This window comes from Rissa tridactyla, chromosome 2 (genome assembly GCF_028500815.1).
Source record: "Rissa tridactyla isolate bRisTri1 chromosome 2, bRisTri1.patW.cur.20221130, whole genome shotgun sequence".
Lineage (NCBI taxonomy): Eukaryota > Metazoa > Chordata > Aves > Charadriiformes > Laridae > Rissa > Rissa tridactyla.
The window spans coordinates 98,066,922-98,189,305 of NC_071467.1; the positions used below are offsets into that span (position 1 = coordinate 98,066,922).

A 122,384-nucleotide genomic window follows, 5' to 3' on the forward strand; every position below is an offset into this window, starting at 1 on the left:
ACTTAAAGAACAGTGCAGGCGAGAAAGGCTTCTATGCAAGCAGGACCTACCTCAAAAAACCCACAAAAAACTAGGCACCCAGAACTGTAATCTCTTTTCATATATTGCCAAAAATGCAATGTCTTTCACAGATAATTATGTCCCAAATGACCTTACTGATGTAGAATCTTTTATTGGACTGCTTTCTTCCATCTGGAAACCTCACGAAATGCTATAAGCTAGACAATTGTTCTTTAACAAAAGGAAACCTGTTACTTTCTTCTTCCAGACATGGTATTCATTTATAATAATTTGAGGATAGAAGGGGAGAAGTTGTGTTCTTTGGGCAATGTGCATTTTATTTAAAAAGGAATTACAGTCTACTGAAATCCTAAAGAAATGGAGGTTAGCTGTTAGTAATTTCTTTTCTCTTTCTGAATAGTTAGGCAGTTATCTATCACAACTTAAAGATGCTTTCTTTTGGCCTCACAGTATTTATTTTTTGAAAGCTGTAGGTGATGTTGACATGTTAATGCTTTTCCAATTAAATGGGCATTGCTTTTATGTCCTTTTTATGGTTATAAAGTTAATTGTATCTCAGTCCTCCTGTGAGTCACTCCAAGTGCACTCCAGCAGGGATCACTCTTCGTGTCAGCCGTAGAGGTGAAAGTCCCCTATTTTTAGATGAGTCTGCTGTGCTCCGTAGAGCAACCAGCCTCAGCCCAGACGCTCAGTCAGTTTCTGGCATTTATGTCACCTCCCTGGGGAGTCTATGACCAGGTTCTCATACTTAAGAAGAAATACAATAGAAGAAATGAAGCATTAGGCAACGTGCTTGTGTCTGTCTTGCCTGTGGGCCACCCCTTGGAAGGACTTCTCTGAGCCCTCATTAGGCCTGTGTGACTTCTTCGCAGGTAACTGGCATTTCAGAAGGTACAATCACAGACCTCATTGGATTTTTTCAGAGTTTGCAGAGTCACTGGTCATTTTTAGACAAATCTTATGTGTTGAGGCCTAGAGCATTGGTGGTCATTAGAAGACAGAAAGAGAAGCATCTCTGGCACTAACAGGGCCTCTGCAAGTTCAGGCAGAATCTGGCAATTTGCAAGGCTGGAGGTCAGGAGACCCTGGCCATCCCAATGGGGCCCAAATGCCAAATTGGGATGGCCAGGATCTCCTGATCTCCAGTCTTGCAAATTGCCATCCCATTGGGGCCCAGCTCTGCCTTAGCTGAGAAAGGAGGACATCTCTCAACCTCCTTCTCCTAAGCATGCCCATCTGAGGGGGACCTAGGCACTGACATGTGACCAAGTCACCAAGCATGCCCCTCTCAAAGCACATCTTAGCTAGCGCAGCTGCTTTCCCCTCAGTTGGAAGGCAACTGAAAAAAAAAAAAGAAAGAGGCCTTAAAAGGATGCAGGCACCTTGAAGAAAACCTAGAGACCTGATGAACCTGATGAAAATTATCTATGTGGGTGCAATGACCATCATGAAGTGCCTGTGTGAACATCCGAATAATATTGTTTCCAGATCTCCTGTCTCAGAGGGAAATAAAGAAGAGTACATGTTTAGTTATGGCTATCAGCTTTGCCCCAGCATATCTCTCCAAAATAAAAAAAAGTACAAGGTGCAAACTAATGCAGCCAAAATTGTATCTCTTGCCTTTATCATTTCCGGATATTTTCCGTATAGAAATGTTTAATATTCTTACGTGGATACTACATCTGCATAACTCCGAGTTGCACAGCTAGGTCCTCGTAAAAGCAGTGCTAACTTCAGCAGCCCTGAACCTCGACGTAAGGATCTTGTTACATTGCCTTAGTGATTACCTGGTGCAATTAATACCAATTGCATATGCTAGGTTTGATTCTGATGTGCTGCACTGAAATGATGACAGAAAGCCACAGACAGGAGCAAATATCAAGAGCTGAAGTTAACATTCGCTATTGTCAGATGAGAATAGTAGTTTATAGCATTTTTACCATGGCTGAACAGAAATAGGGTGCCATGGCATCCAACCACATCAACCTGCTTCTGCTCCAGCAGATCCTATTTTCCTTCAAACCTACTTTTATGTCACATTTTTCTAGTTCACGTATTTCTGTTCTAAATTTTTTAACAATATTGGCTAATGTATTAAAAAATTGCTGTTACTAGTTTCACAATTACTTTTCCTAAAAACATATGAATAGTTATTATCATGTTGTTGTTGTTGTTGTTGTTGTTGTTGTTATTATTGCTATTATTATTAAATCTTAACCTTGCACTTCATTGCTAACCAAAAACAATCCTAGGAACCCGAACATTCTAATGTAAGAACACACTATCTCACTGTTTTCCTCTCTAACCAACAGATACGACACTAAAACTTTTTTGGATAAGACAGTAATTTCTGCATTCGAACATACATCTTGACTCGTTTGTGTGAAACAAATGTTTTAGACCTAAATATTCTGTGCTTGCATTGCAGGGTAGGCCAAATGGGAGGCTACAGGTTTTGCTGAGGTAAGACAGACCTCTTCACAACTCTCTTCTGAGCTGTTGTGGGAAATAGCAACCTTAACCTTGGTGGGGAGGGGGAATGGGAGCAGCAGGAGTGATATTTCACCAGCCATCTCAAGAATCCAACCTATGTCCGGACTTGGAACAGGTAATAGTTGGAAGACATCTAGTTCAGCATTTATGCTGGCTTGGATCCAGCAGTCAAGCCAATCTATCATAGAATTAGGCAGATGTGTTGTCTAGGTAAGGGGTTTGAGCACTTAGCGCGTACAATGTGTTGTTCTCTCAAGGATGTTACAGATTCCTTTCTCTCTTGCAGGGTTTTTGTTTTATTTTATTCTGAGCGTGAAAAACACTGGCACAAAAAAATGATACAGCATTCTGTGGCCACTGTATAAATCAGTATACCTCATAGTTAATGCAGGAATGAAGACTTGGAAATTTGTTTTCCACCACCTTGTGGTCTGTCTTGCATTTCTATCTGTGTAAAATAAGGCAGCTTTCTCTTGAAGCAGAATGCTTACATTTCACACCATCAGAGTGTGGTGTCCAAAAAGGCTGGTTGGTTTTTGCTCCAGCTAGAATAGTAGAGAGGGATGACAAAATGGAGACATCTCTTTGCTGATGGTTGACACCTATTTTGTAGAGGTGGAAACAGATACAAGGCAGAGGAGAATCCAACTTTCAGGCTCCTAGGTAGAAAGCGTGCCAAGAAGGTTGACCCTGAGTAATCCTGGGGCCATGAAGAGCCCTGAGTCTCTCTGTGAAGGTTAGATGGCTCCAAAGACCATGGGCTCCTTCTACATCCCACTTGTCATAGACACAAAGTTACCTCTGAACTTCCTTTATGCCACCTCCATGTCCCCAGTGAAGGATGCACAGTGGAGAAACAGGCTTCCTCTCCTCTGCTTCTGCAATGGCTTCAGCATCTATTGCAACATGGATGAGTCTAGCCCAAAGAGACACAGGAGAGGATGTCACAGACAAAGTGATTGAGAACTAGTGCAGGGCTTGTATCTTCATTAGTTTTGAATCTATTTTTATGGTTTTGTTTTGGAATTTTTTTCCTGTGTGTGAAGCTCCCTTAGACATGCCCCTTATCACAAAGGAAGATTCTGCATAATTAATTCTCAACATAATGGTCCCACTTCATGATTAATTTATTCATTCTCTTGCTGTATAACTGTTTCTCTACTTAACCGACTGACTTTGGTAATAGTTCTCTCCATAATTGATTCATATTGCTGTTGATTCTCCCCATTTTTATTTAATACCAGAAATGATTTGCTGTATAACTGCTTCATTGCTTAACTCATTATCTACACAATTGCTTGGTATCATAATTGATTCACTGCTTAACTGTCTCACAGGATAATGAACAGCCAGTAACGGCCGTCCACTTTCTGCCTCCATTTCCCTTTCCTACATCAGCCTTTTCCTTTCTTTATATGACAACCCGAAGCTTTCCTGACACCTGTTTTACCCCCTCAGCCCATTTCAAAAATGTCACTGCTATCACCAGTCCCCTGACCCTTATTCTGATGCCTCCAGCCCCCTTTAGTGTCCTTCCCCATCCCTCTCCCAGCTGTATTGCACAGAATCTGCAGAGCTTCAGCTCCGTATCTCTTGTATATTCACAATGAGGTCTCACTCTGTTTTTCCAAACCTTTATGCTCATCCCTTCTGTCCTCCTTTTACCACTTATGTTCATGTCTGTCCCCTCCATGGACGTTTTTGCCTATCGACTCTTGTAAACTTTCTTTCGCACATTTATGCCTCGAAGACACCCCTGGACTACTCCAGAAAGCCTCTGCTCTGCCCCCTCCTTGACATCTTCTCTCAAACCCACACCTTCTGCACTGCATACAACGCCTGCTACGCCAGAGGCCATTACAGTATTACCATCCCTCATATGACAGTGGTGAAACTTTAAAACTGCCGGCAACACACCCAGACTGCTTATGCATCCTTGCACATATCATCACACTGCTCCCCATCCTAATTCTCTTCACAACATATTATGTCCTCCTTAAAAAGTACACGTAGGCTGGTGACTTTGTCTTGTAAATTTGCATTGCCCTGCCTGAGATATCTGGGAAAAAATGTAAATAATAAATGCATTTCCAGAAAGTTAAAAAGCCAACGCACAACCATCCTTAGCTTCTTTCCTTCCTGTAGGGATGACCCCAAAACTCCAACCTATTCCTCCCCTGTTCACTTGCTTGGAAATTATATTTCGTCCTGAATCTTCTGTCAGTATGAGCCAGATCTCCAAGGAGCAATTAAAAAGCAGCAAGGAAAAGTCCTGTCTGACAATCCTACTGCAGAACTCCTTTAGGAAAGAATTAAGACCAGGGTTGTGGGGACATGAAATTCTTATTTGCAACTTATATATTGCCTATGTGTAGAGATAAAGAGAAAATAAGTAACTCCTCCTATGGACAATCTCCTGCCTTACTTCTGTCTTGCTGCATACTGCAATCAGGAGCAGCTGGTGCTGCCCTTCTGTGCCATGAGAATGATTCCTCCTGCCTTTATTTAGTCCAAGGTGGTGAATACATCAATATTTTGTATACAAGGTAATGCCTGGGTTGTTGGGAAGGGGTATTGGTCCAAATTGTTCTCCATTGTGAGGCACTCAGTTTTGATAGCTTTAAACACAGGTGGTATTTATCTGTTCGTCTTACAGGTAAAACAGGTCTGTTGAGAACATAGCAAGATTTAATATTCTAATATAAATGCCATTTCTTATTGCTGCCAACCCTAGCACTTGAATAAATATTATACCTCCTTCCTTCAAGAAATCACAGTAGGGTTATTTCTGGCAATTGAACCAGCTTCCAGGGAGATGCATTCTGCCAGTGGTTTCTGCAAGGAGCTTGGTGCATGACCCCATTTTAAGATCCCTGAGATGGATGTTTAGCAATTTAGGGGATCGGGTCAATTCATTTAAACCTTTTCTGGGTCCTAAGACTTCGAATTGGAGCGGCACTGACAGCCAGCACTATTAGCAGTTACTGCCATCTATGGGTAGGATCATTTTAGCTTTACCCTTCAGTGATTTTCTTCGTTACAAATAATATATCTGTTCTCATACATAAACAAATATAATGAAAGAAATTACACAGCCATCATTGATTTCTCCACTAAAAAGAAAACAAAATAACAGATCCAGGACTTCACCTACGCATCCACCCAAAAAGAATGGGAGACGATTTTGAACACTTAAAATGATTATCTGCTGTAGATGAGGAAAACAATGACACGGCTTTATTTTCCATCTTCAGTATGTTGGGTGCCGCCCTTGCTTTCAAACCACTGAGGCACACTCATCCCTGATACAACAGCACTGAAGCGACTCCAAATGCACCTTATCATTTGCATATTCATTTGAATGCTGCTATAGCCTTCTTTTTTTTTTTTAATCCCTTCAAAGTGGGAAAGCATTCATGCACTGGTGACTCTCATTCTTTTCCAGCCTGGGAGGTTTTTAGCTTTTCCCATTTAGAATTAAGAGCAGTTTGGGGTATTCATCACACCTGACAGCTGTTAATCCCCCTCAACTCTATATAGTCACTGTGTTAAAACATTTGAAGTAAGTAACAGGACTATTCAATGATAGTTTGGATTGCACCTGTGGTCCTTTTAGCTCATTAGCCTTTCTCTGACAGTGGCTAGTCCCAGATGCTTGAGGGGGAAAGTGAAAAACCTCCACAGTGGAAAATTAATGCAAGAGGCACAGGAACTAGTCCCTTGCTATTATAGGTAACTGCACCATAAAATCCCTTTCACAAGCCAACCACATCCAACGAAAAACTGATTTCAGTTTTTGATCCCTCCTGATGCCTGTCGGGAAGCTTTTCACAAGGACCACTCTGTTCCATAAAAACCTTCTTATTTCCAATCTACATTTATTTATGGCCACTTTACACCACATGGTCCTTTATCAGTAATGTTCTGTTGCACAAACAGCAGTTTTTTCTTTCTCTCCCTATTTTTACACTCCTGTTTCGTTTACGGATGGAAATAAGATCCCCTCTGGAGTTTTGTTTTGCTAAGCTAAACACACCAATCTCTTTTTAATCACCTGTGACAGAAAAGACCCTTCACTCCCCTAAATTATCCTGTTGACATTAGGTTGCCAGTTTGAATATGAATTCATCTTTCCTGTGTTGGAGTGACCAGAACTGTTGTTGGTGTTTGAAATGGCATTACAATGAAGGGTCAATAAAACTTTTCCTGTGAACCGCTGAAAACACTCTGCTTGATACACTGTAGGGTTACATTTGCTTTCCTTGCAGCCATTGCGTATTGGTGGGTCAACAACACCTCTCAGAGCTCATCTCACCCCCCTCCTTTAGTTTTCACCTAAAAGTAGATCAGGTATTGTTATTAGTCCTTATTTCGCACTTTGCATTACTTTGCCATCTCTGTTACCCTGGTTTTTAAGTTCATCCACCACTTCTTAATCCTTCTCTACAGATTTCACCGTGACAGCCAAGGGGGCTGTAACTCTGTAGATCAGTGAACACTGTGTGCCTGCAGGGACAAAGTTTTCAGGATACTAACCATGTAACCTTCAGCACGTGTTTCATTTATAGTCTCTAAGCAGGACGTAACGACTTCCATGGGGCAGCGCATAGATGAAAGCCGAGCATTAAGCAACCTAGAATCATGAGCCAGCAGAAAGTTGTTCGTCGTGTCCCCTCCTGGCTTGTGACTACACTACTTATGCCTCTTCGTGCAGGAATTAGTCCCCAGCGCCCAGTTAACGAAACGGATAGCTCTGAAGCTACTGCAGCCTACAGAGCTCAGTGCATCTGCGTGCTGCTTAGTATATAACAATCTTCAACATGGAGAAGGTCGAAACAGGGTGTCTGGAAGATGACACTGGAAAGGGGAAAAAAATGAATGAGTTGATCTCTGACACAAAGATAGAAAGTCATTTGCACTAGGAGATCTCTGTAGCTAGCGGGAGTGACTTTGCTTCCCTTAGAGAAGATGAAAATGGGCACTCTGTGACAGCCAGAACATGAGGGTGTATTTGACCCTAAATGGGCTGACTCCAGTTGCTAACGCAGCCACTATCTGTACCACACTTCTTGCATACATTATCTGCCACCACATCCAAGTGCAGAAATCAACTGCAAAAAGCAAACCAGCAGGTGATGTAAAAGGAGATACTTACACTAGCCACAATTTTGCCTTTCAACTGCTGTAGGAAGCGCAGGGCTTAGAAAGGGATCACTGAAGAAAGGGTGTCAAAGGAAATACCCTGCACCAATTTCTGAATCATCTGTAGATGAAAAGGCAACTACCTGGAGACTCCCACACGTCAGCAATTACTGCCATGCTAATGCCAGGCAATGCACATACAACAGCCAAGCAGATGCAACGCACATTAGACAAGTTTCTGCTTTTACTTATAATGAAAACAAACACGGCTGTGAGGGTGAGCCCACCAACATCCCTGAATTTGTACAGGGCAAGTGGTTTGAGAAATGGCTATTCACGTGGGATTAGTCTGCGAATGTAATAATAACTTTCCGATGTACCGAAGTAAGATTTATAGTTTATTTCATAATAACAGCGATGGTTTCTACCGTTCTGCTTTATCACCACAGCAGCTGGAGGGAATTACTGCTACAGACGCTGGCCTGGTGTACATGCATTATCTCAGCTGCTGCGGCACTGCTATGTGCCACGGGGCTTCACCTACCTCTGCATTTACAGAGATATATCTGAACTATTCCATCTTCATACTGATTTACCGTAATTATTGATTCTGGTAAGAAGAAGAAAAGGTGCCGCATGCTTTTTGTGAACATGTACGCGGCAGGAAAAAAAACAGGCTTGCTCTGAAATAAGTGCTGCCTGGAGAAAAATCATATACATCATGGAACAGTTTAGGTTGGAAGGGCCCTTACAGATCATCTAGTTCCAACCCCAATGACAGTGAGCTGAACAGATTTCTTCTCATACTAATTCCCTACAAATATGAAGCTTTACAAACAGAGCAGGGAAAGAAAACGCACACCCATATTTTCAGCAGAATCGCAAGCATGTAAGACTTTACCCATCCTAATGGATGCAGCAATTATTTAATGATCAAAGCTTCAGATTCTTAGATCCACCAAGCTGCCAAATTCTGCAAATTACTCGGTTAGTAACTTTGAAACCTGAAATCTCAGCCTCATCACAGAATGACATAGTTTGTCGGAAATGTGCTTTTTCTCTACAAAATGCCGATCTTTGCCCAAAAGGCAGGCAGGCATTGCTCAGGATGGGGTCAGAGGTCGGACAGGGGTCAGAGGTCGTGCCCTTCCTACAGCTCTAGGACAAAACTCCCTCCCAAAACTCTCTACTCTTTCACTTTCACCCCTGCGCTAGGCCTGTCACAGCCTGGGCCGCTAACAGCTAACTCCTGGTACCCCAGGGCGGCCTACAGGGGGCGGGGGGTACGGTGCCATCTCTGAGAAGGCACCGGGGAGCGGGGGAGTCTCCGCCTCCACCGGCCCGGGCCCGGGCTCGCCCCCACAGGCGACTTCTCGCCGCCAGCCCGCCCGGACAGCTCTTCTCGCCGCGGTCGCCGCCTGAGCCATAAAACCAACCGCCGCCGGCCACGGCGTGTTTTGCCACGTGCCGGAGGCGGAAGTCAGACGCCGCCTGTAGCGGAAGTGAGACGCCTGCTCAGCGATGGCATTCCAGTAGCAGCGGCGGCAGCTCCTTTCTCTCCCCACCCCGCCTCATCCGTCGTCGGGACCGGGTGGCGCGGCCATGGCCAGGGGCCAGACGGCGGCGGTCACGGCCGTAAGCGGCGGGAGACAGGTGCTGCTGCTGCTGCGGCCGCGCGGGGCCGAGGGCTCCCTCTCGCCCGCTGCCGCCGGCTCCTCACGTGACCGTCGCGCGCCCCTCGCCCCCGCCCGCCGCTGCCTCGGCGACTGGCAGCGCCCGGCCGCGCCGCCGGGCCCCCGGGCGGCCGTTACGGCCGTTAACGGCAGGGCGGGGTGGTGGAGAAGGCGGGTCGGCGGGACCGGCCGGGAGAACCGGCGGCGCTGCGGGGAGCGGGGTGAGAACTGTCAGGGGGAGGGTGGCGCCGAGGGAAGCGGCGGGGGGATGAGGGGGGAGAGCGGGGGTGGTGTCACCTCACCCGGCCCGGTCACCTCAGCCGTCACCTCACCTGCCCCCGGGAGTCCCGTGGCGTGGGGAGACAGGGGCCTGCAAGGGGTGCGCTGCTCTCCGCAGCCGGCTTGGGAACTGTCCGTAGGGGCAAGTATTACGACTGGGTTCCCCCTCCCCGAAGACTTAAATTGGTTAGTCTTTATTGATCTTTAAGTAAGACAGCTAAGGTGTAGTCATATTTTCTGCCTACCCAAGTGTTTTAAAATACAACGTCTTTGAGGACAGATAGTTCTGCCTTCTGACAACTTACTTCATGTTCCATCTTGCGTTCATTCTGTCAACTAGTTTATGCACTGGTGTTAAATTTCCCTGAATGCATGATTTCTGTAATACTGATATTTGGGGAATGTGTTAGTAATTCTTAGACACTAAACAGTTCAGTGTCTACAGGGCAACCAATGAAGATTTACTTCTTTAACAAAGAATGGAAAGAGTCTGTGGATTTAGTCCTCAAAGCTATGAAGTGCTCGCAGCTTCCACATTTTACACTGGTAACAGTAGAGGAACAATGTTAAGACCCTGACATTTGGCGGGATTTTTCTAGGACAGGATATTCTTGGAGAGCGTCTCAGAAGTGCAGCAGTAGCATTGTATTCTATTTTAAAGCTCTTGCATGTAGAACTTGTTAGATACCTTTTTGGTTTCGAGCAAGCTGCAATAATCTCGATGCACCGTGTAATATTTTGTCATAAAGGAAAAATACTTGGGGTAGCAAGGAAACTTCTGGAAAGCAAACATGTTGATTAAATATTTTTTCTTAAAAATAAGTTACTTAAAAATAACTTAAACTTTTTTTATCTTTTTTTCAGATGTAAGCACCTCTGTGTCATCATCTTTACAAAGCAAAGAGAATATTTCCTTATTGGGAAATAGGAGACTTTTTTTTGACACTCATGCGCTGGTATGCCTCTTGGAAGAAAATGGTAAATTGTTAGAAATGGGTAGCTATTTTTAATGTCATTTCATGAGTGATTTTTTTAATTTATAAAGTTTGTTACTGCTTCTTGTGATGTGATGCGATGACATGTAATGATAGCTTCAGTTTTACAGTTTTTATTTTTTTTAATATACTGGGTAAGAACATGTAAGTTTTTTCTATTTCCAAAAGGAAATGGTAAGCTTATATAACTTTGATTAGAATAATCTATTATTTTATTGGTAATTAAAAATGGTAAAGAGAAATTAAATTCTAAGAATTGAAAGTAAAAATCAGTTTCAGGGTAGTGGTTTAAAATTTATTAATGGGCTTCCTACATATTTAGCATGTAGCACCTTGAGTATGCAACAATGTGTTATAATAGAACTGAATATGGACTGCTATGTAAAATGCAGGGGTTAGGTTATAACATAGAATACTATATAATATATGGCTGCTTTTATGCTGGAACATAGACAAGGGAATAGATTATTTTGGATTCATCCTGACTAATGTTGCTGAGGTGGGGAAGGTGCCTTAAGGTGAAGTTCAGTGCAGCTGACTTGATTTCTGACAGCTCTCCATCCCTGAAGAGGAGAGGTCCCAGTCCCTTTTCTGTGCCATGTGGCTTCATTTCTTTCCATGTGCCAACATAATTCTCAGAAAAAATTGCAGCTCTTTTGCTTGATTGGTATTCTGAGACACCAGTTTAATGATCTCACAGAGCAGTTGCATGAACACCAAGACACATACAAACTGGCTGGAGGAGTGGTAAGAGAGAGAGGGAAGGGCTATCTTTTCCTTTTGGTGGTGACACACTATGATATCAGCTCAGCTATTGAAAGCAGCTCACTCTCGGACCACATATGTGCTTTCTAACGCTTTATTACTAGTTAGTTTGAAACAATCATGCTTTTGCAAGTGTTTCTTTTCATAATGGTGAAGTCTTATTCATGACAACCTCCTGAAAGGAGGTTGTAGAGAGATGGGGGCTGACCTCTTCTCCCTGGTGACAAGTGATAGCACGAGAGGAAATGGGTTCAAGTTACGTCAGGGGAGATTTAGATTGGATATTAGGAAACATTTTTTCACTGAAAGGGTTATTAAAATTGGAATAGGCTGCCCAGGGAGGTGGTGGATTCACCATCCCTGGAGGTGTTTAAAAAAAGGGTGGATGGGGCACTTAGGGACATGGTTTAGAAGTGGCTTTTGTCAGGGTAGGTTAAAGGTTGGACTCGATGATCTTAAAGGTCCCTTCCAACCTCAGCAATTCTATGATTCTATGACATTTTTAATCCTACATTTTGAAAGTGGAAAAGTTAAGATTATTTCTTCTTAGGGACAATATTTTACAATAATTCTCAATATATTCAGTTAAAAAGGTTTCTAATGGGGACTCAGAGGCTGGTAGGCCTAAAATCAGAGCAGTTAGCTCTGTTCTCAGTTGCTGAATTTTGCACAGCCTCAGTGGTTCTGAAGATTTATAGTATACTGAAAGTGGGTATCTGCTTTTCAGGGTCAGAATTCTTGCTTCTAGAAATACCCACATGTGAGAGATGATATTCCATAATACTTCTAGAAAATTTCCAACATTTATGCCGCTGATTTTGTAATAGTGCTGTACTACAGAAGCAGCTATACTATGTCACAGACATGATTTTGTGGTGGAGGAACTTGAATGTATGGCTGGTTTTGTTCTTTTCTTAGTTCTGGGTGAAGAGGAGTATATTTTATTATCTTTAATAACTGACATTTGTTTTAACTTGGTGCTGAGTATTAGCAAGTGGCACTTCTGTGAACTGTCCAAATTTAGCACTCTCTCTAAATGGTGTTGCATTTTGTTTTCCGTAGGGTTCACTACTCAGCAGTCGGAGGTCATTGTATCTGCATTAGTGAAAATTATGAACACCAACCTGGATATGATTTACAAGGACATGGTCACCAAAGTACAGCAGGTTAGCTCAAAGACGATGGTGGGGTTGAAGTAAATCAAAACCTAGTATGCCTGCTAATGAAATATATATTGCTATTTATTACTGTTAGACACTGTATTTTAAGTTTGAAGGCGAAGAACAAACATCCCTGTGTATCTATTGGCTAGTGAATTTTGTCTTGAGCTGATTAAATATGTATCAAAGTGTTGCGGTGGACCTTGAGATTTAGGTACCATGAGCTAGTATGCAGACCACAGGTAAATTTTTTGGTTTCATCCTTATTTTAGCATGAAATAGAATTACTGAGAAGGCTTTTAGACAGACATAGGAGGTATTCAGTGCACGGATTTGAATAGCTACAGCTCCTACGTGTATTCCTTTGTAGTCTTGTAACAAGGAAGTACAGATTCCCTCAGTGATTTACCACCCTGTTATGTGATACTTTTTTATTTGTCTGTCTGTGTCACAATTACACTTAATTAGATTAGAGTTGAGCTGAATTTCTCTTTTTATATAATATTTTTAGGGCATGATTGGTGTAGTTGTATACACTGGTAACATACAGCAACATGTATAGTTTGGATGCTGATGTCTGTCTCCTTTTCCTTTGGTGCATACATTGTTCATGGTATCCTCTAAACCTATCCACTGTATAAATCCTGGTGCGAGGAAGTGAAGGAAACTGGCTTGGAAATAGACTGATAATGCTGAGTATCTACAGAGATCCTTCCTGACTACCAGGAAACTGCGTACAACTGAACTGAATTGTTAGCTTTGTCTTGTGAGGGAATGATTGTTTTAATGAATAATTGTGTCTGGAGGCAAGGCTTCTTGTTCTGATACTGACTGAATTTTTCGGGGCCCTTTGTCAGTTATACAAAAGTAGATCCGTGTAAGGAATTGGACGTGACAGTGTTGAATGTTGCCACATCGAGCTCTTAGGCATCTAGCTCCCGAAATTAAACTGAAATTCAGAGTAAGACATGATCCAGTGCATGTGGAGCTTAAGTGTCTTTGAATTGGATTCACAATACCTGGTATGCTGGAATTCCCTGACACATAAGCTAGTCAAGTAGACAATGCTGACAAGAAGCATAGCTGAAGTACAACCTCTTGGGCTGCTCAGTGAGGCTGGGTTTCACGGCTTCAAGTCACCTTCTGAACACAATAAAGCTTTGTTGTGGTTTTGGCCAGATTGGCCAATCAGAATGACAGATGGCCCCTCACCCCCCCACTCTCTCCAAAGAGAGGAGAGGAAGAGATAAAGGGATTTATGAGTTTAGAAAAAGAACTAAACTACCTTAACGAAAATAGCAATAAACAAGGAAATAAAAAATAATAATAATAGTATACAATATATACAAAACCATATCCAGCTCCCACAATGACAACTGTGTCACCAGCAGGCACAGGGAAAGTCCCAGACTGCAGTTAGTGACAGACAGGAGCAGGATTCCAGATCTGGAGTCAGGAATGCTCAGATTGGGATCAAAAGCAGACGAACAGACAGGGTCCTCCTCGGACGTTGGCCATTGAAGAAAAAGATTTGACCTCTTGATCACTTAGGTCTTACACTGAGCATGATGCATATGGGATGGAATTCCCTGTTGGTCAGTTCTGGGCCACCTGTCCTGTCCGCTCCTCCCTACAGGCGTGACCCCTCTACGCTTTTCTGTTTCCGACCCTCCAACGGGGTAAATAACAAAATTAGCTGACCTTGGTTGTTATAGCAATAAGTATAAGCAAGAGCCTCTCTGCATACCGTTCCTTGGTATGATCAGGTCTTATCACTCTGAGAGTGAACAGTTTCTGAACAATATGCTGTTAATTCCAGAGTTTAGTCAGTTAGAAGAGGCCCAGCTAAAAAGTAAAATTACAAAACAGAAAAATTGGTTCTGTTTTCCTCAAACCAGGACAGGCTTTAACTTATTTCATAGTAATAAGGCTGTTGTCTTAAGACATGAGAAGACATCGGCTGCTGTCTCCAAAGCAGAATACCTGGATTTTTGCACCACCTTCCATCTAGAGAGGCTTTAGCTCATCTGTCCTACCTCCTAGATTCCAGGCAAAGCAGACATGGGTGAGCTTCCTCCCCCTGTGCTGAACCTGTTTCCACAGTCAATCAGAGAATGCAATGTCAAAGGGACCTTTCTCCCATGGTTGGTTATATTTTAGAATAAGCAGTCATTGCACCTCTGCCTCCTTCTATGCCCAGCTTTTTTTGAATGAAAGTAGACAGGTCTTCCTTTGTTGCTTCTGATGGTAGATGTTTTCTGAGACTCTCTGGTAGCTTCCACCCTTGGGTGACTTTCTGTCATTAAGATTGAAACGTGCAGGTTTGCATGGCATGCTAAGATAGAAGCAGCTCAGGAGGCATGTATGCCGTGAACTCTGGGCAACATGATAGACCCTGTAGTTCCTTGTAGTCTTTGAATGCGTAAGAGCTTATGCAAAAAGAGAACAATGAGTTGGAAGACGATTTGGAAGGTTGTGGATGTAGCTATTACCATTAGGCCCCAGCTGGGTATGTAAAAGATGAAATATTACATTGGTTAGATAAAGCCTTAGGGGAGGGGGAAAAAATATGTGTATGTATAGAGATGAAGAAGAGAGAGAATATGGAAGAGTCTGTTCGCTGTTTTACTGAGCTCAGTGCAGACAAGAGAGAACAAAAGCAAGCTGGAGACATCAGGGAGTAAGAGAGGCAGTGTCCATGGCAATACTCTTTCTGTAGATTTTTTGTACCACGTCTAGTATGCTGAGCCATTTTTTTCAGTGTTGCGGTCAGGTAGCCTGATCCACAGGCATCTCCAGGTGCCACTTAAATGTGTAACACCAAGTTAGAGTAGCATTTCCTGACAAAAGTGAAGTTGGAGTTCTGTGTCAGATTTCTAGGGTTCTTAGTCCAGAATCAAATGCAAGGGACTACTTATTAGGGGGGATTGTCAGAGAAGAGAAGGCAGTGCCTGTTTGCGTGTGTAGATAATGTAGGATCTAGAACAATGTCTGCAGACTTTTCCATCCTCAAAAGTTGCGGAGAGTTCATGTATGTCTTCTGTCAGCTCAGTGTAACAGACTGAGAAGAGCAATTAAAAGTGTAAGTACAGTGCATGATCTCAGTAGTGAAGCAGAGCAAGCCCTCTTGCAAGGTGAGGTAAAAACCAAGATAATTACAAAAGAGTATGGTTGCAGTGAGGAGTTTTGGTCTGAAAGCCAGCTTTCTTCATTTAGCTCAGATACATACCTTCTCTCCCTAATGCCTGTGCTAGCTTAAGAATTTGAAGACTTGAAAGAAACTATATCTTAGGCTATTAATTGAATTATTCTGTTAACACTGCTAATTTTGTCAAACTTTACCAATGCTTCAGCTTAACTTGTTTATTCTCTCACTGTCACTTAATTTATCTTGATTTCTGAAACTCAGATAATCAATCTGAAATCGCTGAATTAAAAATTTCAGGGTACCAAAATAGCCTATCATTTTTTGGCAAGATGAGAAAAAGCATTATAGTTATGATATGTTCTGAGGTTTTTCTTCCCTCTTTTAAAGGAAATTGCACTTCAGCAAGTAATGTCCCATATTGGTGGTGTGAAAAAGGACATGATTATTTTGGAAAAAAGTGAATTTTCAGCACTTCGTTCAGAAAATGAGGTAAAAATCACTGTCTTGGAAAGTGCTATTCTAGGACTTCCTTATTATTTTTTTTCTAATGATGTAAAAAGGTGTCTTGTACCCAAGGGGTTGGCTCTGGGGCCAGTATGGTTTAACACCTTTATTAATGACTTGTTGATGGGGCAGAGTTCAGCCTCAGCAAGCCTGCAAATGATACAAAGCTGGGAGCAGTGGCTGATGCACCTGGCAGTTGAGCTGCCATTCAGAAGGACACGCTGCCATTCAGAAGCTGGGAAAATGAGATGACAGGAATCTCATGAAGTTGAACAAATGGAAGTGCCAAGTCCTGCCCCTGGGGAGGAATAACCCCATGCACCAGCACAGGCTGGGGCTGAACAGCTGGAAAGCAGCTTTGCAGAAGAGACCCTGAGGGTTCTGGTGGACCCCAAGTTGACCATGAGCCAGCAATGAGCCTATGTGGCAAAGAAGGCCGACAGCCTCATGGGCTGTGTTAGGAGGGCTTGCCAGTGCGTCAAGGGAGGTGATCCTTCCCCTCTGACTGGCACTGGTGATACTTCATCTGGCATGCTGAGTCCAGTTTTGGGCTCCCCAAGGGAGATGTGGACATGTTGGATGAGTAAGGGACTGGAGCATCTGATGTATGAGGAAAGACTGCAAGAGCTGGGACTGTTTAGCCTGGAGAAGAGAAGGCTCAGCGAGGATCTCATCAATATACAAATGTTTGAAGGGAGGGCGTGAAGAAGACAGAGACAAGCTCTTTCTGGTGTTGTCCTGTGACAGAACAATAGGTAATTGTCACGGACCACAATGTGGGAAATTCTATTTAAACATAAGAAAACCCTTTTTACTGTAAGAGTGGTAGAACACGGAAGTAGGATACCCAGAGAGGCTGGGGAATCCCTATCCTGGAAATATTCAAAACCCAACTGGAAATGGTCCTGAGCAACCCGTTCTAGTTGCCTGTGCTTTGAGCAGGGAATTTGACTGAATGGTCTCTAGAGGGAGTTAATAGAAGATGCTACAGCTATGCCTATTTCATGTATCTTTCGAAAGAGATAAAGTAATAGAATAATTTGAGTTAGAAAGGATCCCATGAGGACATTAGCTAGTTGCAGGCTGCAGTATGATTGCCATTTAGCCATCTCTTCTTGAAGCTGAACAAGCCCAGCTCTCTCTCCTCCTCACCCCAAACCTCCAACATAGTGTGCTCCTGCCCCCCATCATCTTCATGGTCCTCCACTGGACTCGCTCTAGTATGGCAATATCTGTCTTTCACCGGGGAGCCTAAAGCTGGACACAGCACTCACAAATGCTGAATATGGAGAAATAATCCCTTCCCTTGGTTTGCTGGGTTTACTGCTGCTCATACCATCCTGTGCATTTGGCCACCTTTACTGCTGTGGGACGTTGCGAGCTTTGGTCTTGTGCTGCTTGGAAATGCGCAGCACTGAGTAAATGTGCGTGTGTATACACATGCACATACTTGTACACACACTGAGGACATAGAGTTAAACCATCCTCATTTTGCCTTGCTTTTCACATTATGGATTGTAGTCATTTTTATTGATCGTGCAAATTCATTAGTATTTCCAAATTATGTGGGTTTTATATACAGTAATAAAATGTACAATTTTTTTCTGCTCTCCCAGAAAATAAAACTTGAACTCCAGCAGATAAAGAAGCAAGTCCTGGTAAGATACCATACTAATGTAATTAAGAATTAACACCTGTCTGCTTTAAGTAAAAAGTAATTGTTGCTTTCAAGATTTTATTTTAAAAGCTGTGCTTAATTACTGTGATATAGGATACTGAAATTGCAGTTGATGGTACAGTGTGGGCTGCAGCAAAAACAATTTCATGCATACTTTATGGTGACAGAGAACTGTGAACGGTACAAGAGGTGAAGAAAAATGTAACCGAAGTTTTGTGGTTTTTTTTTTTTACTTACTTGTCCTTAGATTCAGAAAGCGGCTAACTGCCATGTCATGGTTAAGGCTGGGTGAAGTTCTGCATTTGGGCCTGCCAGTTACATGTAAAAATGCAACATACATTTAAAATTACAGCACTTTCTAGTTGGTTTTGGAGTGTTTTTGTTGGGAGGTTTTTTGGTTGGGTTTGTGGGGGGGTTTTTTGTTTTGGTTGGGTTTTTTTGTGTCTAAAGACATATCTGTTAGCCGTCCAGAATTTAAAATAGCCTTTAAACAGCTTCTTTAGGCCACTACGTTTGGGACCATTATGTTTGGTCCCATTTGCTTGGAAGCAGATGACCTTTGCAAGAAAACAGACTTTGGAGAAAACTTACTCTGTTAATTATCATACAGAGTATTATTCTTATCAGGTTGACGCATCAGTGCTGTGTTTCTGTTCTTTATGGTTTGCCTGTCTTAAAAAGCAGTCCAAACACCCTTCTACCATCAAAAAGAAGATCGTTTCAAAATGAATTATTTCAATGGTGTGGAGTCATACACAGCCTTTACACAGAAACAAACATTCTTGCAAGATTGATTAAGATTGGAAACTGGAAAATGTTAGCTGTTCTTAGGGAGTATAGTCATCTGACTTGAGAGTAGTTAATGTTTCCTGCTGTGGTGTCCGTCTTAGCGGGAAGTATGGAACATTTTTCTTGCTCTAGGATTTGTCCATGAAACTGGCAGGCTATCAGACTTGTTGAACTAGCTGGCAACGTGGTCAAACTCAGCCTACTGCCTCCTTGCCATTTCTTTCCTATTCACTTCAATTTCTTCTTGCACTATCATTTCCAAAAGGAGAACATAAATTTCTAAAGGCTAATCCTGCATGTTTTATATTGTGTTATGAAATGCTTAGTGCATCTGGCTTTTCAGAATACCATTTTAAAATACATTCAGAATCTAATTTTTGAATTGTAACTTATTTTATGGTTTCAGTTGCATATAAATGAGTTAGTGTAATCCATTGGTAGAGCATCAAGGATCTGAATCATCTCTCATAAAAGCTGGATTTCTTTAAGTTTTACTTTTAACTGTAAATGTAAAATAACTTGCCCTTGTGAGAATTACATTTGCTCATACTTGTTCCTCTAAAAGACAAGACATGATGTTGTAAGAGTTGAAGAAAAAATTATTCCTAACTTTTTGATTCATTAAAGTTTAATGTATTGTGTTGTAATGACATCTAACTATAAAACAGTTAAAAAATTCAAACTTGAAAATTGAGTCTAATTATTAGTCATACTAACTTAATGGACTCTTGACTAGTTGACATTGGCCTGCTTACTTGTTTTTAATAGTAGAATCTCCCAGAACATCAGCAATCTTTTGCGTCTCCCACACATTCATCTGATCAGCAGTTTGCCTCGTGACAAACTGTCAGCTGGCTGGAATTCCTGCCAGGAGGTTGCATTAAAATGGCAGCCGTCACTGAGAAAAGCAGGAATTGCTTACAGCTATTGATGAAGTAAAATGCAAGTGTACAATTTATGGTAGCTTAAAAAAGTTAGATGTTTAAAAATATAATGAATGTTTCCTGACTGCTTCTGAAATGTCTGTAGCCTTTTCTGAAAGCCCTAGATGTAGTCTTTAGAAACAGATTTTCTTTTACATTGGAAGATGAGAAACTGCTTTTAAAGTTATGTTGAGCATCAAGATTGCTTCATGGAGGAACTCCAACTTAAATGCGTACCTAGGCATGGATTTCTAGAAATCAGAAAGAGTTAGGGCATATGTGAAACATTCCCAGCATTTATAGAAGGATGTGCTCTCAATTAACTGCTGTTCTAAGTGTTCTGGTTTTAAAATCAATGGTTAGTTTTTGATTCTAGGATCCAATTCATACTATAGAACATGAGTATTTCCCATGGGAAGAATAGGAATACTTATACTTTTGAAAATTATGTACATTAGTTGGAGAGAAGCTTGATTCCTGACATATGTAAAGACAGGTGCAATATATTTGTCTAATTTTTTCTGCTTATGATTAAACAGAAAATCTTGCTTGCTGCTTTATCAATTTTTTCCCATTAGGATGAAATTACCAAAGTTCGTGCAGATAACAAGTTAAACCTAAACCTAGAGAAGAGCAGAGTAAAAGAATTGGTAAGTTTTGGTTACTTTCTTCTAGAAACATCTAAACAGTGAGTAATCTCCAAATTTGATTAAGAGCATCTTACCCAAAGAGCATTTTTATACTAATCTGTAGTATCATTCAATTTCAAGGTGATATTAATCCAAATTACTCATCCTTATGCTGCTGTAGTATAAGGTGCCGTATTTGGTTTGGTATGTCGGTCTATGTTGATATTGTTTTAATATGAGGATTAACACATCACACTTAAAATATTAGATATTTAATCTAAATATGCTGACTAGCTGCCTAGAGGTTTCCTATGTTATTGGTATATCTCTTTCTCTGTTTTCACACTTAATTAAGTTTTACACATCTCATTAAATTTATCATCGCTGAAGATATTTCATTTCCCTATAGCTAGAGAATTTATAGCATGGATAGTTTATCAGGAAGTACCTATTGTGAAAATAGTTGTAACTTATGGTTGGCTTTTTTTATTGTAACCGATACTGGTTCACATTGTTTTGATCTTTGAAATATCTGGTAGAACTGAATTGATGTGATCTTAAATTAGAATAACGTAGATGAAGAATTAGAAGATCAAGTTTTTGCATTATATGTCATCTCTGTCAATGCTGTCTATTGTGCTGAACACTATGTTATTTTGACTGCCTCTGTGCTTGTCAGCTTTCTCTTAAAGTTGACTAACTTTCTAGTCTGTTGTGCAACTGTAATTTCGTTTCTATGAAAACTGCTCTTTTCTTTTTTATTCCCCCTATGTTGTGGTTTTGACCAAATTGGCCAATGGCCAGCAACAGATGCTCCCTCCCAACCTCTCGTACATGGAGAGGAGGAGGAGAGATAAAGAGATTTATGAGTTTAGAAGAAACTAAACTAATGAAATATTAATAATAAAATAAAAAGGAAATAATGAAATAGGTACAGTATATACAAAACCATATTAAGCTCCCAGGATGATGTCACAGGCATCCGGGGATGTCTGGGGAAGTCCCAGAGTGGACTCAGCGATGGGTGAGAGCCAGGTTTCAGAGTTGGAGTCAGGAACACACTGATGGGGATCAAAGGCAGATGAACAGACAGCGTCCTCCTTAGACATTAGCCACTGAAGGAAGAGAGCCGACCCTTTGATCCCTCAGCTTTTATACTGAGCAGGGGGCAGATGGGTTGGAATACCCCTGTTGGTCAGTTCTGGGTCACCTGTCCTGTCCGCTCCTCCCTGCAGGTGTGACCCCTCTACGCTTTTCCGTTTCCGACCCTCCAACAGGGCAAATAATGAAATTAGCTGACCTTGGTCGCTATAGCAACAAGTATAAGCAAGAGCCTCTCTGCATACCACTCCTTGGTAGTACAAACTGTCTTATCACTCTGAAAACGAACCATTTTAGACACAACATGCTGTTAATTTCAGAGAGTTAGAATACGCCTAGCTAAGAAATAAAATTACTGAACAGAAAGTTGGTTCTGTTTTACCTCAAACCAGGACACCTTACTCCCCTACTTTAAGTGTCATCTCTGCCATGCATGAACAGAAAAGGAAAAAGGCAGGTGAATGGGGAACAGGTTGTAGCATACATGCTGAGTTGGGGGTGAGGCGTAGTCCAGTATTTTCTATAGTAGGCAGAGCATCACTATTATATTTACTTCAGTTGTAATGTGACTTAGGACTGAATATCTAGCTTTCTGAGAATAAAACTCATGATAATTGAAGGTTATTGTGCCTTCTTACTGTTAGTATTCAGAAGAGAAATGTCCTAAGTTTAAATTGATTTAACTTGAAGCACCAAGTAAAATGTTCTTATTTTTCAGTTTTGCTTGGAGTAAGTACTGAAGGAGAATTTTTTAATTTGTCAACACTGTGGGCAGTCTTTAATTGTTCAACCTCTAAATGCTTTATCTTTGCATTAGTTCATTCTGCTTTACATTTCTTGGATAATTGTACGCTGCTTAATGCACATCTGTTTATGCCGTGATTTATATCTGCGATGATACAGATGTGATTTAAAAACTCAAAGTACAGTACAAAATTCCATATATATTCATGTGTTCATGCATCACAGTGCCTTTAAGCTTGCTGTTAAAAATGTCAAGATGCATATGGCAAAACTGAATTTTCTCTATACTGTAAAAAACATGGACTTAAGGGGAAATCTCCCTGTTGAATTTCAGTGCGGGGATTTAAACTGGTCTTTCCTTCTTTTTTTTTTTAATGCACTGGTTTTTATTACAGATATGTAGTGATGCCTTGCAGTAAGAGGGTATATTTCACTGTCTTAAACTGAAGTTTAAAATCCTTGAGTCCGACCTAGAAAGTCTAGCCATAAAGCAAAAATTTAACAAATACAAACATCAAGAAGCAAGCTTGTAAAATAGAATTTTTCAGAAAATGCGTACTTGGCTAACAGCATCTGTTTGAAGTAAAACAGATTAACTATTTCAGTCAGTTGTTTATTTTAAATGTCATGGTTCTTTTGGTAGTGATGATCAGTTTATTAATGCGAGGTCCAAATTCTTAAATGAAATTTCACCTTAAACATAATTTGAATTAGATTATTTTATAAATATTCTGCCATCTTGCCACTTTCAACAATGTATATTTATGTAAAACTTCTGAATTTCTGTTTTTGACCCTCTCCTCGTTTTGCAGAATCCAGTGACTGTTTCCTTAATTGTAGACACGCTGTAGTTTGTCTGTATGTTGTTTTCCACATTTGTAGCAGCCTGCTATCTCTTAACTTCATCTTTATATCAGTCAAAAGTCCAAATAGAGCTCTAGGTCTTTGAGGGTTTTTCAATGCTGAGGCATGTATGTAAATTAATTTGAGTTTAATATTAAAGGGGAGTAAGCTTCCAGAGTGGAGGAAAAATAAAGCAACTTTCCACATGGGAATGTCAAGAGATGAGGTTATTGCTGTGCAAGTGAGGATTCTGAGATGGGTGCCTGAAGACCTTAGTACTCTGCAGTATAGACTGGCAGTTTAGCAGCTGTCTATCAATAATTGAATTGCTCCAGTAGTGGGACAGGAACCATTATAGATGGCAAGGTAAATCATGCCTGTTCATGAGTCAGAAAGGTAACGTGCCTTAAAGTTACGCTACTTTGATTTGGATTTAAGTTTCCTTGAACCCAAATACTATAACTTAAAAATAAGCCACAACTTCTGATGTTCCACAACTACAAATGTTCTATATTTAGCAAATGCATCATGAAATGATGGTTGGAACAATACAAATGGTGAGCAACTGTTGCAGAGTTACTGTTTGGAATCATAGGTCTTTGTTTTTCAGAAGTGCAAATCTGCCAACCTTTCTTTCAGCGGCTTATTAATACATACAGTTTTTGCAGAAGATGAGTGGACTTGTGCTTTACAGTTGTGAGGTGTGCATGAATGCCTGTCTAAAATTGTGCTTTTCCTAAGGACAATTAACCTACAATACTGTCTCCGAAGTGTTGTCTTGTGATCTTGTCCAGATGCAGTATTCTACAGAATTGGAAACAAAGAAGTATGCTTTTAAGTGTAAGTTTAATGACAATATCATGTTTATCACTTTTTTCTTTCTTTTTTTTCCCCCCTTCTAGTACTCACTTAATGAAAGAAAACTACTTGAAATGAGGACAGAAATAGTGGAGTTGGTAAGAACTTGGTAGCTTATTACTACACAGTAAATCTTTTCGTACTTGTGTTATAGACCCGGTATTCTTTTTGGAGTTGTTCATGTCTTTAGGCACTTAATGTGCAAAATGTCATTGTGCTTTATTTCCCTGTGTATTTTCATATTGGTACAGATAACTGAAGTAAAAAAGCTTTCATATATATTATTAGACCCTCTGCGTGTATACATGAAATGGTCAGTTTTGAAACTTGATGCACATAGTATTTTCTCTAGATTGGAATTCTACTTTTAATGTTAGTTTGTGAAATTAATTTTTATTTCCCCCCACCCCGTGTTCAGTGAGACTGAAACACATCACTAGATTCATTTGGTTAATTTTAGAGGAGGTTTTTAACACGCACTTCCTCTTCCTTTTGTTTCCTTTCTGTAGTATAGGGAATTATCCCTATGAAAATGTGTAGCACTAAATCATCAACTGATTCACAATGTTTCAGTAGTGCTGATTTGAAAATATCAGCAGCTGTTATTCTCAGTTTACAATTTTGATCTTTCAGTCTTTTCTGAGTAATAATTCTATCCCCTTTTTTTACAGAAGTCCTGTCTTCTGTCATAATCAGATTCTGAATTTGTCTGTAGCTGGTTTGGTGGTAGAATTCGTTACAAGATGAAGACATGCTTTTTTTTTACATCAGAAGACCAATTGTCAGTTTTTCTAATGATCCATAAATCTTTATGCTCCGGTGTGTTTTTGTCACAAGAGGCTCTTCCTGGACTTCTCAATAGCTCTCATAATTGAGCAGTGACTGTAAAGTCAGGGGGCGAAACGACAGATTGAAGTTAATGTTTATGCTGCTAGATTGAGATAAGGCATCCAGTTCTGCTACTTCGTAGGTTATGTGTTAAAGAACATGTAAGCGTATAAATTTCCCGAGTTCGCCAAATTATCGAGTTCTTTGGATACCTGCTAGGAAGGAACTTGTTCACTTTGAATGCAAATTAACATACATTTAAGGAGGAACCAAAAATACAACTTGAAGGGACGGGTTAAATTTCTAAATAAACTAGAAACTGTTCAAATATCATAATTTTGTTGCATTCTTTTTTAGCATGCGCAACAAGATCGAGCTTTGACCCAAACAGACAGGAAAATAGACACAGAAGTTGCAGATCTGAAAACAATGCTCGAATCGCACAAGCTTGATAATATTAAGTACTTAGCAGGTAAGGAGTCTGATGGCTGCCTCTGTTGAAACTGTTAAATATTGTTAAGTGTTTGGCACTCTTGGTTGTCTGTATTCATAAAGGCCCTGATTAAAAAAAAAAAATAAAAATACTTGAAATAGTCTCAGTCAAGGGTAGCACTCGTATTTGTGTACTTAACCCAGACAGAGTTTCCTATGAGTCGCAACTTTATTTTGCATGAGCTATGGCTGTATGACTTCTTGTTTTTTTCCTCTGCTTTATACTGTAATAATAATGTGTATGAGAAATCTAAAAGACTGCCTGTTAACAAGGGCCACAAAGTTCTTCTATGGCTGATTTAATCAATAAAAGCAGTCTGCTACATGCATTTCTAGGATTTCTTCATCTGTCTCGTGGACATCTATATGCAAAATGGAACAGTTCAGTTTTTCTGAGTGTTCAGTGCCACATACTCCTCTTTAAACTTTCATTTTTCAGGCACGTGCATTAGAAAAATACTGTATGTGCGTGTGCCTGCATTATTGCCCTGGGTAACTTACATCTTGGCATTTTTCTACTGATTGTGCAGTGCTATTAAATGAGCAGGTTTGCAGTAGAAAATTATTCTTCCGAATTAGATTTTCTGATTATTCTTTCACAATGGATTTTGTCACAAGTACAATCACATCTATTCATAGTACTGTACTTCAGGCATATCCTTTAGAGAGAGCCATTACTGGAAAATAAAAGGCCATTTATTAAAATGAGAGGAAATTCTTTTCCCCACCATCCCTACTCAAAAACATGTTGAACTCTGCATAGGGAAAAAAAAATTAAAAATAATTTGCATTGTGTTTGAAGTGCTCCTGTTGCAAACAATGGCAAAAATCTTTTGTGTGTATCTAGGAACCAAAAGTTGATTTCATTTACATAGAGATTTAAAAAATTGCAAACTGATAAGCCTCATAAAAGATAGCTTTCATGTATTTGTTTGCTGAATACTTGACTGTGATTTAATAATGTTGTTATTCATTTCTTCACTTAACAACTGTAACTTGCCATATTGATCTTTCTTGGAATGGTAAGCATCTAAGGGTTTCTTTCAGCCTTGTGATAGTTTTCCAGCCCAGTCTCCCTGCATTCTTTTTTTCCTTCCTTCTTAGTTGTCATTTTTGTGCCCCTCCACCTTGAAATTGTTTGTTGTTAAATAAAAACTGAATTTTCTTACATGGGGAAGGGGTGGTGGTTATACTTCTAGTATTGTAGTAAGATGTGTACATAGCTTTCTGAAGAAATGTTCTGAGAGCTAATGATTTATTGTCTCCATTTTTCTCCCCACTTTTATTTTCTTTCAGGTTCAGTATTTACATGCCTTACTGTAGCGCTGGGATTTTACCGTTTATGGATATAAGAAAACATCAATTTAAAGGGACTTCCACTGTCTTGGTTTCTGAAAAAAAGAAGTTTTATCTTTGCCTGGACTCTAACCAAGTCTTGACTGTTTTATTTATTTTTTTTTTTTTGTAAAGCAGACTGGATTGAGAATGTAACCAAAGATGTGCCTAGAAACCAACTGTACACATACCGTGCATATTCTGAAATTTACCTCTGATGAAAGAATGGTATATGCATTTCTGCCTTTCCCTCCATTCTGAACTGCAGTACACCGTGCTGCTACAAAGTGTTGCATGAGCAAAGACTGGCATTCGTACCAATGGTATGGGGCTGCATGCTGTGGAGAAGAACCTATGGAATTATGTTCCGTTGCCTATTCAGGCACGTATGCCGGAGTCAGTTGCACATATCAGACTGAAGCCTTGATTATTAATGTAAAACTGAAACTACACATTTTTGTGGCTTGGAGGCACTCTTGTATAAGTAGAATTTGTGTTAACTGAATCATGCTTACTTCCCTCCTTCTAACACTTGTTCATACAGTTACTATGATCAAATATTTGTTTTGCTATTTTTATAACACTATAGGTATCAGCTTGTTTTCCAGATGGCCGTCCAATCAGTCATTTTTTGTGAAAGTACTGTGTAATGATAGCAGTGTTTGCTGCTAGTTTTGTTTGTAGTATATTTCTAGAGGTTTTTGTGACTAACTTGCCTTTGGTACACGTAAGTATCTGATACTCATTCCATATGCTAATTGTTAACTTTTACCACTGTAACTGGAAGTTTGAAATGCAGTAATATACACTAGTGTTAATTTACGCTAAGTGATATGAAGTGTCTCTGGTGCTGCCTTCTTGATGGAAGAGAATTGATGCTTCTAGAAAGGAAAGGGCTTTTAAATGGTGGTTATGAAGCAGCGTTGTAGGCGAGGGAACCACAGTACTGACAGTCTTCTGGGTTTTTTGTTGTTTTACTTTAAAAAAAAAAAAAATCCTGTTGATTCTTCAAATGTGGAACTTTGATGGTGGTTATAACAATGAAAGCAGTAATGGAGACCTGCAAGGATGTTTAACCCAGTTCTGAGCAAGCCTGTGTGAACTATAAGGGCAGCTGAAAGCAATGAAGGCAGGCATCCAGCATATCCACATATCGGTCATTCTTCCACTGATGAAATAACTGCTTTAGTAGCAAAGCTGCCACCTGTGTTCCTTCAGTTAAGGGAAATTTCTCTTTGTTGCTTGATCTTAGGAGGAGAGAACAATCTATGCACTGGTAATAAATGCTGTTAGAGCACAATTACGGCTTTCCTTAATGAAAGTAAAGCTGTTTGGCTACTTTGTGCCTGTACTGTAATAACCATTTAACTTTTGGTGGTTGGGAGTGCCAACTTTGATCATGTGCAAGTGCGGAGGAAGAAATGGACGCCTGTAACAATGCTATACTGGCCTGAAATAAAGGATTTTCAATATTTCGTAGAAAATGCTATTTTCTTTATAAATGCAACTTTTTAATTTGAATTTAATCTCTTTGAAGGCAAGTCACTGCTAATAGGACTTCTTTTAAGCTAAGAATTAGCAAAGTCAACAGCCCCCCTAACACAGTGAAGATGCAAGAACAGTCAGTAATGTAAATAAGACTGTTATTGCAGACTAACTTAACATTAATGAAGCTATATTCAAGATCTTAACTTTTTTGTTTGAAAAAAAATTATTATTTTTTTTATACTAACTTACAGGACTTGACACTTTCTCAAATTAGGCGAGAAATAATTTAATGTTTGGAACGACTTCAGTGTTGATTCCTACCCTCTTTCCAGAACAGCTGATTCTATATATGTCTGTGTAATCAGTGCATCTTTGCCTGTATGCAAAAAAGCATCACATAAACAGTTATTTTAGTGACTGTTTAGAACTAATTTTAAATATAAGGTCTATCGTTCTAAAAATAGATACTATGCAATTAAACTTCTTTTCAGGGCAGGTGGAAGGAGGAAATGAAAGATTAGAGAGCAGCATTGTCCTGGAATTAGTGAAGTGTCAGGCAAACCAGCACTTTAACTGGTGAGTGTTCTAAACGAGGAATAAAGTTAATGTGTCATTCAGGAGAAGGACACTATAAATGGAAAATAATTATTACTTCCTAGTCCGTGAAGTCTTCCAAGTGTGGTGTAAAAGCTTGTTACTCCTATGTGCATAGATGCAAAATCATCTCCAATTCCCTCTGATTTTAAAGATCAGATTAGCAATCTTTCTAACACAGTCTCATCGTATTGGCATTCCAAAAAGGTAGAAAATCCCTCCTTATATTTCCAAACACAAATTCTTTCAGAGGGAGATTTAAACTCAAAGAATGAGCCTTTGGGTAAGGTAAGAAGCAAATAAATTGGGATGTACTACTAAATATCTCTTGCAAAGCAACATTTGAGTGTCAAATGATCACTAAATTCATAAATAGGAGACCTAAATTGGCAATTCTCCAGATTTTTTTCCTGTATCGTGCTGTATATTGTCTCTAATTTGAATCAGTAGCAATTCTAAATGTACAGAAATAATTTTCATATTTTGATTTTTAATTTGTAGAGCTCTTTCAAAAGATGCAAGTGAAAAATAAATGGGACTGTTTTACCATAAAACCACTTCAGCTGTGAAAATCTGCAGCAGCTCCCCCTTGATTCAGAAATGTATCTGGTCACTTCCGGCCCGGCAGGAAAAAAAGTATAAAAGAAAAAACTTAATCTAGAAATGTTAGATCTCTCGGGCTCTCTCTTTAAGTTAGTTTGCAAGAATAGAGGATGCAGCTAAAGCTGAGCTCCATCCAGCTCTGATTTGCTTTTGGGAAGAGCCCATCTCTATTGAGCACAGGTAAGAGTCGCAGTCTGCCTATGCTAACGCTAGTTGTGAGTTTTCCCTGTGAACTTGCATGTTCACGCAGCAAAGACAGGAGGTTTTTTAATGGTTTGTTTCCTTTTGGGGAAGGAAATTGAGAATCCTTCCATTTGCTGGAAAACCTCAGTTGCTCCAAAAGCCTGTGTTTTGCAGCACGAATCGAGATCCGGAGTTCTTGCGAAACTGTATTTACTTGTAATGTTAGTGGGAGTATACTGAATTTAACTGCTTGTCTGTCTTGCTTTCCCCCTTATCTGTAAGGGAGCCGTCTTCTTTTCACTGGTATGTATTACCTAAATTGTTTGCTTCGAGCATTTTATTACTGTTAAATCACATGCTGTCTAGCCCTTTCTCTATTGGAAGCGTTGATTGCATCGTTCATTTCCCAGAATGTTGTACAGTTGTACTTAAAACCATGAGCTGAGGAATGGAAACATATTTTTAATTTAGGTGCGAAATCCGCTTCAATTTTTCTAACCGCACATGTTTTTGGTTTACTAGGATAAGTCTTATTCTAGTCGTGAATAGTCACTGACCTTTTCGTAAACGGTGAAATCCTAGCGCTGGGCAGCTGTTCACGGTTCCTATTGACTTTGGAGAAGGTGTGCTTTTACCTTCCAATGTCTGGAGTCGTACGGCTTCAGTGGACTTTTCCTACTCTTGCTACCGTCTGTAGGCCTCACGCAGGAAAACTGGTGAGAGTTTTTGTGGGGGTTTTGTGTTGTGTTGTTTGGGTTTTTTTAATCAGCAAAGTAACTAAATTGCTGTGACTAGTTCCTTTGAACTACGGGTTGCAAGGTGTGAGCAAGACTTAGTTTTGCATCTCCCACGGAGTTTTCAGGAATCAAGTAAGCTGCCTTTATTATGATTTCTAAAATGATCAAAACTCTGCAAGACTGATCAATGTTTAACAGAACTGCTACGTGAAGTCTCTTTTCAAGAAATAAGTACACTGTGACATTGATGAGTTTTTTAAATGTTTTAATATATTTGGAAAAGTCGTATCTGGAAATTATTAGTTTGGCAATGGTGTTTTCTTTTTAATTATTTTTCCTTTACTTATATGTATCTTGGAATTTATAGGGCTTTTTGTTTGTAGGGTGAGGTGTTTTGCTGTTTACGTTTTTGGGGGGTTTGGATTTTTTTTTTTGTTTGGTTTGGTTTTTTTGGGTTTTCTTTTAGAGTAAAGCTTTCTGTATAAGCAATTCATTTTCTTCAGCCACTAAATAGAAAGTTAATTTACAATCAAATTTGTGCCTGGAATATTGGGGATTGCTTTAATGAGAAATAAATATGTACACTTTTGGAGACAGGGCCCGCTAGGTCTTTGTTAGGAAAGCTTCCTTTGGTGTAAAACACATTTTTTTACCCTATTGCCAAACATTTTAAAGCAGTGTTGTTGATTCTTTATTTTACATTTAAATTCTGTGTGAGAGCAATTGCATTTCATCCTTAACATGCGGTTTTGTAACTAGATAAAGATCACCGAGGAAAGATATCAGTGTTTGCATAGTGTTCCTCTGAAATCTGCCCATTCCAAGAAAGAAGATTCCCGTTTTCTTGGGCGGATGCCCAGCTGGTATCAAAAAGAAAGTACTGGAAATTAGTAAGAAAGTATTGCAGCAAATATCAGTCTTGGGCCAATGTTTATCCCCGTAGTGAGGGATGTCAATGTGTTGTAATGTTTCGAATACCCTTCCGCCCTCCGCTGTTCCGATATGTGCCCTGTCAAACTCTCAGAAGTTCATTATGTTCCCCATTGTATTCTGAAATTATATCAGCTTGATTCCATGAATAGTACTTGTGAATAGTCTCTTCTTCTTGCATAAGTAAAAATGTAGTGAGGGGAAAAAAGAAGGGTGGCGTGGTGTGTTTTTTTCATGTTGGGTTTTTTTCCCCCGTGGGTAAGCGGCACATGTTCTGTGAGAATTTTAAACAGAACTAGATGGTACATTAATATAATAATGGCATCCTTATAGCAAAGTCATACTTGGTCAAATCAAGCTTGTATCCAGGGCTCTGGGGTTTGCTTCAGAACCGATAGGGTGAGTAATAGTTCTGTTGGCAGGCATTGGGACAGGAAGCAGGGCAGGTTTCTCAGCACGAAGGGAAAACTCAGAGTTTAAAATGCTTATACTTTAATCTCCAGGCATGCTTTGGTCTTCCTCCATTGTTTGAAATCTTGTGGTCCTCTTATGTAGGACTATCAGCAATGCACGTTCTTCCGTGAATAGGCAGCTTTTCATTGTGATTCTGTGCAGAATAATTGTGTCACTCCAAGGATCTCTTTTCTTGTGGCAAAGGTGTACTAAGCATTATATATTTACAAAGTTCTCCCAGTGATGCAAGAAACGAATAAATACAAAGGCCGCTTCAGAAGCTCCCTTTAAAGACTACTTACCACAACCAGATCCAGATAGTGGCTGGAGATTTTGGTAATCTTTTATATCACGGCTTTCAAAAAAAGTCAATTCTAACGCCTCGTGATTTACATGCAGAGTACCCCTGTGTTCCTGAGATGCCAGCAAGGCCGAGGCACTAACCGCCGCCTTGGCTGAGCTACTGAACTGGTCACTGAGCTTTTAAGTTAAGACCAAATAAAGCTACAGGCATGAGCCTACACTAAAAAAAATTAACCACTGGCGATGCACGGATGAGACTGAGCACGTCTAGTGGAGACGCTGAATGTGGGTTTTACATTTTTTCGTTCAGTATTTTTCTTTGATGTAGTTAGTTGCCTTGTGTCACGTGTTGTATTGCAGTGCCATTCATAAGTACTGGGTTCTGGCAAGCTTTAAGAAGCTGAAATTCTATGGAAGTTGAGGGGAGGGGAAGTGCAAAATAAAGCTTACAGTTCCAAAAGTACATAGGAAAAATATTGCAGAGATCTTAGTATTTTTGTTTCCTCTAAAAAGGAGCCTTGTTTAAAAATTCATCTTTTTTTAGAAACTTCGGAGTTGATTTTTTTTTTTTTCATCCTCCTATCCACCTTCCAGGCTATGTGTTGCAGCACGCTCCTCTACGTGACTTGTTTCATTTGTACTACTCTCATTTGGGGTTACCCATGACCACAGCTCTCAAAAAGATAAGATATTACTCTCTCTTTTTGTTATTCGGTAAAAATGCATCCGAGGCTTCAGAAAAGTTTAACAGCGTATTGTCTGCTCAGCTGTTAAGTAGTTAACTTGTCTTATTTGAAACAGGGTCCCAGTTTGCCTTAAGGTGTCAGACCACGCCTGGCAGGTTATAAATGTGATGATTCATAAAGTGCGGTTAACTGGGGGGTTGGGAATGTCTAAGGAAGCTAATCCTGTTTGATAGAGAAAACAGTGGTAGTCATCAGCTAACAAAGCAAAAATATGCTCACTCTGAAAGGTAAATGTTTAATAGAAACCTCGTCTCCATTTACATAAATGCCAGTGTTTTGAAAGGTGTTTTCTCTTTCTGCTGTTACCTAACAGGAAGAAAAAATAGTGCATGGCTCTGTACTTGGGCACTCCTCGCTCACTTTCCTTTGCAGTTCCTAACTTCAGCTATTCAATATGTCACTTGATAAAACATTTTGGATTCTCTTATATGCCATTTGTGGTTTCAACGGTATTTTCGATCTTTCTTCCCCTGCCCAAGGTTGTAGAGAGATTTGGAGGAGGGAAGGGTTGGTTTTCAGTTTGTTCTTAATGAGGCATTTAATGTATTTCTTAATGAAACAGTGTTTAATGCATTAAAATATGACCAAAGGTTCTCTTGCAAGCCTTTACACGTTCACTGAAGTTAAAGGCTTATTTATATGAAGGTTTCGTGATCGATCTTTGTACAGCTTTTGTACAAATTGTATTTCAAGTAGCAATTTAAATATTCCTGTACACTGTTAGTACATCACCACATGCAGCAAAACCACAAGACCCTGAGGTACTCAAATATCTCTGAGTAAAACAAGCCACAGGATCGTGTATAAACAGATACAAATTTGGAGGGGGGGGGGGAGAATTGCAAGGTGCTAGAAGTCTGTGTACCGTATAAATATCTAAGATGCCAAATAGATAAGACTGTAGCAACAGTGAAAGAAAACATAAGCAGAGCCAGTTACTTCGGTCCGTAAATGAAGGTTAAGGCATGCAGTTCCTCTTGGCTCTCGGACAAAACCCAGCGATAGAGACAGACGGCTGTTTAATAACTGCCTCTGCAGCATGTGTAGCTGCCTGTTCCTTTAACTGGGGGTAGCGGTGTATTCAGCCAAAAATGGAGGTTTCCTTCATGTGCTTTTCTGTTGTCCTGGAATGAAACACTTTATTGCAAATACATGAAGTTTTATATAAGCTGCATTAGGCTTGGTGTGAAAATTGTAACTTAAAATGTGTGCACTCAGGGTTGGCTGGGGTTTTTTTTTGGTTTGTTTTTTTTGGGTTTTTTAGTTGCGTGTTTTGTTTGTTTTTTGTTTTAGATTTCATCTATGTTGCTCTGATGTACTGCGTTTGAGTCCTGATTGCAAACTACCAAAGGATGATTGTTCCTTGCTAATTACCCTTCCTGAAGTAACAGGTGTGCTAGGTGATGCGGTGGTAAGCCTAAGTCAGAATGAGCTGTAGTGATGCTCGTGAGACAGACTTGCTGTAGAGAGATTAGACAAGGTGGCCAAAATCAAGAAAAGTGAGGTGCTTCTTGAAGCACTGCTTCAAGGGGGGAACACTTGAAATACGTACACGTAACGAAAGGGAAAAAGCGCAAGAGATGGTAATGTAGACGAAGGCCTAAGAGTGATAGCAGGTAGCAAGTTAGTTGCTAAGTTACGAGGCAATTTTGGACAGCAGCTATGCAGGCAAGGATGGTTTAACGGGTCTGTGCCGAAGTTCCCCTGTTCAGAGATTATGTGGAAGCATTATGTCAGCGTCAAACCATCGCACGCGGAGTACGGCAGTTCTGTTGCTGGGAAAGACATCCGTGCTGCCGGAGAAAGGAGCTGCCTTGCTTTCCGTTCCACGTAGGGCTGGGGGAGGGGGCCAGCGCCAGCCTTTGTACCTCACTCTGTCCCACACTCATCTGAGTCCTCCAAATTCCAGCTCCTACTGGGATAATTATACAGGGAAATCCAGCTTTTAAGAGCAGAGAGGTAGTTCCTGCCTATTTTTCGTGGCGCTTCCTACCAGGGCTGTGAGCACTTAAAAATTCTGCCCTCTCAGAAGAGATCCCAGCCTGCCTGAGGATAGGAAACAATGGCCCTTGGCATAATCTCTTCTGCAGTGGGGATGGAATAGGGCTGTTGAATGATAAAAAGAGACTCTAATCTTTTGCTGGGATCCTGAGGGCTGGAGGGCTTTTCTCCCGGAATGGATTCTAGCCTTTCCAAAGACAAAGAATGGTGAATTCAGTAATGAGTCCCTAGCTAGCCAGCATAATAGATTCGCTCTATTTAAACCTTGTCCCGAGAGACCTGTATGCCGGTTGCTTTTTTTTTTTTTTTTTTTTAAATTTGTGGTCTTTGCCACCGTAGAGCTCAGATCGATGAAACTGCTCATCAAATATGTAACTAGCATTTGTGACGGGGATTGATAAATATGGCGAAATACAGCTAGGTATGACACAGACCGTTTCTTGCACTGATGCAGTGGGCTGACATAGGCTGTTGCCAGAATCTTGATTTCATTCTATTTTGGTATGTGATAAATGTTTGTCGACTAGTCAGACTTAAGAAGCCACACTTGATCTGTATGACTACTATGATTCTCTGAGCTCTTTTTCTAATACATCGGATTTAATTTACCGTGGATTGCTACCCGCAGCAGTATCAAGGGGCTTTTCAAATAATATAAAGAAAAGAATACTTGCTGATGTAAAAGGAAAAATGCATGAAAAGTAGTGTAGTTTTACCAAGGGTAGATTGTGCCAGACTAATTTGGCAGCTTTCTTTGGTAATAACTGTGTAACGGACTTTGTAGGCACAAGAAACGCAATAGATCTATTAGATTTTGACGTCAGGTTCCACATAATCTAACCTGAAGATATAAAGGTAATGCTATTAAGTAACCTCATGATGGCGAGACAAAAAGAGTTCTGTTCGCTGGTGTTCAGGAAAGACCAATTCAAACTGTAAGTATTCTGGAGAAAGGCTACTAGATTGTTCAGAGACATGATTTATTTAGCCTAACAAATGAAAACTGAAGCGAAGCTGGCTGACTTGGTATGTTAGCAGCCAACACAGGAAAAAGAATTATTTAAGGTGAAGGACACAGACTTGCCGTAAGTAGGCTTAGGATAGAAATTATGGTTCCTGACCACCAGAGAATTTAGGATTTGGAATAGTGGTCCAGTAGAAGCAGCAAGAAGTCTGCCTGGAAGACTAGCATGGACTGACATGGTCATAATAATGCTGTGTGGTGCTTATGTTAGCACAGACACGACTCCATAGGGAACTTACCCCTGTTGTAGTTTTATATAAACACTGGAGGGAAATGCTTTTTATTTTTTGGCTAGCTGGAAACTTTTACCAGAGTTGTAACTACAACATAATATCCATTGGTTCAAGTGTCAGGACTATGTCAGCATTTTTTTACAGTAATTTCAGTAGATCAAAAAACACATGTCATGCCCTAGTGTTCAATGAGTTTGAAAAATGCGATTTTTAAAGGGTTTGGTTTTTCTTAGTCTTCTAATCTTCTGCCAATGCATCTGAGATAATTTACTGTAAAACTCAAAACAGCACTAATGGGGTACTCCCCTCAATATAGCATGAGTTTGAAAGAGGAAACATCCAGATTCTGAAGTGCACTAAGCATTATTTTCGTCTTGAAATCATCTTTTAAATTTCTTTAAAGATATTTTTAATATATGTGAACATCCAATTATAGCTAAAGATAGTTTGCACTTCAATTATCCTCCCTTCCTCCTAGGTCCTCGGCAGACGAACAATCCCAGAAGTCTTTAGCCTGAGCGCTCTCTACCTCACGACACCTTGACTTCTGCCCTGCTCCCTGAAGTCCAAAGGTGAAGAAGGGACGTGTATGTGTATATATGTGTGCGCACATACAGGGAGGGCAAGGAAGGACACGTCTGCCTTGATTTACATTTGCTGTGCCCAGCCCTAGTGTTTATGCACACAGTTACAGCTGTACACACAATCCTGGTGTGAACAAAGGAGTTCCTCACACTGCTGTGAAAGCCATTTCTTAGAGTGCCAAAATCCTAGGCCCGTAAACAATTTGGTTGTTTCACAGTCTTCTCGACCTCCCTCAACAATCTGCACCTTCCCTTCCCTACTCAGTCCCAAACTGCCAAAGCCAACTCATGTCACCGTAGCCCTTAGCGCCTTGCTCCCCTTCCGTCTGGGCACCTCCCAGGGGTACCTCTGCTGCTCCCCACTGACCTGGTCCTGCAAGACTTCTTGCTGGAGATTTGGAGCGGTTCTTCGACAGCTGGCCTCAGCCCAACTGAGACTGATAGGAAGCTGAAGCCATTTTGAGGAGAAATGGATAAAATGGAAGCCTTTCCTGGTATCTTGACAGCACGAGTAACCTCTGCTCCTTCTCTGTTCATGAAGTCCAACTGCCGGTCATCATCCAGTTCGCAGATGTTGCAACACTGCACTGCAAGCCTCGGTTTTCTCGTGCTTTTTGCCTTTGGTGGAGAAACACGTGTGCTGTTATCCTGCCCTCCTCAGCCAATAGAAGAGTTGCCATAACTGAGATGTTAAGGTGTGATAGGGAGAGGAAATTAAGCGATTTGGGAAGTGCAAGCTTCCAGCTTGCCTGTCTTCAGTTATTTGTTTCTTTGTTTAGGTTTCGTGGGGAGAAATAGATAAGGCCCTTTAAAGAAGATTCTTAATTGGCAGCTTGGTAAAGCGGCAGTGGGAGTGTGTGTTGAAGAATCTGGAATAAACAACAAAACCAAAACATAAGGTCGTGATTCAAGCAAAGATGCCAGAGGGAGCACTCGGAGCAGACAATGCTTATTGCCCAATGGAGTCTAAAGTCCAGGCAGTGCGCGGATGCAGTCCAAGGGAGCTCTCCCAAAGCTGGGAATGGAGAGGTGCACAGAGAGCAGGCCACCGAGGAGGCAGCGTGTTTTCCTTTGGAAAGGGGCAGTAATGATTGTGCAGTAGACTGGAAATGTTTAGCCATGTAAAAGGTCTCAGTGTTAGCAGCAGCAATAGAAGCTTTTGCACGTTTCTTTATTAAAAAAATAAATCAGTCATTAACTTTTAGTGTGAGATAGCAGGTCAGTCACCATTTCTTACACAAACTATTGCAGCTGAAAATAACTGCTGGAAAACTTCCTAATTAGCCCTGTTGTTTTTCTTGTTTTGTTTTTTAAGAAGAGAAAAGTAGCTGAACTTCAGAATCTAGTTTCCTGTGGAAACAAAGCTTACGCAATCAGTGTTTGTCCTGTACCTAATAATTTTTGTAACCCTCTGGCAAATCAGACTTCGACTGAAGTTGAAAGAGCAATAATGTTAGACATAATTTTTTTTTTTTTTAACATTTCATGAAATCTGGCAGCAGGATAAGGGACAGAGTCGGGTTGCTGCCTTGACTGAAGAAAAGGCAAGAGGATCTCTGTCATTGTATGTTGCTTGCCAGCCAGCTGGCCACTCAGCACACACGTGCCGATGGTGAGTGCTTTGATAGCTCCAGACTAGTCCCAGCGTTTGTTGTCTCTTGGTAGTGACAGTGTCATCAGAGGCGTGAGGAGAGCTGGGATTATTGTGGTGAAGGAGAAAGAGATGTGGGACAAAGGACACAAATCCGTAGGAAATCAGGCTTCGTTAGTTCTGCTGCTCAGGAACAACATGTCTGTCTAACAATAGCTTTCTGCCCGAGCACATACGTCAGAACCAGATTATATTTCTATTTGCATACCTCCTTACCTGTCTCGGGAATGCCTCCGGCATAAAACTCCTCAATTTCTTTGCCTTCCTTAAGGCATGGGTCTCTCCTGAAGCGTAACTGTAATAGTTGCCTCTTATTTCTTAATAGATTTATTACTTTAAGTAAACAAAGTCAGATGAGCTGGGTTTAATAACAACATCAAATGTTTGCTGCTTTTTTTAATCCTCTTGGCTCTTCAGAAACAAGAGAGAGAGCAAATGAGCTGGATGCAATTCTGTGTTGTGCGCACGCAGAGCAGGACCTCAAGACAGTATTGTTGTGCAATGTAAACGAGGCATAAATTTATCCTACAGAACCCTTGTAGCCGATGATCTGAGAGGGAAAGAATCCAATGGATTTCTGAAGCATAGGATGAGCCTGTAGCACTGACAGGAAGAACAGGATTTTTTTGTTTTCTCCTAACTGAGCACATTTTATATGTACTTGTTGAAATAATAAGCATGGAGGAAAACAGAAGACAAAAAAAAAAGAAAAAACCACAAGAAAACTTTTACAGCCGCTGTTCAAAGGAATGCTGTAGTATCCAAGGGAGTTTTTAATCTGGAGGGAGAAAGAATAGGAGCTGTGCTCTTCTTTCTGTTTTATGTAGTCTAAGGTCTGTGTTATGCTCATTATAATGCTATCAGTGCTTCTAAATTAAAGTAGCAATGCCCAGATTCCACAGGGATGTGTGTCACAGGAATGCATGTGCTAGTAATTAAAACAGAGTTTTCAAACATTGCTTCAGATTCAGACAAGAACCTTTTTATGCAGTTGTGTAACAAAAAAATGAAGCTAGAGCCAAACTGGGGGGGGTAGCATTAATACACGGCACAGCCACTGACACAACATGAGACGTTGTGCGCTATTGTTGCTGCTAGCCACACTGAAGAAAAGAAGGGTTTTCAAATACTAGGTAGCATTTCAGAAGCTCAGCTTTTATGGAAGTCCAGCCAAAGCCCAGCTGAATGTTCCCACTGCTAACCGCTTTGAAAATTCACTCCAAAGAATAACTAGTCACTTACAAAGAAAATGAGATAAAATTACAATGAAACAGATATTACTTTATTAGATGCTACCACTGGGCTACTCAGTATCCAGCCATTAGTATTGTGTCTTCTCAGGGGCCAGTATTTGATGCTTCGGGAGGCGGGGGGGGGGGGGGCTGGAAAAAAAGGCACAAAGAGCCAAGTAAACTGCGCTGCACTTCGTGGGGGTAGGGGATAGTCCTTCCTGATCCCCCCACGGACAACGGGTCTGTGAAAAGAAATACAGAGCGATTACCCTAATCACAGTCTTAGCAAATGCGATTAATGATCAAACAGTTTTCCAATGTTTTGGCAAATCCTGTCTTAGTGTTATTTGCCTTGAATTCCTCCTGCAGCAATAAGCTGTGGAAGTTGACGAAATGCAAATGCAAAAAAGCACCACCTTTTGTGTCTCAAGGGTGCTATAACTTGATTATATCCACCCCGCTCTTTAGTAGCTGACCTAATTTCTTCTGTTGTTATAATTTTAGAAGGAAGTTTTTACAGGCTCTTTGTACATGATACGGATTAGAACTCCAAAGTATCCTGGACAAAAAAAAAAAAGGAGATGAAAAATAGTCTTTTGTTCCTGGTACATTGTTGGTTTAATTTATTTGGGTGTGTCTGGTGGAGGAACAGAGGAGCCTAATTTTAAGACTTTCTGATTTTGTTCACCTTGCATTTATGTGTTCTGAGGCTAAAATAAAGCTCGTGTTGCGCATGTAGGGTGGATAATGAATTAGCTCCAGTCACCAGCTTAACTGCTAAGAAATTTTACACCAGGTCAAACCTAACGCGTTGGTACACTTTGTCTAGCACCTCAGATCTACTTTCAAAACAAACACCACCAGCGTGTCATTAAAAGGCTATGGTACACCCACTGGCAAGGCCTGCCTCCCAGTAATGTGGCTGCGTGAGTCCTAGGCTGAGTCGAGGGGATCCTGCTACAAGCAACACTTTGCCCAGCGCGGTGGCGAAGGGGATGGGATTTGGCTCATGCAATTTTTGCAGTAACTTGCTATAGTCTGTCGATGTTTGCTCAGTCGCACCTAGTCAAACTGGTTTGCGTTGTCTCCTTGCCTTTTGTAAGTAAACCTTTCTCTTTTCTTTTTTCTTTTTTTTATTTTTTTCTTAAACTTGCTGGTGCTCACAGTTGTGCTATAATTGTTATTAGAAAGTATCAAGGTGGAAAAAATAGAGTGGGGTTCGGAGGCCTTGTGTGGAGTTCAGATTTAACTGCTTGGAATCGCTTGCTTTTGGTATATGTTCATTTAAGCAATTAATACATATGAGTGAGTGTAGCGCAGTGCTTCAGAGTCTTCCCAGCCCTTCCCTATACGGTTCAAGTAGCTACGTTGTTCTGTCACGGCACATGTCTAGGGAGAAATCAGAAAGTGGTTTTTGAATGGCATGAGCTGAAACCTTTCCCCTTGCTCACAAGGGGAGAAAGGTTGACTTGCAGCAATTTTTAATTCGGGAATGCAAACTCTGGGGAGATGAAGTCTCTTGAATAGCTGTGACAGCAGTCCTAATTTAGAGTAGAGCATTCGGGGACTAAATAAGTGGCACACCAGAGAGAGAAGGAGGTCTGGAAGGAGCCAGCAGAAACTGTGGATGGGTAACCTAGGTTATTGTGCTAATGACATTGTGTTTTGCTTTGAGATCTCCTGTAAAGAGAGACCGAGTCACTTTGTCTTGGCCTGTGTCATGGGGAAGGGGAGGCTAGGATTTATTTTTAATGACCAAAATAGCCGTACAGCTGCCAGGGAGTACCTTGGTTCCCTGCTCCCCCCCCTCACCCCCTTCCCCCCCCCCTCATCCCCCTAGCTCTCTGGGAGAGTTACAGGAAACTTTTCCCTTTCTCCTCCTCTATGCCACCAGCCACTGTTCTCCAACCATATCTCTCCAGACCTCCCTTCCATCCAGGCAGTGCCCCGCACGCCCTCCAGGCTTTTTAGCTTCTCCACTGATGTTTGATGAGATCTCTTTTCCCCCTGGGGTTCAGCCTGGGAAGGGGCTGACAGCAGGGACACCCCTTGCCTCCCACCCCACTTTCTCTGGGCTGGGGCCTCCCGGAGCGCCCCCGGTACAAGGGAAACCTCTCTGCACTGCTGGGAGCCTCCTTCTCCGGGGAGGGTGGCTTTCTTCTCCCTGCAGGCATTGCAATGCTATCAGCCCCCTGCTGAGGCGGTGTTTGATTTCCCTGTTTTATCTTTGGGCACCAAGGAGAGCATTTCATATCTATAAAAATGTGTATATTATATACCCTGTTACAGTGATATAACATACACTGGGAATAGGCTGGTGTAAATCCCTTTTATACAGCTTATCAGCCTCCCTAATAGGGAATTCATGGTATTTCAATTATATTGGTGTAGTTGCAGCTATACGTAGTTGCCTGTGTAAAAATAGGATGAGAAAAATCCCCTAGGTAAAAGAAATTTTGCTGGCCCATTGTAGAAAACCCTTCACATGCATAACTTTTGTTGCAGGTGTCCTGCTATTCTCCGTACGGGAGAGAAGCTCTTGTTCGTAATGGGCTGATGAGTCCTTTGACAAGTAAGCATGTTTACTCAGAAAGCGACCTGTCTAGCTCCATGCGTGACTAAACTGCGTACCTACGTAACTATATTTCTGTAACTCAAGCCTTCTCTGCTGCGCCCCTTTCCTCACGTAGGTTTGTTTTATTCTCTCCTGTCTGCCATGTCCATCATCCAGACTATGTGCTCCGCTAGCAGAAAGCGCGGTGCCCAAGGCGGCGTTTGATCACAGACACGGTCTGTATTGATGCGTTTTACAGCTCACTTGTGGCGCTCAGAATTCAGAGATGACTTAAAAATTTGAAAGTGAGAAAACTCATCTTCAAGTGTACCCAAACTTGTATTCGGCCTTACTCATTGCTTTGAGTATTAGGCAGAAGCATCACTGGAGTTCTTATGGGACTGGTTATCCCCACAAATATGAGCATTCATACGGCTTTTAGTAGACGTGGCAGAGCTACATCTACAGAGTATCAGGCTCTAGGGCTCCAAGCTTGCAAAATTACTTTCTTTAGATTGACATTAACAGAACTACACACAACGGCACTGTTCAGAGGATGAAGCCCTAAATTGGAAAGCGCTAGGCAGAAATTCAAACAGACTATGGAATTGCTGGACTGGGCAAAAAAGCTGTTAGCCTGGTAAGTCCGTCTCATTCATTTTCTTCCTTTCTCAGCGCAGTGCAACCACAGTCTCTATCCCACATACTGCCCTTAAAAATAATTTCGTATTTGTTTCAGTGCACTCCAGGCAGTTAATAGATTCTTTCCTATGTTCGTGAGTGCTTGACTTTCATCAGCTTCTATTTATTTGTTCATTGTACTTTTTAATTCCTCAGTGGGGGGTGGGGGGGGGGGAACCCAACGACTGAAGCCATTTTTTTCAGTTTTATCAAATTGTTCTTTAATCACTGTTGTGCATTTTTTCTTTCTTTTTGGCTGCTAAATTAGGAGTTAACTCCAGTTTCATAGCTAGTTTCTTCAAGTTTACCTGAAAGGGGCAGGGTGGAGAGGGAAGATAGCTTGCCCAAGTTTTATGATTTGTATTATAGCTATTCAGACAGAATGAAAAGAAGTATGCAACAAGGAGTGTCAACAAATTTCACAAGGATTAATGTTTGCATCACTGATAAAGCAGAAGAAGAAACGCATGGCATGATAAAAAGTAAAAGTGATCAGAAGAGGGTGTGACTGTGAAGGAGGAAGAAATTAGAAGTTGAATGACGGTAAAAGAGGGAGTCGGGGAGGGATTTAAGAAGGTGAGAAAATGGGCAAGAATAATTGTATTGACTTTTGGTTTGTAATAGGGGGGGAAAGGGCAATTCTGGATATCCCCCATATGGATATAGGGGAGATGGAAGGGGAGGGAACACACAAGAGTGCTGTGACTTTGAGCGAAAAGGTTGCAAAGCTTGAATGTGGTCTGGCTGCCTTGGAGTAGGACTGGCTTTCATTAGTCCAAGCAACTGGGTAGGACAAAAGAAAGGACAACGCTTATAAGCAGAGTAGAGTGATTGGAGTAGCGCTTCAGGGGGCTCCTCATAAGCTCAGCAGCCGCCATGTGAAGGCTGAATTGGCAAAGACACTTCCCCAAAAAGACATAGTGGCTAAAATGTAGGACTGGATGGATGCAGAGACCAAGATAAATGCACACGTCACTGATGCAGAATGCTGCCAACGTGACTGGGTACTGATCTGCAGGGAGAGGCAGGAGAGAGGAAGCCTGCTGAGATTTCCATTTCCATGGCGAATGGGAATGGAAAAGGAAGCCTCAGCTGTCAGAAGGGAGAAGTGAGGATGGAGTTGTGAAAGCCAAGGAGAGAAAGTGTTGAGAGGGAAGATAAAGTTGTCAGAGAGATGACAAAAGTAAGAGACAGGGATCGGCGAAGATATAAATAAAGACAGCATCATTTAAGGAAGCAGAAGTCATGAAAGCAATTTCAGTGGTGCAATGAGAGCAGGTAGGAGAACATCAGAAATGCAAGACAGAGTAGGAAAGAGGCTTGGAAGTACTTGCTGTATGTGAGTTGTGGTATTAGTCTTGGTGAGAAATGAGCCAAGGAAGTGAGGAAATGTTGTGAATATTGAGAACAACAGTGTGCACGCTAGAGGGGAGTTAGTGGAGGCTCCGAAGGACAGAGGAAACAGAGAGAAGTGTTAAAGAGCATGTGAAAGAGAAGTGATGTGAGTCTTAATAGCTTTAGGAATTGGTCTCGCACGGTAAAAAGGAGAAGTCATAGGAGAAAGCTTGCCAGAATGGGTAGGGAAGAATTTTTCAGAGACTTTTCTTTCCACTGTCTGAAACCTGATGGATGTACATACATTCTTTAGCGTGGAAGCTGGTTTTCACACAAACGAGCAAGATGAAAGGGAAGAATCGAGCATAAGGAGAGAAAGTTAAGGGAAAGGAGGGAAAGATTTTGGTAGAGGAATATGGAACTATCTAATTAGCCTAACTGGCGTCCTCTGTTGTTTCCTACAGCATCACCAGTTCTCAGTATCCACTGTACTGAGTGTCTGTGTAATGAAAAGTCAGGATTGAGGTCACCTGCCAGACAGGCAGATGCACCTGCTGACTTCTAAGCTTATGCCTCCGTCTCTTTTGTCAAAGATGAGAAGCGAGGAAAGAAAAACCAGTTTTCAAAGTCAGGGTCAGCAGAGACAAGCACATCATTTGCATTTTGCTTTATTAATGTGGGTTAGCTCAGCAGGCAAAGTCTAGCATACTGATAAATGATTTCATAACGAGAAAAATAGGGTCAGTGACTGCAAATCATGTTTCCCCCTAAAGTAAATGAGGCACTGTTGGTGGGGGAACGTGGGGAGGGGTGCCATATTTCATTTCATTCAGGAAGTACAGATGTAGGCTGGACCAAAAGGGCTCTGAATATTTCACTAAGGAAAAATTATGATGAAAAAGAGGTGGAGCTAGGCCCTGTAGTTATCCTACAGTCTTGCTCCTTGGTGGTGATGGTTAGCTCCTGTTGTATTGGGTCCATGTCTTCTCCCACTGTGTTTAATCTGAGCAGCTCACAGAGCTGGCTCTATCCCTGGTTTCTTGTACAGAAACCCTCATTACCCCTCTGTGGAAATGAGACCTTTTGCAGCTTGGCCCCTATAATCTCCCAAACTGTAATTGCTTCTCCCTTTACCCCATGCTCCCCGTGAGCTCAAGCACAGGTTTTATCCCCCTCTTCCTATAAAGTAACACTGAGTTACTGAGTACAGAACATCTTTTTACGGACGTATGACTGTGGAAGCAACTGGGCACATGCGTTCGAGGAATGCTAGCGCTGATCATGGCCTACTGAGGCAGCTCAAGAAATACACACAAAATAATCATTATCTATGTGTTTTTCCTTGCCGGAATCTTCTGAGCTTTCTCTGGGGAAAGGTCAGAGACTTTGAAGTCTTCTGCTCTCCTCCAAGTCATAGGAAACTTCTTTAGTTGCGAGTTGGATCTCACACCTAAACCGTCATGCCATGAAAGGATCATCTCTTCTGTTCCTCTGCTCAAGCTTTCTGTGCCTCCGAGTGCACCCCCAGCCTGTCAGGCCCACGGTGGGATTAGACAGCTCATCTCACCTGATCCAATAATTACTCGCTGCCAAAAGGGGCGATCCCATCCCACTCCACCTCCTCCCCAGCCCGTGCACCACAGCAGCTTCCCTTCCTCTGGCACTGGAGCTCATCTTGTTTCCTGGTAAGGATTTAAAGGGACCTAAACTAGTAGAAAACTGCCTCCGCCAAAGAAGGTGAGCGGTGTTTTTGCTGGATTAGCTAGGTGAGCCATCCCACCGCAGGATCACACGAGCACAGCCTGGGGGTGGCAGGTCTGCCCCGTTTGGTGTTGGAGAGCTGTTGGAGAGGCTGCATCACCACGCCATACCCCACAGCACGGAAGAATCCATGCTCAGTGCTGGTCCATGCTCCACATCCGAGAAAATTCTTCTATTCCACACTCCTGGACATGAGGCAAACTCGGCGGGACTGATTCAGCCTCCAGGTATCTGACTTTCCAAAGATGCTCTCATTTTGAATGGGAGCACTTGAGTTTTAGTAACTCTCCGCTTTGTCATCTCTGGAAGGCGTGTGACACGGGCCTGGAGAGTTCAGCTCCGCATTCACTGAGACATGTGGTAACTCAGCAATTTCTTAGCTTAAATCAGAATGCAAAAATTACACACAGGCACGCTCCCCAAATTGTCACAGTTGGGCATGATGAAGCACCTACACGTCGATCCAGAGCACATGTTACTTTTTTCCTGATTATACTGGCTCTGGCACCAGAACCCCAGGACAGGGATAAGCAAGTACTGAATTGAGATGAATTTATGCCTATTTTGTATCGAGACTGACATTTGTTTCTGTTTCCAGCACTATTATTAAAATGAAAATATGTAAGCTATGCCATATTTTGTGTTCCCATTTATTGGTGTAAATGAAGTGAGGTTTTTTTATCCTTTGAAAAAAGTTCCCTCAGAAAACTTTTGGCACTCTCTTCTCTGGCTTGCAGTGACCTTACATTAATATATTTTTTTGTGTGTGTCTTCCTTTTTTCATTCATGCTTTATCTATTGGGGCAGAGCTAAATCCAAATTTCAGCAACCTGTTCCCAGGGCTAAACAGCCAACCTACTATCTTTTAATTGTTGTTATTTCATTTTGTGGATCCTGGCTCTATAATCTCAGACAAGAAAAGTTAAAAGCAGGGCAGCATTGCACCCCGTAGTCTTTTGCAATATGTTTATATCCTGCATGAACATAATCATTTTACTTAGATCCAACATACATCTAAGATAAAAAACCTGATAGAAATGAGAACAATTAATTTGTCTTCAAATCTGGTAATTAAAAACAAATTTGTCAAACTAAAGGCATTCTATTGTGTTGGCTTACATCATAGTGCTATAATACTTGTAACACACAATGCAACTACTTCTGTAATCCTTTGATTTTTTTTTTCTTGTCTAAACTTTAAATAATACAATAAAATCTTCTGGGTAAACAAATGTCCATATAGTAACCTTGCATTATTACAAAGGTTTCTAAACATAGCATTGTATATTCATTATGAAAGGGAAATAGACAACTATTCTTTAATTACCACCTTTTAGCTCAGTTTGCTTACTTAGAGATATTCATATCTTTAAAGAAAGGAGCCGCCTCCTCTTCAAGGAAGTTATGCCATCGCTGTCCCCCACAGGAACCCTTGGGCTGTGTGGCTTTGCAGCACGGCAAAGTGGACATATTTCAGGCCAACGCAGAAATTGGTTCAGTGACTAATTGCATGTGTCTAAATGTGGTTTTTCTTTTTCGTAGGATGACAGGAATGTTTAAATAGAGGTCTGCAGGGGAACTGCTGCACCCCTCACTGCCTGTGGCCACCTCAGTGGGTGCTACGCTGATGTGGTCAAGAGGCAAAAAATGAAAGGTGACTTAAAGTGACTTCTATTCTCTGGCTTGCAGGAGGACCCGCGCTCGCTGCAGCACCAGACAACTTTGAATGAATCACAGGGTTCCAAGAATTAGCGACAAACCTCGTCACGTGGGCAACCTGCAGCACAGGAGCTGCCAGAACAATGCGGTGACTAAGGAGGCTGATGTGATCCCTGGATGTAGAATACCTTCCGTAGGAGTAAAGAGGTGATATTACAGTAACATTAAGGGAATAGCGTGTCTTGCTCTGGTGCCCACGCTTGAGAAAAATGATGTTGACAACTTAGGCTTCACAAAGGAGCAATAAGAGTTGCATGATATCGAAGCAAAGCTTGGTTTATGGTAAGAGACTTACAATCAGTCTCTCTAGTTTACTGAAAAGAAGACTAAGAGGGAACCTGATAACAAATGCTGTGCTGGTTCTTAACTACAAGGGGCTCTGTCATCCTGCAGACAAAGGCATTGCCACATCCCGTGGCAGCAGGTGAAAGCTAGAAATAAGGTGGATAGAGTAGTTCAGGGTAAAGATATCAATTAACTTCATCACAGTACTGTGCCTGGATCATATTCTGGCTTAACAGCCACAGCTAGACAACAGCTTAACAGCCAACAGCCCTTTTAATTAATATGGCAAAGGTGTCATGAAATGTGTGCATGAATAATTGAGACGATATGCTATGTAAATAGGGCCAAATGCAACTACCTGGAGCTCGGAGAACTCAAAGGGCTGACTGGGACATCTGCATTTGAATAGCTCTTAAGGGAGGATTGTGCAAATGAAGGGCTCTCTTGCTGCTATGGGCAATTCCAGGAGATGCTGGTTATGGCCCTCCCAAAAGCATGATTGTCCTGTGCTCCTTCCTGTACCATCTCTGCCATGTTAGCCTGTAAAACAATATGTCGTTCATCTTCAAATTCCTCCTCGGGGCTGGATTCAGGGGTCACACATGTATTCAGGGGAAAATACTCCTATGCTTCTCTCCCCTTAAAATTGATGAGGTTTTAGGCTGTCTGAAGATAAACATAGAATTCGGTTTTCTCTGAATGCAGCCAAGCAGCCTACTGATCGTGTCTAGGTAAAGAGCCGTTAGGGATCTTTCATTTCTTTGACTTCACACCAGTTTATTTCACGTTGTCTATTTAGATGCTAAGTACTTTACAGCGCAAACTGTCATTTCTATGGATGTAGTGTTTAGCACAGCTGAAGCCTGTCTTGCTTGGGAGTTCTAGATGCAACTTGAATGCAGATAATAGAAATTTATAATAAAGCTTGAATTGATGCTTAGTCTCCCATGCTGTATAGTTTGACATCAGCGCTGCTTTATCACTGCAAGTGTTTACAAAAGCCACAGTCTTTCTGAGAGGACTCATCAAATACTGTTGTAGAAGGTTGTTGTGCTTTGTCTCATAGCAAATGCCTCCAGAACGGGACTTTCTTTTCCATGATCATCACAAACTGAGACCACTCACATTTCATGTGCTCAAAGAAGAGCAAAAGAAATCACCATTTGCTAAACAGAAATTAATCTGAATCTAGCTAAGGACTGAAATAAATAAAAAAGACTTTTAGCATACACGGGCAGTCACTAGGTCCTTGGTTATCTGCCTGCCCTCAGCTCTCTGTACATAGCTCTAGTTCTAACGGATCCTGGTTAAAATTCAAATCAGTTTCAGCATTGCTGCTGTCTCTTCTAATTGACTCTGTCGATACTCTCAGCTAGTGGGAGGGACAGAGGAGCGAAGCAGGCAGAAAGGACCAAACGATTTTTAACACATGCTAGGCTATTCAGCAAAATGTTACGGACACGGGGGGCCTGACACTGCACAAGCATCGGGATTCCCCGTGTCCCGCCAAGGAGCGCTCTGTCAGAAAACCAAGAGCAATTTTTTTTATTATTATTTTTTTAAATGTTAGAAGCATTAGGCCCAGACAGCGGTTGAAAACCACAGCTCAGTTGGCGATGAGTGCTGTGCAGCAGCGGAAGTGCGTGGAAAAATTCTGGCTGACTCATCCATAATTCATCTGGCGTCCTGAGGAACGTGCGCACTGGAGCGGGATCCCTGGCACTCCTGCAAGGGAGACAGGTCTGCTGTCCTGGTGAGACCTGGGCAGCCACCAGCCCCCTTCCACGCAGGTAACCTCACAGCCCCCAGCCCACTGCCTCTGAGAGGGACTGATCCCCGTGCCACAGCATGGGGCAGGGGAGCGCAGCCCTGGGAGACTTCATGACGATGCTGCTGTGGGGAAGGGTCAGCGAGGGAGCTGGCCCCATGCCCTGGGATAACACGTGCGATGATTTGAGGAATCCATCCCAGCCTGTTCAATATTCACATCTTCACACCTGTGTGAGGCAAACTCTGCTTTGAGTGACTCTACTCATGGTGTACAGCCTCCTGCTGGGCTGCCTTTCCAAGGGCTCCTGGCAAAGGGCTGGCTGGGTGTTATTAAACCTTAATGATCTGTTCACACAGAACCCAAAAGGTAGGCGGCTGCAACCCGGGCAAAGTAGATTTTTAAGCCTGACCTTCAGCTTGGAGGTAGCTAAGCAACATATTCCATGTTGAGGGATTTCAGTCACCTGACGAGGTTATTTTAAAGGTATGACTGGCCTGAAGAGACAAGTAGAAAGTCTTGCGGGCTGTTTGAAAGAAAAACAAAGGAAACAGGATGAACATCAGAGACTGTGATTTGCAGTTGTGTGCAGTAGCTAAAACTCGGAGGAGTTTGCAAGAGAATCTTATGGAAAAGCATGGTGACAAGTAGTGAGGAAAAAATTACAGACAAATGAAAGTACATGTTAATTACTTTATCTCCATCCGTGCATTTCTTCTACTGCCCAGGGCTGAAGGAGCTGACTCCTTCAGGACTGACTGCTTCCACTGATTTTCTGAAGGGGTGAATGAAGTTCAGAGTACTCAAAATACCAGAGCTGCAAAATAAGCTTGCGGGAAATGTGTCTTATCAGCCATTAGTCCTAGGCTTGTGTGGTCAGCCACACAGCCTAGGCAGAGCAAGGACCTGAAGAGCACATACACACGGTAGTGCCCAAACACAAGGGCCTAGGGATGTCCAGCTGGATTATGGATGCCCCAAGACACCTGTACACCATAATGCTTGCTGCAGTGGTTGACTTCCACCTGAATGCTCTATTGGTGAGAGCATAGAAGAACTTGACGAAACAAGATTCAGAACTCATTAGCTATCCCACACAAGTCAAAACCATCAGTTATATTCAGAGTCTGCAAATGTATATCTCTTCTACTTCCAGAAGCTGTATTTCAGGAAACTATCTTTTCAGGGCTGTAGTCATTGTCATTACCCTCAATCATTTAAAAAAAAAAAAAAAAGTCATGACATAGAGACATAATCTAGAGAATGTAGCATGTTTTAATAATAAAAAATTTGCCTTGCCAAAGCAAAGTTTCTTTACTGCATGGTGCTTAATCTTGCATATACTTCCATGGTTATTTTCTTGTCTTAAATCTAATTACTTCCCAGTATTTCAGTTTGTCATATCTATTTTCATCTCATGTTCTGCCACTGTTCCTGAGAGTACACTCCGTTGCACAATTCTCTGTATTATTTATGTTGAGGCAGCTTCTGGGATAAAGAATTAGTCCTGGGATTTATCCACGGTTTTGACACTGGCCAGCTGGGTGACTTCTGGCCAAGTCACTGCACCTCTTCACCACAGTTTTCCCAGCAGTAAGAGTGGGGTAATAACCCGTTTTGAAAGCTGAAGATAAAACGCTATATAGTTTATCGTCCCTGTTTACAGCAATGATTTCACTCCTGTAGTAGACTTACACACTGAATTTTCCTTTTTTTTTTTTTTTTTTACAGATGAAAACCTGAAGACCAGCACCTGTCAAAGTGCTTATTAACCCATAACAGAACTGGCAAAAGCAGACCACCACTGAATGTTTCTTTTTCTCAGCCTGTTTCTCAGCAGTAATAGAGACAAGCTTTTAAACTAGATGCTTGTGACCTATTTGGAACATGTACAATCAGTGCAGACTTTGCTCATTGGTTCTGATTCTTGTTTTCTTAAGGGGGCCTCTGAAGGAACAAATGCAACTTTTCTTATACCTTTGACTATATGCACCCTTGGCGCAGGCAGGCAGGGGTGCTGCTTGAACTGCAACGGCCCCAGGACGTGGTAGGGAAGAGCTGCCTGAATTTGAGAGGAGAGCCTCACTGTGACACTTGTTTTTCGGTCCTGCCTGAGAGTTCACTGAACTCCACACAGAAGGTCTGTCAAGTTAGGAAAGTTTCCTGTAGAGTCTGCCTCTTCAAAAAATACCCAACAGCCAGATTAAATCTATCTTGCAGTGACTTCCATGTCATCAGACAGAGGAGTCTCTAAAGAGGTGCAAGCGCAACGGCCAAGTAATTGTGCTAGAGATGCATGAGTTAGTTAATTTTAAAAGATGTTTCCTGTTTCACCCTTATGCATGATCTTCTCTTAAAAAAAAGGCAAATTCAAAGTAGAACTAAATACATTTTCTTAAGTAGCATCAACTATGGGAAAGGTCCTTTCAACTCCATACCATATATAATCATGATACTGTAATCTCGTAATCGGGGTATCTTATCTCTGAAGTTGACATTTGGAGTTCAGCCATATATCAAAAAAAATCCCTCTGAAAGGGCAGATTAGTCAGATTACTACTGGCTTGCCTTTTTGCTATTACCTTATGTTTATTTCCTCAGTTACGCACTGCATAGTTCTAACATTGCGTGCTCCTTAGTAGTGAACATCTCCATTCCTGTTCAGAAACGGGGCCCTGGCTTTGTATCTGAACGCTATGCACTATCTGGCACACTATGCACCAATGCAAAGCTTGATTTACCAATAAGAATCCAAGGGAGTTCAAAATCTAGCACAAGTGAGATTCGAGGACCAGGACTAGGACTTTTGTTTTGGAGCTGCTAGTCAGAGATTTTTGCAGTAGTAGAGTCGATGTCCATCATCTGAGCCCTTGTAAACAAAGGCAAAACTGTGCAGTGCCTAATATGTTGGTGTTTATTTTAAGAGTATCATCTTGCAATACCAAATTCAAGAATTTGTCTCACGCATCTGTTGATTTTGTAACTAAAGCACTGTTGGTCAAATTGTTTTCCTCACTGCTTGGTAATTGTGGGAGGAAAAGATGTAAGTGGATCGGAATTGTGCACCACAACAACGAATGTAACTCTCATTTAAGGCACAGGATATGAGATAGAAGAATCAAACTGGAGCCAGCTGAGGACAGCTCTTCTACCAGGCACTCAAGTTCCTCAAGGAGCATTTTATTCAACCCTTGAAACCTAGCTGGGATATTTCTTCCAGTAGAACTACACCTGTAGTGTAGGCAGAGTGCAGACATTTTACCACAGTCAAACCATATGAGCTTGGCTGCACGTTCCTGTGTTCTTGGCAGCACTGAGGCAGCATGAATTAGTGATTTTTTTTTTTCATGTATGTGTTTGTAAAAGGCACGATACTGGATGTTCAACACCACTGAGAAGCCAACATAAATATACTGTGGTAATGACCTTCAGGATGTGGAAGAGAATGTTATATCACTTAATGATAAGTAAATAGAATAACAATTCAGGCCTTGTTAACTTGACAGTGTCTTTAAATTCAATACAGCGGTAGATACCTGGCCACTTCCTACCACGCTTTTTAAGTTCTGCATTAAGCATTGGAGGCTAGATATTACACCTGTACAGTATGTCCTTTCTTCTCAGTTAAAAATTAAAGTAAGAGGTCATTCTTGAACAGGCTCAGAAACTATACAGGGTTTTGATAAAATACAGGGCTAACTGTAGTTGTATAGAGCCCCTCCTCCTCTTCCTATCTTCCCCTGCTTTTAGGACACATATTAACGGGAGTTGTCTTTCAGGCAGTGTTGATGTCCACCATTAGCACACCTCTTGAAAAGGTGTTGCTGGATATGTCATCGTTTGCATTCATTTCTTCAGGAACGTAGAGAACCCTTGGTTGCCAGAGACAGAAAACACAAGCTCCGATAACCATCACTTGGCACTCCTCGCTGGCCAATTTTTAACTACTGCTTTCACACGCATTTGTTACTAGCCGTTCATTAACAAGGAATGATTAGTTGCTTGTTACAGCGGGGGAGGTGTCCTAAACTTTTCCTGCACTGTTGCCCCAGCAACGTTTGCTGGCTTTGTCTTCCAGTTCACATCAATCCTGCTTGAACCAACACCAAGCTGTAAGCGCACACCTGACCAAGGAACATTTAAAAGATTTGCGTGGCTGCATTTATATTCTCTGTGGGTAGCAGACATGGTTATAATCCTTCCTTTTCCTGCATTTTTTACTGTGATTCAATATTCCTTCTGTACATAAGACTGCGACACTTTAATTATGGATCATGCTTCCATTTAAATTGATGGAGAATTTGTATTAGAAGTTTGGAAGAGAAGTTGCTGCCTTCCCTGCTATTAATAGTATGACTGCTTTATATAAGTACATGACTCCCATACAGTGGATAAATTATAACAGACAAATAAGCATCTCTGCCCACAAGGAACTTTTACTTCTGCATAAAAAGAGATGAAAGGATACAGAGCAGGAAAGTTCAATGCAGAAAACAGACTGGGCTTTGGAGGGTAGAGAGAAAATGCTGCAAAGAAGTAGCAAGTCTGCGAAGGTCAAATCTTATCCTACCGATGATGGGCAGACAACAGAATTACGGCCAGCATTAGTGTCTCATACTACGTACAGCAATTCCTCGATTAGTGGTGACAATTGAGATGTCAGTAACTGAGGTGAAGAGGCTATTTTTCCCATTAAGTGTTTAATTTTGCAACGGTATTTCCTCTTGCCCAGGCTCTGCCTCACCTCTTCCTATGAGCCAGGGATGACATGTCACTGAGTCGCACCTCACTTCAGCTGCACTGCAGCTTCAGCAGCTTTTGGTCCCACCTCTTCAGCATTTTGCCAGTGCTACCTCCTCTTCTCCTTGCTCAGACACAAAGCTCAGGCAGGGAAGTTATTTTTTAATATGCCAGCCTGCCCATACCCAGTGCCGCTCTTCCTGCTGGGCCACCTGCTTGCCAGTTTGAGCTGCACACCCCGCTTGGCTTTGTGCTGACCAGGTGGGGCAGGAGGCTGCTTGGTGGCACCTAACACTTCATATGGGACCCACAGGGGCCAGGTAAAGACCCTCGTGCTGAATTGCATCAAATAAAGGAATTCATGCTGCAGGCAGGGGCTTTGGAGAGCAAAAGCATGCTTTGACCAACATGCTATCTCTAGAAGCCAAATGTGTAGTAAAAGAAATCACTAAAAGCAAAGCCCCCCACAAATTATACTATCTAAAATGACATAGATTTAAATTTCCCATACAGTGAATTTAAAGTAAATATCTCATGCCTGTAAAAATATTGTAAGACATTATAAAGGCTTCAAAGTCAAGCACCCATAATAATAAGAAACATGTTAATTTGGATTAAGCTTTGCAGCTTTAATTCTTTCCCTCTGAGTGCACTTGGATCCTAGCAGTCTTGATTTGTATGATCACATATAACTTTTTCCAGAACACAGAATGCTTGATTAAGCAGGAACTGGTTCATCTGTTTTTGTCAAATATGCTAGAATGGGAGGGATGTCCTCCAGGTACCTGTCTTTCTCCATTAACTGCTGACAGAAGTGAGGTGAGAACTTAGGTGACATACCTAACGCGCTGCTCAGTGAAGTGATTCCTGCTTCTAGTACTGACGCAGAAAGCTCTTACTGGGCGTACTAGACTTGTTCCCAGTAAAGCTCACCACCAGCTCATCCACGACCAGTGCAAGCCTTCCACGGAGAGAAACTGTAGTGCTTGACGGCTTCTGGTACGCTTCCACAGTGTGTCACTCGCTGGCTAAAAGAGGCCTGTGTGGCCCAGGAACCTTATGTCAATCAGAACTGAAACACGTCTCTCTCTGCACCAGTTTGTACCTTTCTGCAGTCTGGCAACAACTTTTGGAAATGCATTTTCAGGTTCTTCAGAGTCTCAAATGAACTTTTTTTAGCATGGACCCTTATCTAAAAATCCCGGCTGGTCAGTGCAGCAAACAAGAAAAACCTAACCTAATTAAGCTAAGGATAGAATTTTCATATGTGATTTGTATTGCTCTCACTAATGAGCTGGTTCTCCAACACAACTTCATGCTATTGGATAGAGAGAATGACCTTCCCTACAACATATGGCCTCCTATAGACTGCGCTTTTGTAAGGGTTGGTTTGGAGCTGGGGATAAACGCTACCTGTCATATGAATTTAATATGACACTTCAGTAAACTTGCAAGTTGCTAAAACTGCGATCTCAACAAGTCCAGCTGCTAAGTGCAAGACACTATATAAAAGGAGGTGTTTGCATTCACAGAGTTTAGTCAAAGTTGCTTGGCACGTCAACAACATAACATATTCACTAGGAGAAACAAGGAGTCTCTAACAACATGACATAACATATTCACTAGAAGAAATAAGGGGTCTCTAACAAGCAAGTTTATCCTAGAACTCCTAACCACAGACAAATAAAATTAAGCAAACTACTTGTTTATCAAAACCTTCCTTTAATTACCAAGAACTAGCCAAGTGTGACAAATCCGTGACAACACAAAATTGTTAGTTTCCTGCAATCTTTATGTTTAAAAATAAATTCCTCTCTACCATGAGACTTAATCTACTAAGGCCTGGGAGTACAGACAGCACTTGCCTGTTAACAAGCATTATTATACATTAATTAAGAGACAGAAAAGTCAACTGAAGCTAGCAATATACAATGGAGAGCTTTTTGAGATGGAAAAGATTTGCACTCCACACTTTTCCTCAACTTTTCTCAAAATATACCCAATATATTAAATATGAAGGGATCCATATATACAGATTACTGTTTGTTGCTCTACAAAGCTGTAACATGGAGAAGAATGCTGTCAGGTCAAATTAGGTGTTGCTGCTTTTCATTATTTCATTACAAATCCTTCAATACTTTTTTCAGCTGCTAAAGTCAAGGGACTGCAATAAGAATCCCAGCTTTTGTATTTTTTAAGCAAGTTTTTAATTCTTCTGTATGGCAAAAGCTTGTAAATGTGAAACGAAGGTCTCTGAAAAGCTCAGAAAACAGATGGCAAATAACCAACCACCTACCCATCCTCTCTAAATGTCTTATTTTTAAGAAAATGGGCTTTTAAGCCAAATTCATTTGTGGGTGGGCATTGACTCATGAGTTTTGAACACTTACTGTGGCAATGCAAATCTGGATCAAAACTTAAATTTCATGTTTCAAAAAGCACTGTTGAAAAAAATTTTAAAGCAACAGAAATGCTTCTATTCCATTTAGTTTTCAGGCTATCCAAATTAAATACATATTTTCAAACCACTCGAGCATTCCCTTACATCATTACTAGTCAAAACACGAGAAACCTGTTAGCGCATCAGTCCAGGAGGTTTTGAGAAGAGTTTAAGCAAGTGCCCGTCAGGAGCGCTCATGGGGTAGCTGGTCCAGCCGTGGAGGGGAGAGGAGGTCAGATGATATCCTCTCAGTCTTTCTCAGCATTTTGATTCCTAGAAAGGTAAAACTGACTTTATTATTAAGACACTTCCAAGGGGGGCAGTACCACCCGGCTGTAACAAATCAGTGACAATACCGCGACTTCTAAACAGCAAAGATTTTCATATCATACTCTATAGCATCCTCACACAGGTAAGTTCATAAGGTAAGTTAAAGGAAGTTACCAAGTAGATAAGATTCAGTCATTTTTAAGCTGATTAAACAATATTGTTGATGACAGACATTGGCATAGGTGTGGCTTGGCAAACAAAAATAATTGCTGATGATAATAATATGTACTAGAACAGGAAGCTACTCTTCCGCCAAGCTTCTGAGCATATACATTCCAATCATGACAGCATATATAATGGCAAGTTAATCTTAAAAACAATCACCTGCAAAATCGTGACCCTGTTTGAAATGTTTTAATAGCTCTGTCATGCAAGTATAATCCAAGGTTACTATGGCTGAAGAAAGTTACAAAAATATTGTGCATTTTGTCAGACGATGTGCTTTGTGGATGCATGTATTTCTACTCTTAAAATAAAAGGAGGCAACTGTCTGTACATCCCACAGACTTCTGGTATATTTAATATATTCCATAAATCATAACAGAATGATGAGTCCTGTACAGTAAAATACTACTGTCTAACAAGGGCAGCACATTTTCAGGATTTCAGATTTCAGCAGATATTCAGGATTTCATGCTAGCTTGTTTCCCTGGAACAGATTTGAAAGAGGCAATAGATTGGCAGTAGGACTGGGAGCAGCTACAATAACTAAAAATTATTAAAACTCAGTATTTTCACCTGACAGTTTCACATTCCTAAAGTCCATTTAAAACCTACTTCTGCCACTAAGATTAGCATGCGGAACATTTGAATTTGTAGGCGTGAGAGGTGCAGAGAGGAAAAAAAAACCAGTTTATCCTATGTAAACATCTATTTTACCGAAGAGCCAAGTGAGCTAAAGAAAAAAAGCGCGACAAATCTCCATCTGCGTGCAATTCCTGGAGCCTTACTCATCTCACTTCCTGATTCTCCTTCTTGGCCTCCTTTCCCTTAGGGCCCTCCCACCTCTATAAACACCATTAACAATAATTATCCCATCAGCGGAGACTCAAACATGCTTGACATCCTAACATCTGACAAGTAGGGGACGTTTCACAAAGGCCTGGCCTGGCTTTCGAGAAGTGGGTCAGCTTGACACATCCCATGTGCTTCTGAAAGCCCCGCAGCCTTTGAGCTTGCTCGTCTATGGCAATGGGCACCCTACCAAGGCACCCACTGGAAACAAAACACCGCCGGCTTTGCCAGAGGAACTCTAAAAATGTTTACCCGAAAGCGCGCAACTTGTAAATTTCCATCCTAAAACATCATATAGAGGATGTGTCGCGGTGCCTGGCCGCGCAGCCGCTTCCAAACTCGGCAGTTTTGTGATCCTCGTTAGTTAAACGAGGTACTGGAACTCTTCCAGCTGCTCGCAGGAGTCAGGGCAAGGGGAAAAGGAGCGCAGAGTGCTTCTGTCCCTCAGTCCAAGGAGGCTGGATGATCAGCTCATTCCTTCTTTCATTTCATCTTTTCCCGTCCTTCAACCCCACTTCACTCAGTTACTTACCATGAAGGGATTTTTTTAGTCCAGGCTGATCTGGCCAAACAAACTCTTTTACTGTAGAAATTCTGGCCACTCTGATTTTTACTTTTTTTTTTTCCAGTCAGACTTCAATGGCGTTTCTTATATTTCAACATTTAAATCATGCCAACTTGCTTCCACCCTCGGCAGAAACTCCTGATGACTCAGAAATGGATCTTGACCCGTTAGCTGAGAATCGCTTCTCTAATAGTGTTATGGTTTGATATCTGTTTTCACAAAAGGAATAAACCAATGCGTCTCATCATATTTTCTATCCTGCCCCCGCATAAATTTGTGTTGTGAATAAAACACATTCTATTCAGTTTGGAGGGCATTTTATTTCTGTGCTCATTTTGACATTTTAGTTAGAATACGATGCTTGTACAGCAGCCCAGACAGCGGAAACTATAAAATCTTCTATTTATGATCCATCCCGATGAACAGATTTTCAGTTCTCCTTAAACTGCCTTTTGATACTGGGCAACCCCCCCCCCATGCACCAGAAAATGATCAAAAATAATTGTTCTTCAGTGTGAAAAGAGGATATGGGAAAGAGCTATAAATAACAACTTTGGAAGAAAAGCATGAAGTTAACTACGAATAAACTTTAAACTCATTAACAAAATGCAAAGAAATTCAAAGACATCGGACTATAGAGATTAAATGTGGTGAGATTTTGTACAAAGAGTGGATCATACTTCTATAAAACTTGGGGCCCCCATAGATCACAGTGCCCGTGTACATACCAGAAAGGTAAGAACAGAATACAGGGAACAAGCCTGTTCACATTGTGTCTACACGCTGGCGGTCAAGTACCAAAACTAAATAGACACAGATGTATATCTCTCCATATATATATATATACACATACATATATAACACAACTGAAGCATTAGCAAGCAAGAGAGATTTCTAATCACTCTTGGTCTAACATAGGCACAGGTATAGTTGACTCATACAACAAAATTATTTCTGTTAGCCAATTGCTCAGTTCTATAAAAGCAGAATACCATGATAAGTGTGAGCAGCAATATAGTAACACTGTAAATTGCAACTTGATTACCATTTGATTCAACCAAGTTAATAGCTGATGATGGCCTATAATTCATATGTGATTCATTTCGGCAAGTGTTTAATTTGTCAGTTCATCAAGACTATCCTATATATGAGCAATTAAGTCAGCAGGAAAAAAAATAGTCCAAATAGCAAAGGGCTCGGCAAAAAAAATCCTCCAGGTAGTTTGAAGAGATCTATCCTTAACACTGTTGAAACATCATAGCCTACTTCTTAGTGGTTTTCTTTTCTTATTAGGATCAGTAATTCAGCACAGTAGGTACAACAATAAATAACACACTGCTGATTTCCAAGCAGCTTCTTGAAGCAGCGAAAATTAATTCCAAAACAGTTACAAAGAAACTATGCATTGGAAAAACTCAGCCAGGAGAAATGCTAAACAAAGAACAGCAAGCAGTTACCATCACTACAAACGAGAGAGATTACATTTCAGAAAGTGGCTGGAAATTTGTCAGGCTGGCAGCCGCGGCACATGTACTAAATTCACACGTAACTAGGAAGCTTGGTCCTATGGGTGGGACACGGGACATGCACAGAAATAGACTCCCAAGGAGAATCCTGGCCCTGTTTCCTGACGACAGCCAGAATGTTGTCAGCATCGCTGGCACAGATGGCCGTAGCCCACTTACTCGCTCCTCATGAACACACGGAGAGCAGCCAACACAGGATCCAGGAGTTAAATGAACCCCAGCAGCGCCGAGGCCACGCAGGACGCTCCATTGGGAGAAGAAGATGGGCTTGGGCAATCAGGAGAGTTTTCTCATTGATGCTGCCTGGAGGGTGTCAGTCAGGGGCTGCTCTCCCTTCTCCTCTGGCTCTGGCCCATGAGGCGCATCTGCCTGGAGGAGCTGGCTCCCGGAGAAACAGAGGGAACTGATCACCTGCACTCGCATTAAAAATCACATCCAACATGTTCACACCCTGTTGATATGTCCAACGGGAGGCCAAACAAACACCCTTAGCTGCTGGAATACTTGGGTTAGAATCACAGAATGGTTTGGGTTGGAAAGGACCTTCAAGATCATCTAGTTCCAATCCTCTGCCATGGGCAGGGACACCTCCCACTAGACCAGGCTGCTCAAAGCCCCATCCAGCCTGGCTGTGAACATCTCCAGGGATGGGGCATCCACAGCATCCAAAACAGGTTGCATTTTCTTTGGCTGAAATGGTCACTGAAAGTAAACATAAATGAGAAACAAGCATACAGAAGAAAATCTCTGCATATAAAATTAGGCCTAACCGGGCTTTTCTACAAAGCAAAATAAGTTCTGGCTGATCCATCTATTGAAAGTGTCAAAAAAAACCCTCACCTGAAACCCAAAGAGATTTTGGTGGACTAGTTCATGTTTTACAGTGTTTCAAAAGGCCTTTGATTAAATCCCTAAGACAGAGATGACTCAAGCAGCTAAGTAAGCACTGGGCAAGGAGAAAAGTACTATCGCGGCTCAAAAACTGGAGATGGAGAACAAAGAGCAAAATTCAACAGCGAGTTTCTGGAATGGCAGAAGGTTAATGACAGCCCGCTTCAGGGCTCTGTAGAAAGCCTCATGTTGTTGCTGTTATTTGCCACTGATCTAGAAAGAGGACTGTATTGTGAGAAAACATGCAGCTGTCATAATTATTTCAGTTAAGCAAGACATGAGGGGACTGTGATGATGAGGAAGTCCTAAAGAAACAGAACAGATCACGTAACGGTGAATTAAGTTCAATATTGAACATGCAAAATAAAGCACGTTAGAGAGGAACGTGACTTACCGCTTCCAAATCTGACAAGTCCCAATTCATGTATGACAACTGAAAAAGCAGAAACTGGGCATTTATGTAAATGTCTGTGGGCTCCCTCTAATCCTCATGAAGCGGTAGTCAGAAAACAAATAAGGTAATAGAACACAGGAAGAATAAATAACATATTGGTTAACACTGAGCACTAGAATCCCTCTACATAAAGGAATTTATTTTCTACTCTGGCATAGTCTACAGCCTACCTCACAAAAAGCCACGTGGACGAGTCTGTCTGCTGGCATGTTTAGGGGAAAAGGCTTTTTAAAAAAACAACTTTTTGATAGATTTGGATTATTTATCCTAGGAAGGTGATAAATGATCCAGTAAAATGACAGGATAAAAGCAATCAGAGCAGGGAATGATGTCGAGAATTAAGCACAGGAACACATTCTCTCCTGCCTTATTGTACAAGAAACAGGAAGTTGATGGGGGCATTCTCAAAATGAGTGACATGAAATATTTTTGCACGAATGCTAAGCGAGCCACGACTCATAAAGTAGCTATGGCAAAGAAATTATTGAAATTAAAAATTAAAGAGCTAAGACATACATACACTTATGAACATAACAAATACATCCCCCAAAGTTTATGTTAGCCAAACACTGCAGTTTTTTTAAACTCTAAAATACTAAGCTTTATGGTTTACAACAACCTCTAGATATTAGAAAGCAAACTTAGATCTAGCAGTAGATAGCGTAGCTGTGCTGGGGTAATTGACCCTTGGGCATGATTCAGCATGTTTTGGTGTCCATCCCAGGCATTTCTACCCTTGTATAGTTTACAGCTCCTTTTGATAAAGTATTTTTAGATAATTGCATTTTCTCCAGCCACAGATGCTACTAGACATCAAGGGGCAGTCTCGTGCAACAGCATATTTTGGTGACTATAGGCAAGAAATGTTTAGCTTCTTACAAGCCTTTGTGCATGTCACACCTGCATTACCTCACCAGCCATTTCGCACAGGTGAAGCATAATTAACCTCCTCTACTTCCTGCTTCTGTAGGTGTTCTCCAACGTGCTGGCAGCTGGAAATGGTTTGTGAAGTGCCCAGTCTTTGAGGTTCTAGACCTGCCTGTAAAATCCCCTTCCTCTTCTGACGTTCTCCGAGTCACGCTTGCCTGTCTGTAGGTGTTTCTCTTAGATTGCCACCATGCGAAAATACCAGTAGCAGGCAACCGCTTGTTAATCAATGACATTAAGAACAGGCAAAAAAATCCCCCAAAGCACAAACCGAAGAAAAAAAATAAAACGAACACACCCACATCCATCCCCAGCAACGCTACTCTGCTCCTCCTGCCCTCCTCAACCGAGCCTCTCTCAAGCCTTCCCGGCTCCTGTGGGTCGCCCTGTCCCGCTCTCGGCGGCGCTTCCCCTCGCCCCGTACCCTTGCAGGCCGGGCAGCAGAGACGGGCCAGGCCTGACAGGAGGCCGCCTCCCCAGGGGCGAGACCGGCCCTGCCGCCGCTTATTTTCTTCACCCGTCGCCACCGATCGCGGCACAAGCCGGCACAACGCCTCCGCCTCCACGTCCCTCTCCCGCCTCCACGCTTCTTCCCTCCGCGTTTCACCGCCGCCCTCGCGCCTCGCCGCCCGCCCAAACCGCCCAGCCTCGCGCCGGCCGCGGGGCTTCAGGCCCCGCCCCTTCTCCCCGCCCTCGCGCGCCGTCGCGAGCGCGGGAGGGGGCGGGGCGCAGCAACGGACCTGGGCTCAGCTGACTGCGGGGGGGGGGGAAGGGGAGGGTGACGGGACGGGGACGCACGGCGGCGCCTCGCGCCGGAGGGAGGGCGCGCGCGCGAGACGACGAGGAGGAAGAGGAGGAAAGAGCCGGCCCTTGCCGCGGCGCCTGGCGCGCGCTCTCCGCCCGCCTCGCTTCCGCCTGGCTCCGCTGCTCTCCCCGCCTCGCTCCCTCCGCCCGCCCGCCGCTCCGTCGGCCCGGCCCGGCTTTCCCCCGCTCCCATCGGGCAGCCCCGCCGGCCGCCGTCGCTTTCGTCGTCATCGCCCCCAACCCGCCCCCTTCCGAGACGCTCCGGTTGGGGGTGACCCGCCGGCCAGAGCCGCCGGCGGCCGCCTCGCTCCGCAGCGCCCGGGCCTGCCCGACGCTCCGCCCCGGGCCCCTCCGGTGACAGTCGCGACCGTGGGAGGTGGCGGCGGAGGAGGTGGAGGCCGAAGCCGGGATGTCCGGGCAACAGCAACAACAGCCGTCGCCGCCGCTCCCCTTGCCGGCCGCCGCACCCCCGCCGGCGCCGGGGATCCCCTCTGCCGCCGCCAACCCCGGCACCGCACCGGCCGCCGCGCTCCTGCTCCACCCGCCGCCACCGCCGCCGGCCACCGCCGCGCCGCCGCCACCCGCCGCCGGCAGCGGGCCCGCGGTGACGGGGGGCGGCGGTACCGGCGCGGCGCTGGGCCTGTCGGCGGGGAGCAGCAGTAGCGGCGGCGGAGGAGGCACCAGCGCCCCGGCGCCGTTCCCCCACGGCGACCCGGCCCTGAACGAGCAGGAGAAGGAGCTGAAGCGGCGGCTAAAGAGGCTTTACCCGGCCGTGGACGAGCAGGAGACGCCGCTGCCCCGCTCCTGGAGCCCGAAGGACAAATTCAGTTACATCGGCCTCTCCCAGAACAACCTGCGGGTACACTACAAAGGTGAGGGCCGGCCCGGGCCGCCGCCAACTCCCCTCTGTCCCGGGCGGGGCGCGGGGGGCCCTTCCCCGGGCCGGGGGCTGCCGGCCGGGGAGCACTGACCCGACCCCTCCGCCGGGCAGGGGAGTAACAATAACAGGAAATAACACACGCTCCTCGCCCCTCTTTCTTCTCCCCCCTGTGTCTTCTGATCCCCCCCCTAAATTGCCCGCAGCGTCTTGTTTTTCCTTATTTCGCCTTTATTTTTCTCTCCTTTACCCTCCCCCCTCAGTTTCTGTCGCGGTGCTGCGGGGGAGGGAGGGGGGACGGGGGGACACACACACACACAAGGGGCCGCCCCCGCCGCTTCATGCTTCGGGAGTGGGTATTATGTAAACTCCGAGGCTTCCTCCGTGGATTCAGGTATCACCAGAAGGTTTGGGTCGGAGGCAGGAGAATAAAGGAGGATCGGCATGACGTGTCCTGTTTATGGTAATGTGCGAGAAAAGAAGTGGCTTTTTTCTTTTTCTCCTCCCCCCCCCCACCTCCGAGAAGAGCAAGGGTTAAATGGAGTTAAGAGCAGCAAGCGTTAAGCTATTGAACACGGAAATGACGGGAGGGGAAAGCACAGAGAAAAACACCGGTTATTTTTATCTGTGAAAAATGGAATTAAAGTCACTGGTAACAGCCTCGCCTAACTATTCTACAGACTACAGAGGGATTTGAGGGAAGGAATGACAATAGGACTTATATTAATAAAGGTGACTATAAGTTTCTGCCTAGGTGTTTCATAGTTACTGATTTTCAAACAAAAGGTAAAAATCAGAGTATGTGTTTGTATAAATCGGCAAGAGGCAATAGAAGAAAAAAAAAAACAACTTGTGTTGATTGTTATGAAATGTCATAAAACCTGGAAATGTAAGCGTACACTCTGACCTGAAAAAACACAGACACATCTGGTGTTCTAGGCCTAAGTCCTAAAGTAGAAGTGTTGTGGATTCAAAACCACTTTTGAGTTGGCTGTGAAGAACTGGATCTTTTGTCAGTCTCTAGGCAAATGAACGTAATGGGAGGGGAAAAAAACAACCTTGCAATTATCCTTTCTCAGAGTTTACAGTGGAGAAATTCAAGTGAAATCTCGATAAACATGTTACTGTTTAATCGGAGGAGGAAAACGGCAACACAAACACATGTCAGGATTTGGCTGCCATGAAAGGATTAAATGTACTCTCAGAGACTTTTTTTTTTTTAAATAGAGAGGCTTTATTATTACATACAGAATACTCTGCTAAAAATGCTAACTTTAATGCACCATACAAAGGTAATAAAGGAGGTTGATGACTATAGAGCAGGTTTCTGGGAGGCACTGAGTGATTTAAGGACACGTTATTTAATACTCAACTCTGAATTTCCTGGCTTTTGTTCAGTGTTTTATGACCTTGTATTTTTAGAAGCATTTTGTATTTTCTACTGCTTAGTGGTGGCGGGCTGGTTTTTTTTTCTTATAGGATGATCATAGCTTTAAGGCCAGCAAGTCCTGCTGGTTTGGTTTTCTTTGACCAACTCTTTTTGTTCATGAACTGGAATTTAGCGATGGAACCTCTCTGGTCTGTCAGTGTAATTATAGAACTATATTTTCCAGCTTTCTTTGTGCTATCCCTGCCTGCTTTTCCTCACTTCTCTCTTTTGCCTGAGTGTTAATAAAAGAAATTCATTAACTCAAAGAAAATACAAGATGCTCAGCATGTTTCTGAAGTATAGGTAACATAGGAAATACTGTGGATAGTCTACCAGAAGTCATAAAGCACAGGTAGTAGGTTATAATAATAAAATACCTTTACTCTAGTTGTTAAATAATAGTGAGTGATGAAGACTGAAGAGTTCTAGATTAGCTCAGAGGACTGTGAAAAGGGGAGGTGCCAATATAACGTGTATACACTTTTCTTTCCCCTAAATGGGAATGAAGGTGGCTATTAGGGCAGCCCCACATATATGTTACCAGCCTGGCACCTGGAGTTGCTAACTGGGCTAAGCAATGAAAGGTATCAGGGAATTCCTACCTGAGAACTGGGGAAAAAAGCACTAAAACATCTGTTGCCTTTCCTCTCTCCTGGATCCTTCAGCCCTAAGACTACAATAAAAGGAAAGAAAATTAAGAGGTTCAGTGAGGAGAATAAGGGAAGGTGGCAAGTAAGAATGTGCTTAGCACTGTGAAATGTTTCTGCAAATCAGTTGCCCGTAGAGGTCTCAAAGCATTCAAAGTATCTTCTTGGGGAATATATTGGCACTTTCGGTGCTGCTTAAGTTCTCTAAGTAGTCACAGAAGAATGGTAGACGTCTCTGTTGCAAGGAAATTTGAATTGCACATTGAGCATGGATAAAGATTGTATTCTTGACCAAAATACTCAGGGAAGGAAGAGGAGATGGATGTCCAAAGAAGCCAGTAATCAAAAGCAATTCTTAGTATTTTCTATTACTGTAATATAGGTACCTTACAAGGTACTTACAGTTACCTTACATGGTACATTTCATCTTTCTCTGCTGCCTCTGTAGATTTCTGGCTGTGGAACTGGTTTTGTGGAGTAATTTCCCCCTGTCTGTGACTGATAGGAGGCAGAAAATGGTAACATCAGTGCTTTCCTTCCACCCTGGATGTGTTGGGAATGGCTTGCCTCTGGAAAAAGTGTGTGAGGGGCAACAGTCAGAGCAACAGCTTTCAAAGTTGTTTTTTCATATAACTAGCTTCGTAATTTTAATGTGCTGATGTATTGTTAGCAGTGATATTTTTGTTTCATTGGTTTGTGAGAGGAATGATGGTCCTCTGTATGTAATTTTGAAGATTCCATTCATTTTCTTGCATACCAGTGGACAACTTCTATGGAAACATGAGCTGCAGTAGATGTCTCTTTCTACCCACTGCAGCTGTGATGCTTTGTGTACTGCATTTCTGGACCTGAAGCTTTTTGCAAGCATCCTAGAGAGTGCTTAAAAATCAAAACTGCCACAAAACCAGGTGTTGATCAAGTAGTGGAGGTGTACAGAAAGGAGTACAGTCTAGCATCAGGATAACAGCTCTTTAAATTTTGTTGGGCATCAACAAAACCCGAGGGTCAGTGCTCTTTTGTGTTATCTCTCAGAATCGTAGTGTTACTTAAAAAAGAAAAGGAAAGCGTACATGTGGAGGTGGTTGAAGGGCAGATGGACTGACTGCCGTGTTGTTTACCAGAACAGGCTAATTTCTTTCCACAGTTATACTTTTACAAATTCTGACTCTTGATTAGGAAGCTTTGACAAAATCTGGATATGAAATACATATACTTTGTCATCAGTGATATTGTAATATATTAAAGACTATACCCAGGGTTTTTTTGTTTGTTAGATGGACAGATGTGTATTTCTGTGTTGCTGCCAGTTAGCTGTACAAGCTGATAGAAAGCTGACACTGTCCTAGTTACTGTTGTTTGTGGTATAACTATGTAAGGGAGACATGAAAAACAGTATCAGAAAAAAACTTGTCATTTCACTTAATTGTAATATTAACAGCTCTGAGCTGTGGTTAAGTGGTAAAGAAACCAAAAAGGGTCAGACAAGTGTATGCTACATGTAAAGCAGTTGCTGCACAAAATATGTAGCTATTAAGGTAAGACATCTTTAAAAATATTCCAACATATTTCTAAAATATGCAGAATTAATGCATGAATCTTGTTGAAAACAGGGATTTCATAAATGCTGTATGTAATATGAACGTTCCACTAGACAGACAAGTTCAGTTTCCAGCAGATAATCTGTGCTATGTAGTATAAGGAGATAAAAATATGGACTCAACGCAGATTGTAACCATGAAAGAAACTATATACAGAATTAGGTAAACAGACTGAATCATTAGTGCTAACTGAAATCATGGAAAGTCCTATAGTAACTTCACTTAAGTTAGTCTTGTGAAAATTGTCCAAAAAAAGCTGAGGAAAGTTATGCAATTTTGAGTAAGCTGCCATTGCGTGAACTTTTTCTAATGTATCACAGGCCAGGAAATCTTAGCCAGACATTTATTTACAATGCAGTTGCCTTTGAACTGTCTCTAGTGCCAAACTTAAAAAACAAAACAAACCAACCAAACACACAACCCCCACTATTTTATTTTCCAGTGCAAACTGTGCATCTCAATTTCTGTAACAAACAGAAGTGGATTCTATAGTAATAGTTTTGTGTTGTCATTCAGTGATATGAGGATGGTGTCAATTTCTCTGGTAGAAACCACTTGGAAGTAGATTCAGTACAGTACAGTATGCTTGTTTTGGACACTTTTGTAACTCTGAAATGTCTTGCTTTTTTAAACTGGGGAAAAAGTTCAAGTAAAATCAGTAATTTATGCACGTCTTTTTTTCTTGTCTCAGTGAAACTTTCCTAATGAATTCAGCAGAAGATTAGGCCTTGATTATTTTATTTTTGGCAGTGTGAGCAAATCATTGAACCACCTGTTGGAAATAACTGCAGTTCAGCTTATGTAAACTTCATTTAAGGATTTAAATTGTATAAACACACGTAGTTTTTTGTCTAGGTAGACACTCCTGTAGACTTCTTTTGGACTGTTTGGTGCATATGCATTACACACTTAGATCTAGGTTCAAAGACTATATTTTTGAAATCTGAAATGGCTTCTCCAAATATGGTTTTATTTGAATTGACTTTTTTCAAGTAGATGGAATTTTAATTTAGATTAATTTCAATTTAATTTTGCTAAAGGACTGACAATACTATTTTTAGTAAAAATCATCGGTGTCAATGAATGCTTAAAATAAAGCGTTACTCCTTGAGTGTGGTCAACTCATGGTTGTTAAAACACTTCTTATGAAAGCCCAATCAAAACCAATTCTGGTAATTGAACTTACCTATGATCTGGTTTACAGTGTATAGTTCAAGCTTTGTAAACCTGTTTTCCCTTCTCTGCCACAGTGCATCTGTTTGCAGAATTCTCTTTTTGATGCTGAAAATGATTAATGTTTAGTGTTAAATAATACATACTTTAAAAGTATTCTTTTAAATATTTCAGCTATAGTTTGCAACTGTGGAAGAAGTCTGTTTTAAGGAACATAAGGCACTATTCATATGATCTGCTTCAGGCGTTTGGAACCTCCGATTTAGAAGTTCAGAGTTGGGTGTCAAAGTTCCTTTTTATTCACAAGCAAGGAAGTGGGGATTCAGGTTACCAAAGAACGCTAGAGCACTACATGGTGTCAAACTAATGGGCCACTCGGCTCGGTGTCCCATCAGTGACAGTGGCCATAAGTGAGTGCCTATGGAAAAATTAAAAACATGTTGGGCATATGTGGTGTATCTGTGTTTTCCCCTCTCATTTTCCAGCCATTTTAAGCTGAAGGCTATCCTGAGCTGAAAACGGTTTATCAGTTAATTTCTATTCTAGAAGCTTACCCAGCATCTACTTAATATCCTTTGGTAAGAAATTTTGCAGTTCAACTATCTGCTTTGTAAAGAGCCTCTTTCTTGTTTTAAAGCTGGCTGATAACTATTATCTGTTGACTCCTCACGTAATCCAACATAGCTTGGTAGCACTGAAAGTCTCAACTAGCATGTTGAGACAATGTAGAGGTATTTGGAATATTTGAAAGTAGTTAACTGCTTGTTGCTGCTGAATTTGCTGTTAGAAATAATAACTGTATGTAACTACAAATAAAAGCAGCATACTCAAGTAGTAAAATGGGATTCATAGGAGATTATATTAAAAGGACAGCAGTTCTAAATTTAGGGTGTCTTCTGTTTGATGGGATGAAAGTAGTTTTGGGCACTGACTTCCCCAAGTGTGTTGCTTCACCACATGAGGTGTTTGGCAATACTGGTAAGGTATCCTGTTACTTCTGCCCCTGTGTCGACCTCTTATTTGCAGTGTGACAGCTGTGTGTGGCTGGGTTGTGAACTGGATCAGGGAACTGATCTGCTGCTTAAAAAAATCTGGTAGGTTTCTTAAATCCTGATCAGCTAATCAATCTGGTCCATGGTATGTCCTTGCAAATAGCTGGCTGAATTGGGGAGGGGTTGGGAGAAGGGGACTAGTTTCAGGAAGAGGTGCTAAAAATACCTTAAATTAGTATTGTTTCCAAACACTTGTATTGCAATTTCACAAAACAAAGTTGTCTGGATAATAGATGTGCATTTTCAATAATATTTGGCTAGTTCCTACTACTTTAGTTTTTTTATGTGGAAGACTTGCCCAAATAAGGAGACTGACTCAGACTGAAACTACACAGATTATCAAGTGCACAGAGTAACCAAGGGAACTTCTTTGCAGTCTACTTTAAAGTAAAAACCTAAGGACATTTAAAAAGACATTCTCTTTCCCCCCAACTAATGCATCATTTAATCAGCGCTGTCTGAATTTAAGAGATCTCTCAGGAGTTTAATGTTCTGCCCATAAAGTTCTGGGTGCCTTTTAGCTGAAGGATTTCTGCGTACTTAGGAATGATCATCTAATTTATAGTAGCTAAATAGTGAGCTACCAGCACTTGAAAACCAAGCAAACCTATGGAATCTCTAAGGTTATGTACTTGGTTATTACCTTGGTTGACGCAGCCTGAGGAAATAACTTGAAAGTGGTGAACATTAAAACATGCATGCTGTCTTGTGTATGGAGGAGTAAATTACTGTTTTTCCTCATCTGAGACTTCTGAAAACAACATGTAGAAGTTAGGTAAGAAGCTTAATATTGTAAAATCTGTGAGGTGATCAAAGGATCTAGTATAAAATATTTAGTAATGACATACGGAAGCGAGCAGTGCATTTGCACCCAGAAAAGTAAGATAGTTGGCTAGTTAGTTGCCTGAAGGTAGTAACACACTGGGGTGAACTAGTTACATCTGAAAAACTTTGTAGGTTAAACCTAATCTCAATGAGTGAAGAATTTGTGCTGTGATAGCAAAGTTTCAGATGCAAATGCAGCCATGGTGAAATGTAGAGTTCTCCTTGTCTGAGCGTGTGCCATTTGGTAAGAGCTGGTTGGTGCTAGCTCTACAGGCAGATAAGCGCTTGCTGTTTGATCAACACTTACACTAGAGGGCTCTGTGGTTAGAGGTTCACTAGCGTAGGTCAGCTGTGTTTGATCTTCCTGGATGGCTATGCTGTCCTTTTCCTGCGGTTTATTCCTTGCTGTATGACCCGACTTGCTGCACATGAGACGTGATTAATCTGTGCCTGAGCAATAATTCCAGTGTTAATGCTACTGGAAGGAGTGGTGTTTTTTTGTTTGTTTGGTTGGTTTTGGAGGTTTTTTTGGCATATGCAGATCAATTGCTATGCTGGTGCAGTAGGCCTCCCTGTCTGGACTGGAGATGACAGCTGGAGTGCTGCAGCCAAGTGATTTCTACAGCACACTCAAAACAGTCCTCTCTTTCCATCATGTCTCAGATCTACACGGAGAGTGGGCATGGGATCTGCGTGAATTATCGTTATGGCAATGACAGTCTGTTCCTGGTTGCCATCTTATTGAAATAACGCTTGCTAGGATCCAATATGCTTCCCACCTTGTGTGCTCGCGCACTCTCTTTTTTTTTTTTTTAAACTATGTCCCATGACCCCATGTGTGACTTTCACACAATGATGGAAGGATTTTAGTGTGCCTGGGAGAGAGCACTGAGCTTGCTTGAACAGGTTGCTGCTAAAATAAGTCATCTGGCCAAAAGCCTGCTTCCAAGTTGCCTTCAGAACAAAGGGCTGTGAAGAGGGTGACGCATTCAGAAGAGTTAGTCTTAGTGGAGCACAAGTGGCTCTCCGGTTTAGGTTGAAAATCCCTGGAGCAGACGAGCTGGTGTTGCACATTCTTCTTGTGGCAGAGCTGATACATAGTGAGTCTTATAAGAAAAAGGAGTAGGAGCTGCATTGTCTCAGCTGCAGGCTGTAATGCTTAGTGCTATCCTGAAATAACATTCAGAAGATGGAAGTGAATTGCAAGTCATACGTTCTATATAATGGCTGATGTTTATTCTGAAGGACATTAGAGATTAAACTCCGTTATATTGTGTTTCAGTCTACAAAAATGAGTAAGCCATCTGCATTTGAGAAATCATAACAGTTCTTTCAAACCCAGGTTGGCTTTTGTCAATTATGTTACTGTGGTGAAACTTTTTTCTAGTTTCCCTTCAAATAATTGTAGAACCTTTTAGAGTAGTATATCCAGAACTACTCACAGCATGCTTAGTTGCAGTGCAGGTGCCTACAATGAAAACTTAATGGTGGAAGAAAATATTCTAGCATAAAAATGAGGCTGGTTAGAATATTGTATCTTGTTTGCTTATTGCATAAGCCTTCTGTTTTGAGTAGTTGGTATATATACCTTTGAGTCATCTTCTGCAATTATCTAAAATACGTTTTTGTTGTGTTTTGAACGCACTTGTTTTTCAGGTCATGGAAAGACTCCAAAAGATGCTGCTTCTGTTCGAGCTACACATCCTATACCTGCAGCCTGTGGCATATACTATTTCGAAGTTAAAATTGTCAGCAAGGGAAGAGATGGGTAAGCATTGAATGCATTATTAATTAATTATTACCTGGAATAGTATCTCACATCATCTTTCTTTCAGTAAACAGATGCCTTTGGTATCAAAATTTATTTTCATATTTTACCACTTTTTATATATTTTAATTCCTTATTCATGGGAAGTTGCACTCTGCTATCTGGTTGTTTTAAGGGAGTTGATTGTGATATTCATTGTCCACAAATCAGTGTACACAATAAATATTGTATCAGCATCCTCTCTCTTGACAGAGGAGTTGGGGTTTGAATGACCATAGTTTGACCCTGCCCTTACATTTAAAGGTTTTGGTTTTTGACTATATGGCTTTACAGAATTTCATGTAATTTTTAGGAATTTTTTAGGGTGTGCAGCAGACCAGCTTACCTCCTCCGTACAGTCTTTTCATGGATGACATACCAATTTTAAAATGGAAAGTTATTCTTAAGGCTACTTGTTGGTGAACAGTAATTAGAATAAAGGGGAGTGTTCTGAATAGGTTCCTGGGAATTTGTCACGTTATGGAAGGAACAAGAGCTGATGAGTGAATGCAGCTGCTGCTTCCCAGAATCCATCTGAATTATGAATCTGTCAAAGCACAGGTGATACCGTGCTTTTAAGTTTACTGAGGTAGATAGAATCTCACCTGGGAAAGTCCTGAAGTGCTAATGAATTCCTTGCTAGACTGCTTTAATGCCTTTACATCTTTCACTGCTTTTGGTAGAGGGTGTGCTTTAATCCTGAGACATTGATTATGTTGCTTATGTAGGACTACATAAGCAATACTTCTTTCCAGTATGCTGTAGGATATACTGTGGTTCTACTTCAAGGTTCCAGTCAGGACTGAATGTACTGTACAAGGATGTTGCAGATGCTTATGTCCTGTTGTAAAAATAAATCTTGAGAGAAGGCCGTCATCGCTCTTTGGATGAAATTCAGTGCCTTTGTCTGTCTGTCTTGCTGCTATTTTCTTTCTTTCATTTTCCCAGTGTTCTGTAAGGCTTCTGTAAGTCAAAAATGGTATTCACACTTCTTTCTATTGCTTATAGTATTGCATAGAGATATTTTGAAAGAGTAGCCTCTCAATACTGCCCCGTGGAGGGGCATTTATGAGTGTGTTATCAGTTCTCTTCCCAAAAGTTATATCTGGGAGACTTCTTTGCTGTGAAAAACTTACGTGTGTAGTTGCTTTTGTCACACCATGAAGATCTAATTATTTTTAAATCAAGATGACAGAAGTTAGTGTTTCAATTAATATTTTGCTGTCCATTTTAGGAACACCTTTTGTGGGTTTTTTTTTTATTCCTTAAACATTTTTTTAAAAATTGGCCTGCTGCTGTCAGTTAAGGAGAGGTTCTTATTGTGATTTGCTAGTGATGCACGTGTCTATTCTTGAAATGTGTTTCTGCCTGCTTAGTTTGGAAGTTAGCTTTTTTGAAATGATGGATTTCAAAAGGTGTCCATGTGTGTATGCTATTTTACATAGCTCCTGTAACACTTTACCTTAGGCCTCTCTGTGTTGCTTTTTAGTAATTTCTAATTCAGTAGGCCACTCAGGGCAATCCTACAAAAATAGAAAACACCTTTGAATAAAATGTTCCAAGGTTTTGTAGTTTAAATGGTTATTTGTGAGGTGTACATAGCTAAGACTTGTGAAGTTGCCTGCTGAGATTGCTTTAAAAAATCGGACGGGTACTTCTTTCAGTTAATGATAATACATACTGCCTTGTTCTTACTTCAGCCTTGTGACCTTTTTTTAGTGTCACTTTATGAAACATTAGCCACATAATGAGCTATGTTCATTTTTTTTCATTGTATAAGATAGTGTCGATGCTGGGGAACACTGTGTGCAGAGCCAAAGCCAAACCTAGTTTAGTGGGTAAGGGGCAGGAGTTGACATGCGGAGCCTCACTGGATGTGGCGTGTGTGTATGTCTAGACTGTTTTCAAGAGGTCTTTGACTAGGTGTGGTGTCTTATGGTTCAGTGTTAGGCTGCATTCACACTAATAAATTCTTCTGTAATAAGTAAACTGGGGAATTTAATGCAGAGATCTGTAAGTAGGTCTATAGAAACCAGTTTGTGTCAGATACGGTTTATTAGTTCTTTCTCACTGCGTTTTGTGGTTCATATGGCTTGCTCCATGTACGTTTTTCCCATTTTCTTCTCTTCTTTACTTGGTGTCCAGTGATGGGAACAGAGTTCAGGAAGACCATATTTGTAGAGGACCAGCGTGTAACTAATAGGGTCAATTAGTTAAAACGCCTTACTGTTGCAAAAGTATGTGTTCTCAAGGCCTGAGTCTAGCTGTGAAAGCACTACAGATATATTTTATAGTACTGTTTAAAATAAATCCTAGACTACCTGAGGCACCTCAGATGTCTTATCTGCAAGTACTGCTTTCAGCTTTCATAAATGTCAGTGGATGATTTAATGGTTTTTATTTGGGGTTCCCTTTGGTAATGACCTTTACTATTTATATATTTTTTTTTAATAAACTCAGCTTAAAGTATTTAGTCCATGTACTATGTTATATGGGCAAGTCTAACAGCATTCTTGCTTGTGTGCTCTACTTAGCATGGCTTGCCTCAAATCATCAAAAATCTTTTTCTAAAAACCTAGTCTAGGAGATTTATTTTTTTGTGCTACTTTAGCTCTTGGTGGCACTGCTCCTGGAATACGTTCTTGCATATCTCAAAGTTGCTGGATAATCATGAAGATTATTCTGCTCTTCTGAAGGAGCGTAGCTCTTCTTAGCGTAGGGCATGGATGTGGCATGGCTTCCAGTATAGCTTATCATAGCTGTCTGTGTGTGAGACAAGTGTTGGTTTTGTCACACTGGTGACCTAGGTCATTAAATTCTTTATGTATTTAGGGGGGTAACAGTCTTGAGTAGGAATTTGAAGGTGCATAATACGTTAATTTTGCAGATGTTCATGATGATCAACTTCTAGGCATTATGGACACATTGAAGAAAGCATGAAAGCAGCCTTACTAGGAAGTAAGAAATGGGTATGGAGGTTGGTGCTGCAGAGCAGACGAAGACTGAAGTTGCTTTTTGATATCTCAGTGAGGGCTGATAGGGCCATGCAGCAACAGATGAGAAAAAGGGAAGTGAGAATTACAGTTAATAAAAGTAATAAGGTTGAAATATCATTCAAACAAAAACTGTTTGGTATTTTTACAGTGTTTGGCATGAAGAGTCCCAAGGTCTTTTATGTGCTGCTACAGTACAGACACGTGAAATAATTATCTTAAATATTTTTAAATTCTTCTTAAAAGTGCTAACCTGCTGTCATGTTGCTCTGTAAATATTTTCTGTTGTTCTGTATTTCTTCAGTTTTCTTCCTTAATTTCATGTCTCCGTTTGCAGTCTGAAGACCTCTGTTTATTTACATTCTCCTTTTATACTCTGTTTTGCTTTGTTTTGTTTGGCTTCATGTGGAACATTGTGGACAGTGATGTGAGCAATTGGAGATGATAACAGTAGATGAGTAATGGCTGTAAGTATGGGGAACAGTACCAAGGTGGTGATTAGAAAGCATGCTAGGAAGGAGAATATTAACTGCAATAAATTATAACTGCATATCTGTGGGAATCCCTAGTTAATTGAAAAATAAATAAATACGTATATATGTCAGTTAAAGCAGAGTATTGCAGCAAGTACTGTGAAAAATTCTGGTATGATTGGGGAAGTTAAACATAGTTGTACCTTTAAATTAAACCTTTATAAGCTATTAACGCAGTCCGCATTTGTAAATGATCTATCAGAGAACCAGAAGTAATGTTCATAGCTTTTATTCTGTATTTCTTAATACACTACTCAAGGGAATGAGATAGGCTTTTTGTTGCCTTTTACATACAACTCTAATTTTAGTTTCATCTATTTTTCTAGAATAGGAGCTTAACTAAAGGAAACTACATTGGTAGTCTAGGAACGTGAAAGAACAAGGGTGTGCTAAGTCCTGTCGACCTGTTATTGTCGTTTGGAGATGTAAGCCCTTAGTCTCTAAATCTGTTATAACACTGTACTGTCCCCTCACTTTCCAAAAATGATCACCATGGTGGCTGTTCTCTAAGCTAGGTAGGTATATCCAAATGAGGCATTCTGGTCTCTCTCAAATGTTGATTTCAGTTTTCTTATGCTGCATTTTACTGAGTTCATTTCCACTAGTCTTTTACATATTTAGATCCTCTGTCTTTGTGTAAAGTGGTAATGCATCTGCCTTAACAGCCCCACAGTTAATACTTTATTTCAGATCCCAGTTAATGTTTTCCTCTTTTACACAACTAAAGATACTTGCATGATACTGTCATAATTTATGTAAACTACAAATCTGATAGCTTTGTGCTGTTGGCTGTGGGTGTCCTTTAATGGTGAAGAGTCATCTATCATCTCTCTTGGTTGAGAGTCTATGAGCTTTGCTGTAACCTTAGGTTGCACTCTGTGGCATTTCATACTGGGCGTAAGCATACTCTGGTTCCACTTTCCAAGCAGCTGTCAAAGGTATCCACTAGCTACCTGGCTTTCAGAAGCAAAATGCTGTTCCATTATTTTATGTTGAAAACAGCTTATGTGTGTATGATTTACTGAGTGATCGCCCATTTCTACATGAATTTCAGTCTTAGAAATCAATCATATTGATTCTTGTAATGAATCTCTCCATTTCCAGTCAGGGCAATGGTTTTTGAATGTTTTAAATTCTTACTCTAAACCATAGTTTGAAGACTTTGTGGTGGTTTGGCCATGAGGAGAAGCGGTCTCTGAACACTCAGTGAGTTTGCTTCCCTTGTCCCAGTTCATGACTGTTTGTGTCAGCTTTGTGGTGGACCTGATCAGGTAGCTCATTCTCCAAAAGTTGACCTCAGGAGTGAGTTAGTTTTCAGCCATGTTCGTTCTCCACTATGGCTGTTTGTATCGCTTCATGAGTAGCTATGGCAGCAAAAGAGAGGGGCATTTGGGCCAGAAATGAGCACGCAGGAGGATGGGAATGCTACTTTTGATCGTGGTCTCAGCTTATGCCCACTTAATTTTAGTTTAAATACAGCTTTTTGTTTTTATAAATCTTTCACCAGGAGATACTTTTAATGTGTTTCTTTCACAGGGAAAATGAACTTTTGGGGAAGACATCTTTATCCTTGGTGTCTTGAATTTCTGTCCGTTCTTTATCTTATTCTTTGATTCGTAAATACAATTACTAGCAATGAGCAAGTGATAGTGATGCCATGTACATCTAGATAGTCTTTAGTGCTTTTAGAACGGCTCAGGAAGATGTATGCTTAAAATCCAAAATCCTGTAAGCAGATGTGCTTTTTTTTTAAAAGAAGAATTAAAACAAGAATTGGAAGTCATAAGCCATCTAGAAGAATAAAATGAAAGCTAAGTTTAGAAACGCATTAGTCTTTTAGCAGATAGCACTTAGCTTACACTTGCGAGCATGGTTGTTAAGTCTGTGGTGTGGTTGTACTGAGGCAGATCTTCATGGGCATGCTTTGTATTGCATGTGTAAATTCTAAATGTTCTCCACTAAAATAAAATGTTACTACAAGTAATGAATATGCTTTTTGGTAAAGCAGTGTTAGTAAGGCTGGATTATGGCTGTTCTTTAACATTGGCCGTACAATAAGTCGTCTGTTGTTTTGGCAGTTCTCTTGTATGCATTGTGAAGAAGTAAAAAAGGAAAAACTATCCAAAACAAAAAATACCATGAGAATTAAGCTTGAGTTTTCATGACACCTATGCCTATGGTTTAGCCTAAGCTGGTTTAGTGTGTTTGAGTGATATTTGTGAAATACAAATGCTTTGTTGTCTTCTAGAGCATGTATGTGTAACTCTAAACAGAAACCATACTATTACTGCAAATTGTTTCTGTTGCAGTAAGTTGGCTTTTCCTTTATCATGCAGTATACCCATTTTCTTGTTCGCAACAAAAACATAAACCAATAAACAAAATACAGAACGTTGTCAGTTGCTGTTTTGTTTGTATTTGTTTTGTACACTACTAATCTAATGTAAAAACTTCGTGCAGTCTGAAGACCTATTTTTATAGTTTTGATGTGTCCTCAGCAGTTATTTGTTATAACAGGCATTTGTCACAACAACATGCAAGTCTCATACAACACTCAGTCAATACAATACAAGACTCAGTCTCCATTTACATATAAGCATGTCTTGCATCGTTATTAGCGAGTACTTGTGTATAGAGTAGAATCCGATAAAGTCTGCAGTAGCTTTCTTGCATTAGTGCCTTCATTTGAATTGCAGCAGCTGCAAGAAGAGATTGCGTCATGAATCAGCAAACATATCTTTTCTTAAACTGTATCAGTTTTCACCTGAGTATACCTCACCAGACATTTGACAGAAATAAACAGCAACTAAATGTGTAAGAGGATTATTTGAAGTTTGTGTTTAACTGGTCAGAAATATGCGGAACTGGAACAAGGGAGTTTTATTTCTTTGTTGATGTTTTCTAGAAATTAAGATTTCTAATTTAAAAAGAAAGTCAAGATAATGTATTTAATTTCTTGGTCCCTGCTTCTTGCAAAATCTTTTAAGTTATTTTTTTCTTATGAGGTTCATTCATATAAAGGTAGTGTATAGATGATAATCCTGCTGCTGCCTGGACTTGGATTATATCATTTTCTATCTATTTTTCTTTTCTGACAATATGGTCCCCAAAAAAGCTTTAGACCTTAGGGAGAAGTGTCATGAGACAGAAATTGTGCAACCTCAGAAAGTGTGAGGGCTGTCAGTAAATGGGAATCTTTCTAGGAACATTATAGGTATCACAAGCAAAATTTTACAGGAATAACAATTTGAAGTGCTGTGCAAGATGACTGCCTGGCTTCCTTCCCTCCCCCTAGAACTGGATTCATCTGAAACCTGGGTTTATCGTGTTCAAAATACTGTTTCCTTGGAAACATTCCATAAAATTAAACTTGTTTTCAATTTGAAATGAAAGACTCAAACTGTCTATGGCATATTTTGAAACATTTAGATAGAGAAAAATTTAACAGCTCATTTCTTATTGTGATTGTGCAGACAATAAAAATCTTGGATTAGCATATTCCTGAAAAATTTTAATGCAGAGTAATTATATTAAAGGTGAAATTTAGATACTTTTTTAGTGTGCTGTATTGCTGACCTTATAGTATGGTGTCAGCGAAGACAGTGTAGAAAACTATAGGAGAACATTATTCAAACTTTTTACATCCTTGCCAGTCAGTCAGTTGTGAAGGCCCTTTAGAAGGTCATTTAGTCTTAAAATTCTTACGGGTGTTGCAGTTTTTTCTAGTTGTACCACTTTCTAAGAAACAAACTTGATAGCAAAACAAGCTGCACCTGTTGTATAGCCTACAGTTTTTTTCAGTGTGTTAATTTTACTTTTCTTCATAGTCAATGCATTTGAAACATTAGGATATATTCTCAGTTAACATTATTTAGGAGTGTGAATGTCTGTTAGTGCTTGGACCTTAGGTTCCTTACAGATATTACGGTAACTTAGGTTTTACCACCGTATGGTTGAAGTTGCTTTCTTTAAATATATAGCGTGTAGGTGATAAAGATACCAAGTTGATCACTTTTGGTGATCATTATCACCAAAACAGCTTGGATTTCGAAGCATGATCTAGCGGGTCCCCAGTTTATACTGTCTTTAATAGAACATGTAGGCACAGTGGGAGTCAGACGCAATTTCACTCTTTCCAGATAGCAGGTTGCTAATGAAATATCTGTAGTGGGGAGGCTGTTATAGGTTTTTTTATTACTTAAAGATATGCTCAATTATTATACTTGTCTTTTCAAATACAGTGTGGATTTTTAATTTTTTTTTCTTTTTAACAAGAGAAGTGGTTATTTAGTATTTAAATTTATCTTTAGCTACTAGTAAGCTTTATGAGGTACCTGTGATGTGATATAGTTTTTGAGATTCTGTATTCCTTTTTATGAAATGGGAGGGATAGGATATAATTAGGCTGAATTCTGATTATTATCGACTTCTATATTGAAAGATTTTCCATACACCTTCAATACAGTGGCTAAAAGATCTAACGGAACAGCTTCACACAAAAATCAGAATTGTGTATCTGTTATATGAACTTCTGGGTTGGTTGGTTTTTTTCCCTTATGTTTTAGCAGTCTCCAGTTCTGTACCATCTCTTATTGCTATTTTTTCCTTCTATTTGATTCTGCTTTTTTTTTTTATTTCTCACACTTAGTCTCTTCAGGCATCCAAGTAGAAACTTTAGGCTCCAGCAAAAATGTGAATTTAGCTCTTTGACTGGAAAGAGCTTGAGGAGAAAATAGTTATTGTGAGCTTGATGCTTGTTATACGTTTCACTGCAGAGAAGCCTAGGCTTTTCAGTCTGTGTTAGGGGAAAAAAATAGATATCATAGTGCCTGTATTTTTGACATTGCCTTTTATTTTGCTTTGTGGCAAAAAGTTGAATCTTCAGCAAATTCGAAACTCTTTGTAGTTTCGTAGTATACCTAAAAATTTCTATTTGACTTGCAGTTGTGAAGTGTAAACTAGAAGATGTGCTGAGACATTAAAGTAGTAGTCTGTATCTTTAGTGAACTGGAACTATAATAAATAAAATTTGAAATGAAAAATCAAGAGTATGTAAGATGTGCTTGCTTTCTTGGTCCTTAATACTAATTTGGCTGCACTTTAAATTGGTTTTCAGTCTTTTATTTCAGTCTCTCATGGGTTGACTTCCTGTATTCCGTGAGTGGTTTTATATGTTGTTTGTAATTTTATGAGCTCCTAGAAGACTTGAGCACTTTAATGAGGTGATGAGTAGCAACTGATGGGACTGAAATGCTTAGAGAGACGGGATTCTTCATAAAAAAAGAAGGGTCCCAGGCCACTCGCTGCCACTTGCCTAGGTAAGTGATCCTCCCAGCGCAGCAGCCAAGGATGTTTACGGCTGGAGAGCTGAGGTGGAGGCACCGTCCACAGGTACGGAGGGAAGTGATGAGGGAGGTGACATCAGAACCACACCATTACTCACCCTCCCTATTCTCTCAAACCACGCTGTGTTGTGGCCGTTTTTGGAAGGTGCAACATGTTGGCCTGAGCGTGTTGCTTCCTGGTGTTGACACCTCTGTTTCCTCAGGCATGCTGTTATGGCATGACATATCCTAAGTGGACCTGTTCTTCCCGTCTGTGGCAATCTCCTAGACCAAACCCATTCGTGTGACAGGACAGCAGGAAATGTATCATGAACTGACTGAGAACAGTCTGTGCCTCCATTGCACCTGTGTGCTAGCGTGTCTGCTTCTTGTGCTGCCCTGCATTTTTATCATGGAGTAAGGGAGAAAAACTTAAATACATAGCTTTGCTACTGTTTTTCTCTAGATTCTGAGACACATGATATGTGAACAGGAGGGCAATTTATGTAATTCCTCCCACTGAAGCAAGTGTTTTTGCAGAAAGTGACTCTGGATCTAAATATGAGCTAAGTGTCTTTAAAAACCAAGCAAAAAAGTCTTTTTAAGCCTATGAAGCTTACAGGTGCCAGAAGAAAAACAGTTACATGTAGTGGTTTGGCATAAATACAGCTCGTGTGGATGAAATTTTAGAGCCTGGCTGTCATGCTACTGTTTTCCTTCTCAATTTATACTGTACTACATCTAGCTGAACATGAGATTAGCTATCCATCAACTATAACAAATAATAAATTATCTTAATTGACGAGCCTTTAATTTCACTCACTTCCAAACCGTAAATTGCAACCATTCCTTTTTCCTTTTGAAAGATGTCTGTAATGTGTTAATTATTTGAAATGTCTTAATCTGACTTTACTTGAGTTTCTATGAATATCACGTCTCCTTGATGAAATGGTGCTTACATTCCAAGTAGTTGTAAGTGAATCCCAGGGAAAAATATATACTAACATCCATCTTCTTACTGAGATGGTGTCAGTGCCTAGTGCCTTCTAGTCGTTGCTAATGGGTAAAAAAAATCCTTGTTCCCAGCTGTATTAAATACGGTGGGTCCAGTTCGTGTTTACAGTTGTTACTGTGTTAAAGAGGGGGCTCAGAGTTGTTATATCTGAAGGAGAAAAAACAGGCGGTACCAAAATATTACCTAGATGATGATTTTCTATCTAGCATTTCATGTTTTTCTGTACCCTTAATCTTGTTTCTATAAGAGTACTGAAATGAAATTTTGAGTAGGATGAAGGTTTTTTTTTTAATATGACTTACATTGAAAGGCTTTTTGCAGTCAGTGGAGGTCTTTGTTATCTAAAATTATTTTTAAAAATAAATTTCTTTAATAAAGTCTCCTTAACAGGAGACTTTACAATAACGGATTTTCAGTCTTTACGTGAGAATCCTTCATGCATCAAACTCCAGACTATGCTAATAACAATTCTGCCTTTACTGTTTAAGACAAAATCAAGAGTTTTCCACTTGTTGCTTTCATTTCCAATTGTTTTGTTGACTCTGCTGCTGCAGTGGTGCCTCAGTAATGTAATTAGCAATGCAGCAAAGACTAATCCTTTTGTTTGTTGCCCTTTGCTTCAGCTCTTCGGTATCTCTAAATGTAGTATCTGCTTTATATGTTTCTGAGGTTCCATTTCACGGTGGTGGGATGTTGGAGGTAGACAAAGATGGGTATCATATGTTAGAAATGATCAGAGAAGGGCTTTGTAATATTGAACACAGAAGCAGTTACGGTAACTGTTGGAAGTGATCACTAGAAAAAACAAAGCCCAGTACACAGTTAAGCATATGACTTCTGAGATTTCCTGCTCAGTTTCATTCTATATTAAATGTATTTAAAATAGCAGATTGACCTGTAGTTCCTAGAAGAATAGTTGCTTTAAATTAGCATTTTATGAGATGGGAATACAAAGGTCACGTTTGTTCTCTTAAACTGTTTTCAAATTGGCATGGGTGATTTTTTTTTCATACATATTATTAATTATTTCATGATAAATTGATATTAACTAATTTGAACTAGTGTCAAAATGATTTGCATGTTTTGTTAAACTAGGAAATGTTAGGTTTAGGCAATTCTTGGATGCTTGCTTTTAGTTGGTGGGCTTTGGTGTTTTGGGGGCAGGGTGAAAGCTTAGCTTTTCATTGTGCTGTTTTTTCTCTTTGGTTTCCTGTCATCTTGGTCACAAAATGACTTTTGCTTAAGAAACAGAAGAAAAACTGATTTTACAAACTTCAAATAGGGTGATTTCTGGGGGAGGGAATTATTAATTTCAACTTTGCAGTATTTGTTATTAAATTGCTAACAATTGCACTGGACGCTGACTTTATTAAAACTACCTTTGTAAAGCTGACTGGGACTTTATTGACCTACCCATAACTTGTCTAACTCAGGATTGCTGGTCAGCAAATGAAAAATGTTTTCCCTCTGTAGTTTGCCAACAGCTAAGTAACATTGCTGGTAAATTTCTCAAGATAGCATTCTGCTCCGTGATACAGGCCTTCAGTGTTTTCATCTGATCTTTTCATAAATGCAAGGATGCATTTTGCTGCTGAAATAATGCACAGTTTTGCATGCATTTTGTAAAATTACTCATTCCAGTTTATCTGCTAAATGTGATTATTTACATGGAAGGTGATGAGATTGGTATGTGTATAGCTTTACCCCTGCTTTCAAAATAAGACATGACCTTTGGCTTTCTTCATTCACGCTTTAAGCTTTATGGCTAATAGCAGTATTCTCCATCAATAACCCAGGATGCCTAAAAGAGAATAGTTGTCCTCACCTCTTGGAGGGACAGAGTCTGTCTGTATACAGTATGTATCGGGAATTACTTTTCAGTTTCCTTGCTGTTGTGCCAGTATTAAATGACCTCTCAGCAGCTTAACTGGTATATGATTAATCAGCATAGTGTTTCTTGGCAATATCCCACATAGATATATATTTTTGTAAGAGACAGATAAATTTCTTTTGTTTTTTCATTTTTACAGTTACATGGGAATTGGGCTTTCAGCACAGGGTGTGAACATGAACAGACTACCAGGTATGTTTCAGCAATTATTACATTTGGTAAGTTACTTATATTGGTTAATAGTGTTTTTAAAATATGCTTGACACTGATGGGAAGTTTCTGGTAAGCAACAGAGAGTGTAGCATGATACCTCTCTCTGTTTTATCTGTTATGTACATTATGTAAAGCTTGCAGGTAAAAAGTTTAGCTTTTTCTTATTCGTTTTCCGGTACATTTGCTCTTGTGTTACTCCCATCAACTCTTAGTGTTATTTATAACATTATGGAGGTGCTTTTTAGCAAACAGATACATTTTAAAAATTTCATCGTGTTTCCTGATAGAAAAGCAGCTATAGATTTTCTTTCTCTGTAAACCTAATTTCTAGCAATAAAGATGAGCTACTATGATAAAAACTTTCTGTCAAACATGGAATGAGCTTTCCTACTGTCGGTTTCTGTACCATTACCTATCCAGCCTCAATAGTAAGGATGTGTAGCATAGTTTTAAGTTTTCACTGTTACATTGACCTGCTTCATCCAGGGATGCTGGTCTTGTTAACAGTTGTCTCTAGTATCTCTGTGTAGTATTTAAAGAAGTTTTGTGTGTGTGTGTATGTGTTGGGGTTTTTTAATAGATCTTTAAATGTAAAAGAAACCCAACAAACCCAACCACCAAGAAACCACTTATTTTTTTGAAATTGTTACTAATATCCAAGTATAAAATCATGTTGAATTGACCTTAGAGTATCCGTATTTTGTTTCTTTTGCATTGGTACTTTCTCACACAAATGTCCTGATAGAGGGCCTTATGATGACGGCAAGTCCCATTTACACTGTGAGCCCAGCTAAGGGGGATGAATGGGTGGCATTAAGTTTGTTTAGAGTATGATTTAGGATGCATTGCAAATAGTTATCAAAGATACTAGTAATCAATGTAACTGCGGTAATTTGGGGTATTTAATTTACTCAGAGATGCCTAATGTGGTGCCAGCTGAAGCTACTGATCATACAGATTAAGGACCTAAGTATGGAAAATAGTTTCAAATTAACCTTTTAAGCAGCAACTTGACAGAAGAAGAATAAACCCACAATCCTTTTTAATCTTTAAAAATAATCTGAGTTGTCAGTATAAATTCTTATAGTCAGAATGAGCACGTATATATGTATGAAATTTGATGATTTGTGTTAAAGATCATGCTCTATATTATTTTGAATAGGCATTTAAAAAAAGATTTTGTGGTGCCTGAAATTTTATTCCTTTTCTATGTGTTTTTGTTTAGTATTGAATTGCAGGGAGCGTAGACAGGTATTTTTAAATGAGCTCAGACTAAAATTGCTTGCTGTGAATTTCCTTGAGTAGTGTAACTATATGAAGCTTCTTAACTGGTTCTGCAGCTTCTTCATCTGCAAAATTAGCACCATATTTGCATACATAATGATTTGCCTGCTGGCTGTGACTTTCACCTGTATTGATAATTTTTTTTCCTCCTTCTTTTTTAATTTTTAGGGGCAGCAAAGCTAGTGGCACTATAGTCTGGAGATTCTGCTATTACGCAGAGACTGCTTGGTGCTGAAGCGTCATTAAGAATAATCAGGAGTAGAAATGTGTTTCCCCAGAGATGCGTGTTTGGGTCTTAGCCAGGGAGAATTTGATTATGACATATGGTAGCAATAGTTTTGCAAGATGAAAGGGAGAGCAGGAGAATCTTTACTGCTTTATTGGGACATGTCAGATCTGCATATAGCTTTTCAAATCTCAACATTGTAGCTGATCATATTTTTGGTGTTGATAATTTTGTGCGTTCACTTAAAGAGAAAAATGTGTTATCTGAGCTGCGTTATCTGTTATGTACTACAAATGGAATTACCTGTTCAGCCATTTTGAGAAAAGAAGTTGTCACTTTTTTTTAAATGAAACAGGTTTTTTAGTTAGATAAGAAATCTCAGAAATCAGAAGCTAAGCATAGTAATTAACTGTATTAATGTGGTTAGAATATACTAACTTTGCGTAGTCTTTCCATTATTTCATAATAAAGGAAATGAGTAAATTGCAAATGCTTTTGTTCTCTAGGTTGGGATAAACATTCATATGGTTACCATGGAGATGATGGACATTCATTCTGTTCCTCTGGAACTGGACAACCCTACGGCCCAACGTTTACTACGGGTGATGTCATTGGTTGTTGTGTCAACCTTATCAATAATACCTGCTTCTACACAAAGAATGGACACAGCTTGGGTATGGAGAATTGTTATCTTTAATGGTAACATTAAGTCTGTAAGTCTGTTGTAAATCTGAACCTCTCTTCATGTCAGGAGCAAAGTGTTCAAATAGTTCTTTCGATAGTCTCATAATTCATGAATTAATTAAAGAATAAGGAAAGAAAGGAAAAATAATTTCTTTCGTGCAGCTTCCATTCCTAACATTCATCCTAACTAACATTCCTTGTGAATTTGGAAGGATTTGTCATAGCATCTCATTCCATAGGACCGGCATTTATGAATTCCACTACTACATCCACAAATAATACTTGATGTATATAACATAAAGTAATAGATACAAGAGAACCGGAGAACAGATATAGATAAAACTCATTGCTACTGTGTTTGGGCATATCTAGCCTTCATTAAAACCTTACATCAGACGGGCAATATTTTGAACATATTTTGGAGAACAGTGTCTTTTGGGTTCCCAGCCTGGAGTCATGCATAGTTGGGCTAAAGCTATGAATTATACAAGCTGTGCTAAAATTAAGTCTGTTAAATGCTTGTAGTAAATTTTAGCATTATGCAACACTGCAAGACAACTCGAGTTTGAAGGTGGCAGGAGGGGTTAGAATTAAATTTTTTGATGCAATATATATAATTTTTTGGTTACTTAATGCAATTTAATGAGCAAAGATACAGAGTGTAAAGAAAGAACGGAAAAAAATCTACTTCTTGCATTAAGGAGAGAGCAAGGGCTTGGAAAGATGTCTTGGAATTGTGCTGAGAGGAGTAGGAAGTTTCAAGGGATAAAGCTCAGAAAGAAGAAATAAGTTTTTTGTTATGGGTGGAAATGTGATAAGGAAAAGAGAGGCTAGCTTGAGATGAAATAGGAGACTATTGAGATAGGGACTCTTGAAGTCTCTGTTCTGTTTTCTCACATTGCCAAACACGAGGAAGGTTTGGAAAGTAGTAAGGGGAAGAACGTGGTTTAAATTCTTTTCCTTGTCTCTCAGAACAAGACTGCTTGTTTGTTTGCTCAGGCCCCGAGCAAACAGATCTAGCTTTGGAGTTGCTCAGCCCTTACTCAGAGCAGGGCTTGGGTGGCTCTAGAAGTCAATTCCAAGTAATCACTTCTGTAATTCTATTTTATCGTGATTTAATGTTTCTTCTAAATTGCATGAGTCTATATACTTGGACTTAAAACCTTGACACCTACAGCAGTGGGACACTTGAACCATGCACTGTATGGTTGTTTCTTTTGGCACTGTTTCAGGGTATGTGTCAAAATGGAAGATAACAGCCTCATGTTGTGTTTACCCTAATCTTTAACTGGGTTAAAGCTGAGAAGGGTAGTCTTGCCTTATTCCCTTTTTGGAACTGGTAACAGTGTGCCTGCAGGTGAGTTCGATCAGATTGTTGATCAACCAGAGACACTGGTTTTCTGACTGCCCTTATTGGTTACATGCATGGAGGAGCTAATAAGGGAGGAGCAGAACCTTCTCTTTCAGTGGAGGTCTTAAAGCAGACTGGACTAGGCCAACTATGAAACAACACGCCAAGTGATTAAAATCTGTTTGAAAAGGAGAGCAGAATGGCATAGGTGAGGAGAGGCTAGCAAAATGTCATCTGTCACAGCCAGACTCTGACAAACACTTCATGGATTTCAGAAGGAAACCTGACAGCTGTTCTGCTGTCGCGGGCTTTGCTAGCTTGAATTTCTAACACAGTAATGTTGATTCTGTGTTTAGGGGAAAAAGAAATTAGAAATTTTGGCTGTCTTGCTGACTTTCTGCTGCTACTGATTGTCCAGAATTTCTGTACAATTGTGACTTGGAGGACGTTTATGTTTCTTCCCTGGGCCACAGATGTACTCTAGAGTGTTGGAAATCTCTGGCTCAGCCTAGGATTTGATGCTGCCAAAAGGGCTAAGCAATTATTTATGTAAGTGTGAAATCCTGGGTTGAAAAAAAAACCACAAAACCAGCCTGCCCCCCCCCCCAGCCCAAACCCTAATGCCTACATGTCACTCAGTCATCATTTATCTGTCTTGCCTACTGCCATGGTTATTTTGGAAAAGAGTGAGTTGGAAGTCAAAATGTGCCAAACAGAGAAAGTAGTAATAGCTTAGAAAAGGTGTGAACAGGTAATAGATAAAATGATAGCTTTGAGATGTGATGGGAGGAAACAGATTAACTCTTAAATGTCATTCTTTGGTATCAAAGATGTGAGTAAGGAATCCAGATGCTCTTGAGACTTGAAGTCTTGGTGAAGAATGGAGATGGAAAGCAGGGGTGGAATTTAGGAGAAAAGGTTAAAAGCTTTGTTTTATTCTTAAATTTGAAAAGTCAGTGATACAAAATAAGAGTTTGAAGGGATAGGTAGATTCAAATCATTATGCACTCGTAAAAAAATAAAATTGAAGAAATACTTGCAACAATAAAGGAAATTGTGAAATACTGCTACCATTTGGCTGTCGGAAGGAGATTTCCTGATATTTATTTTTTTAACTGAAAGCTGCTTCCCCTCCCTCCCACAATATTGCTTGAAGTTCCTGAATAGTGGTCAGATTTTTCTCTAATCCTGAGACAGCAAAATCACTGCCTTGGTCTTATGGGTAGATGGATGCTTGTAATTATATAACAAGATACTAAGTTCTTCTGTTTGAAAACCGAAACAAACCACCCTGGCGTGGATTAGAGTGAAACATTTACCAGACTAGTTTGGAGTATTATGTAAAGATAATGCCAACTAATGAAGAAAAAGAAATAGCAAAGAAACTGTTAAATCTTTGTGTGTGAGCATTAAGACAAGCAAGTGAAAAAATATCTTCAGAGATTCTCATTTTTCCTGTTAGTTTTCATCTATAGCCAGAATTTTCATACTTTTTTAATCTGCGTATCTGTATGATGTTTGCTAAATCTTAAGCCCTGTTTTGAAAAGTTGAGGGCAAATTGAGCGCTTTTGAATGAAAATTACATTTTGCCAAATACTGCCCTTTATTATTCAAGCACATCAGTTGTGCCTAAGCATCATGGATGTCACCATACTTTACTTATTTTTGAGATAGTTTGGGTGAGTTTTCTGAACTAATAATGATACACGTAAGAAAATGAGGCTAGAATCCAGACATGTGGGAATTAATCTTAATTTTCTTTTCATTACAGGCATTGCTTTCACAGATTTACCGGTAAGATAAGTGCATTTTCAAACAGCTTTCATGTGTATTATAAACAGAGGTTTCACATGTAACTTGCATTTACCTTATGCTTCTTGGAAATACAATGATAATCTTCTTAACCAATTTACTATCAGATATTTCTCCTCCTCATTTCAGTGATGATTTGTTAATTGAAGCAAAAAGTTTTTAAACGGATCCTCACAGGGGTTTTCCTTTTCAGGTTTTTAGCATTCAGGCATTTCTAATGGAAGTTCAGCAGAAAATAATACATACCAGTATTTATTAAATAATTTTTTTGACACATGAATGCCTTACAAAGTCAAAGCTACATTAAACACCAGCTTTGTGCATGTGTGTACACATGAGTGTATGCAGTTGTGTATCATATTCAGAAAGGTTGACTACTTAAGACCTAAGGTCACTGTAACTCATGCTTGGTGCCTAATTTTCAAAATCTTTCTCTATGCTGTTCATTCCATAAGATCAAATGTATCAAAGTATTATTATTTTTTTTTAAGAAAGCTGCAGATATCTGAAGTCTTTTAGCTTTTCAGTCAATTAAATTGTACTTTCCTTAAAATGGCTATAAATGTGTTCCCTATGCTACTGGTAAAGGCGTGATACTGGACTGACTTTGTTTTTTTTCCTCATCCACTTCATTTCTGATTTAATCTGGTTAGGGTGCAGTGTGTGACACGCTTCCATCTGGCCAGCTACTCTGTTTGCTGTGGCCTTAGGAGGCAAGGGCAGATATTAAGGAAAAAAGAAGTCAATAACCCAGGGTGCCTCCCAGCCCCCCCCACAGGATTGGCTACTTCATGTAGGAAGCCACTGCCACTGTCCTGGATCCGTGGGATGCCAGGAGGGCTCCTTGCTAGCACGTGGTAGCAGCACAGGAGAACTGACACTGTAATCTGAAGTTTGAAGCTGGACCCCTCCTCATTAGAATGGATTGTTTTCAGCTCCTTAAAAGATTTGAGACTTATGCTTGGTTGATTAGTCTACACTAGGTAACGCTATGAGCAAAGTTTATTTGGAGGGGAAAAAAAAAGGGGGAGGGGGGCAGGGGGAGAAGATTGGTTTGGGCATGGTTTTAACAGACAGAGTGTTTTTTTCTTTAATTTCACTGCGTTTCAGTGTTCCTACTGACCTGCATGTTGATACCTTCTTTTTGATAGCTTTAATTTATTTAGACATATAGTTCTGTAGATGAGCGTACCATTATACCATACCACCATTGATTGCAGTGTAAATATGATGTAGGTATATTCATAACTTAAAAAAAACCAAAACCAAACAACAAGAAAACCCCACCCACCCAAAACCTCAATAGATGCATTGCCATTTCTGAGATGCTAGTTGAATTTAAGAAAGTTACTCTAATCCCAATAGGCAGATTTTATTTTTCTCATATTGGCATATTTCAAATTTGCATGGAGACCTAATCTCTAAGCAGAAAATAAAACTGAGACAACAATAAATGCTTTAAAGTCTTTTTCTAGATACAAGTCCAGGAATTCACGAGAACTTCAATGCACTGTTACAGTTCTTTTTAGGCGCTACACTTGGACTTTGAGGCTAATGAGTTCTCTATCCTGTCAGTTCTTACCACTAAAATTCTGCGATGTTTTAAGTATTTCACCCCAAAAGGAAAATGGCCCACTTTGTAAGTTTAATTTTTGTTCTCTTTTTAAAAGAAACTTTAATCCTGGTCTTTAAAAATCATTTAAAAATTGGTGTTTAATCTTTTGTAAAATTGAAACCAGAAGTTGTATACTTTAGCACAGTTTAAAAAGTGCATTTTCTGACTAGAAAGAGAATGATCAGTAAGGCTTTCTTATTTCAAAATGAAAAAATTGTGAACACTGGGAATAAAAATTAATCAGTCATTATATTGTTGGATTAGTAGAAGCTGCTTTAACTGCTGGACAGATGATCCAGAGGTATTTGCTTCTTCACACTACTAGTAACATTGGGGATATTATTACAGAGATGAAAAAAAAAAAGTGGGGAATTTAGAATAAAAGGAAAAAACTAATTAAAGAATTTCTTGCAGCCAAACTTGTACCCTACAGTAGGGCTTCAAACACCAGGAGAGGTTGTGGATGCTAATTTTGGACAACACCCATTTGTATTTGATATTGAAGACTATATGAGAGAATGGAGAACCAAAATTCAAGCACAGATTGACAGATTTCCGATAGGAGATCGGGAAGGAGAGTGGCAAACAATGATTCAGAAGTAAGACTTTGAATATTGTTCATTTTAGAAATAAGTTTATAATTGCATGATTTCGGAGGTCTTTAAAACAAAGTAACTACTGTCTTGTGCAAAAAATTACAGATAGTATTAAAAACTAGTATTAATAGTTTTGTTGACGTAACGGGCTTAATAAATACATATAAAATTGAGAATGAATAGATGTTTGGGGGAAGACACATCTGCATCATTACTTAATTGAGAGTTTATAATGATGTGTGTAAGTCCTCTATTCTGCTGTGACCTCTCTAACGTGAGTTGGGGAGTTTAGAAAAATGCTGTGGTTGTAATGGGCAATTTTAATGCTTTGGGCTCTGGAAATTTCCCTTCACGTTCTCAGCCTTCAGCATGCCAGGTTAAGTTGTGGCTCAGTAGTGCCTCGCTGGGAAAAAAGGTGGTTGTGGCTTTGCATTTTGTATTTCTTCAGTGAAAACAAAAACTTACTGTACAGACGTTTCACTTCAGTGTATGTATTGAGCAAAACCAGAAGCTTAATTAGCAGGTAATACTTTAATTGAGCTTACCTTTAGGTGATGAATCATTTTTATTAAAATTCATCATAATAAAATTATACATTGATTATTTTTGTTATTGTTCTTCTGTACAGTGTTTTGAAGATACTGGCTCTTTAACTGAATTGCTTTTGTCTGACTTCATTTGAAATTCAGAAATTTCTATACAATTTCTTTAATTTAGTCACTTTTTTTCAGAAAAGGGATTTTACATTCAAGAAGTTCTTGATTTCTTACCTGTGTTTAATGAGTGTGTCTGGGTTTTGTTTTTGTTTATTTTTAGAATGGTATCATCTTACTTAGTTCACCATGGATACTGTGCAACAGCAGAGGCATTCGCCAGATCCACAGACCAGACTGTGCTAGAAGAATTAGCTTCCATTAAAAATAGACAAAGTAAGCCTGGAAAGCATGTTACATCCTTTGTTTTCCTCCCTTAAACGAATATTACGTAAAACTTTCTCTTAAGCATCATTGTAGAATTTCCTTTCAGCACTACTCCGTAGTATAGTTCTTTACTGTCATGTAAAGTTATATACATATGAACGGCTGGTTAAGATGAACTTCTGCACTAATGCTTTGGAACTTGTTTGATGTAGCGGATTACCTTTCTCTTGAATGGAAAACTGGGATCTGTCTTAAACAAATGTGAATAATGACTCTAAACGAGTGTTTGTGAGAGATAATGGTCAGTCACAAACAGGAATATAAAACTCGGTCTTGACAAACATTTAGAGTTTTATCTCAACTGTGAAAAGGGGTAGAGTTTAGAGAATGCCTTGTAAGTTAAATCAAGTTTGAGTTTTCCTGCTTACAAATGTGAGGGGGAAGAGGATAAGGAGAACTAACAGCAGTTTAGTTCTGACTTGCTGTGGCAGCGCTGTTTGGCAGCCTGATTAAATAGTGCCTTCCCCGCTCATTTAAATCCCTGCTGTACGCACACAAGCATTTGTGTGACTGCATGACGTACCATACGGGGAAACTGCTCTGGTTGAAAAATAACCCATTTGTTGGGCTGGTTTTCATTTGGATCAGTTTCCCTGTTGGCGGATAGAGCTGGGAGGCTTTTTGTGCCTTGTGCTGGGTTACAGCAACAGGAGCATCAATAAAGCAGGAACTGTCATGGAAAGGCGTAGTCAACTGTAGCCCGACTGGGAAGTGTGTGTTGTAGGTGAGAGAGAATACATTTTGGTTTTCTTAGTCAAAATTGAACCTGTGGGAGGTGGGATGCAATTTGGATGTTCTTGGGTGACAATAGTTTGGTATGTGCTTATTTATAAAGGAAAGAAAATGAGAAATAAATTGCAGAAGAGTGTCTGCAATCTTAATCTAGCTCTAAATGAGCAATCTCAGTACAAAGTAGTTGTATGCTGGCAATAAATAAAAATATTGAGTATTCATTTACATATATGTAGGTGAAATACAATTCTTAAATTTTCCTATTGAACATTTTAAGGAAGCGTGATCTTTCTTTACACTCTTTTTTTCGAAGAGGAAAAAACCTTGTTGATTGATGATTGCAGTGTCTTTTAATCATTAGTTTACGTGTATGAATCCGTAAGCTGTCCATTTAACTGATGTTGGTTTTGGTGAACAGAAATTCAGAAATTGGTTTTGGCAGGATGAATGGAGAACCCATTGAAACAACGTAACAGCTGTATCCAAGTTTACTAGAAAAAAATCCTAATCTCTTATTTGTTTTTTGGTGAACAGGAATTCAGAAATTGGTTTTAGCAGGAAGAATGGGAGAAGCCATTGAAACAACACAACAGTTGTATCCAAGTTTACTAGAAAGAAATCCTAATCTCTTATTTGCATTAAAGTGAGTCTTCAAATTATACAGATGTGTGTTTATAGATGACACAGTACCTTCTGAGACAAGACAGTTACTCATTTAAAGCTTTCACAGAAATTTAAACAAAGTTAAGCAGCGTTTTTTAGAAAATGTGTATAGTTCACTTTTTTATGCTATATTATTTGCTACGTGTTTAACTAGGTTTTGTCATCAAGTTCCTGTTTTGCAGTATAATTCACATCTCACTGTAGGCTTGTCTCTAGAACTACATTTTGTAATTTTTCAAATCACTTTTATTCAAATTGAGTGGCAAGTAAAATTTAAAATGTACACTGATACAGTATCATATTCAAGAAGTTTAAGAGTTTATCTCTTCCTCCAAATGGGTGACTGACTTTAAAGACCAGTTTAAATGATGTGTTTCACTCCTTGTCACTTTACTAGAAACCTCTGGCTACTACCGTGGAAATTCCATAATCCCAAAGAGTTGTCTTGGCTTCCCAAGCACACAATAGTTGCCTTCGTTCTGGCATTTTTACTTGCCGGCTGTGCTAATCCTCCAGAATTTTGTATCATGTTGTAGTGTTTGAATGTGCAAAAAACCTCTTATCTCCTATAAGACCAAAGCACTTGAATTTTTATGTTCAGTTAAGTAACTTGGAATGTGTTTGAAGTCTGTCATGCTCAAGTGCCAAACAGAATTCACGTGATAGCACTGCAGACTTATCACAGAATTCACAAAATGCAAACGTTTTGGTGAAAGGCTTCACTCGATAACGTCAACTCATGTTATCTTTTTCTCAGTCTGTCTTTCTAAATTTTGCCTGCTCTATTGAGACTATCCAAGCCTAAAACATTAAGCAGTAGTTCTGAGCTTCCTTAAAGTCTACAGTTAAAACCTCCTTATCTAAAATAAAATTGACAAAGAGCAACAGCCTCTAAAGGGAAGGTTTGTATATGAGCTTGCTTTTCAAACTGTTTTCTAGTGCAAATGTTTAATGTTAAAAGTTACCATTTAATGCTTACTGTTCCAGAGGATCAAACTATGTTCTCATTTACTTTGAGAGAAATGACAGACGTGACAACGTAAGGACATATCCTTCTCAGGAAATAACCTTGCCCCTGCCAATAAAACAAAGCAGTTAAAACAAGAAAATACAGTTTAGTTCTCTGAACTTTGAGGACTTATTGCCAAAGTCTGTCCTCGAAGGATAATATTCCTGTTCTCCTCCCTCACAAATTTTGTAATTGTGCGTTTTGGGCTGAATACTCTAAGGCTTATTGATCATTGGGTTACTGACATCCAGCATTTTGTTGAGTCAGACTTTTTGTATATTTAACACTAAAATTAAATCATTGTTATCGTTGGTAAATTGAAATGTGTTAATTGTTTTGTTAGCTTAACTTTTTTGCCTTTTGTTTAGGGTGCGCCAGTTTATAGAGATGGTGAATGGTACAGACAGTGAAGTGCGGTGTTTGGGAGGCCACAGTCCAAAATCTCAAGACAGTTACCCTGTTAGCCCACGATCATTCAGTAGTCCTAGCATGAGTCCCAGCCACGGAATGAATATTCACAATTTGGCAACAGGCAAAGGGAGCAGCACACACTTTTCTGGTAAGTTGATGTAGAGGATATACCACAGAGATTTGGATGTACCACACCGTGTAGACTTTTTTTTTAACAATTAAATATCGGGAGAAGTTATAAATACTCGCAGACCGAGTATTTGTTTTACTTAAGAGTTGATGCTGAATGCTTTGTATAAAAGGATAGTTTTAATGATTAAAATACATGGTTCTCAGTCACTGGGGAAATGGAAAGTATATAAATGGAATCAAGACTTTTTTGCATGTGCTCTTGGTTTTACCAAGGGTTTGCAAAGTAGGTTGCCACTAATTTCTAAGAAACGTTTGCTTCCGGGAGATGGAAGGTTCTGACACAAATTTCTGTTATCCTTTTGATGGTGATTTATGGATTGGGTAAGGTGGTTTAGTAAGTGGTGTATATGTTCCATTTCCTGTGGTGTTTATGGAATAGTAGGAACAGCTGCTTTTGTGTAGGAAATACCAGGAGCTGGGTTGTGGAGTTAGGTAACAGACTTTCTGCTGGCAGCCAAATTTCAGTCTGCACAGTTGAAACAGTTCTGAGAGTGCCTTGTTGGTGGTAAAGCTTCAGTGGGAAGCCATGAATGTTCAGAGCTGCCCCGTGGCTATGGGGAGATGCCTGTGCCTTCCAAGCACCCCTGCAGAGAAGTTGAGCATGCTAGAATGGTATGTGAGTGTGTCATCTTTGAACCCAAGACTCTGAAGGTAGCAGACAGAGGCTGTCATCTTCTGTTTCATTCTTAAATCCAAACTGGAGCTGACTGGGGGGCATTTTATTTCGTTGTTATTATTATTATTTTTGTCTCGGTGGGATTCAGAAGGAAGCCAGTGTAGCGTGGCCATCAGAACACCTGCTGCCCTTGGAAAGGCAGCAGCTTCGTTTTAATTCCCTCTGTGTCGAGGCTGTGCTGGCACGTATGTGAGTGGAGGTCCACTCCGATTTTCTGTTTGTTCTTCAGGTAGTTATTGGGATGTATTGTAGAAAGTACCTCTTAACTTTCTAATTTTGAAAATAGAGACACCACTTAATAAGCAAGTCGATGTATGTATTATTAGAATTGAGGTTTGGGGTTTCCTGAATGGCAGAAAGCTTTTTATTTATAATAAACCCTTCCTGTGACCTGTTTCTATATTAGAAGATACTAGGGAGCTCCTGCTTTTGGGCTTGATAGAGCTGTCAATTACACGTTAGCTTCAAATAGTAGTTTCTTGATTACATTTTAGAGGGGTCAGAAGAGATTTTAGCCAGACATCATAATTTCACAGCATGGTGTAATTTTATTTAGCAAAGCACAATATTAACAATTAAAATAATTATATGAGGAAGGAGGGAGGCATAGCAACGTGTAAATTGTTTTCAGCACTGAATTTTACTGCATATTTATCAAGAGAATTACGCGATTAGGAATTAGTAAGATGCATGTCTGCTTCCATTCATAATGATTGCAGTGGCCTAGAAAAGATTTTCAGATCTTTCAGAAACATTGTATCAGTTTTAAGAAATGATTCAACTTTGATGCAGTTTTCTGTTTTACTGGTATGTAAGTACAACTGAAAAGCTCTCTCATGTATGTGTTGGTACTTGTTAAATTATGTTTAACTTCCGCACTGTAGAAGCCTCAAAGGTTCAAATACCTGAAACACAGAGGCTTAGTATTTGGGTTTGTTTGTTTGGCAAATCTAGTGGTTACTGACCAGGAACAATTAAGCTGTGCTTATTTCGCTTCTATAGATCGGTACTTACAAATAAGTTTGTAGGTGATTACAGCTGTTAAAACTTTCTTTCAGGGTTTGAAAGTAGTTGCAGTAATGGAGTAATATCAAATAAAGCGCATCAATCTTACTGTCATAGTAAACACACGACCACCAGCTTGAATGTACCAGAGCTCAACAACATAAATGTATCAAGATCACAGCAGGTTAACAGCTATTCCAGGTAAATAATTTTCAGATGCTTCTAACTTACATTAAAGCTTGTGTTACGCATGTGTGTTTTATTGCAGAGAAGAGTTTTCAGTGGAATTTGATGTGATTCTTTTCAAGGACAGTTAAAACAGTGTAAGGGTCCAGCAGCTTGGGATCACTCTAGCATGCTTTGGTTTAGTTTTAACTGCTCAAGCTCAATAGACTCTGTTTTCTCCTGTTTCATTAAAGAAATGCAATGGACAAAAATAAATTACCTTGCTTATAGCTATTTCTGGTCAGTTTTGAAGTTGTATAGTGAAGATGAACTAGCTCTCTGCCACTTGGGATTTTAATTTTAACCACTGACATTGATTTAAGCATGTTGCATGTAGGTAATGAAAAGTTTTCCAGATGCTCTCCGTTTGTCGCAAAGTAAACACAGTTGAGATGCGTATGAAATGCGGACTGCCTTCCATTGCACACACAAGAATTGTTTGCCTACTCAAAGCACTGTCACTTGGGCAAATACATTCAATTCAGAGAATGAAAATAGATGTATTAACCAGGGTTAATGTGGTTACTAATAACCAGTAAATACTAAGCTCTGGGTTGCACTGATGCAGCAGAACCTAATTTGATGTGAAATACAACAGTACTCGGCTGCATTGTCCAGGATGGATTCCCAAAACTACTGACTAGGATGTCGTGGTGATAACAAAAACTATTTCGGTTTGATAGTGACGATTAGGGAAAAAAAGTAAGAGTAACAACTTACTTTTTAACTTCCTGATTTGTGTTTGCGTCAACAATTGCTTCTGCCGAAAAGCCTGGCAGTGTCCAGGCAACTTCTGAGATTTTTCACAGGAGGAAGACAATTCCTTGGCTGTGGTGTTCCTTAAAGGAAGCTGAGTATTTTTGGTTGCTTAGAAGCAAGATATTAAACTTTTAAACTGAATCTTTTTGGTCTTGAGAGGGGTTTTAGGTTGTCATTCTCCATGATGAAATAGAACAGGCTAGGATGTAACTGTCAGCAAAGCTCAGTCCCCAAAGCCATGCTGGTGTTTTCTAAAAGTGCTTCTGTGACCTGCTGTGAGCAAAGTGTGGTGAGGAGTTGTATGCTCTGAATTTGGCTCTGAGTGATCTTCAGTGCCCTGGTTTACTCAGAATTTGCTTTGGGTCTGTCGTCTTTTTCTCCTGTCATTACACGGAGAGTAAATGAGAGATCAGGGCTTTTTTGAAAGAATTATTTACCTAAATATGATATTCTCATGAGTTAACTGTGGTTAGAAAAAAAAACAGTGGGAATAGCATATTTTCTCCAGCTCTCTATATATACAGATATATGAACAAGGAACTTTTTGGTATGTATTTAGAAAGTGTTGCACTACTTACTCCTGAATAATGGTGGTTGTGATTTATTTTTCACCATCTGAAATTGTTATTTTACTGAATGCTAATGTTATTTCAGAGACCCTTAAAATTTCCCTGGTGCTCTGGTACCACCAGTGGCTGTGGAAAAAACCTGTGGTCTAACTTGGTAGTGTTTAAAGGCAGCTATTCGGTAGCCAAGATGAGGAAGTACTGTGCTGAAGTGGTGAAGAAGATACGCCTAAGTACTTAAATATGAGTAAAACTTCTATTTATTGCTCTCTTTTCAGCAATGATGTAGACATGGAAACAGATCACTACTCCAATGGGGTTGCTGAGACTTCATCCAATGGCTTCCTAAATGGTAGTTCTAAACATGATCACGAAATGGAAGAATGTGACACAGAAATGGGTCTGCAGTGATATTTCTTACATTTTTATTAAGTGATGGCAACAAGGTTATGTTTTTACTTGCAATGCTTCCCAACTTGAAATCTAGGGATATTAGCTCAAATCTTCATTTTGTTTGTTTGTTTTGCTGTTATTAGATGTAAATCTTATACCCACTGATTTAGGTGGTCCAATGTCAGTGTGAGAACAGGGGAAATTGGTAACTCGTGGATATTGAAACTAGCATCAATTTCTAAGGAGGTACCTTTGAGAAGAAACATCCTGTTGCGCAGCACGCCTGGGTTAGGGTTGGCAGATTGCTTCTGCCTCTTCCTCTGGTCCATAGTTCTCATGGCATCTTTGCACTCCACAGTAAGAGTAGAAATTCCAAATCATTTAGATTGAAGAACGCAAAGTGCTAATATTAAATGCTCAAGAAAACAGCTATACTTGGGAACTGAGATGTTAAAAAAAGAAAAAAAAAAAGTTTTCCGCCAGAAAAATATGCTGTTTTACATAGGTGTGGTCTAAAAAATAACTTTGTTTTACTTAACCTGCTTTATATTCAGTCATACCTGTTAATGTTCATGACAAATGACTTTAAATACCCTCTGATTGCCAGCACACCATAAAAAGATACTGTTTACTGTCGGTTACGGTGGTAATTGTCCCTGTCCAGTAAAGGCAGTTGGATCACTTCAGTGCTCCAGGCTGGAGCTTAGCGAATGGTTGCTATTGCTGGCCTCATCTGAAGAAGTGGAAGAGTCCAGCCCAGCCATTTCTGCAGTTGCAGAACTATCGTCTCAAACAATTGATTTAACCGGACAGCAATTAATAGGTAGTTTAAATGAAATGTGAAACTCAGGACATCACTGGTAAACGTTCAGAATGGAGTAGTACTTACAGATGTCTACGAACGCTTCACAGTTCTGAGGGTGTGTGCTGCTGCTGCTGCTGATCATGCAGCTTTGCGGGTAAATACTAGGTAACTGGGTTGAAAAGCAAATATAATTGTTACAGCCCTGGAGGGGGAGATTCAAATTTCCAGGCTGTTTCTCTGCATTATGCTCTGAAACCGGATAAAAACAAGGCCTCATTTCTGTGACAGAAAAACCAGAACACTACTTCTACTCTCTTGCAGCCTTTCCCACAGCAGCTTGCTGTGACAAGACGTGAAGCGGCTGCGCAGGGTCGTTTGTGGTTGTTTAATGTAGTTGGTTAATGCCTTTGGAAAGTCATGTCCTAGATTGGGCTGCAATTAGCAACAAGCACCCCTGCTTGAAGACTTGTGGGTGCTTCACCTTTGTAAAACAGAAATGTGGCTCCTCAACCTACATTGTTTACTCCCCACAGTTTGAGTTTGGTGATTTTTGTTTTTTCTTTTTGGTGATCTTTTTTGTTTTCCAAAATATTTATATATTTTCCTTAGTGTTGTGTACATAATGTTAAGTAGGCAGATTTTTCCAGAGGTGCTATGTTCATGTTGGGGAAAAAAAAAAAAAAAGAAAAAATGGCCACTTATAAATCCTTGTTTGAAATAGTAGTCAGAATATGTCACTAGATAGCAATGTTAAAACCAGAAAGAAGAATGGTTTTGTAATTAAAGTGTACATCAAAATCCTGATTCAAAACTCGATTCCACTGATGAAAAAAAGCAAGGAATGGATAAATGCTTTTTTTTTTTTTAACAGGTTGCTTTAGTTGTGAATTTTAAAAAGGCAGAACTTTCAGAGAAGCCAAGGGTTGATTTACTATTCATAAACTGCATCTTTTAAAATCACTAGTATTGGTGAATATTGTAGCAAACAGTGAAGAAATCAATTGTAGCGTTCTGCTTGGTTACAAAGGAGCCTGAAATGTCCAAATTATTAAACTAATATATTCTAGAAGGAGTATGAACAGTCTAAATGACCATCTTGTAGCACCATCAATCATTGCTGTTTGGAAAGTTCAGGGTTTTTTTACCTCTGTTAGCAGTTCTGGACTCAGCGTATTTGCAGCAGTGCAAAGCCAAAGCATTAAAAAGGTAGCTCTGTGTGGACTTCTATTGTTGTCGGTATTAATTTTGAACTCCCATAAAATTTTAGGGTAAAACATTGGGTTGTAGTATAGTTAGTTGACTAATGGCAAAGGCTGTCTACACATGCTGTTTATTTTGCAACGGTTAATTTTTAAACTAAGTCTCTTAACGTTTATAAAGGAGCAATTCAGCAGTGCTCGGCATAGGAGCGCATCATGCCACGGCCTCTGGCCTGACGTGCTTTCTCTCTGAGAGGGCAGATGTCTTTTGAGTGGAATCAGTGCAGATTCTCTAGATCCATAGATTGTTACTGTCAGCTCTATTAGCGGTGGTGATGACGATATCATTTTTGCAGAAGTAGATTCAAGTCAGTTAAGACGTCAGCTATGTGGTGGCAGCCAAGCGGCTATTGAAAGAATGATCCATTTTGGAAGAGAATTGCAAGCAATGAGCGAGCAACTAAGAAGAGAATGTGGCAAAAACACAGCGAATAAGAAAATGCTCAAGGTATGTTTCATCTTGAAAGCGCGGCGGTAAGGTGAATAACTGTGCTGCCCAGTGGAAACTTCCCACAGCATACAGCATTGCAGTACTGTTCTGCTTTAACTTCTGGGATTTTTTTAGGTTTTTATTTTTTTTTTTTGTCTGAGAGCAGTATTCTAGACAGCTGTGGTTGGGATGTGTAGCATATTCACAGGGCAGGTAATCTCATACCGTAATACAATTAAAACCAGAGATGAATTTAGCACTTCCCTCTATCTCCTTTCTGACCATAGAGCTTGGGCCTCTTGAATCAAAGTGCTGTTTTCAACTCGAATAATAAACGAACTGCAAGAAGGAGGTTTGATACAGATGCCTAAAATGTGCTTTCTTTAGTATTCTCTGTGTTAATTAGTTAACCTTGATTTGTGACTGCTCTTGAAAAGAATTGCCCTGCCGAAGACTGACTGTATGCAATTTTCAGTGTTTTCTTTTTCCCCACCGCTTACTGAAATACTGTTAAATTCATCTACCCGTATAGTTTCCAGTTGGGAAAAACACTGCTTGCTCAAAGTGGAAGAAGTCATGTTACAGGGGTTTTTTAATCCATTTTTATTGATGAAGGACACTGACTATCACCTTCACGATTCTGAGTCAAAATAAGACAATAGTCCTCGTTTTCACTAGTAGAACGTAGCTGTGAGATGTAATAAAAATCATCTTTCCGCAGGACGCGTTCAGTTTACTTGCATATTCAGATCCCTGGAGCAGCCCTGTTGGAAATCAGCTTGACCCGATACAAAGAGAACCCGTGTGCTCTGTGCTCAATAGTGCAATACTCGGTAAGCGAGGCCTGGTGGCTTTCACGCGTGGTCCTGCCATCATCTGCTGGGCTTAGGACTGGGCTGGCCCAGTGATTAACGAAGTATAGCAATGTTGTGGGTACCCTCTTATTAAAAGAGGGGTAGTTTTGGGGGCATATCAGCGTAACAGACGTAATCGTCTTTGTTGTTCAAAGCAAAAAGGGGCCTATTCAATAATGGTGCGATGCAGGGAGTTTGAAAACGTCACTTTGTTGCTCCTGCTGTCTTGCAAGTAAACATGGGAATTTTGAAATTCATGATTTAAGCGAGCTTAAAATTTAAGTTTTCAGTGCGTTACTATGCAACTAATGAGGTATTGCAACTGCCACTTGATTCTTCTTCAGAGACTCACAATCTGCCAAAGCAACCGCCACTTGCCCTAGCAATGGGACAAGCGTCACAGTGTCTAGGATTGATGGCTCGATCGGGAATTGGATCCTGCGCGTTCGCCACAGTGGAAGACTACCTACACTAGCTATGCATTTGGAGATCTGAATGGTGGCGTGGCATATTCAACGTGGAAAGTAGACCAGCTCTGCTGACTGGAATTTGGAATTTTAATTATGTACTAAGGACAAGTCTGTTGCTTTATGTTGCTTCCTAGTTTACAGCATGATGCAAATGATTTCTAACTTAGTGTTAGGAGAAAATTTCCATCTTTAAACCTCTTAGACAACTAAGAGTTGAAAATATCACTGATAACGTCAGACATCCAAATTGACAAATACCGATCCTTTATAAACGATTGTCCAAAACAAACCAAAAATCCTGCTACCTTGTGGTGGGACGGGAGAATAGAAAACATGGATGTATTAGCATGTGGGTGATGTAAACGTCAAGCAGGATGACTTGCCAACCTCCACCCCCATTGTTACATAGTTCAATCAGTGTAATTTGCAAAATGCATAAACACCTGATGGTTTGGATATATAGTGTTGATGGGAAGAAATGATATTTTTTAATGTGTACTGTAAAACTTGAATTACTCAGGAGCTGAGTGAATATGTTTGTTGCTACTTACAATCCCAACCTGTTGATCTTAGTAGTTTTTTTTGTTTTAACATGGTCTTTTCAACTTTGTTTCCTTGTTTAACTACAGACAGCTTCTGTTGTGTAGACTCACCAGTTTAACTGTTGTATTATAACAGTATTACATGTCAACACAGTGTGGTTATGACCTATTTATATAAAAACCAAATATTTAGTCAATTTACAGTCTTAATTTAATCTTTGTACACCTTGCATTTTTAAAAGTGCTTAAATAGTACTATATTGCAATAAAATGTAGTGATATCATAATTAACCAGCCATTAAAAACTTACTTCTACATACATGGTAGCATGGACTCGTATGCTACGTTTCCTTGGTTCTGGAGTTCTGTCCTAGAGCAGCGGTTCTGAGGTAGACCCATGAATTCAGCATGGTAGCCTGCCCCTCCAACCAGGGATGCCACTTCCCTGCATCTGCAGCAGCTGGCCTCTCAAAGGTTGACTGTGTTCCTGCCATGAAGCAAGCCTGGTGAGCAGGGCAAAGTCAAGGCACCGAGTGAAACTTCAGTGCTCCCTGAAGATCGGGGGAAAAAAACTTATTCCTTTAAAATAACCATTGAGGCTGGGCAAGAAATGTCCCTGCAATGTGAGCTGACTTAATGATTCTCCCATTAGGATACAGCCTTGCTGTAGAGATGCAAATAGCTGAAAAAGCAGGAATAATTGACTGTTGGTAAGAAACGCAGCGTCCAGAACAGTAAGTACACATTCGTCTTTATTCTCTGCAAAGGAGTTGCCTCATGGAGGCAGCTCTACAAGCCTGGTCAAAACACCAGCTGTTCTACATCACAGTCACTGCCCTGGCCCAGCAGTTTCTTAGCTTCTCCAACCAACTTCTGAAAGGGGGAGGGAAGAGAACAAGGAAATAATTTCAGGCACGGCATTGTGACAGTTAGTGCCTTCTGGTGGCTGTTGGGTAGAGCTGAAAGAGGAGCACTGATGGAGAAGTGGGGAAAAAAAACCTGCTTTGTTGTGTTGAGAGCCTAACTTTCAGTAAAAGTCCTTAATTGCATCTTCTGAAAAAGCTGCCTTCACACTTGTTTTTTCAGCTGTGTTGAGAGCCAACGTTTTTTAAACCTTATTGCTCTTAGCTTTTTTTCTTGCCCTTAAAAAAAAGAAAAAGCTGTTAGTTATCATTTTCTTAGCCCATCTACTGGAGAAGCAGCAATCCATTGATACTGCAGCATTTCAGAACAGAAGACCCGACTGGAAAGCTGATAAAGATTCACATACAACAGGTGGCTTCCAGTGGTAGAGGCGCAGCGTGTGGCTGTAACGTATCTGTCCCTGTTCCTTTCTGTCGTGTCATTTTTATGAGGAGAAATAGGTGCTATTTCCCTGTGCTCACACAGAAGTTCTGGGATCTTGGCTTCTGTGCTTTGTTTTACACATACCTGAAATGACTTCCAACACCTCAGAGGTTGTAGGCTGAAGAGTATTTATTTTAACAAGTAAACGTGGCTCTCGGCCCAGATGCTATTTCTTAATGTACCAGAAATGAGGTAGTTTTTTTCAAGTTCAGCCCACTCAGGCTGTAGTGCCCTGCTGCCCTTCCCTTAATAGTGTTTTTTTTTCGAGTAAGAAGGTGTCTTTCCCTCTAGCATGGGAAAGGGTGGGTTTTTTTGTTTAAAAAAAGTGTAATTTAAATCATATATGCACAAAGTAGGACCTGCTTTGGCTTTTTCTATACTCACCCCACGATTTGTCCACAAACTGAACTGCAGCTTTTTTAACTGGGTCTCTCTTGTTTTCAAGGGAAAAAAATTCATTTGCTGAAATGGAGATGAGTGTTAATTAAGTTTAACAGAGGCAAATCTAGATGTAGCCCCACCCAAGAAAAACTGCTTACCCGGTACCCGGTTGGTGTCTGGTCCATAAAGCTGAGTGTTTAAAAAGTCTTTGGCAAGCTGTTGGTGGAGGCCTGTTAAACTCTGATCTTTTAAGCGCACAGCTGTATAGTTTCCTTTTGGCCTAGTTAAATGAAGAGATGTAAATCCCTGTATCATAGTTACAGAACAACAGACGCACTAGCCCATGCTTTCCTGTTTGAGCACAACAGGGGCCAGTGCTGATGTCTGATACTCGGCCATGCTTTTGGAAAAATTGGACCAAGACCTGTCATCATCATCATATGCCGTTATGTGCCCTGAGTAGTTCCTCAGGTCTCAAACCAGCCCCACCAGTAGCTAGCGCAATTCATCTATAGGGACAGCAGTGACAGAGAACTGGGGAGGGGAAAAAGCGAAATGCAGGAATTCAGTGCTCAACAACCAGACCTGTAGCAGCACGTAGCAGAATGTCTACTGCTGTGACTATCTATCTACTGCTGTGCTTATGACTGCACAGTTATCTCACAGCAGTTATATTAAAATACATATTAAAATTACTTTATAGATTTAGATGTGTGTGTGTGTGTGTGTATTTTACAAGTATGCTGCATCACAAGCATATTAAAGGTGCTTTTGGTACGTAAATATGCTTTCCGCCAGAGGAAGAGCGGCAGGAACATCAAGTGAAGAATACAGCCAATGACAGAAGAGCTGCTGTGATGCCCCCTCCCCAAGCCAGCAGAAGCACTGCCAACACACCAGGACAGCATACCTCTCCCAGCATACCTGACAACCTTTCTTTGCTTGGCTTTCTTCACCTGCCTTTGGGCTTGGTCCTGCTCTTCAACTTGACCCTGTCTCTGCTTTGCAGCCCCACCTCCACACTGTTCACCTAAAGTAAATTTAATAGAAAACAGAAAAAAATTCCAAACATTATGAATCAAGAGCTGTAAGGAAGAGGAACAGAAATGAAATAACGATGCTGTGAGAAATAAGATGTCTTTGGTTAACTCAAAGAGGCATTTTTCGGAAGCTCCAACTAATAAGAACTAGAAAGTGTTGCTCTCACAGAAGGGCTGTGAGAGGGAGGGGAAGAAGCATGCCACAGGGGAGCCACCCCAAGTACTACTAGCCAGCTTCCCCATTACTGGGCGTCAACACCACAAAATGGGATTCCTCACAAGACAACAAATCAACGCAACGCAACAGCAATATGTAATGTGCAAAGGGGAGTCCAGCCTTGGCTTTGTTCTCGCCATTAAGTACCACGGAGACTGAGCATTCAAAGCATCATCCTGAGCTCAACTCTTGTTTGTGCCAACAGATTTTTTTTTTTTTTAAACGATAATGAAGAAAAAGTAGCAGTTACATCATCCAGCTATATGAGAGATGGATGACAGAATTGTACTTTGAAGTATACATGAAGTGGGCTAGAAAACAGCAGTCATGAATACTCTAGACTCTTGATTCTCTAGTTCAGAATTCAAAAAAAAGTTACCTAATTTTTTACAGATGCTATTAAATTATAGTATGATATATAAAGCATCAAGGTGATTAAAAACTCTATCCATTAATAGCCTCTATAACTTAAATGAATGCTAAATATCAATCACCTTCGGGTAATCCCTGTTTTTTTTTTCTGTTCTGATACCTGCCCACTATTTCCTTAAACACCTTGGGCTATTTTAACTGAAGTCATTGTACAGCAAACAACTTCTGGAAGAGGCACAGAAATCGGGTTAAATATGACTCCAAGACCTTCCCCTCACACATTGTCAGACTTTCAAAAAGTCTCTGTACCAGAGTGCAAGGTCCCCTCCCCGCCCCCATTGCAGCTCTAGCACAGAAATGAAACCCCCGAGGTAGGTGGGAGCAAAAGGCATACCTGGGTCGTCCGCCGCATCTTGTCCCTCGGGTCTGTGGAAAGCGAAGACATAAAGTCACTCCACCAGTTCGTCCTCCCTCCCTTCACTCCCAAGCCACGAAAGCTCCCGTTTCCCCCCAGCCTCCCCACGCCAGGCCGCGAAGGGGCCGCACCACGGGCGGAGGCAATAGGCTCACCCGGACGCCCCCCGCACCCGCCCGTCCCTCCCCACGGCCCCCTCACCGTGCGGGCGGCGCGGCGGCCAGCTCCTGCAGCACGGCCTCGGGGAGCAGCTTCCGTCTCTGCGGGGAGAGGGCAGTTAGCGGGGCGGGGAGCAGCTGCCGGCCCCGGCGGGGGCGCGAACCGCGGGGTGAGGGGACTCCGTACCTTCTGCTCGACGAACAGCTCCTGCCGCCGCCGCCGCTTCTCCTTCAGCAGCTCCCGGTGCCTGCGGGGAGGCGGGAGGCGCCGTCAGTGCTTGGGGTGAGAGGAGGGAAAGGGTGGTGGTGGGGGGTGGGTGTCCGTACCTCCGGGCCGCCTCCCCCATGAGCTTCCGTTCGGTCTCGGCCACCTCCCTCGCCGCGCCGAAGGACACCTCCTCCGGGGCCTCATCCTCCGAGGAAGGCGGGCTGAGGAGGGCAGCGGGCAGCCCACGCTTCCCTTTCGCCGCCGCCGCTTTCTTGCCCGGCGCCATCTTCCTCCCTCACGCCACCCGGCCGCCCCGGAAGCGCTCCCTGCCTTCCGCCCGCCGCCACCCGCCCCTTGCGAGGCGGGACTCGCGCCCAGCGGCCTCTAACGGCCTCCAACGGCCGCGCGCGCGCGCAGACAGACGAGGCCCAGAGAGCGGCGGCCACCGGAGGTGTCGGCGGCGGGGCCTGAACTGGCCGCCCCGGGCCCCGCCGCCCGTTTATTGCCGTGGGGAGCAGGAGAGGGGACAGCCCGGCCGCCCCGCCGCCTCCCTCCACCCTCACGCCCGCGCCCCCGCCGCGCTGGGTCCCGCCGGGCCCGGCCTTTGCCCCGCCGGTCGCTCCGAGGTGCTCAGGAGATGATCTCCGTTTCGTGTCGGGCCAGCGCCGGCGGCAGGGTGGTCCCGCAGGGGCCCGGGAAGTGGAACCTGTAAGGAAAGAAGCAGCAGCCGGGTTTTGGTTTTTTTTGGTTTTTTTTGTTTTGTTTTTTTTTCTGGCAGTGCCTGAGTGCATTGGGCAGGCAGGTTAGTCCTGCTGCTGAGGGAGGGGGCTTTGGCCTTGTAGGACCTAGGGTCAGGCTTCAGCTTCACAGTTGTGTTTTCAGTGTAAGTTAATTTCACCAAGAAATCATAGAATGGTTTGGGTTGGAAGAGATCTTAAAGATCACCTAGTTCCAATCCACCTCCCACTAGACCAGGCTGCTCAAAGCCCCATCCAGCCTGGCCTTGAACAATTCCAGGGATGGAGCATCCACAGCTTCTTTGGGCAACCTGTTCCAGTGCCTCACCGCCCTCACAGTAAAGAATTTCTTACGAATATCTAATCGAAATCTACCTCCTTTTAGTTTAAAACTGTTACCCCTAATCCTATCACTACATGCCCTTGTAAAAAGGACCCCTGGATGTAAAAAGGAACCTGGATGAAGGGATAGAGTGCACCCTCAGCAAGTTTGCTGATGATCCAAAACTGGGAGGGGTGGCTGACACACCAGAAGGCTGTGCAGCCATACAGAGAGACCTGGACAGGCTGGAGAGCTGGGCAGAGAGGAACCTTATGAAATTCAACAAGGGCAAGTGGAGGGTGCTGCCCCTGGGGAGGAATAACCCCATGCACCAGTACAGGTTGGGGGCTGACCTGCTGGAGAGCAGCTCAGTGGAAAGAGACCTGGGAGTCCTGGTGGACAACAGGATGAGCATGAGCCAGCAATGTGCCTTTGTGGCCAAGAAGGCCAATGGCATCCTGGGGTGCATCAAGAAGAGTGTGGCCAGCAGGTCGAGGGAGGTCATGCTCCCCCTCTACTCTGCCTTGGTGAGGCCGCACCTGGAGTGGTGTGTCCAGTTCTGGGCTCCCCGGTTGAAGAAGGACACAGGGAACTGCTGGAGAGGGTGCAGCAGAGAGCTACAAAGATGATTAGGGGACTGGAGCATCTCTCTTATGAAGAAAGGCTGAAGGATTTGGTTCTCTTCAGTCTGGCAAAAAGATGACTGAGGGGGGATCTTATCAATGCTTATAAATACTTAAAGGGTGGGTGTCAGGAGGATGGGGCCAGGCTCTTTTCAGTGGTGCCCAGTGACAGGACAAGAGGTAACGGGCACAAACTTGGACATAGGAAGTTCCACCTAAACACGAGGACGAACTTCTTTACTTTGAGGGTGGCAGAGCACTGGAACAGGCTGCCCAGGGAGGTGGTGGAGTCTCCGTCTCTGGAGACATTCAAAACCCGCCTGGATACGTTCCTGTGCAACCTGCTGTAGGTGACCCTGCTCTGGCAGGGGGCTTGGACTAGATGATCTCCAGAGGTCCCTTCCAACCCTATGATTCTGTGGTTCTGTGAAAAGTCCCTCTCCAGCTTTCCTGTAGGCCCCCTTCAGATACTGGCAGCTGCTATAAGGTCTCCCTGGAGCCTCCTCCAGGCTGAACAACCCCAGCTCCCTCAGCCTGTCCTTATACGGGAGGTGCTCCAGCCCTTTGATCATCTTTGTGGCCCTCCTCTGGACCCGCTCCAACAGGTGCATGTCCTTGTGCTGGGGGCTCCAGAGCTGGATGCAATACTCCAGGTGGGGTCTCAGAGCAGAACAGAGGGGGAGAATCACCTCCCCTGCTGTGCTGGCCACGCTTCTTTTGATACAGCCCAGGATGCAGTTGGCCGCCTGGGCTGCAAATGCCCCAAATGCCCATTGCCGGCAATCTTACTGGCACAATCATCTTTTCTTACTAGAAAAAAATAATATTTCTTAAGCATTGGGGGAAAAACTAGATCGTGTCTGTTTAAAATTTTTCTAACCATTTTAGCAGTTCAATGCAAAAGACGGTGAAGACAGAGGGGACTAAAGTTTACTAGTTTAAAAACTGCAGAGCTTTACCTGAATCTGTCTGTAGCAGGAGTGGCTTCCATGTTAAACTCTGCAACTGGCACTCCTCTGGCAGACACCTGAGGGGCAAACATAGCGGCAGGATACACCACGGAGGAGGTCCCCACCTGCAGAGACAGGGCAAAAAATCATGAGTGTAGCAGGCCACTAGTTAAACAGACAGAACCAATCCAACCCACAAGGTAAGGACCCTTCTCAGAACACAGGAGGCGGAAAACCACTAAAGCATGGAAGATCCCTACTCAAATGAAACCAAATCGATATCTGTTATTTAGTGTCACTGCACATGTAGGTATTTAACATAGCGTAAGAATCAGGAATTGTTTCTCTGATGCAACTCAAAGCCTGTTTGTGCATTATAACTATAGATTTTAAAAAAAAAAAAAATCCCAGAAAGACAAAATGGCCGCCTTTGCCTGCAGGAAAACAAAACAAGATGTTCCTTCTGTTACTCAAGATTGTTCTGTGAAGGGTACACAATATTCTGAGCAAGTGTTTTGGTCAGCGATCTGGAACGTACGTGGCATGTAAACAACCTCACAAAAAAAGTAGCACGTGATAACTGCCAGCTGCCTTCCTACAACATTGTGTCACCTTTTTTTAAACTGAGCATCAAAATAATTATATTTTTCACTGTTTGAGAAATTCAACAGCTAAACAGTATTAGCTAACCTTTAATACTTGAACCTCTAACTCCTGTGTACGCTAGAGGCAGACTGCAGATCAAGATGCACACGTGCTGAACCTGTTAGCTTCTGAGTAGTCTATCTACATTTTCAAACCTTGTGGCTTTTTAATATTTTACGCTTAACACTAGAGAGTCCCCCAGGGGCTTTTGGCTCCCCTGGGGAAGTGCAGACGCATCTCCTTTGCCCAGAGGCTGCAGTGCCCTTCACGTGGCTTCCCTGACGGTTAAGAGGTAAGGGAAGCGGCACTCACCACCAAGCAGAGGTCGCATATCTCAAGCTCCTTCTCAACTGCTGTGAGAATGTCAGGATCCAGGGTTTCACCAAACCACACAACATGGGGACGGAGGAGCCCATTGCAGCCGTCCTCCTCGCACCTATTTAAAAATCACAACGTCACGCATTACGCTGCTGACGGGGATGTTTCAAGCTGCAAAATGGCAAAGCAGATTTCATTCTCATTTGGGCATGTCTCACCAGCCCTCACTTCTCCCTTCTCCTTCACAGCCCTCCCCAGACCCTCCTCTACCACGTGCTGGACTGAAGGCAGCTGAAGCCGTGCTACATGCGTGTGTTGGAAGTACACACACGCTGCCTCATCACACAGAACGGGTTGCTGAACAGTTTGCTCAGCTCAGATACTTAATTGCGTCTCCCCCTTACTCAGCTCCTGAAATGCATGAAACTTAAAACATAGCATGTGCTACAGACTTCGGCCTCCATCAACTTTAATAAACTGGCCAACAGGTTTTCAAGGAGAATGTCAACTGTAAGACACCTCTTTTCCTTAGGAACCAGATGAAAAATAGGGTGGTTTCTTGCATCTGCAACTAGCTAAGGCGAAGCTTCAGCCATTATAAAAAAAGCAGCATGGCACATTTAATGCCTGCAAGGGACTGTGCAGTGGCTGTACCCCAGCACGGTATTCCAGGCTGACTGAGTTTCTTACTGCATTTCTCCTACTACACTTCCTACAAACCCCCTGAGTTTAGGCATGTTAAAGCTTGCTGCTCAAGTACACAAACATGCAATCCCTTTAGCATCACGGTAAACTTCTAGTTTAGACAACTTCCTGTTGTCTGCTGTCTCCTGTAACTTTAATTCATTTCTCTGGGCTGAAGTCCTCCCCTCTTTTTCTCCTGTAGAATGTCTGGGTGTCCTTCCAAAACTATGTGAGCAGTAATATAAGCCTTCGAGATGCACAAAGCACGAAGAGGTAACAGCAAAAAACAAAGCGGTCCATACATACTGAGGAAGGTCTTCAACTGGAATTGCGGCGTCTTCTGTTTCAGGATCCGGAGCCCTGAAGTTACAAAATTGAAATACATATTCAGTCGTATAAAGTACCCTTTATATGTTAATAAAAACTCTGAAGCACGCTCTCCAATCAAGGAATCTTTGTGACTTCAGCCTACTTCAACACCTACTACAACCCTAAAATACCACACACAGGGCAGGCAGGCATTTGTCCAGAATTATCCCAGAGCTGAGCAGCTGTAATAAGCTGGGCAAAGTCTGTCAAAGGCACAACAAGTATTTACGGAGCTATCTAAAGATCTGGTGAAATGCAAAGGGAAAAAAACCCTAAAAATCTATGAGCGTATGCCTGTCCCCTGCACCTTATTTTTAATGGTGAAAAGAAGAGGATGAATAGAAAAAGGAGACCGAAGGATTCTTCTGCAGCTTTTTTAAGTTGCAGAAATCCTGGGAACTGATGCTTCTCTCCTGATTGTTTCACACATCTGTGTTTTGAGACCCATAATCATAACACTGTTATTGATGAGTTGAAAGACAAAAGGGGCTCAAGAGATGCAGAAGAGGACAATCCATGTATCAAGTGATCACAGTCCAATTTAAGGAATAAGCATCCGATTTAATAAAAAACCTGGGAGGTGAAGAGGATGGGAGTAAGCACACATTCTCAAAGAGTACAATTAGTTGATGCCTCATATGAGAGTTTCCAACCATCTGAAATTGTTCTAAGTAAAACAAATATAATGTTGTGCTAACTGAGAGATTAACAGTTATCCATTCACAGACTTATGTCTCCCTGATGTTACTAAACAGTATATTTGCGTCTCAGAACAGCTGTGTAAAATTTAAGCATTGATACTACTAAAGGAAAATGGGGTGGTTGACTGATACTCCTGTACGCTCCTAAAATGGCTCCTTGTCTATTGAACAGCAGCCAAAGTAGAAAATACAGAGAGTTTACAAGGCAGATGTATTACCCTTTCCCGGCCAACGCGGGGCATATCGGACTCTTGTAATTTGCAGCCACGTTTCCACAGTTGGTGCATCGAGTTTTAAATAAACTACCTGAAACGCACAAAGAGAAAACATCAGGGATCGAGCGATTGCTGTGAGGCATGGCTCATGTCGTACGAGTGCTCGTGTTTATCCCGGATGGCCTTTATTTGTCTTTGAAGACGATACCTTGCGGGGAACCCGCGGCATGAACGTAACAGCCAAGTGTTGGAACCTGGCAGCGTTATGAACGAGACGCTGTTTACACAGCGCGTACACATCCTTCTGTTCAGCATCCCACGGTGACCAGCACCATAGTTAAGCACAGACCGGGCCCAGCAAAGACAGACGCAGCCCTTTCAGCTGAAAGGCGGCGGCGACCAACAGCAACAGTCTCTCTAAGCTGTGACTTAGCACCTTGTTCTACCTCACCACACGACTAATGCACAGCCTTGTAAGAGTGTTTCAGAGGAAAATCATTATTTAAAGTATCACTGACGGAGATGATTTCTGCTTATTATTTCTCCCCTTAAACCAGAAATGTTTTCTAAAAATAAATATATATGCTGTTTAACGCTATTTTGTTTTATGCAAACTCCCCAACCCCAAGACTTCTGTAGAGTTACTGATGTGCTGTAGAGAGGCACAATACTACCAAGAGTTTAAAATTGGTTCTATTTTGTAAAGAATAAGGATAATCAAAATTAAACTATACACAAGGCTTTACCCTAGGATCCACAACTGCAAAAAAATCCGTGCAGGTTTCCTGTGTCCAAATCACAAAGTAGCGATGGGAAATTCCATTTATACCTTTTGTGATACTTAAGTTAAAAAGCGTCATAGTGCTGGAGGAGCAGGATGGGACTTTGTCCTGGGAGACTTTTCACTCTGCGGCAGGGGCTGTGGAGTGGAGAAAGGAGGAGTGGGGGCACCTCAAGGGATGGAGAAGGTCCTCCCCACCCTCGTCCTCTCCACACCCCTGGACTTCCTCAGGTCCAAAAGCCCCACTGACGCCCCATGGGCTGCACCTGCGTTGTGCTCCTCCAGCACTTTGTGGGAGAGAGGACAGGAACAAGGAATGCCACTAACTACAGGGAAGAGAGAGGGAGTCCCACTGGCTGCAGGAGAGAAAGGTTAAGGGAATCTCATCCGTTTCCAGCCCCTTGTTCCTCCTGTAGCCAAGGACCGCAGAGGTGGGTCTTTGAAGAACAGGACAGGACAGGGGGAAAGCACCGGGGCTGGGAAGACCAGCCTTGCCAATACACCCGTTACTGGTGGCAATACTGGTGTGGCACCACCACTACCACACAGTGGAAATCCTCATGGATTCTTTTCCCCTTTTCTAAGCGAAATCAGCCAAGTGTCACTATCCACATGTACTCAAGTGGACCTGAGGCAAAACTGAGCAAGCGGGAAGGGAGAACCAGCTCCTGCGTACTGTCAGAAACCAGTAAAATAGAAAGATGAGAAATAAAGAGAGGCTACGAGGTATCTGAAACAACTTCCAAAAGAGAACAGGGTGATATTGTAAATAACTTCATGCAAGTCATTATCATTTTAAAGACAAATTTCTTTTCTCCCAGCACTTATTCTGCTCTCTCTTCTCCCCCCCGAGGTTTGCTGGCCTGTAGCAGACAGGTAAGTTGATTCTTACCGTGAATTTCTAAGAGGTGCTTTGTGCCTGCCTTTCTGTGTAGTTCATCGATATTCTGAGTAATGACCACAACGCTCCTTCCTTGCTTGCTCAGTCGCTTTTCGCACTCTGCGATGGCAATGTGTGCAGGATTTGGATGTTTACTCAACATCACTTCCCGCCGATAATGGTAAAATTCCCATACACGAGAAGGGTTCCGCGCAAAAGCCCCCGGGCTAGCCAGCTCCTGGAAAAGACATAACAATTCATTCTGCCAAAGAAAGAGCAAGAAAACCCCCTCCCCAGATGAATCCTGGTAGATGACTCTCATTTACGCTGCTACCAGCACAACAAGATAATCAAAAGCAGATTATTTATAACCAGATGCAGTTGACGAGAATATAGTTCAATAGCCCTTACGAGGATGACAAGTCAAGTATCTTATCAAATGAGGAAATAACTGATATCGATGGCGTGGTACATGGTTTTACGTAGCACACTCGGACCTTATTCTGTGCTGCCCTACCAACTGTGAGGAGTTTAGTACAGCACAAAGGAAGAGGAGATATTTCAATGCACACGATCTTTGGCATTCAAAACTTTCTTTTCTGCAGCAGCCATAAAACTCAGCATCATGTGGATATATTTCCTTTACTAGCAATTTCTTTTCTGTCTTAAGTGTAACACGAGCCAAATTACAGCCATTGTCAAAACCAAAGTCTAATGTCATGGCTTTTATGTGCTGGTAAAATCTAAGCTATACTTTTCACACTAACTTTAATTTTGCCTTGTCTTTTTTTTTTTAAACGAGGAGTAGCTCAGTCTAATGCTTCAGTGCACAATTCTACTGATGTAAAAACGCTGAATGGAAGCTTTCTGATGCAGAAGGCATTTATACACACGTATGCTTTATTTGAATTGATAGTCACTGAAAGAAAAAACGCATCTTTAGATTCAAACCATCTTGAAAAAAATCATCTCTCCGACCCCTTTTTAACTTCATCAAATCTTTCATGAATGCCGTCATTAAAAAACAGAAAGACGGCAAATGTTATTGCAGTGTTTGGGGTAACAGTTAGTGGCGGTGTAAGGGTTACTGGAAGCACCTGCAGCACCACGCAGGGTCAGACTCAGGAGGCACCGATGCAACTGGCACATTTTGCCGCGGAGAGAGACAGAGCTTGTGGGAGAACTGAGGACCCTGAGGAACCCTGCCCCCAAACAAAAAAAAAACCAACAACAAACCCTAAAATATTTTTAAAGACTATTAGGAGAAACCAAGATTAAAAGAAAACAACTAGTTGTTATCATCGGTTCTGTCCTTTGCTATTTTGGTAAATAGTTCTTAAGAGTTTAAAACAGGAAAGGCCCCACGAGGTAGGAAAACGGTGAGGGTGTCAAAAGATGAGCAAGCAGCTAAGCTGCAAGGCAGCAAGAAAACAAGGAGGTAGAAAGACACAGAGCTGTCTGCAAGAACATTGTTTTTCCCAAAAAACTGGTAAACCAAAGACAGAAAAGCAGTTGCAGCCACCCAAAGCAGCCCCCCAGGGCACGGGGGGAGCTGCAGGGAGAGCTGCATCCCCACCAAACCACCACCGGCACACTTCCACCCTCGATGGTGGAAGCTTCTTCCCGGCTTCTTCTGACCCTTCACGCTCACCTACCTGATGAACAGAGAAGGGCAGACATGTGCCACCACCTGTGTACCTACCTGGGCTTGCCACTTTCTCCAGAAGCCTCCAGCCCCTCTGAAGGTGGGAACTCCGCTCTCCGCACTGACACCGGCTCCTGTGATAATGGCGATATGCTTCGCCTTGGCAAACACTTCTCGAAAATCAGCCATATCTACGTGTGGGGAGGAAAACCGGACAGCTCTTCAAACACTTACGCTTTGACATAAGAGGCCAGACAGACAGTGCTGGTGGACTTAGGGCTTCCACGTACGCCTCCCGTAACTTCAATATCAGAATACCAATTTTTTTCTGAGTTTCCGTATATTGGAATTTGAAGGGCAATTCCTGGAGATCCTCAAAAATACACATGAGCAAGCCCAGTGGGGTAACGTGTTAAACTATGAATACACTCAGTATTTGAAAGACAGAGCCTTAAGCTAAAACCCCACACCAGATGCTACCTTGATAACAACAGTTGCCACCACCACCCAGGAGCAGTTTGCTTTCTAATTGTAAGGTAAGATGCAGAGATGAAAAAGATTTATGCTTTGTTACAAAGTATCGCCTTCAAAATTAAGGTAATTTGAGAAAACGCATTTCCTCCAGAGGCATCTTGCCCATTTTTTAGGTTTGCAGTTGTATTTTCTATTTTTGAATGTATATTCCCTCCATTTTTCCCTGCACGGTAAAGTAACTTGGGAAAAAGACAGGAGATTTCCTTCGTGCTTTTCTAAGAGTCAAAACAAGATTAAAAAGGAACAGGTCAGCTACAGAGAGACAAAAAAAATTCTCTTCTAGTTTACTTCAGATACTAATTTTAAAGCAACATATTTTAGAATCACAGAATGGCTGAGGTGGGAAGGGACATCTGGATATTGGCTAGTCCAAACCCCCTGCTCAAGCAGCGTCAGCAGGAGCAGATTGTCCAAGACCGTGTCCAGTCAGGTGGCTTTTGAGTATCTCCAAGGATGGAGACTCTCCCACGCCTCTCTGCACAACCCATTCTAGTGTTTGACCATCCTCACAGTAAAAAGGTTTTTCTTGTGTTCAGATGGAATCTCGTGTGCTTTAATTTGGGTCCATCTTGTCTTCATTCCCTCCCATCAGGTGTTTTTACCCATTGATAAGATGCCCCAGAGCCTGGTCTCCTCCAGGCTGAGCAATCCCGGCTCTTTCAGCCTCTCCTCACACATCAGATGCTCCAAGCCATTTATCATCTTTGTGGCCCTTCGCTGGACTCTCTCCAGTAAGTCCGTATCTCTCTTGTAATGGGGAGCCCAGACTGGACCCAGCATTCCAGGTGTGTCTCAGCAGTGCTGAGCAGAGGGGAAGGATCACCTCCCTCCATCTGCTGGAGACGCTCTGCCGAGTGCAGCCCAGGGCACCCACCAGCCTTTGCCACAAGGGCTCATCGCTGGCTCATGGTCAAACTGGTGTCCACCAGGACGCTCAGGGCCTTTCCTGCTGTTCAGTCCCGGCCTGTCCCGGTGCATGGGGCTATTCCTTCCCCAGGGGCAGGACTTGACATTTCCATTTGCTGAACTTCGTGAAGTTCCCATAAGCCCACATCCCCAGTCTGTCAAGGTCTCTCTGGTTGGCAGCATGACCCTCTGGCGTATCAGCCATTCCTCCCAGCTTTGTGTCATCTAGAAACTTGCCAAGGGTACACTCTGCCCCATCATCCAGACCATTAATGAAGGCGTGAAACAATTTTGGCCCCTCTATTGACTCTTACAGTACACCATCACCACTGACTGGCCTCCAGGTGAAATCTGACCCGCTGATCACAGCCCCAGTCTTTGCATTTTACTGGGTGTTTGTTTGTTTGTGTTTTGTTGTGGTTTTTTCCAACCAAAGGCAGGTAAATTTTTATAAGGAGAGACAGTAGCAGGAGAAACCCCAAGACCCACACTGGAGAAGCCCCAAGACCCATAGCACAAGAGCCGTAGAACTAGGCAGAGAACACTACGATTCTGACGCCTGCTGTTGCAAACCAAACCTCAACAGCCCCGGAACGTGTAAAGATGAGGCCAAAAGCCCCCCTAGTCCAGTCTCCAGGCTCCGACAGAGGCCCAATGCTGATGCTCAAGGCAGCAGAAAAAGCAAGTGCACCCTGGCTACCCAACTCTTCGGGGTTTTGCCGTCATACCCGTGAAGTTCTGTGCCCAGTTTTCAAGTTAAAGCACATCCTCGAATTGGAAAAAAAAAACACAAAAGAAACAACACAAACCGCAGAACCCCCCAAACAAACAAAAAAGAGGATATTTGCTATTAGACTGAACAGGGCACCTGGGGCTATCCAAAACCCTGCTCCTGCATCGTTGCAAACGCTCGAGGCCCTCCGTAATTCTTGTACAAAGAAATAAGGAGTGAGTTTTATTACCCATTAGGAGTATGAAAAGGAAATGCAATTAACTAGCATTAAATACTAAATACAAGTGCTAAAAATGCGCCACCAGGCAATCACGCTGACTGCAACTACGCGAGGGTTTTTGGAAATATACAGAATACAGAGAGAGAAGATAAATTTTAGCAGCTAGGGGAAAAAAAGTAAATCAACTCCACGCTCTTCTAAACGTTTTGAATTAAACTATAGATCTCACCTACGACACGAAACCTCCTGGAATTTCACATCTAGCTTAAAAAAAAAAAAGACCTGCGGAGGACGCTAAAGCAAATTAACAGACTCCTTACTTGAACTAGGACGAGCCATTTCCAAGGACAACTTGTGTTTCCTCGAAGCCGCAGCCCGAAGACACGCTGGGGAAACCAACCTCCTCGCCGTCAATCGCAGGAGACTCATCGGCATCCCTCGGAAACACTCGACCTGCGAAGAAATAAAGGGAAAAAAAAACCAAAACAGGTATAAATATTTTTTTTTTTTTTTATTCCCCCCCTGTACCTTTAATTCCCCCCACCCCCCAATCAACCTCAGCGCTGCAAAACGCATCTCGAAGCTGCCACCCAGCCTACGTGCAGCCGCCCGCCTGCAGAAGGGCGAAGGGGAACCGCGCCGGAGGACGGAGCCCCGCCGAGGGGGAGGCGGCGGCGGCCGCCGCCGCCTCCCCCTCGGCGGGGCTCCGTCCTCCGGCGCGGTTCCCCGGAGGCCGCGGGTTCGCGTCCCGCCGGGGGCAATTTACCGGTAGCCGGTGGCTCCGCCGCGCCGAGGCCGAGGCGTGCGGCTCCCCACGTCCCGCCTCCGGGGTTTGCGGGGCGGACCCTCGGCTCGGCTCCGCTCCGCCCCTGTCTCGCCTGTCCCCGTTAAGGTCCCGCCCGTAAGGCTGCGATGCTGAGGCAACAGGGACAGATCGCTTTTTTTTTTTTTTTTCTTTTTAACGAGGAAGGCTCTTTTTCGCTTGTTTTTCCGCAGAAAAAAAGACAGCAGCCGCTTTCGTCCGGGCCTCTTCCTCTCCACCCTTCCCCAGCAATTTTCAATCTCTTCAATCCTTTTCAGTCAAGCTGAGATTTCACTCCCCCCCCACCCCGAATTCTGCAAATTACCAGCTCGATTACGAGGACCCCAAAACACGCACCCAGCCTTGGGAAAGGCTGAAAGGCACGACCCACCATGCTCCATGAAGTGCTCTTTTAAGTCATAGAATCACAGAATGGTTCGGGTTGGAAGGGACCTTAAAGATCACCTAGTTCCAACCCCCCTGCCCTGGGCAGGGACACCTCCCACTAGACCAGGCTGCTCAAAGCCCCATCCAGCCTGGCCTTGAACACCTCCAGGGATGGGGCATCCACAGCTTCCCTGGGCAACCTGTGCCAGTGCCTCACCACCCTCACAGTGAAAAAACGAAGTCCACCACCCTCTCACCAGCCCAGGGAGCAGCTCCGGCCTCTTACCCGGCCCCTGGGTACGGGCACAGGGAGCGACAGGAGGGCAGGGTGTGAAGAATACCCAGATGTTGCTCCCATGGCCTTGCAGCCCAGGTTTTATTCATTTCACTGCTTCACAGCGCTTCCTGCCACTTACATCATAACAGCATATAATATTCTGCCTCCAGCTACAAACATGAAGTCTTTTGTGGGGGAAGATTCGAGAGCGCCAGCAGCACTGATTACACGCTCGGCTTTTGCTTGCTGGACTCTACTGGCTGTTCTCCAAGCACTCCGGCCAAATCTCCATAAATGCATGTACACTTGAAAAAACAACACACAATAAATTCAGAAAAGAAGATAAAGGCCAGCATCATCTCCTCCAACACCGTACCTATCCCGATGGTCAAAATCATGTAAATCCCATCTAGACTGGGAAAACCACCAAGACAACAGGTTTGTTCTGGCAGCTCCGACAAATGAGGGATTGGCTCTGCCCTACATTATTCGGTATTATGACCGGGGTTGGTTTTTTTTTTAAATTGAGGTTTTAGTATGGATTGTACATCGTGCTTATTAGGCGGCGTATTTCAGATGCTGGTTAAGGTAACATTTAAAAAAAACAAAGCAATTTCCAGTTGGACCATCACCACGTTATTCCACCCATTACAAAGTTCAACACAGCAAACTACTAGTCTAACATTACTAATGGAAAACCTGCTTCTGTGTTTAGGTACCAGAATTTGAGGAGCACATCGACTAAAATGCTTGCACTTCCACATTACCTCATCACGCTCATGAGACAATTTGCTCCTGACTTTAAATTAACCCAGGGCAGGGCATGTTAACATGTGAGGTTTGCGAAAGTACAGGTCTTTCAGTAATAACAGAAGTCAAGACGGCACAGGTTATGCAAAGTGTGTAGAGCACAAAACCAGGTTGGCTTGTTTAGGTTCCTCCAGCATGTCTAGATTGTAGACCCTAAGTTCAGCTAATGCGAACCTGGTGTAAATACTGAATCTTTGCCATATGAAAATGGCCACATCAGTTTCAAAATTGTTTGCGGTGGCCTCGGACAAATACATTTATGCAAATGCGCATGGATACACAGACATATGCGTGCGTATAATCTTCATAATGGTTTTTAGAAAAAAGTGACATCTAAAATTAACTTGAAGACTGTGGTGTTGGGTGTAGGTACCTGGCAGTGTGCTAGAGTCATTTGTGCCTGATAAAATACTTCTGCATAAAGCATTTTTTTCTATTATAGTAATCTCTTCCAGCAGCAGTATCATTAATGCAGCGAGAGCAACTCTAGGTGGACACCAGAACTACGAAGTGTTCTGCGAAGATATTAACTTCGCCAAAATCAATTAACAGGCAAGAATGCTGTCTCAGAGGAGCCAAAAGCTACGTCAAGGGCAAGTACAGTGAACTTCGCACCCCTGGCTTGTGCTCCCCCCCCAGCGCATTTCCCTCCCAGCTGCCAACTGTGTTGTACGCAGCTGAGGCATTTACATATTTAGCAATGAATCCGCCTTGTCTCTCTTCCAGGAACTTGACCCGTCTCCCCTTGACCCACAGAACACCATTCTCTCTGGCAGGAGCTCCCCAGCTCCGCTCCCCCTCCTGCGAAGGACGGGGAAAGCAGCGGGTGGGGAA

At 41.5% G+C, this 122,384-nt stretch overlaps 4 protein-coding genes and 2 long non-coding RNA genes across 12 annotated transcripts; 3 read left to right on the top strand and 3 right to left on the bottom strand.

Annotated features, from left to right (window-relative positions):
• The first annotated feature begins 9,043 nt into the window (after positions 1-9,043).
• Positions 9,044-31,098, top strand: MCUR1 (mitochondrial calcium uniporter regulator 1). 2 transcript variants are annotated; one of them, XM_054191267.1, is made up of 9 exons: positions 9,044-9,309; positions 10,473-10,586; positions 12,431-12,534; positions 16,064-16,165; positions 17,797-17,838; positions 20,149-20,220; positions 23,790-23,843; positions 24,931-25,045; positions 26,362-31,098. In XM_054191267.1, exons 3-9 carry the CDS (start codon positions 12,481-12,483, stop codon positions 26,415-26,417), a joined length of 495 nt encoding a protein of 164 aa, XP_054047242.1. In that variant the 5' UTR covers positions 9,044-9,309; positions 10,473-10,586; positions 12,431-12,480; the 3' UTR covers positions 26,418-31,098. The 2 variants fall into 2 exon arrangements, with proteins under 2 accessions (XP_054047242.1, XP_054047241.1); XM_054191266.1 differs by having other exon boundaries at positions 9,143-9,550.
• Positions 31,099-37,749: 6,651 nt separating this feature from the next.
• LOC128905322 (uncharacterized) lies at positions 37,750-53,590 on the top strand. The gene is made up of 4 exons (XR_008464842.1): positions 37,750-37,891; positions 47,183-47,359; positions 49,068-49,287; positions 50,997-53,590. It is a non-coding gene; the product is annotated as an uncharacterized LOC128905322 (long non-coding RNA).
• On the bottom strand, positions 49,113-62,771 carry LOC128905321 (uncharacterized). Of its 2 annotated transcripts, XR_008464840.1 has the most exons (4): positions 60,040-62,771; positions 56,578-56,718; positions 49,678-49,791; positions 49,113-49,222 (listed from the first exon to the last, which is right to left on the bottom strand). It is a non-coding gene; the product is annotated as an uncharacterized LOC128905321 (long non-coding RNA). The 2 variants fall into 2 exon arrangements; XR_008464841.1 differs by lacking the exons at positions 49,113-49,222; positions 49,678-49,791 and having other exon boundaries at positions 55,488-56,718; positions 60,040-60,582; positions 61,166-62,762.
• A 172-nt stretch (positions 62,772-62,943) lies between these two features.
• On the top strand, positions 62,944-104,160 carry RANBP9 (RAN binding protein 9). Of its 3 annotated transcripts, none has more exons than XM_054189549.1 (14): positions 62,947-63,828; positions 72,214-72,325; positions 84,260-84,312; positions 86,350-86,517; positions 89,651-89,673; positions 91,721-91,905; positions 92,719-92,831; positions 94,149-94,257; positions 95,655-95,845; positions 97,624-97,771; positions 99,399-99,472; positions 101,874-102,025; positions 102,729-102,840; positions 103,206-104,160. In XM_054189549.1, the coding sequence occupies exons 1-14, from the start codon at positions 63,366-63,368 to the stop codon at positions 103,334-103,336; spliced, it is 2,034 nt and encodes a 677-aa protein (XP_054045524.1). In that variant the 5' UTR covers positions 62,947-63,365; the 3' UTR covers positions 103,337-104,160. The 3 variants fall into 3 exon arrangements, with proteins under 3 accessions (XP_054045525.1, XP_054045524.1, XP_054045523.1); XM_054189548.1 differs by having other exon boundaries at positions 62,948-63,828; positions 99,399-99,520; XM_054189550.1 differs by lacking the exons at positions 102,729-102,840; positions 103,206-104,160 and having other exon boundaries at positions 62,944-63,828; positions 99,399-99,566; positions 101,874-102,001.
• Positions 104,161-104,603: 443 nt separating this feature from the next.
• On the bottom strand, positions 104,604-108,346 carry NOL7 (nucleolar protein 7). Of its 2 annotated transcripts, XM_054189554.1 has the most exons (8): positions 108,131-108,343; positions 107,991-108,051; positions 107,847-107,905; positions 107,625-107,656; positions 106,526-106,631; positions 105,760-105,881; positions 105,605-105,682; positions 104,604-105,015 (listed from the first exon to the last, which is right to left on the bottom strand). In XM_054189554.1, exons 1-8 carry the CDS (start codon positions 108,295-108,297, stop codon positions 104,942-104,944), a joined length of 699 nt encoding a protein of 232 aa, XP_054045529.1. In that variant the 5' UTR covers positions 108,298-108,343; the 3' UTR covers positions 104,604-104,941. The 2 variants fall into 2 exon arrangements, with proteins under 2 accessions (XP_054045529.1, XP_054045530.1); XM_054189555.1 differs by lacking the exon at positions 105,760-105,881 and having other exon boundaries at positions 106,512-106,631; positions 108,131-108,346.
• A 232-nt stretch (positions 108,347-108,578) lies between these two features.
• Positions 108,579-120,171, bottom strand: SIRT5 (sirtuin 5). 2 transcript variants are annotated; one of them, XM_054189551.1, is made up of 9 exons: positions 120,041-120,171; positions 119,595-119,727; positions 116,939-117,072; positions 115,249-115,474; positions 113,579-113,666; positions 112,597-112,650; positions 111,601-111,724; positions 110,653-110,768; positions 108,579-108,717 (listed from the first exon to the last, which is right to left on the bottom strand). In XM_054189551.1, the coding sequence occupies exons 2-9, from the start codon at positions 119,707-119,709 to the stop codon at positions 108,642-108,644; spliced, it is 933 nt and encodes a 310-aa protein (XP_054045526.1). In that variant the 5' UTR covers positions 119,710-119,727; positions 120,041-120,171; the 3' UTR covers positions 108,579-108,641. The 2 variants fall into 2 exon arrangements, with proteins under 2 accessions (XP_054045526.1, XP_054045527.1); XM_054189552.1 differs by lacking the exon at positions 120,041-120,171 and adding an exon at positions 119,831-119,924.
• Positions 120,172-122,384: the final 2,213 nt, after the last annotated feature.

Coding starts and splice junctions, on each gene's coding strand:
- RANBP9 (XM_054189548.1), top strand. CDS start 63,366: ATGTCCGGGCAACAGCAACAACAGCCGTCGCCGCCGCTCCCCTTGCCG. Junction 84,313..86,349: donor GAACATGAACAGACTACCAG/GTATGTTTCAGC, acceptor TTTGTTCTCTAG/GTTGGGATAAACATTCATAT. Junction 89,674..91,720: donor TTGCTTTCACAGATTTACCG/GTAAGATAAGTG, acceptor AATTTCTTGCAG/CCAAACTTGTACCCTACAGT.
- SIRT5 (XM_054189551.1), bottom strand. CDS start 119,709: ATGCCGATGAGTCTCCTGCGATTGACGGCGAGGAGGTTGGTTTCCCCA. Junction 111,725..112,596: donor CCAGTTGAAGACCTTCCTCA/GTATGTATGGAC, acceptor ATTTTTAAATAG/GTGCGAGGAGGACGGCTGCA. Junction 108,718..110,652: donor CCTGCTACAGACAGATTCAG/GTAAAGCTCTGC, acceptor CTTTCCTTACAG/GTTCCACTTCCCGGGCCCCT.
- MCUR1 (XM_054191266.1), top strand. CDS start 9,259: ATGGCCAGGGGCCAGACGGCGGCGGTCACGGCCGTAAGCGGCGGGAGA. Junction 17,839..20,148: donor AGATAAAGAAGCAAGTCCTG/GTAAGATACCAT, acceptor TTTTCCCATTAG/GATGAAATTACCAAAGTTCG. Junction 25,046..26,361: donor TAATATTAAGTACTTAGCAG/GTAAGGAGTCTG, acceptor ATTTTCTTTCAG/GTTCAGTATTTACATGCCTT.
- NOL7 (XM_054189554.1), bottom strand. CDS start 108,297: ATGGCGCCGGGCAAGAAAGCGGCGGCGGCGAAAGGGAAGCGTGGGCTG. Junction 105,882..106,525: donor AAGCAAAGAAAGGTTGTCAG/GTATGCTGGGAG, acceptor TCATTTAACTAG/GCCAAAAGGAAACTATACAG. Junction 105,683..105,759: donor AGACACCAACCGGGTACCGG/GTAAGCAGTTTT, acceptor TCTCCATTTCAG/CAAATGAATTTTTTTCCCTT.